This window comes from Equus quagga, chromosome 13 (assembly GCF_021613505.1).
Source record: "Equus quagga isolate Etosha38 chromosome 13, UCLA_HA_Equagga_1.0, whole genome shotgun sequence".
NCBI classification, from domain to species: Eukaryota; Metazoa; Chordata; class Mammalia; order Perissodactyla; family Equidae; genus Equus; species Equus quagga.
The window spans coordinates 23,490,987-23,635,165 of record NC_060279.1 but is presented as its reverse complement, the minus strand read 5'-3'; the positions used below and the strand labels follow the sequence as shown (position 1 = coordinate 23,635,165).

General features: G+C 41.0%; 2 protein-coding genes across 3 annotated transcripts; one reads left to right on the top strand and one right to left on the bottom strand.

Annotated features, from left to right (window-relative positions):
• The first annotated feature begins 36,797 nt into the window (after nucleotides 1-36,797).
• On the top strand, nucleotides 36,798-108,869 carry PPP2R5A (protein phosphatase 2 regulatory subunit B'alpha). Its single transcript, XM_046681523.1, has 13 exons — nucleotides 36,798-37,129; nucleotides 75,106-75,302; nucleotides 77,983-78,084; nucleotides 90,845-90,937; nucleotides 94,778-94,908; nucleotides 96,022-96,081; nucleotides 96,989-97,097; nucleotides 97,756-97,809; nucleotides 103,949-103,999; nucleotides 104,293-104,412; nucleotides 104,500-104,627; nucleotides 105,474-105,575; nucleotides 107,657-108,869. Exons 1-13 carry the CDS (start codon nucleotides 36,943-36,945, stop codon nucleotides 107,787-107,789), a joined length of 1,467 nt encoding a protein of 488 aa, XP_046537479.1. The 5' UTR covers nucleotides 36,798-36,942; the 3' UTR covers nucleotides 107,790-108,869.
• A 1,930-nt stretch (nucleotides 108,870-110,799) lies between these two features.
• PACC1 (proton activated chloride channel 1) lies at nucleotides 110,800-141,106 on the bottom strand. Of its 2 annotated transcripts, none has more exons than XM_046684027.1 (8): nucleotides 140,978-141,106; nucleotides 136,794-136,890; nucleotides 123,625-123,834; nucleotides 122,011-122,162; nucleotides 117,193-117,335; nucleotides 115,743-115,887; nucleotides 113,456-113,563; nucleotides 110,800-111,562 (listed from the first exon to the last, which is right to left on the bottom strand). In XM_046684027.1, the coding sequence occupies exons 1-8, from the start codon at nucleotides 141,011-141,013 to the stop codon at nucleotides 111,401-111,403; spliced, it is 1,053 nt and encodes a 350-aa protein (XP_046539983.1). In that variant the 5' UTR covers nucleotides 141,014-141,106; the 3' UTR covers nucleotides 110,800-111,400. The 2 variants fall into 2 exon arrangements, with proteins under 2 accessions (XP_046539983.1, XP_046539984.1); XM_046684028.1 differs by lacking the exon at nucleotides 140,978-141,106 and adding an exon at nucleotides 140,716-140,869.
• Between the last annotated feature and the right edge of the window lie 3,073 nt (nucleotides 141,107-144,179).

The following is a 144,179-nucleotide window of genomic DNA, read 5'->3' as shown; positions in this document are numbered from 1 at the left end:
AGGGGACGGGGCTGGGGGGGCTGGGCTGCTGGCCCTACTGACCACTACACTGGTCCAAACTGGTGTGATGGGGCTGCAGGGAAAATACTCTCTCACCTCAGCAGAACCAGTCATGTTTTGGGCACTTACCCTGCACCAGGCACTGCGGAGGCACAATGGAACCTGAGGCGTAGCCCGTGCCCTCAAGGAGGTCACAAATCTGGTGGAAGAAGCAGAAGTTACTTAAGGAGTAAACTAATAATAGGAGAATATCTGAAGTCATCCATTTGTCCTTGCAGGTATCAGTGACCTGTAAGATTCTTTAAATTCCTGAGGTTCTAGGGAGAGCAAACCCTATTAGCAGAGGCATAACAATAATATCTACTGGACACTAGGCACTCTTCTAAAGGCCTTTATATATGTTATTTCGTTTAGTTTTCGCAGCAACCTTTTGTAGTGGTCCTTATTTTCACATGGGGAAACTCAGGAACAGAAAGGCTAAGGGACCAGCCTAAGATCACATAGGTAAGAAGCTACAGAGCCAGGATCCAAACCCAGCCTCTCCGGCTCAAGAGACTACACCTTTACCCTTGGGGTTAAACTACCTGGAGCCAGGGAGGGTGAGCCCTGGGAATCACACAGGAAGGGATTCCTTCCTCTCTCGGGTTGTAGAAAACCCCCTGGTCACTTCAGTGCATGGGGTTTAAGCCAAGGATCCTTCGCTGTGCCTGCCCCTCATATGGAGGCCGCTCATACGTCTTGCCTTCAACACCCTGAGGCAGAATCTGCTCTGCTTGTTCAGTCACCAGCCAGGAAAGGAATCCCTCTCAGGGCAGAGGTCTCCGGCTAGGCCCCTCATAGGCTTTTAGCCAGTGTCCAGATGGCTGCCTTTGGGGAAGAGAGGATGCCAATCCAATCAGTTGTTACCAGGGTGATGGGAGGCCACATAGTGCAGAGGAGTCAAATGGTTCCCTGTAACCTGAAAGAGCTTGACTAAACACAAGGAAGGGATGTGGCTGCTCTGCATCCCTTACCATACTGACTTGCTACTGGTTGCTCACTCAGAAGTCTTAAAATACGTATGTATGGAGCTATGTTTCCACAAAGTATATTTACAAGCTTGTTTATACTCATGAAAAAGAAAACTATCCGGCTATCCAGGCGTAGAGGATTGGTTAAACAAACTAAGGTGCACACAAGCAACAGATTACTATATAGCTATTAAAATCAATGCTATACAAGTATATTAACACAGAAGGATGTTTTCAGTATGTTGCTAAAAGTCAAGATCAACTTAAAAAACAAAATGGATATTCTGATCCTATTTTCATAAGAAAAAACAGGTATATGTATATATAGAAAAACTTTCGTTTATATACACAAAATATTAATAGAGGCTACCTTCCATAGGAAGGGTTACAGATTATTGAAGTTCTTTCCTTTTTATTTGTATTTATACTTTCTATAGTAAATATGTGTTTCTTATGTAATAAACTTGCTATTTTAAAAATCTAATAATGTGTCAGAAATAACACTGATTTTGTGAAAAGAATCATTTCACCTTAAACATAAGAAAACAAAATGTCCGAATTTCTCGTTCTCACTCCTCTTTGTCCCTCCTGCTTTCGGTGCAAAGCAAATGGTATTCATTGTGGAGAATGACTGTAGGCCAGTAACTTGCCTTTGAGTAATGGCATAGGAGAGCCGGAAGGGCTTTTAGGGATCGTCTAGCCCAATTCCTTATTTAGTAGGTGAGGAAACTGGACCCAGAGGCTCAGCTAGTCGTTTAAGTGCTTAGTAGCAAAACCTCGGCTGGAATCCAGGTCCTTGGCCTCCCAGTCTGGGGCATTTCTACACCATCATGCCAGGTCATTACACTTGCCCTGTTGACCCACAGAGGGGATTGGAATCCTATAGTGTGGAGGTGACAACTCAGCATAGGAAAGGCTAGTGTGATGACAATGATCAGTCACTATTCTTTAGCTGTGTCAAGAGGCAGACCTAGGAAGTTGAGTTTAACTTACTGCAGATCCAATAGTGACAGTTAGGACGTTGCGATGGGTGATGGGAAGATAATTCTTGCACTTTCTTCTGGAAAGTTTATAGGTGATTCCACATGAAGGCAGAGGCAAGGCCACAAGTCTGTTCCCCAGATTTCTTCCTCTTCTTCAGTAGTTGGGTCATAAATGCTATTTGGGACATTTTCATTCTTCTTTCCAACACTTATCTTTCTGGAAAGTAGTGTAGTGACATATTCAAAGTCAGCATCTGGGGCTGGCCCCGTGGCTGAGTGGTTAAGTTCGCGCGCTCTGCTGCAGGCAGCCCAGTGTTTCGTTGGTTCGAATCCTGGGCGCCGACACGGCACTGCTCATCAAACCACGCTGAGGCAGCGCCCTACATGCCACAACTAGAAGGACCCACAATGAAGAATATACAACTATGTACTGGGGGGCTTTGGGGAGAAAAGGGAAAAAAAATTAAATCTTTAAAAAAAAAAAAACAAAGTCAGCATCCTATACCTTGCTCTTAACCCTTTGTGAAACCAATTTTGAGAAGCTGTACTGATTATAGTGCTTTATCAACTTCCCTAGAGAATTCTTGGCATTAGCACGATCATATTAGTCAAGACTTTTGACTGCACACATCAGAAAACCCACTTGAACTAGTTTCGGCAAAAGAAGGACTGTATTAGCTCATAGGATTCAAGGAAATGTTGAGTATCCAAATTAAGCAAAGGTTAGGGATACATGGAGCCAGGCCTCAGGAACCCTGAGAACCAAGGAGTTCAACGCCAGGCCTTCATCTCTGCCTCTTGTTGTGGTTGCTTCATTCTCTTTCTCTGTGACAGGCTGACTCCACTTTCCATGACCGTATTTCTGTCTGACAGTCTCTGTCACTATAGATGATCTTTCCTGATATCTCTCACTTGTCCCAAGTTAAGAAATTCCATAGGAGGGCCAGTGGGGGTAAGCTATGACCACGGTGCTGGGTCATATAAGAACATGACAATTTCAACACAAACACATTGTTTGTCTAAAAGGAAAAGTAGGTCTCAGAAAACGAGGAGGTATCTGCCGAGAGAAGAATATCCTCTACCCCCTCCTTGGAGATAATGAGTCTGAGGAGAAGAGATTGAACAATTAGATGGTGAGTGAGAACCCTTAAGACGTCAAAATAAAAATCCTGAGAGTGCGATGTGCCAGGCCACGGACATCCTTATTTACAATGATGGACATGCTGTGAAAAAAAATTCTGTAGCAAATCTGTCCTTGACTGGGCCCCCAGAGAGGCACACCTGGGTATTTCAAGATGTGAGACAAATTTCAAGAATTGTGCTCCCCCTTTCCCAACCTGCTTTTCAGAGATCTAAACCACGGGGGTAAGAATCCTATAATTTTAACTGTATTTATAAATCCCTGATCCTTTATGTAGTGCTTTTTTCTGCTCTGCGCTTACTTTGAGTGTTGCTATTTTCACAGAGGAAATCAGAGGAAAGAGGCTATAATTATAGGTCAAACACCAGCTCCGGAAGCAGCGAAGGCAGCAGAGAGTTTATGGCTCCCTGCCCTCTTCCGGGTTGCACGCTGGACATCTCCTCGCTCTTTCCTCGGGCCGAGGTCAGCTCTTCGTGTCTTTATCCTCGTATCTTTTCTCCCTTTTGTTTGCCAGTCCAGCATATCACGAGATAAAAAGGGAAAGTTAGAACTAAAAGCCAGTGGATTAAAACTGCAAGATGCTTGGGCAGGCCTGTCTCTTGGAGATAATTCAAACGGAAAAGAAAAGAAAAAAAAAAAAAAACCATTTCAGGTCATTGGCTTTTTTAAACAGACCGCCGGCAATATTTACTCCTCCTGAAATAGCACAGTCACATGAAATAAAACCGTGTTCAGTTAAAGCCTGCAAAACAAAAGGACAATTTACAGGCTGGCATGCTCACTGAGGTTCCTCTGTTTGCTGGCCGGATCAGGGCCTCTGCTTCCTGGTTCTCCTGGCCACCTTCTGCCCAAGGCCTGTAGGAGATCTGTGGGGGTCAAGGTCAGACTGCCTCGCAGAACTTTCTGGAGTTTTTTTCCTTCAAATAATTTGGAAAGGGAGCCATGGAGTTGAGAACAGGGCCGTAACAAGGGTGTGGCAAATGTGGCCTCCACCGTAGAACTCGTGCTTGGGAAGTGCAGGTTGTGGATATGACAGGAGCAGCTGCCAATGGCGCCCATCACCCTCCACCATGGTCATCCATTTCTTCTCTCTCCTTTACTCCTTACTTCTTTATCTGTTGCTGACCCACCCACCCTCTCTCATCTACTTTCCTCCATTTTTCCACTCACCCTTTCTTCCATTGCCCTTTTGCCTTCTTTCCTTACCTCTTAATTCTGCTGGGGCCCCTGAAGGACCTTTATTGATTAGTCCTGCTGTAGCCTGGATGGTCTGAACAGACTTTTAGCGCAGGTTTAACGAATGTGCAGTCACAGGCCAGGTCTGCGGTCATGGTGAATTCCCACTGAGACTCGGACCTCACTGAGGACACAAGGGAACTTTCTCAGCCTTAGTCTTTGAAACTTTTCTCCTCCATTGCTCAAGATTTCTTTCAAAAAGGCAAAAGCTATTTAAAAAAATAATTCATTGTATTTGTGAGCATGTTATGTTTCTCAAAGCCCTTTCATGTCTATTCACTTAATCTTCACAGCAACTTTGGGATGCGGGCAAAGCAATTGAAGAAATGGAAAAATAAAGACGTTTAGTAGCGTGCCCAAGCCAGTCAGAGAAATCTGTTCTATGCTGCCTGGGCTTCTATGTGCCTAGAAAAAGAAGAAAGTGAGACCCATCTGAGACACCAGAGAGGTACTCTCCTAGTATCCAGGGTGAGAAGTACATTAGCCTGAGTCCCTGGTTTGTCAAACATTGGACACTTCGTTAACAACTGACTTTGTCACCTGGAACTTCATGAAGTCGATTTCCCTGAGTGTCTAAGTTTCCTTCTTTTACATCAACAATCTAGCCTTCATTTTCTTTTGCATGTGCCAAAGTACATACAGTAGGTGGGAAAGAGCCAGAGATGTGTATAACGTACTCCATTTTTTCAAGTGTTTTATGGTTGTAAAGAAAATTACTTTTAAGTCTCCAATGAAGTTTGTCAATGAATCAATACCTTAATCAATCTATCAACAAATATCTACTGAGTCTCAGCACTGTGCTGTGTGATATGTGCTAGGTTCTGATATGTTTGCGGGAGAAGGAAGGAGACCTCGAGAAAGAGAGTGTAACAGAGCCTGTGTGCTTTCACTTCTAACAGCCAGCACCTGTGTCTCTATGTCAACGGGCTGCTCTCAGGTTACCAGGACGTCCTTTGCCTGGGGTTCCTGAGAGCTGAAGGGCCTGGACTGTACACACCCAGGGAGCAGCCCTCAATGAATGACTGACAGGTGCAGGGTACAAACAGCTCACTCCGAGGTCTGACGTGCTCTGCTGCTCCCCTGTGGGACTGAGCTCAAGTTACCCTCTGTGGGGCTTCACTTGATAGCACTCCCTTCCCGGCTTCCACATTCTCCCCATGCTACTTTCCCACATCCCTACTGTTTTTTCTGGGGCCACATCCTAAAAAATCACTTTCACACCAATTCTTATCTTAGGATGTGCTTGTTTTGTCTTGGGCTCCCTCCCACCCTGGTCCACAGGGCCAGAGTGAGTGACAGAGATGGGGCCGTGGAAGACCAGGCCTGCCTTCCTTCAGGTACCAGAGAGGGACGTAATTAACAGCTGAAGGTGGGGCCTTCCTAAGGGACCAGGGGAAGGGCAGCACTCTGGCAGCAAGGGAGATGGTGTCCTCAAGTCTGCACAGGATACAGCTCCAGTGCAGGGAGGGGACGACTGATGGGAACTGAATAACATTTGAAACTTTAGGGGTTTCCAGTTTGAATACTAGAAGACGGAATCAAGCAGGAGAACAACATCCTCAAGGCAGAGGCAGAGGTCACAGCTGTGAGGCACTTCTGGGGAGCAGATGTTCAGAAGCAGACTCGTGCCCGAGGACACAGGAACCACCATCTTGGATGCCCAGAAAAGGAATAAAGTCCTGATACACGCTACAACATAGAGGAACCTTGAAAACCTGCTCAATAAAAGCAGTCAGACACAAAAGGCTACATATCTGATTCCATTTATACGAAATGTCCAGAATAGGCAAATCCACAGAGACAGAAAGTAGATTAGTGGTTGACGGGAACTAGGGGAGAGGGGAATGCAGAGTGACTGCTTAATGGGTACGGGGTTTATTTTTCAGTGATGAAAACATCCTAGAGTTAGATAGTGCTGATGGTTGCAAAGCCTTGTGAACATACTAAAAATCACTGAATTGCATGCTTTAAAATGGTAACTTTTGTGGTGTGTAAATTATCTCTCAATTGAAAAAAAGGAAGCAAGAAAGAACTGGGAAACTTTGGGGTGGTTGAAGGAGGGGCCGAGGCCTAGATTCACCCGGGCTGCAAGCTAGTAAAATTTTCCTTTGTGTCCTCTATTTGTTGCACTAATTGTTCCTCATCTGGCTGGTGATGATTGTGATCATTAGCATCACGTAAGTGTTGAAGGAGGTCCGGTCACGTAGCTTGTACGTGGTACAACCTCTGTGTTGTAGGTGATGGCCCTGGTGGGTTACATAATTTTGTGACCTTCTTCAACATTTAGGATCTCCCCTGCCCAAGAGAGAAGTTTGGAGACCTTCATCTAATTGTTTCATTTCCCTAACTACAAGGTAAACATTTTGAGGGGAGAGACCATGTTTTTTTAGGGAATTAGAGATTCTCTCTTCTTTTCCTTCCCTAAGCTGGACACCGTGAGCCTGTGACCGCCTCAGCCTGACTCTAAACTGATTATAGACCCGGGGCCTGGTGCCAGGGCGCACCCCGTGTGAGTCTTCACCCCTGGACAGAGTTCTGTTCCATTTGCTGCTAATCTCCCCCAGACTCTTCTCCAAAGGTCAGGGATGGTTCACGGCTCTAGAGATTTTCCTCATTTCTATCCTGATACTTGGCATCATTGCTCCCTTCAACGGGAATCAGGGTTGATTTCTGGAGGTCATGTGACACCTGCTTTTTCTGGGTCACAATACACTCCGACACGGAGCAGGCTGATTATGAGAATATATTTGATATTAAACTCCAGCAAAATTGAGACTTAAGCACCAAAGCCAGGTCAAAAGTCACTACAACTTTTCTTTCAGTGGAAGAAAAAGAAGCTTCCAATTAAATGTAGAATTCAGCTCCCTCCATCCAGTTCCTCCTGCCTTTCCCAAACTTTCGGGAATAAAAATAAATCCTTTTCTGACAGCAGTTAGTTAGTTCCCTTCTATTCTGGAAACCACGGTCAGGAAGGTAGTTACCTCCCGACAGTCCTCTGTGTGTTGTGCTGTGGGCCGCAGGCCTCTGCTCTTCACCCCCACTCCTCCATCCTGGGAACAGACTAATGCAGCGAGCCTCTCCTCCCAGGGGCTGCGTTCCGTAAGGGGGTCGTCTCCAGACACCCAGCTAGGGTGTTTACTTGAAGGCCTGGATGAATAGGAATGTCATTTCCTTGTTCCAGAGCTGGCAGAGTGCCTGCCCCTCCCTGCTGGCTGAGAGCCGGAGATGGCCTGAGGTGTACGCGTTCTCTCTCCAGCACGTTCTCAACATCCCGGAGCCTGGGTCACATCTGGACTCAGAGTTTCTGCCTCCTGAGGGAGTGTGTGTGTTTGCATGCTTCACATGTGTGTTTGTGGGGTTTGTATATGCATATTATGGCTTGGAGTGTTGTGTGTTTGTATGGGTGTGTGTATTTGGGGAGTTGAAGTAGCTAAGTATATATAAAAATCAATATTTATTGTAAAACAGTCTAACAATGAAGAAAAATATAAGTAAAAAATCAGTCACTGTCACCTTAGTGGACATTCTTCCATGTATCTCTCTCTCTTTCCACACACACACGTGTAGACGTAATTTTCCATAAGTGGTATCAAACAATGTACTGGAAGGTTGTTTTCTAAATTAATAATAATAATGGACAGTTAGCAAGTGCTTGCTATGTGGTAGGCACCACACTAGTCCCTTGACATGGGCTAATCTCATTTAATCCTCATGGCTGTTCTATGAGGTGGGTTCTATTGACATCCCCATTTTACAGATGAGGAGACTAAGCCATAGAGAGGGTAGATAAGGTTAGCCTCCAATGAGTGGCCACACAGCTAGCAAGGGGGCAGAACCTAGATTTGGACTCATCTGACTCAGTGACTCTGCCCTTGACCACAGACTCCAGCAAGAGTAAGCAGCCCAAGCCAGCAAGGGTCTTGGAGTTCATTCATTCATTCATTCGTTCATTCATTGAACATTTACTGAGTGCCTAACATGGGCTAGGTCATGAGAGTAAAAATAGGAACAAGACACAGATCTTCTTGATACTTCTTGAGACTCAAAGTCTTTGGAAGGAGACAACTATGTAAATAAATCATTGCAACTCAGAGTAATGAGGCCAGTTACTCAGAGAACAAAAGGGAAGCCGTTAATACCACCTGGAGAAGTTTTAGAGGTGACATTTTAACTCTGTCTCAAAAAAAGAAAAAGAAAAGCTGTTTGCCAGGGAGTTAAAGTGGGGGAGAGAGCAGGGGAAGGCCACCTCAGGCTGAGCAAATAGCACGTGCAAACGTACTGGAAGTCTCAGGTGTGTGATGTGGCTGCAGGTGGAGAGTAAGGGAAGAGAGGCTCGTAGATGATAATACAAACTGTGAAGGGGCTGGATGCTCCACTGAGGAGTTTAGCCTTCATTGTCTAGGCACGGGGGAACGACTGGGGGTATTTGATCATGGTGGTGTTTTAAAAGGACTAGGCAGCAGCCTGGAGGAAGGTTTGGAGTGGAGGGAGACTGCAAGCAGGGAAAGTAGTTATGCGTAGAGACAGTAAAACAGTAGCTCTCAGCCCTGACGGCCCGGGAGCATCACCTGAGGAGGGGGTCTGGAGCTCAAGACAGCTCTGAGCTGGAGATATTTTGAAGAGCCATGAACATACGGGTAGAAAGTTGAAGCTATAGAAGTAGATTATGTTTTGATTCATTTGGTCTGTGGTGGGGCTATGATAATGGCAGGCTTTAAAAGTTCCCCAGGTGATTCTAATATGCCACCAAGATTGGGACCATGTCAGTACAGACTAGCAATTAAGAACACAGGCTCTTGGTTTCATACTTACCAGCAAGTAGAGGACCTTGGGCAAGTTGCTTAGTATCTTTAAGCCTTTGGTTTTCTCATCTGTAAAATGGAGATGGTACTAGCTACCTCATTGACTTGTAATTACATGAGGTAAATTATATAAGGGTTTGAGCACCATTCCTGGCACATAGTAAGTATTCAATACATAGTAGCTATTATATTGCAGTGATTCAGGAAAGAGAGATGAGGATTGGAACTAATTTGAAGGCAAGGGAGATTGCAAGAAGAATGTGAATTAGACATTTTAGGGGTGAAAAGATGGGGCTTGATAAACAATTAGACAGACAGCAGGTGAGGAAAAGAGAAGAATTGAAGAGAAGTGCTTGAACCACTCAACAGGTGATGATGCCATCACTGAGTTAGGGAATGCAGGAAGAACAAGGATAGGGCCCAAGGCAAGGGGAAGCGATAAGAGAAGCGTTGGGATGGAGAAAATAAGTTGGATGAGACATATTGAGTATGGTACCTGTGAGCCATCAGATGGAGACATCTAGCAGGAAGTTGGAGTTATGGTCTAGAGCTCAAAAGAGAGGTTTGGGCTGGAGATAATTTTTGGGAGCCATGAAAGTGGCTCTTCAACTTTCCGAGGGTGGGAATTTGCAGCTATGGAAGTAGATAATGCTTCTTAGGGAGAGTATGTTCAGTGAGAAGAGATGTGGGCCAAGTCTAGAATATGGCAAATGCCCACATTTAAGAGGTGAATGTTAGATAAGGGAGTCTGTCCCCCAAGAATGAGGTAGGGGATAGGAAAAATACAGTAACAGGAATTATCATAAGGAAAGCACTAAGAAATAGCTGGCTAGTATCTGCAAGGAAAGAAATAAGCCTGGGATAGAAAAAAGTCTAGCTGAGCGTGTTCAGCAAAATAACAAGATTTTTTATTTAGGATGCTCTTAAAAGACTTTCAAGTTTTCTCATTTTGCCCACTCCTTCCAAAGGGCATCTTTTCCTTCTATATCTGGCCGGCAGACGCTGGAGCAGGAGCAATGACAAAAAGCCTCAGCCACATCCTGCCCTGTGGCAGTCCTGTGTGGGGCTGGGATGAATCACTTTACAGGGCTGACCTGCAATCATACACTTTACACACAGAGGCCCTTGCTTGAAGCTCTCAGGATCTGACCTGGGGAAGGGCCCTGCTGCCTGTCACTCCTCTCAAACTTTCTATGGCTCACAAAACCTAGCTGATCCTTTTCTCTGTGTAAGGAAACCACTCCTCTACCCTAGAGTCAGGCCCCTCATCTCCCCTGTCTCCACCAGGAGGACATGTCTTCCAAGTAGCTCCTTCCCACCAAAAGGTTTAGACGACCAGGTCACTCACTGAGCCCACAGAGAGGCCTCAGAAGTGGGCAGCCTTGGGAATCAGGACTGCACAAATGGCCTGGGCACCAGGGACTGTGGAAGGCTTTCTGAAGCTCATGTCTGACAGTGGTTCTCAAAGGTTGGTTCCTGGACAAGCAGCATCACCTGGGAGCTTGTTCGAAATGCAAATCCTCAAGGCCCATCCCAGACCTGCTGAATCAGAAACTCTGGGAGTGGAGCCCAGCAATCTGTTTTTAACAAGTCCTCCAGATGATTCTGATGCAGGCTCAAGTTTGAGAAGCACTGTCCTACATAATTAACACACTGGAAACACCAAGGTTAGGAATCCATCTCCTTCTTTCTGTATCTCCCTCTGTAGCACACAAGTCTGCAGGTAGTAGAGCTTACTAAATGCTATTCAGCAAGTATTTACTGAGGATCTGGGATGAGAAAAACTCTTCATAAATACTGAAGCCAAACACACATACACACACTTTCTCTCTGGGAGCTTATCTTCCACTGGGAAGTAGCAGTACACACATATGCAAAAGTTAGGACAAAGACAGGGTAAGACAAGGTACAGGGTTGAAATGAGAGGTCTACAATTGATACCACAAGGAAGCAATCAGCCAAATCCAGAACGTGGGGCATTCTACAGGAGGGTGACCCTGATTTGTTTATTTATTTATTTAGTCAATGGCATGGGGGGAAAGTGGAGGGGGAACTGTTCTAGTTAAAAGGAGTTAAAAGAGGGCTGGCCCGGTGGTGCAGTGGTTAAGTTTGCACGTTCTGCTTCTCAGCGGCCTGGGGTTCACCGGTTCGGATCCCGGGTACGGAGATGGCACCACTTGGCAAGCCATGCTGTGGTAGGCATCCCATGTATAAAGTGGAGGAAGATGGGCATGGATGTTGGCTTGGGGCCAGTCTTTCTCAGCAAAAAGAGGAGGGTTGGCAGCAGTTAGCTCAGGGCTAATCTTCCTCAAAAAAAAAGGCGTTAAAAGAGACCTCACAGATGTAACTAAATACGATGAGTAAGGATGACCTTGTTTGGATCCTGATTAAAACACACCCAGCTCTCCAAATGATTTTTTCAGCTAATTCAGGAAAATTGAATATAGACTGAGAAACAGACAATAGGAAGGAATAATTATCGATTTTATTAGGTGTAATAATGGCATTGCGGATATGTAAGAAAATGTCCTTTTTTTGAGATGCATGATGAAGTATCTGGGTGTAAATTGACATAATGTCTAGAATTTGCTTTAAAATGGTCCATCCTGCCCCTCCCCAATAAAAAAAGCTGAAGGGAGGATAGATGAAATAAATATGGCAAAACTTGATGGCTGTTAGAGCTGGCTGATGGGTTCATGAGGGTTTTTTATGTTTGGAAATTTTCATAAGACAAGTTTTTGGCTTTGCTTGTTTGTTTTTCAGTGAGTGGTGTAGACACAGATGATGGGACAGTTCAGAGCAGGGTGCTAGTGGTAAGGACTAGAATGATATGCGGAGGGGATGGAGCTCAGCACTTCCTTCCTCCTTCCCTCCCTCTCTGCCTTCCTGGGAGTTGGCATCTCCCACATACCAAGCAGGGTGCAGTATTGAAAGCAGCCTGGCAGGAGCAGTGGGTGTTTTGGGGAGAGTGGAGAGATTGCCTGGGGAAGTCGGTGGCCAGATTGTAGAGGAATGCGGGGAATGCCAGGCTGGATGCCTGGCTGGACTTCATAGTATAGGCAATGAGGAGGCCTCTGTGCAGAAACGGGAGTGATGAAGTCTGTGCTCTGAGTGGATTAATTTTGACACGCTGGGCAGGATGGAGTGAGTTGGGGAAGCCTGGGAGTGGGCTGTTACCGAGGTCCAGGCATGAGGAAGTGATAAGGGCTTGGACTGTACAGGAGTGCTGGTGACGAGGGGCCAGTGGAGCGACATTTCAGATGAATCAAGAAGCAGCCCGATCTGCTGGTGACTATTTATGAAGCTAGCAGGTGTGAGTCAAAGGTCAACTTGAATGACTGGGTAAATGGTGTTACAGTTTGATAGAAACAAGGAAACTGAGCTGATTTTGGAGATGAGTTTGAGGGGTTGATTTCGAATGTGCAAAATCTGAGGTGAGGACAGAACAATGGAGCTGAGATTCTTTCAAACAATAGATTGTTCCAAGCAGTAGGCCATTTCATGGGAGCGTGAAGAGACTCAGGGTCACATAATTTGACTGGATAAATCATTAAGGCCTGATTAAAGTTTGGAGACTAAAGTCCAAAAAAGACTATGAAAAAGTGAGTAATTGAGCAGAGATAAGAGATGAAACTACGGGGAGGGTGGGGAGGCAAGTGGGTGTTTCCAAGACGCTGAGGAAACCTGACTTTTGAAATTCTGCTTTCCTGTGACTTTTGCTTCCTGTTTGTGATAGGAGAACCTTTCCAGGGTTCCAGGGGCTGCAGCTCTGGTGGGTCATTCAGTCTGCACGCAGCTGCATCTTGGTCCAATGACTGATGGCTGAAGAAGGACATGGGGCGCTAGACTTGGCAGGTGCTCCCTGAGGGCGGGGACCAATTCTGTTCCTCCAGTTCAAGGTAACCAGGACACAGCCTGCTCTTTCTGGAAATGCCGTGGTAGCTGCCGATGACCTCCCAGGTCCGCGCCCCACAGAACTGGGGGCCTGTTCTGTCATGACTATTTAATTACTGGGCTAACAAACAAGAAAAGAAAGTCACACGGGGCAGGATTTCAAGAGCAGAATTACTTCAGCTGCCTGTGGAAATAACACCAGGTTGTGCAACAAGACTTTTGGGGTGAAAAAGGCACATTAGATCTTGGTCTGACAGTCTGACTGTTTGTAAACACACAGCCCATTTGTCCTTTTTGGAGCTGCAGATAGGACAGTGGGGAGACCCCCTTCCCCACGCTAAAAAAATCAACGAGAGAAAGGCATGATATTTTGTGATACCCCACAAGCCTTGTGTTGGTTTCGCTTTCTGATTCTTCATTTCCAGAAAACGATACCAAGAAGCCAATAGGACACAGGTGAATTTTTTTTCTCAACTGCCTTCCTTCCTGCTAAAAACCTCTCAAGCTCTGCCCGACCCCTCTTCCTTACCCCACCCTCACCCCACCACAAACCCACTTCCTCCCTGCGTCCTGGCCCGCCCACTAACACCCCTTTTTCCTCTGCCCCTTTTGCTCCTCCTCCCACAGCTGCCAGCTCAGGGGTCATGCCCAGGCAGCCTGGTCCTGGCCGAGATTCTTACCTCACTCAGCAGCCCTGCACAGAGCTGGCACCGCCAAGCTGGGTCACCTTGGGAGAAGGTAGGCAAGAGGGACTGGGGTTGCGGCCTGAGAGACCAAGGCCCTGTCTGTAATCATTTTAAATATGACTTCCTATTATTACTATTCTTAATATTATTAATATATGAAGAAGAGCTACCACTGAGTACCTAACCACATGCCAAGCACAGCACTAAGTGCCTTACGTGCCTTTTCTCATTTGATCCCCCGCAGACACATGAAGTAGCTGCTATCACCATCCCCTTTTTAAACATGAGGAAATACGGCTTAGAGAAGTTAAGCAACCTGCCCAAGACCAGAGAGCAACCAAGTGGCCGTGCTGGGATGCAGACTCAGATCTGCCTCATTCTCAATCCCCTGCTTTTAACCATCATGACAAGCTGCTTGAAAGGCCTGTAGCTTGACTTACTCCCACCTGCTAGAGTGGGAAAGACCATTTCAAACCGAAAGCTATTTTTGGGAGGAGGAAGCTGGCCACCAGGGATCTGGGGTCAGCCTGCCCCAGAAGCCATATAGACATGTATCTGGTCATCTGCAGGGTAGCCTGCTCTTTCTCAAGTTTGTGGTCACCAGGCTCCAGCTTTGCCAGGCTCTGGGTCCACATCCTACTTGGGTGAGTGGTAATAGGGCCAAGGTCACAAATCTGATTCCTTTGTGGACCAGTTTACTTCCATCCATCATGTGGTCACAGATGGTACTCCTAACTTAGGCCAACATTTCTCAAGTGCAGACTGTTGGATGAGAACAAACGTCGTTTAACACAACCACATGCTTTAAAAAAATAAATATGCAGGGGCCGGCCCAGTGGCGCAGCAGTTAAGTACACACGTTCCGCTTTGGCAGCCCGGGGTTCACTGGTTCAGATCCCAGGTGTGGACCTACACACCACTTGTCAAGCCTTGCTGTAGCAGACATCCTACATATAAAGCAGAGGAAGATGGGCATGGATGTTAGCTCAGGGCCAGTCTTCCTCAGCAAAGAGAGGAGGATTGGCGGGAGATGTTAGCTCAGGGCTAATCTTCCTCAAAAATAAATAAATAAATAAGTAAACCATAAAAGCATATACCCTACACATGGATGGTCAAGAGTTACAACTTTATATAAAGACAGTTTTCTATTTGCAGTAGAGACCTAGCATCTCATTGAATCCAAATCCCTGAAAGGCAGAGCTCCAAAATTTACTCCTTCTCTTCTAAAAGATGTACTGGGAAATTGTAGAGGTGTTCTAAACCAGCTGAGATGTCACACTTTGTTTAATTGTTCTGAGCTTGTTTAATCATGACACATCACCTCCTCATCAGACATCCCTGAGACAGAAGAGAAATCTCTTAGCGTTCAGTAACTCAGCATAGATCCAGTACAGGGCTCAATGTACAGTGGAAATGAATGGCTACAGGGAAAGCCATACAAGTTGGCCCCTCGAAGTTATGGCTGTGGACTGTAAGGGTTATGAATTGTCTCAAAAAGGCCCTAGACCAGTGAAGGAGGCAACCTCCACTGTGTCCACAGCACTACAGTGGGCTTGGTGGAGAGCCATGGCCCTCTGAAGAACTTTGACCTGAGTGGAGAAAACAGGGAAGACACCCATGTGGGCAAAAACAGATGTTGAAACATGCACCCCAAAATATAACACACATAATGATGAGGGGGACAGAGACACAAAGGGAAAAAAATCAAAAGGGTTTAAACAGGGAATAGATTTCCAAAAGGAGGAGAGCATGGAGCTCAGAGATGAAGAGTTCAAGTCTAGATGGAGAGAATAATGTGAGTGTGTGTGTAGACACAGGGCCCAGGTCAGAGAGTGCCTGTGGAGCTCAAGGCTTATGCCCAGGATAGAACTGGAGATAAAGCCAGCTGTATTCTATGACATCATGCCAATGCCAGCTGGTTGGGATGGTGCTATCCCCAGTGTGTACCTAGTTAATTAGTTCAGCAACATTTATTGAGCTTCTATCAGTGACTGGCATTGTGCAGGGCACCAGAAATATAATTATGGTTAATACATAGTCTTACCTTCAAAGAGCTTATGGTCCAGTCTAGTCAGGAAGACAATAAAGCAAAGAGGTAATTACAGTCTCCTGTAATGAAGACTGTGATAGAGATCTTCTTGGGTACTCAGAGACAGGAGAGGAAGTAGATCAAGCTCAGCGGGGTACCAGGGATCATGGCACCTGAGTTAACTCAAAGAACAAATAGAAAATGGAAGGCGATGAAGGTGGGAAAGGGTATTCTGAGAGAGAGTTCAGCATGGGTAAAGATATTGAAAGGAGAGAGCACATGAGAAATTACAAGTATTTAGATGCAGGCAGTGTTGAGAAATTAATCTGAGGATTCAGGCAGAACCAAATGTCAAACCAAGGATCAATGGTGAGCATCCTTGGGATGAAAGATTTTAAGTAGGGAAATAATAGTATTAGAATTTAATTCTTCAGCAGTTGGTAGTCTTGGATCCAGAGGGAGAAGATAGAATAGCTTTACAGAGAATAACTATAACAACTCTCCTGAATGCCCACCATTTCTCCCAACACCCTCACTCCCCCCAACATTTCTCTTTCCCTTTTCTCCTTGTACTCTTCAGTGCACACACCAAGAATGTTGGGAGGGCAGCCTGATGCTACTTCCACTAAGGAACATGAGCAGGCCTGGTGCAGGGCTAAAAAGACGTCCACATGAATTTCTAGAATTCATTCCATGGTGTCCTCCAAAGGTACCCAGGAGACTGAGAAGAGATTTGCAGGGAAGATGCCTTCCAAAGTCGTACAGGTATCTCTTACCTGGCACTCCAAAATTCCAGGAAAAAGGTAGGCTCTAGGAGTCAGCATATGCATGATCTTTTTTATATTAGCCCAGAACAATCTGAGAATAGGTAAGATGAATAGATAGATAGAAGATAGATAGATAGATAGATGATAGATACATACATAGATAGATGATGGATAAATATATGATAGATAGGTAGATAGATAGATTAAATAGGTAGACCAGTACTAGTTTTGATATCACAATTATATCCTACTACCAACGCTTATCTTTTCAATAGCTACCCCTCTGTGTTGTGAGAACTTTAACCTATTTACATCTAATTATTTTTCCTCTAAAATGATTAAAATGCCCATTTGATTTCTAAGACACAGTAGGTATTGGGGGCCCAGACTAGCTTTTAAATGGGTTCCTCTCTTTCAAAACAGGAAGCAGCATTGACCAAGTTCATTAAATATCAGCATCAGAGAACACTTACTGAGTGCTTAATTATGTGATCAGATTTTGGCTTGCGGGCTAGGAATAAAGTTAGAAAGAAAGAGAGAGAAAGAGACTGGCCGTATCTGGGCGGATGAAAAAAGAGCATGAGCAAGTGATCAAGACAGCTCCATCCCTTTCCATGTATGCTGGCCTCTGTTAGTCCCATGTCTTTGAGCCTGGTGGCCAACGTAACCAGACTTTGAGATGTCCTACTTCCCCAAGTCCAGTGATTAGTGGCACTTTTCCCTGGGGAGGGTCAATCCCTTTCCAGGTGTGATTGTCATTGGTGCATCATGCCTAATGACAACAGTCTAACTTTAGAATAACAGAATTTTGAGGTGAGAAGCCACCTCTGTATTTTGCAAACCCAAATGAGTTGGTACCCAGCCCAAACTCATGCTAAAGTTAAGGATAAGGCCTGAATCATGCTTCTCCTGACTCCCACCATGCTGCCTCCTTTCTCCTTGCCAATTCACCATCACCTCGGAGCCACAAATGTGCAAAACAAACTTGAACCTTGGGCTGAGAGTTAAGCCCATGAGTCATGGTTGAACAACACCTTCTTTCTCTCCACATTAGCTGTGTTTTTCCTCCAGTCTGGCCCAAACAAGAATCAGCCACATGACATTAGTTCATTCAAGGGTTATGGAGTGCCTGTTATGGAGCAGGCACTGTATTTGGATTCTGGAATGACCCAGGTAGTAAGGTGTCTTCTCCTGAGAGAGTGCCCAGGGGCATTAGTGAGTGCAGCAGGCAGGAGAGGAGGCACCTGAGCTCATTCACTTTCAGGTGGTCAGCAAAGACTAATGCAGAGGGAAGGATTTCAAAGCATCTTAAATACCTGGGTGTGGGGAAGGCTCCAGGGCAAGAGGAAGGAAGCTCTGGGAGTAAGCTATCCGAGATGGGCAAGAGAATTGATTGGGATGAGACCTTGTGTCACTTTCTACAAATGGATGTGGCTAGAAATAGCTGTTGGAGGGACTATGGGAAAGAAGAGCTTTGCCTCGAGTTCTAAGACTGTCCGGTAGGGTAGGTGTCCTCTTTGCTCCCTGACCTCGGCTCTGTCCTTAGCTACCACCTCTGCCCTTCTCACTTCCCACATCAGCTCTGTTCTGCCCTTTCACGATTATCTCAAACTTTTGCCTAAACCTTCCTCCCTCCAGAGATGTTCTGAGTTCTTTGTAGAGGATACTTGGATCTCCTGGGTCAAAACTCCTTTTTCCCCCTAATTTTATCAAATGTTCCCCCTTATTGACTAAATATTTTCTGAGCAATTGACATGTGGAATTTGGGGAATTCACAAGTTATAAAACCTTCCCCTAATCACACCAAGGAGACATACACACCATTACTTTAAACAACAATACAAGGTAGTATATGCTTAAATGCCAACGGGTAGGAAATGTTTCAGGAATTTTAGAGGGGAGAGAGGTCATATGGGGCTGGAGTCCACCCTGAGGGCCTCGTGGAAAAGCAGGCCTTCAGTCTAGATGGTTAAGAGAGTGGAACTAGGAGTTTCCAAGTGTAAGGCAAGTTTAGGAAACAAATACTCACAGGAGGAGTTTCATGGGAGAGAATAATAAAAATAATATTTAACAACTAAAGAGCTCCTTGTGGTTTGCAACTTCTTTCACACGCACTGTGAGCTGAGCCAGATTACAGAGATTTCTGAATACCAGCTAAGATCTGGAAGATTCAGCAAGCATGTGGCAGGCACCTACCTTCTGTTAAGCAATTTTGCATATTTTACCTCCTTTAAATCAAGAAGCAACCTTGTGAGGTAGATGCTGTTATCACTATTTTACATATTGACTAAATTAATGGTTAAGGAACTTCTCAAGGTCATATAGTTAATAATAAGAAGAAGAATAGCTATTACACATGGTAATCACTATGTGCCAGACTATTTAAGTATTCTTATAACAACTCTATGAAGTAAAAACTATTGTTATCCCCATTTTTAGATGGGACAAACTGAAGCAGGGAGATGTTAACAACTTGCCAAAGGTACACAACTAAGAAGCATCAGAGACTGGACTTGAATTCAGGCTGTTTGATGTCAGAGCTCAGCCTCCGAAGCTACTACTCTATAGCAGAGCTGGCAAGAGAAATATAATGCACACCACAAATGCAATCCACATACGTAATTTTAAAGGTTCTAGTAGCCACATTAAAAAGTAAAAAGAAACAGGTAGAATTGATTTTAATAATACAGTTTATTTAACCAAATATCTCCAAAATATCATTTCAACATGTAATCCATATAAAAGTCATTAATTACATGTTTTACATTTTCTATGTAAAATCTTCTAAATTCAGCATATATTTTTAAACTTAGAGCACATTTTGATTCAAATGCTAAATTTGCATCAGGAATAGTTGATCTGTATTTATATTTCATACAATATATAGTTGAAAAAGTAGATTTGCATACCCAAGTTATGCCAAACATACTTAAAAGTTTTCCAATAACTGCGTCAAGTTCCAAAAATCATTCTTTTAATATTTGCATTCATATTGTCAAACTTGGTTCCTTTATTTTAGAAGAAATGATCTGATTTTGAAGAAAATCCTATCAGTTTCAAAATTATCTAAGCAATTTACTAACTCTTGTGTGAACTCAGTATTATTAACACTGAATTCAAAGAAGTATTGCTTAAATTGAAAAGCAACTATAAATTCATGATTATTAATAAAGTGTTCATATTTTTTAGTTTTTGCAACTAATTTACATAATGCTCTTGATTACAATAAAATCGGTATTTTAATACGTTAGAAAAATTGTTATTATGAAAAATTTCAATTTCAACATAAATTCTTATCCCTTCTAGCTAGATCACAAATAAATGTTTCCTTGGAACTTCAAATTTAACTCATTCATATGCAGTGTGATATCAGTGAGAAAACATAAATCACACTGCTGACTTTTTGTCTTTGATTATTAAATATTTGGTAAGTATTCCTCTCGTTTCAAGAAAATCTTAGAGTTAACAGTCAATCTTTGTAAAGGTCCTCCACTACCCAACCAATGAGCATTGGAAAAGAACAAGATAATTTCCTTCTATTTCTTTCTACAGTTCCACAAGCTGATGATTCATAGCATTTGCACATACTTAAAACAATTTTAACAACCATATCCATGACACTGTTCAGAAAACTGAACACAAGTATCTTTAGTATGTATCATATAAGCAAAAAAAAAGCAATAGAAGAAAGATCAGTTTCTTTAAATTTTTCATAAAGCTAGACTTTTGACTTAACATAGTTAAGAGAACCCTTCATTGTGATAGTAACTGTTTTTCATATCTAATTAAAGTTTTTCTTTGACAGATGTAAAAGACTCCACAATATCTATGCCAATGAGTTTAGATTTTAGGCTGCAAAATAAGAATTTTTTTTGTAAGTTCAAAAGTCTTTTGAGGCAAAACACATTCAAAGTATTAATTGGGCAGTGTCTCATATCTCATGACTCTTTAAAGCCAAAGAAAGCCCTTGCAATTTTTCAAAATTTGAATCAATTGAACTTTGATACGGTTAGAATGTATTCAATGGGCAATTGTTTAGTGGTTTAATAGAAGAACTTTCATTTTTTTATAAAATATCTTTTTTAGTTTTTTTATTATACTTTTCTAAGAAAATTTTCATAATTGAAATAATTTATTTTATTATCTCTCCATATAAAAATGGTTTTCTTTTTTGTGTAAGAATCCAAATCATCTTATAACTGTCAAAGTTATGAGCTCAGATACTGCTAAAAATTGCCTTAAAAATGTTAGCTGGACATTTAATTCTAATTTCAGGCAACTAACATTGATTCTCTTTTGACTGTTGAGAGGAAACTTTTTATCAAATTCATTGTGTATTTGCTGAAAATATTGTCCAGTTTATTATCTTTAAAATTATTTTCTACGAAACAAACAGCTTTTTCCTTTTGCTTTGCTGCAGCAAATTGCAGTTGCCCTTCATTTCGAAATTTGCCACATGCTCTTCTCATCTCTTTTTTTTTTATTGTTTTAGTTAGAGTATTTATGAGCTTCTGCATCTCTACTCCATTCTGCATCAGTAGTATGCCATCATTTTAAATATTAAAAATTTTCCATACTTGTTTTTAAACTAGAAACATAATTTCTCATAATTAAAATTAAAATAAGTATTTCAATTTCATTATCAATTATGATTTACATAGGTATCATCGTAACTTCCATTGTCCACATAAAATATTCAAATAAGCATATTATAATGTTACATCAGCATGTAAAAAAATCATTCAAACCACTCAATCCATTGACACCAACTAGATCAGAGATGTATTCATGTGTAGAAACTATGCACGCACCCAACACATGCAATACAATATAACAATATTTTCCAAAATGTGTTTAATGGAAAAATGATTTACCGTGCTTCAGGTTTTAAATTAAAATTAAATAAAATTTAAAATTCAGTTCCTCAGTCACACTAGCCACATTTTAAATGCTCAATAGCCACATGTGGCCTAGTGGCTACCATATTGAATAAGGCAGCTCTAGACTCAGTAGCAGAATCTGAGCTAGGATTCAAACCCTGATTCTAAGTCCCATATGCCATTCTCACCACCTCCTTGCCTCTCCAGCAAGGAGCTCTGGCTGGAAGGAGACATACTTGTGGCCTCCCAGGTTCATAAACTGGGGTTGTTTCTTCTTTTTTTTTTTTAAAGATTGGCACCTGAGCTAACAACTACTGACAATCTTCTTTTTTTTTTCCTGCTTTTTCTCCCCAAATCCCCCCAGTACATAGATGAATATTTATTAGTTGTGGGTCCTTCTAGTTGTGGCATGTGGGACGCCACCTCAGCATGGCCTGATGAGCGGTGCCATGTCCTCGCCCAGGATCTGAACCGGTGAAACCCTGGGCTGCCCAAGCAGAGCACGTGAACTTAACCACTGGCCATGGGGCCAGCCCCAAGAGAGCCAATAAGTGTTGAACAACCAGGACGCCAGGAATGTAAGAGGCTGAGAGGACAAGCATGGGTCTACTTAGAAGCAAAAGGAGGCAAATGAACCATAAACCACTTGTAATATTCATGGTCCAGAGACTCACAGAGACCTGGGCTCAATAAAAGCAAGATAAAGTAGGGAATAACATGAAGCCCTAAAGACAGCAAGCTTTGAGAAGCTAAGGGCCAAACTCATACCTGTTTAATTGTGGGGAGGCATGGCTGTTCCTGTGGCAGTCTTCCATAAGGGCTTATGTAAGCCCTTACATAAGGGCTGCTAAGGTTACCAATTTCCCTAAAGATGTCTGGCAGTGGAGTGATGTGGTTCTTTGGGTTAAGGAAGGCCACTCTGGCAGCAGTGAACTCCAGGAGAGACTGGATAGGGAAAAGAATGGAGCTTCGAGTCAAGTTCTGAGATGAATATTGTCTAGGTATAGGGTGAAGGCGACTTTAAAAAAAAAAAAAAAAAGCTGCAGATGCCACTCCACTCTCTTTTATTCTCATGAGTTTCTCTCCTTATTCTGCAATGTATCTGCACCTTCCAGTGTTTGGTTTCTCCAGGTGGTTTCTCCAACCTCTTGTCCTTTGTTTCTTTCTCTGTTTGCGTCTCCTTGGCTGGTTTCTACTTTCCCACATCACAAATTTTACAGTTCCCTCCAATTTTCCTCTCTTCCCTAGACTAGCACCTTTAGGTACTGGCCCATTCAGAAAATCACTCCATTGTTGAAAAAATTCAGAATGAATTTTCTATCTCAGTTGATTTTTATCTTACTTGTGGTTTGTTGGATTTCTTGAATCTCTGACTTTACAGTTTTCATGATATTTGGAAAATGTTCTGCCATTATTTCTTCAAATATTACTCTGCTCTCCCCACCCTCCTTTGGGATTTTAATTACACTACTCTAGACCAGTTGATATTTTCCCATGGTCACCAAGGGTCTATTCATTTTTTTTTTCAGCTTTCTTCTTCTCTGTAGTATGGATAAAATTTCTGTTGCTATATTTTCAAGTTCACTGATCTTTTCTTCTACGTTGTTAAAGTTGCTGTTAAGCACATTCAGTGAATTTTTCATTTCAGATATTTACTTTTCAGCTCTAGAAGTTCCATTAGGTTCTTTTTTACAGTTTACATTTCATTCCTCATTATTTCCATGTTTTCCTTTAAATTCTTGAGCATATTTACAATAGTCCTTTTACAGTTCTTATCACCTAATTGTATAATCTCTGTCATTTCTGGGTCTATTTCTCTTGATTGATTTTTTTCTAACTTATGAACCACATTTTCCTACTTATTTGCACGTCTAGTAATTTCTAACTGGATGTTGGGCATCTTGTTGCTATGTGGCTGGGTGTTTGGGCAATGAAGTTATTTGGAGATCAGTTTGCTCTTTTTCAGGGCTTGTTTTTAAGCTTTGTTAGGGAAGGTCTAGAGTAGCCTTTAATTCAGGGCTAGTTTAGCCCTACTACATAGGTATCATCCCTCTGGAGTCAATTCTGAATGCCACAAGGGGTCAACAATTTCTCTCCATTCTACCTGATTAGAACTTGAATGTCTCCCATCCCAGCTCAGAAACTTGTATAACTTACAGCAACCTTGGAGTTCCCTTTACTGAGTCTCATGGAGTTGCATCCTATTCAGCTTAGTATTCAGCCTAAGACTCAGGGGACTCAAGATTTCAGGAGCTCTTTCTTGGCATACCTCTCTCTTCCCTGGTATTCTGCCTCAACAATCCCAGTCACCTCAGCCTCCTCAAACTCTGATCTTTTTGTCCTTGTTTCAGCAAGATTTTCATGTCTACTTGGAGCCTCCTTCCTTGTGGTTTGGAAAGTGCCTGCAATCAGAAAGACAGGAATATTGTAGGGATCACTTCATTGTTTCTCTTCTCCCAGGGATCACAATCCTGCACTGTGTGTTGTACAATGAAAACAATTGTTTCATACATTTTGCCCAATTTTCTTGTTTACTGGTGAGAGAGCAAGTCCAGTTTCAGTTAATTTTCGTCTCCGGAAGTGAAAGTTTCTTCATCACAATTACTTTTTGCACCACTAAAATCGTTCTTGCTCAAGTCAATAAAGATATTTTTCTGGACAAATCAGACTATCTTCTTTCTCTAACATTCTTCCCACTGCTACTGAAGGGCTATTACTTCCCTTCTCCGTAGGAATCTAAGGAATTGCATTTCCCTTGTTTTTGTTTTAACAACCCATCTTCTCCTCTAGCATTTTCTCTGCTGGTGTTACTTCTGTGTCACTTTTCCTGTGGGTGGACATCCTTGAGGGTGGTGCTTGAGGCTCTTTCTCTTCCATTATCCAGCTCCTGTTTGGGGATTTCTACTCTTGTACATGAGGGTGGCAGTCTGTCTGCTAGCTGGATCAAATGCAAGTTGCAAAAGACTCTCTCCATATCTGGGTTTCCCTTTTTGAGGTGCCCAAACATCAGCCCAATCTCACCATTTCTAAAACACAGAGACTCTACTTTCTTCAGTCCAAAATTTAAAAATACATAAGTATATAAATATATTATTCCTACATACAAACTGTGTAGAGAATAATATAATAAACACCAACATCCAGCTGAAATTACAGATATAGTTAAAGCCCTTAGTGTACTCCTCTCAATTGTATTCCTCTTTCTACTCTCCTTCTAGGAAGTTACAAGACCTCTGAATTTGGTATTTTTAATTCCCATGAATGATATATATATAATGCTATTTATTGTTTAGGAATATGTATATATAAAGTTTTGTGTGCATGTGTGTGTATGCATATATAACTATATACATACTCTCTATATATCACTGAGCAATAAATAGCATTTTACATGTTTTTGAGCTCCATTCATTCATTCATCCAGAATTATAGCTTTTCTGAGCTGCTGTGTCTGGACACAGCAGATAAAACAAGGAGACACTCAACAGAATTCTATTTAACGGAGACTAAGAGGTCTCCTAGTAGAGTGGTTGTCTTAAGGGATAAAGGAACCAGTATAACTGCTTGACCAAATATACAGCCTTGGTCTCTTGTGGGAGGAACAATTCTGGTTGAAGCAAGCGTTTGTCATTGGTTTTATTTCCTGAACTCATGGCAGAATTCTGGGGAGAAAAAAGCATTACAAGGAAAAACTAACTATATAACTACTGCTGATGCTGTCACCACCACAACTACCATCACCAGATGTGTCTCACATACCCATTGTGAGTCAGGCACTGTGATCAATGTTTTTTGAACATCTCTCTTATTCCCAAAACAATCTCAAAGTAAGCATACTTGTCTCTGTTTTATAGATGAAGAAACTAAGGCTACATAGACCTTAACCCTACCTTTGTCATGAACACAGACCCTCATTCCAAGTGTTAGTGAGCATCTTAATTTGACATGTTAAACCCAACATGTCTAGAATTTCCCTCTGCCTGTAGCCTCTCCCTACTTCACTTCTCTGAGTTAACAGCTGGGGTGGTTAAACATCTTACATCCAGTTCTGATCAATCACTGTCCTGCTCCAGTCTTCAATAGGGTCTCTCTGCCTAAAGAATTAAGTACAAACTCCTTATCCTGGCATTCAAAGTCCCCTATTTTAGGCTTCCAACCTCTGTTCCAGCTTTATCTCTTACTACTTTTCTATACACCAGCCAAACTAAACTATTTTCTATTCTCCAAATATGTCGTACATTTTCCTATCTCAGCAACCTTGCTCATGCTGTCCCACTACCAGAAGGTTCTTCCCCTTTCTTCTATATATATATATACCCACTGAAATTCTGTGCATTCTTCAAGGTCAGTTTCTGTCCAGCTTCTCCCTGTCACCTGTTCTCCATTCCCCCATCAGAATATTATTTTTCCTCCTTTAATTATAATTGCATTTTGTTTGTACATCTCTTATCTTGACTTTTACTGTGATCTTCTGTGTGCTTGATTTTTCTTCCTCCTGAAACTGTAAAGTCCAAGAGAGCAAAGCCTGTGTCCTCCTCTTCTTTGTTTCCCTAGCATCTCCTAGCATTTAGAAGGAAACAGTGCTGTAAATCATTGATGTAGTACTTTCTTTCTTACATTGACTAATACTCAAATAACTCATGTTGAAATATAGACTCCGATATGTGCAAAGGTGGAATTGCATCTTACACAGGGTTATGGTCATCTTCAGTTCCATCCCATAGTCTTACCCTAAGTAAGGGGAGAAATACAGTCCCTATAATACAGTGTGAGGAAGTGGGACCTAGTTACTGAGAGCAGGAAAAGGCCTCAGCCAATCAAGAAGCTGGGAAAGCTGGAAATCTTACATAGGCCTTGCCTGAAACTGGGAGGAGATCCTCAGTTGGTAGACAGATTTTTGCTTCCTCTATAAAGGCATCATGAAGAGATATTGTCATAGTTTTGTGTGAAAGATGGTTAGGATTAAGGACACAGGTGAGTGTGTGTGTGTGTGTGTGTGTGTGTGCGTACACATGCACATTTTTGCATATGGTGTGTCCAGAAGGGTCATAAGCCCTGTTTGTGAATAGCAAGGGCTGCCTGTTCCTAATCCCTGGCCCATACAAGACACTGCCCTGGGCCCTGGTTCTCTCCTGTGCAGTCCTACAGACTATTTGGTGATGGAGACTACCGAGGCACATGACAGGCTGCACATCTTTTGCCCATTTGTTTCTGTCATGAATTTTTTTTCCTGAAAGAGGAAAAAGAGGCTTGTATGGTTTGTATAATTTCCTTCTTTGCTCTAGCCTACTCCAGGTGTCAGCCCAGTCTAGTCTTCATCTTTCCCCAAATTAATATACAACATGTCATCACCTCTTTTTAAAAATAAAGATCCAGCTCTCCAGCCTCAATTACCTTAAAAAACTCTATTAACACAACATGTCTAACCTCAGATTCATCTTTGCTTCCCCCTTCCTTCCTTCCTCTGACACCCCTTTCTTCCCCCTCCCATAAAGAAAACTGGCTCAGCTTTTGGACTTTGTCTTAAAGGCCCCCAGTTCATTTGGTGACCCAATTCAAAACCTTGCCATCATTTGTAATTCTTCCCTTTCACTGCCACCTCCCTTTAATCAAATCTCTCTAGTGTTTCTTTTGTAATCTCTCTCACATCTATTCCCAAGGCTATTTTTAGTTTAAGCCAGTGATCATCAAGGAAGAGGGGATGGCGGGGGCGGGGGGGGGGGGGGGGGGGGGGGAATCGAGTATGTTGGATTGTCACTTGGGAATTTTTTCAAAATTCAGTATAGCTTGAAGAAGTTCCACAGGTGATGCTGACACACTGCTTAGCACGACTCAGTCAGGTCCTTATCACCTGGACACCTGGCTTACCTCCAACCGATCTCTTTGGCTTCCACTTCCGCCACCCAGTGTTCTTAAAACACTACTTTCAACATGACATTTTCCACTCAAATGTTCTTCATCCTCTCCACTGACCTCAGGATAAAGTCTAAACTTACCGACATGCCATAATGTGATACCATCTTCTTTCTCTGAAGCTTTCCCAAATATGGGTACTGTAGGGGTTTTTCTCACCCTCTTTCCTTCTCACTCGACACACTCTGCCCAGGAGAACAAGGATATTCTTAGAGCTCCCTCTACTACCAGTATACTAATGACTTTCAAGTCTCTATCTTCAGCCCAGATCTCTTTCCTTCCAGATTGCACTATCCACCTACTTACTGTACATTTCTCAAACTCATTGTCCAACTTATTATGTCCATTATATTCCTCCCCCTCTGTCTCACTAAATGGCATTGCTGTCCACCAGTTACTCATCCAGATATCTGCCAGTCATCCTTTCCTCTTCTCTGTCCCTTACCTCCACCCCCTACCCCCAACAAATCATTATGTCCTTTTCCTTATTTACAACATCTCCTGAGTCTGGTCTCTCCATTCCACCTCAGATGCCTTCTTCAGGCTCTCATTATTCCTCTTCTGGCCCACTGGTCTCCCTATCTCTGCTCTTGCCCTCTGTATATAATCAGTTCATCCTCCACATTGCCAACAATGCGATTTTTCTAGAATGCAAATTTGATCATGCCACTCTTCTGTTTAAAACCCTTCAGAGCCTCCTTACTGACTTAAGAATAAAATCCCATAACTGCACACAAAGCCCTTCACAACCCGCCCTGCCTTCATCTTCTGCCCACTGCAGAAGGCTCATACCCAATTCCCTTCAGCTTCCTGATGTATCTCCTTCTCTCAGGGCTCTGAGCCTTACACATTCGATTCCCACTTGTAGTGAGTTCCCCTTTCTTTCTCTTCTTGACTGACTCCTTATAGTTCTTCAGTTCTCAAACCTACAGTCTCTTCCTCTAGAAAGCCTCTCTTGCTCTCCACTATAGATTCTGCACTCCTCTTCTGTGCTTACCTCTGTCACAGTATTTATTATATTATCTACAGAGGTTTGTGGGTTTTTTGTTTTTTGTTTTGCTTCCCTTTCCAGACTCTCTGAGGGAAAAACCTGTGTTTTTTTCTTTTCTATCCCTAGAACTTAGACCAGAAAATAGCCAGTAATAAGTGCTGAACATTTGTCGAGTGAGTGAATGAATGTACCTTATCCAGCTTTCTCTCCCACTACTCCTCCGGTCAATCAATACACCTTCTAACCTCCCCTCTACGCGCCTGAACTTCCCCGTCTGCACAGCTTCACACCATCCCTATCTTCCTGACTGATACATGGCGACATCAAGTAGTGAGACAGAGAAGGGAAGAGGAGGTGGACATAATAAGTTGGACACTTTGAGTTTGAGGTCGTGCAGTAAGCAGTTGGATAGTGCTCTCCCTCACCTCTTCTTTTTCTTTACTCGTATAATTATGCCCGCTCTTCCAGGTCCAGCTGAAATCCCATCTCCTCCGCTTCACTACAAACACTACCCGTGAGCTCCTGGGAATTTATTGTCTGGGTTCTCAGCAAATATTGTCCTGAATGAGAAGTTATCTTCTCCTGGACCCATGCCTCATCTCTTCCCCTAGAGCTCACGCTCCCTTAGGGTTGAGACCACAACATTTAGCCGTGGGCCATACTCATAATAGACCTAATAAACAGATGCTGTTGCTTGTTTTGTTCATAGGGTGACAAACTGTCCTGGTTTGCCCAGGACTGAGGGCTCTTGGGACACAGGACTTTCAGTACCAGAACCAGGAAAGTCCCTGGCAAACCAGGACGAGTTGGTTACCTTATTGGTTCACCTAAGCCGCTGTGGACTTCTGTGTGTGCAATTACACGGTGTTTCCTCTGGTGCACATTCCCTGCTTTGTTTCCACAGTTGAACTTTAAGCAATGTGAACCTTCCCCACTGATGGTGAGCCCCACGCACGCAGGCTTTGTCTCATTCACTACTATATTCCAAGCACCTAACATTAGAAAAGGTTAATGAATATTTTTTGGATGAATGAATAGGAAACATTGAGCACCATTATATCTCTTGATAATCTCATTTTCCTTCTAGGTAACAGGACTTCATAGATCCACATATGTAAAATTTTTTAAATGCTAGATAAGAACAATCTTATGGTAGTGAAAGTCCAGCCCATTCAATTTAATTTTTTGTGAATGCTTTTGTACAGTGAATAAATAAAGCTTGAATTTCTACTGATTTTTTACAGGAGAATAGAGGACCCCAGAGATGCTAACAAAATATTACTGAAGTTGACAGGAGTCACTGGGACCAAACTCCCAGAGGAGCAGAGAAGAGTGCCACGCAGATAAGAGAGACTTTAAGAGAGGATCTCATTTGATCTCTTTCCGCCAGATTCTTTATAAAAATGGTGCCTAGTACATAGTAGGTGTTAAATTATGGTGGTGATTATATTTATACACACCCACAGACACATATATATTTTTAGAAAGCTATATCCTTTGGTATAGAAGTCAAAGCTTAGGATCTGAGAACATTGAAGACTTTCCAGCTCAATAATTCCTGAAAATTCCACAGTATTACTTGTACTCTTTCCTCAAATCATAGACACCACCTGACATTGAAGATATAAGGTCACTTTACTGGATTTTCAAATTGATTATTTTCTGCAAGTTTGAGCCAAAATAAAAAGCCACAAAGAGGGAATACCTTGCTGGCATGCATCAGCTAGGTATTTTAGACAGGGACTGTCTCAAAACCTATTAGATGCTTCCTCCAGGTATATGAAAGAGGAAGACCTCTTATAGATTTATACAAAATCTTCATACGAGTGGAACATTAAGGAACCATATAGTATTTTTGTAATCACTGCTCCTCATAATATTACACAGAGGGCAGTAATGTGTTGAATTTAATCTCCGCTTTTTCTTTGCCCATCCACCTCAAGGCCAAATTCTGACACAAGATGTGGCATAATATACTCTTCTGTTGTAATGGAATTTTTTTTGGTAGCATATTTTGTGAAATAAGTAAATTCATTGACTGAGATATGGAAATCTTTTTAGTGATGAAGAAATGTGGATAAGATAATTTCTTGAATGGCAAGTATTCTTATTTTTTGGTCTTATCTGTACGAAAACTTTGTTTTGTTTCAAGACTCACTTCAAGCTGTACTTTTTCTGCTAAATTTTCTCTGACTCTCTCTCTTCCCAAGCCAAATTTGATCTTCTTTCCACTGTTTTCACACAACACCGTAAGGAACACTTAGGATATAGTCTTTGATCGTTTGTTTGTGTTGTTCCTCCTCACTAAACTGTAAGGTCCATGCTTTATTTACCTTTTCATTCCTAGTGTACGGCATATTGCCTGGCACAGAGAAGGCACTTGAAAATGCTTGCAGGGTTGAATTAAAGTGTGGAGAGTTTGCCAACATGAGGCTTTTAGTCCTGCTCTGCGAGCACAAGAGTACATGGCATGAGCAGAGCACCTTCAAACTATATCTTGGTTCCTCATCAACACAGGTAAAAGACTGTGTTTGTCACAGGTTATCAGACATTTATGATTACAGCCCACTTAGATGGGGCAAAAGACCTCACAGCTATGGAACAGGGATTCAGTTATAATCACAAAGCTTAGGTAAACAGCACGTTTGGGAGGGATTAATACTCCCTCTGCTGTACCAACAGCCTACATTCAATCCTTTTGCAAGTCCTATGCACTCTTCCTCTAAAATAAATCCCCAATCTAACTAACTATCTCTACTACCATTGACCTAGTCTAAGCTCCTGGTTGACCAAGCCAGTAGCCTGTACAATAGCCCAGAACAAACCGGCTTATAATGATAAGCGTAACTAAAATCAATCTACAGTTAAAAAGCAAAAATGGCAGCAATTAAAAACCATGACTACCGATCTTGCCCTGTTAACAAAGGACCTTTCCTGAAAATTGCAGGAATTCCAATCATCTCAATGTGCACTTTGCTTGTACAGTGGCCAGAAAGACAACATGGAATTAAGAGTCCTTGAAAAAAGTCTAGAAAAGTGCTGAGTTTAGTTTATAAAAACCAAACTTCAATAAGCTTTGACAACTTGCATAGTAAGTTATTAGTCACAGAAACAAACGTCTCCTGTAAGATATGAAAAAAAAGGACTTTTCAATTTGGATCAGTTTAAGGCCTATGAGAAGGGTCTTCTTGGTCTACCTGGGGTCAGGTACCAACTTGACCAAACCCGTACTAATCAGCTTCAAGGTTCCTTTAACTTTCTACATTCTGTTGATGCACAGCATGCATATATAAATATGTTAGATGAGTGAATTAATGAACAAAAGAGTGAATAAATGAATGAATAGGAATAAACCTGTAAGAACTCTGGAAGGTTCACTGAAGTCTTGAGCATTGCTTTTCAAACTTCTTCAGGTGACAAAATACCTATAAATCATGTAGCTTCTGGTGGAGCTTCTTAAAATGTGAATTTATTAAATCTTAAGGAAGTAAACATATATCTCTGGAAGCGCACATAAGAATCTGATGGAATTGGTTGCCTCTGAGGAAGGGAGTTGGATGTTGGGAGACAGGAGTGGGAGTGAGACTTTTCCTGTTACCCTTTTACTCTTTTTGAATTTTGTTTTTTAAAGATTTTATTTGGGCCGGCCTGGTGGTGCAGGGGTTAAGTTCGCACCTGCTTCAGTGGCCCGGGGTTCACCGGTTCAGATCCCGGGTGTGGACACGGCACTGCTTGGCAAAAGCCATGCTGTGGTAGGTGTCCCACATATAGAGTAGAGGAAGATGGGCATGGATGTTAGCTCAGGGCCAGTCTTCCTCAGCAAAAAGAGGAGGATTGGCAGTAGTTAGCTCAGGGCTAATCTTCCTCAAAAAAAAAAAAAAAGGATTTTTTTTTCCTTTTTCTTCCCAAAGCCCCCTGGTACATAGTTGTATATCTTTAGTTGTGGCATGTGGGATGCTGCCTCAACATGGCTTGATGAATGGTGCCATGTCCACACCCAGGATCCGAACCGGCAAAACCCTGTGCTGCCAATGCAGAGCACGTGAACTCAACCACTGGGCCACGGGGCTGGCCCCCTGAATTTTAAATAATTTGAATGTATTTAAGTAAAAAGGAGTGAAGTAGTAAAAACTAACATTTTTTGACAAATCAGATATGATCTTGATTTAGATTCCAGTATAGTAAAATGGTACTAAGAATCAAACTTTTAATAAACCATAAGGGAGAAATTATATTTTATTTTTATAAATTTGGAAACTACCACTACTATTTGATTCTGCAGATAAAGCAAGTTTGTCTGATGTTCTGTTGGAGCACAGTTTGGGAATCATGGGTCTTAAGGAAAGAGAACATTGACAGCCATAACTTTGCTTGGTTATACTTTAGAGAATTTCACAATGATTTGAAAAGAACACTCTCTCTGATGCAGTCTTTGAAACCGTTAAAGGACCATGATTTTGCTATTGTGGATATTGTTGTTTTATGAATCACTTATTTTCCCCAGCAAGCTACACATTGTGAATAAAAAATTGAGATCAGTAAGCATACATGTGTTTATGGATGAGGAATATCAAGTCATGTGAGGACAAACCAATCCAAAGAATTTGCCAGTGATGAATCCTCGGCCTCTGAATCACTGTTTACCAAGGGTCTTCACACATGGGAAGAGGCAGGAGTTCTAGGGCATGGAATCAGCCACTCTCCCTGCATCAGGGGCACATACAGATTAGTACTGAGATTGCAGTTTCCTCTTAGATGATTCTTTGTAATCAAATCTCTGTTTAGGACCCAGATATGTTATTTACTCAAGACAGTGCATGGAAAATAAATGTTTGATAATTTTCCCTTTCCTAAGTGTTTTCTTTCATGTGTCATATTTAAAACTCATGCCAACCCTGTAAAGAAGGCTGTTCACTTATTTTTTTCTGATGTACAAATGTGAAAACTAAGGCTCTGAGAGGGTGAGTGACATAAGAGGATCACCCTATTGATAAGTAATAAAGTCAGGCCTTTTGATTCTTGGGCTATTGTTCTTTCCATCTCCCCCCAAATGTTTGGTGACTTGAATCTGGAATGCCATCCTTCTCTCTTTTCAGATTTTGACTCAAAATTCTTCCCCAAGAGGCTGTTTCAGAAAGCCCAGACAATTTTGCTGGCTGCCAGCCTCCCAACAACTTGTTTCCAGTATCTATTTTCTATCTATTCTATTCAGTATATATCTATTATATTCCAGTATGAATTTTGACTTTATGCTAATGCTTTGCTTTCTGCTATTTACTTCCCCTTCTTATCCTCTATAAATTCTCTTTTAATAAATAGTACTACGGCTGACATCTAGACATTTACAATCTATTTTTAATGACATCCAAATGACTAAAGAATAGTTTATAACTGCAAACTTTTGTGTCTATGAGAATGACCTAGGGAGCTTATTAAAAATAGATTTCTCAGTGCTTTTCCATAGGTTCTGATTCTGTGTGTCTGGGGTTAGGTCCAGGAATCTGCATTTTAAATAAGCACCCCAGAGGATTCTGATGCAGGCTATCCAATGACCACATTTTCAGAAACCTTACTCTTGAGAACTAGAATTTAGATTGTTATGTACTGCATATCTATCCTGTGCTCAGTAGGGGATACAGAGATGTACAATAACCGAGCTCTTGCTCTCCTGGTGTTTACAAACTTTCAGGGGAGAAAGAGCATAGTGCCATCTCTGAGGTATGTGAATGACAGGTCCTCAGGGTGTCATTGATAATAAATACTACAGGAATGTGAAGAAGGAAAGCATCACTTCTGGCCAGATATCATGAATGACTTCGTTAAAGACAGGGGTTGACCTGGGGTTTGAGGAAAAGATAGGTTTCAACAAGATGGGGAAAAAACAGATTACTTCAAGATGTTGGAAAAGTAAAGACTGAGTCAAGGAAGCGCAACAACTGCTTTTAGGGGATCAGGATGTGGAATGACATGTCTGAACTGAAAAAAGAGTTTGTGTAGGGACATTGTGGGATTTACGCCTGGAAAGATAACTAGGAATTAGATTGAGGAGAGCCTTGAATTTGGACTCTATTTTGTAGGTATGGGGTGGTTCTTCAAATGTGCAAACAAGACGAAAGTGGAGTTTTTAAAGACTGACCTGGCAGTGAAGCTGAAAGCCCTGAACTCTGTTCAGCGGTCAGTTGTGCAGACTGTGAAGAAGGCCAGGTCTGAATGCTTGTGAAGGCAGGTTCAATACGGTCTGGAACGTGACTGGATGAGAAACAGAAAGGTTTCAAAGACACTGCTGAGGTTTGAACCTCTTTGACAGGGCGGATAGTGTGCAATTTCACCATTCAGTGCATCTGAGGAACGAAATGTTTCAAGGTAGTAAGTTTGGCTCTAGATACACAATCCAACTTCTTACCCCAAGTTGGAATTTTCTGTAAATATACTCAGGTCGCTTTGCTTAAATATACGGCAGCTATTTTTATTATGTCGAAAGGAAAAGGTCTGGAGCTCGAGGGAGAGCAATGGAGATTTGGGTCCACTAGCGCAAAACTGCGCAAAACTGTCAAAGGGAGACAGACTGTTCAGCTCATTTATTTTTTTATTTTTTAGGCTTAGTAATTTTTATACTCCTCCTACTCTGCAAGTGTTTATTTTTACGTAAATGACAACTCAATTTGTGAACTTTGTTTAGTACTTTCCATACTTTGGGTAGTGAGCATTTTGTAATAGGTTAGAGAGACAACATTTGGTTCCCTTTGCGTATTCAGCATACACACATCAGCTCACTTATTTTTATTAGGCATCGTTATACGGAAAGCACTGCACAAAGAACTAAGATGACCAGGCCTCGTCCTTAAGAAGTTTAAAATCTAGACAGGATCTGCAAGGAAGGGATCCCAACAAGAGTAAATGGCAAGCTCGCAAATCCACAAACCACTGAATCAGCGAATTTGTACTCATTCTGTTGGAATAGTTGAAGGCCTTCAGCTGAAAACGAGTGAAAATTAGTGGGATACTAGATCGGGCATGAGAAACCTCTTCTTGGAGGGTGTGGATTTGGAGAACTCTTTTAAATTGTTGACGCTAGATTGCCCAAACCGGGGGCGAGAACAATTCTCGGGAACCGCGGTAACTGAACCACTAGAGAGCTACAAATTTATTCTGCAACTACCAATTACGAGGCTCAGGGCCCGTGAGCCTCCACGGTCCGCCCAGAAGTCCAGTACCTCGCTCCGATTGGACGAACTCACTTCCTCGCTTTCCCCCGGGCTCCTTCGCCGGTCAATCCACTGCTCGTTCCTCCGCCTGACCTTTGCTCCGCCCCTTTCCAGTGACGTAACACCTGGCACTCTTTCCCGCCCCAGTCCTCACTGCCGCTTCAGTGCCTCATTGGCCAGCAGAGAGGGAATGGAAGGGGCATTCTATTTCGCTCTCTAAACTACCCCCGTCTAGTTTTCTGGTCTTCTCATAGGCTGTTCAGAGAGCAATTGTAGCCTGGAGCGGCCGCGCAGGCGTGCAAAGGTGCTCGCTGGTGGAGGGGCTCTTCCCCTCCACCCAAAGAGAATTCATTAGGCTGCTGTGACGCCAGCGGCGGTCCGCTCGCCGTCTTCACTTACGATTGGCTGTGGCCGAAGTCCGTCACACAACCACGCCCCATTCCCCCTGCCTAACCCCCCCAGCTTGACAGACCTTCCAGGAGGCCACGCCTCGCTCCGGCCCGCCGCTGAGCCCTGCGATTGGCTGAGGGAGCTGGCATGCTTTCCCACCCCCTACTCCCTGCCGAGCATCGGAGAGGCCGGCGGGACCCCGCGGAAGTTGTCAGTCAATCTCCGCCCTCCCCACCCCCCGCGAGGCCCCTCCCCCGGGCCGCGCGCCCTGGCGCGCGCGCGCCCACGCACACACACTCCCCCTTTGCCTGTACCCACCAGCTTCTCAAGTTGTAGCTGTCGCTCGCTGGGGCTTCTCCGTGGGCGGCGGAAGGGCGCGTGGGGGAGGGGGTCCTGACCGCCCGCCGGTGTGAGAAGCGACGGTGTGAGCGCCCAGGGCCGGGGCGGCGGGTTCCCGTCCCGGGAGATGAGGGGCCGGCGCTGACAGGGAAGAGCGGGCACCGCGGCGGTGGCGGCGGCTCGGAGGGGACCCGCGATGGCTGCGCCTCGGAAGGAGGCTCCAGGCAGGGCGGGCTGCACTGGCAGCGCCCACTGAGGTGCTGGCCGGCCGGCCGGCTGGCGACCTGGGCTGAAGAGACGAGAGGCGCGCTCCGCGCCCGCACCCCCGCGCCCTCGCCTCAGTTGTCTAAACTTCGGGCTCCCTTCCACCCGCCCGCCGCGCCCGGAGTCAACAACTTCTTCACCCCCCTCCGCCCCCGCCCTTGCCTCCGTCAGCCCCGGGAGCTCGCCGCGCGGCGGGGACCAGGAACCTCCGGCCCTGAGATGTGGCCGTGAGGCGTCGGCGGGCGGCGAGGAGAAGCTCGGCGGCGCCGGGAGCTCCCGGGAGGGCGGTGTGGCCGGGGGGGACAGGGCGGCGGGGCGCGGGCTTTGCGCGCCTCGCCCCCGCCTCCTCCTCCTGCCGCTGCCCGTTCCGCGCAAGCAGCAGCCGGAGCTGCCAAGCGCCAGGGCCGCGGAGATGTCGTCGTCGTCGCCGCCGCCGCCGGCGGGGGCTGCCAGCGCCGCCATCTCGGCCTCGGAGAAAGTGGACGGCTTCACCCGGAAATCGGTGCGCAAGGCGCAGAGGCAGAAGCGCTCGCAGGGCTCGTCGCAGTTCCGCAGCCAGGGCAGCCAGGCGGAGCTGCACCCCTTGCCCCAGCTCAAAGGTAACCTCCGAGGGCGCCGCCGGGAGGGAGCGCGCCGGCAGGGCCCTCGCCTTCTGGGCTTCCTTCTGCCCCGCCGGGGCTCGTCGTGCGAGTCGTGTTCTCCACGCTGCCTTGGCATCTCCCCCGTCTTTGATTCCAACAGGTCTGGTGTTGAGAGTCCTGCTTCTTCTCTTTCTTCTCCCGGATTCGCCTTAACTCGGCCCGTCTCGGAGGAGGCCAGCACCTCCTCCCCACCTGCGCGCTCGCTTACCTGCCCTTGAGCTTGCAACTCTCCTCCTGCGTCCCGAGCTGGAGTTCTTCCCTCGTCCCGCCGGCTTGCCCTTCCCCATCTTGCTTTAACGAACTGTCTTACCTCCCGACCTTCACTTTCCGGTGACCCTCCTGCTCTTTTCGGACGCTCTTACCTAGTCCTTTACTTTCCGGTTATCAAGCGTCTGCACCCACCCTCTCCTCCACTCCCCTTCCCATTGATTGTTCCGAAGAGTCATCCGACCGGGAATCATTGCAAACAACATTTAAGAGTTACCTGACCTTTAGATTTATTTATAAAGAAAAAGCCTAAAAATCTGACCATTGGAGTGTCTTATTTCCTGGATCGTTAGCTTTAAACGTTATCCTTTAGCTTAAAGAATAGAAAGACTTAAAATACCCTATTGCCTGAGAAGATATCCACGGTAAATGTGGAGAAGTGTAAAGGAGTTGGTGATGTTGCTTTGCAGGGGAATGGGAACTTAGTTCACCAAGCAGTGATGCCAGGGACTTTGTAGGTTTGTACAGTGATTCAGATTGATATCCGTGCCTAATGCCTTGCAGGAGAACTTGGCACTCCTTTTGACTCACTTACTATTTCCCACTAGGTTTAGGGGATTTTTAATACATTGTTTCCTGGTGTTCTAGTTTGTTCTTTGTTAATTACTACCGTTTGGTGTTGTAATTTTAATGTCAGCGTTTTTTTATGAGAGAGAAATCATCACGAAACAAGATGATAGTGCTCCTAGATTTAAAACAGTTTTTCCACAAAAGAAACCTGATAGAAATCTAGATCATCTTCTTTGCAAGGCCAGGAAATGAAAGGTTCATACTAAAATAGATAAGTGTTGAATAGATTTTTCAATCCATTTCAGCCACTTCAAGGCCAATCTGGTTGCAATTTGTCCTCGGGCGTGAATGCAGCCTTAGTTTGGCTAGGAGTCTAAAGAAAACCCCAGATCAAATCACAGTTGACCTACAATAGCTCTGGAACCCCATTCAGACCCTACAGTGCCCTGCCTCTTGGGGTGCTTCTAAATGAAGGACGTCCTACAGCCAGACTCAGACTGGCTTCTGAAAGGTTTAATTAAAATATGTGTATCCTGTGGTATCGCATTTATCTCTGGGTCTTTAACATACAAAAATTGTTACAATTTACATATTGCAGTCAATGGTAAACCACAATGGTAGACATTGCCAAGACTTCCTTGAGTGAATTCTTGAGGCAGTTAAAGACCTATACCTTGGGTCAGAGGTATAAAAGAATATCATCTTAACTGTTAGGACATTGAATTACTATTCATGGATTTTAAGTTTTAAACTTAAAACATCATAGCTATTTTTATATTATTGATTTTTTCATTAAATTTTCAAATTATTTTTAAAGTTTGAAGTTTTGTTGCTAGTGTTTTTCTTTCATATTTATTTAATTTGCTTTTTAGTAAGGGATTGTGGTTCCTTAGTATTGTCCTTGTTAATATATTTACTTTTATTTAATGAACATAATTAAATATTAAATGTGGTTGGTTCAAGCCAGGAGATGCAGCTTTAATACATGTTGTTCTTAAAAGCCTAGGGGAAATATGCAGTCAGTAGTCATTTAAGTTATATGGTGTATAGTTCAACAAGTTGAAGGTGCGATTCAGTGTTTTATTTATAGTATTTGGTCACTAGTAACGAAAAAAATAAAATTGGAACTTTAATTCTGTGTACTTTGCATGAAAATATAGTATTCTTTCTAAGGAAAGTTATGTATTCAAGATAAATTTATGCAAATTTAATTGAAGAAATAAGACTCTTACATGGATTACTCACTTACAGGGAAAACTACTTTTACTCCAGATGCCAAAATGCTCGAAAAGTTATTATTTTGTTTTACAATTCACTTGGTACTTCAGCAGTGTACTTGATACCGTAGGATTGTGTGCTCTTTTTCTGTCAGTAGTAGTTTTTTCCATTTGTGGCCTTAACAAAACCAATGGAAAGCCCTTTAATATGTATATGAAAGAGAATTTTTCTTCCTGCTCTGAAATACAACCTTACTGTGGAGTGATTCACATACCTGTGGGCATCCAAGATCTTTCAAGTGTTTATACCCAACCTGCTTGTGTTACACTTTGTCCACATGGATCTAAACTGGAAAGGTGCCAGCTATTTCCTCAATGCATACTATGGGTAAGGATTAACAAAATAATGCAACTTTTTCATCTATAAGAAGTTTATGTAAAATCACTTAGTAAGTGGGTTGTAGGATTTTAGTGGCAAAATGTTCAGAGTAAATTCTTTGTTTTGTTATAGAAAGTATTTAATAACAAGCCTTGTTAAAAGAATATTTTTAAAATGAGAAACTATGTGGGTCCTGAAAACTAAACTGCCTTACATTGTATAGCTTGAGAAATTTTTTTTCAAAACTCTTTTAAAATTTCTTACTATGTTAATTCTAGAAGCTCCTCTGAGAACTAGGTACTAGAAAATAAAAGTAGGAGCATCTTCTCAATCATTTTTTCTGTATTTAAATTTGCGTTAGTATAGGACTTAATTTTTCTACCTTAAACTTTTCCTACGTGGAACCAGCCTACATGCCCAGAAACTGATGATTGGATAAGGAAGATGTGGTATATATACACAATGGAATACTACTCAGCCAAAAAAAAAGACGAAATTGGCCCATTCACAACAACGTGGATGGACCTCGAGGGCATTATGTTAAGCGAAATAAGTCAGTCAGAGAAAGACGAACTCTATATGACTCCACTCATAGGTGGAAATTAGTATATTGAGAAGGAGATCTGATCGGTGGTTACCAGGGAAAAGGGGGGGTGGGGGGAGGGTACGGAGGGGGAAGTGGTGTACCCACAACCTGAGTAACAAAAATGTACAACTGAAATCTCACAAGGTTGTAATCTATCATAACATTAATTAAAAATAAAAAATAAAAAAAATAAATAAATATTTATATGAAAAAAAAAAAAAACTTTTCCTGTGGTAACCAACAGTTAAGAAACCTCACTTCTAAAAAATCTGTTATTCACAATAGGAAGTTTTTTACTCTGTTTAACCTATTTTGTTTAATTCTTTGGAAGGATTGCCTTGGTAAAGTAGTAGATGTCTTACATTTATATAACATTTAACGTTTACAAATTATTTTACACTTTATTGTTTCAGTTATAAAAACAGTATTGCTCATAACAAGTGAAACAGTCCAAAGGTATATAACTCCTAATTCCTGAAGTCTCTTGCTTTTTCACATGTACTAAGATAGTGCTGTTGGGTGACAATCCACAGCTCAGTGTATTTATACAAACGTTATATTTCATTGGGTTATCCCCACAACTCTGTGCAAGACCAGTATTATTTCTGTTTTATTGATGAGAAAGTTCAGGCTTATATGCTTAGTTTCAGGCCTGTGATTATTTATCTTTATGGTGTTGCAACACCAGTACCCAGGTCAGATGATTTCAGTATTTTTGCTGCTAACCTACTTTATGAAAATTGAAGCAGTGCAATAGAAAGAGTTGGGTCATTGAGGTCAATCCTGAGTCAAGGGTAAATTTTTAATCTTTCTGAGTTGTTTTCCTTATCTGTAAAATGGGGATAATACCTTCTATCTCACCAGGATTGTGAGGATTAAGTGAAATAATGTAATTAAAGTGCCTAAAAATAGGAAGTCAAAGAATGTTAGCTCTCATTCTCTTTGATATTTGAAAATACAGATTAAAAATATTTTTAAATGGGTCACATAAATAGTAAACTTTCCTAGTGTACTTAAAGTATGATTTCATTTATAATCAGTTTTCAGATATGATTTATATGAAGTGAGGTGAAGCTGTAACATTTTTCAGCTTAAGTGTGGTAGTGGAAATAGGGTACAGTCAGACTCTTTAAAATATTAGAAACTGAAGTTTGAAGTTTTTTACCAAGCAAAGAAATCGAATTAATCAGTAGAATTGTATAGATGTGCATTTCTCATAGGAGACAGCCAGTAGATAGCAAAGAACAGAATGAAACTGGTTTTGAGATTCAAGTCCCCTTCAGATGAGGTAAAGAACTTCCCAAGTAGCTAAGATTCTTTGTTGATATATTCTTAGAAACTGGGTCCCACTGGGATATCAAGGCTAGTAACAGTGTTGCTGATTTGAAGAGGCTTGCTTACTTTTAGGGAAAAAATTTTTTTTCTTTCCTTGAGGTATGTGGTCTTTTAGGGTAACTGGAACAAGAACACTGACATGATCTGGTTTCATAACTATCTTTTTTTGTTGGGGGAAAACACTACTGCTCATTCATGTCTATTGCTGACCTTCACGTGGAGGGAAAACTTTTCTATTTAAGTCTAATTTAATATCTTAAGAATTCCTATTTAGGGGCTGGCCTGGTGGCTCAGCGGTTAAGTTTGCACGTTCTGCTTCTTGGTGGCCCAGGGTTCGCCGGTTCAGATCCCAGGTGCGGATGCGGCACCACTTGGCACACCATGCTGTGGTAGGTGTTCCACATATAAAGTAGAGGAAGATGCGCATGGATGTTAGCTCAGGGCCAGGCTTCCTCAGCAAAAAGAGGAGGACTGGCAGTAGTTAGCTCAGGGCTAATCTTCCTCAAAAAAAAAAAAAAAAAGAAAATTCCTATTTAGAGTCAAGTTTCTTTTCCCCTCAATTTTATTACCTCCTCTGATTCTTGATTGAATTTTGGATGATTTTATGAAGTGTCTAATTGAATAAAGTGATAATCCAGTAAAATGTATTTAGTAAAATAGTGTGATGTTTGGGATAGAGCTCCATCCTGTGAGTAGTAGACTGGAGTTGTCTTCCTGCATCATTGATGAGTCACAATTGCTTTGGGCTAGCTGTTTAACCCCTTTAAACTTCAGTTTGATCGTTTTTATTTGTAAGAATAACATTTTCCCCTGATAAAAATCACAAAGATGAATTAGTCCTCAATGAGTTATTTTCCCTCTTTGGATGACAAAGACAGGTTTATCAACAAAAATAATACGTTTGAGAAATAGATTTTTGTGCTTTATTTTTTTAAACTTAACTTTTTAAATTGTAAAAAGCTGGGCGTAGAGACTAGCTTTTCTTATTTTTATGTGTTGTAACACTCTGGTTCTCAATCCTGACTGTGCTTGGAGAGCTTCAAAAAATATCACTGTCTGGGTCCCACCCTTAAGAGATTCTAAATTAATTGGTCTAAGGTAGGATCCAGGCATTTGTACTTTTAAAAGCTCCTGGGGTGCTTCTGATGTGCAGCAGGGGTTGGAATCACTAGTTTAGCGTTGTCTATCTATTGATTTAATTCATTAATTGAGACTTTGTCCTTTTGCCTCTGATACTCGTGGCTCATTACCCAGCCTATTAACATTTCCTGCCCTCACTTCACCTCCTGCTATTTACTTTTCACTCTCTTAACTTTGCTGCCCCCTATGGCTAATCAGCTGCTTTCCTGAAGGGGATAGTGCTGTTAGATTCTGGAGTTTTAGCTATGATGAGATGATTCTATCTATTGAATTTTGCTGTAGTTATCATAATTAAAACTCAATTATTATTTGATACTAGGTGGTCAGTTTTTATTTTCTTTGTGATTTTTGGAGCTGTGGCTGAGCTGTCAAGTACAAGTGAGAACATACATAAAGGTTTACCTAGTTTTAATCCCATCATTCAGGGTATCGTGATGATTCTAACCACTTTGGAATGTAAAACTGATAAGCTCAAAGCATATAATTTTAGAACTAATATTACTACTGTATATGTTGAATATTAAGTATTAAACAAATGAACTATTCTTTTTTTTTTTTTTTTTTTGAGGGAGATTAGCCCTGAGCTAACATCTGCCAATCCTCCTCTTTTTGCTGAGGAAGTCTGGCTCTGAGCTAACATCCATGCCCATCTTCCTCTACTGTATGTGTGGGACACCTACCACAGCATGGCTTGCCAAGTGGTGCCATGTCCGCACCCAGGATTCGCCAAAGCGGAACGTGCTAACTTGACCACTGCACCACCAGTTCAGCCCCCAAATGAACTATTCTTGAACTTAACTGTGTTTTTGGTCATTGCTTATATTTATTTAATATCAAGAAGTATTTTTCTCCAGTGTCTTCAGTTCTGTCATCTTAATCTTGACCACAGTTTTTATCAAAGGTAGGGCAGTGACGACCTGGAGCCACTTACGTTACAAATCCTTGTTTTGTCTTTGGCCTTTCTGCTGACCAGTTTGAATAATACTTATATTTGTTGATTTGTTGTTTTGAGTCAGTGTTCAGTTGTTGTGTAGTGGTGTTCTCTCTCCAGAATGAGATGGTAACATTTTTGTGAAAGCAGAAGTCATTTGTGTTTTCAAATCCCATTATGGTACCAAACACTGTATTGTGTGCATAATAAATGTGGTCATGTAGATAGCATCACTGTTTCAATGAGGAAATTACCTATTGGTTGTCTTCTGGACCTCCTCCCTTTATCTCCCTCCACCCCCCCACCTAGTTATTGGTTGTGCTTCTTTCAGTGATGTTGGGTGCTATCTACCAACAGATTGGTTCTCTTCTGTTTTGTTTGTTTTATTATATTTGTGCCTAAATCTGGTTCAGAGTTTTAAAGTAAATAAATTCTGGGTTTTTAATACCGTAATAGTAAATGTAGGTTTAAAACAAAGGCTTCTTTACTCTTCTATTTTGTGTTTTGTAAATGACTGGTATAAGGTGACATGTAACATTATTGATAGATATCTTGCTAGAAGGATGTTGCGTAAGGTTTGTGTGGGCAGGTAATACTGGGTTGACTCCCAGATGTGGACATGTGTATATAAACATTGAATGAACTGAAATAGTTTTCAGTAGTTTCTAAATTTGAGGTACAATCTTTATTTATAAGGATGTCCTTGAAGGAGATGAAAGGAACAGATTTTAAATATAGAATTACTTTTAGTGCATTATTATGTGACAGGGTACCTAAATGCTTTGCTGAAAAAGTTTTACATGAGAGGCTAGGTTTATGCAAAATAAGCACTGCTTGTCTGAGCACGATATTGACTAATAAGCAGTTTCAAACCTCCTTTTTGTGTATATCTTTTTGAACTCTTCCCCGAAGGAATTTATTTCTGTGGGCTGTTTGAGTAATAGTGAATTTTAGAGATTCTGCAATTTTGGTCAGATTTCCTAAAGAAACCTATCATGGATGTTTTTTGGAAGGGGGGTTAGTTTGCTGAATATGATGGGCTCACAAGATAAAATTCAGAGAACCTATTTCTAACTTGGATACTGAAGGCAAGGGATTTCTTGGGAACACACTCCTCCTACTGGAATGGTGATGCTAATTGCATCTACTATACCCTTACTGTGATGTTACATCTAGTTGAGCCTTCCATTGCTGAACTGGGACCACACAAGTCATTCTAGTTTAGCTTTCATTGGGAGTCAGTTTCACTCTTGTTCTAAGTAAATAGCCATCTTGTCATTTCATCAGAGAAGCTTTTTTAAGGTAGGGAGGAAAGTAAGAGATTTTTAAGCTCTTAGATACTCTCTTGGATTTTGCTTAGTTACTGAATAAACTGTCTAGACAATAGCTAAAAAGATGTTAAATGTCTGAAACAAGAATTCTTTAATGACTAGACTTAGAATTTGTAGTTCAGGAGTATCAAATCTTAAATACAGCTTAAAAAATTATATATTTTCTCTGTTTAATTGGTTTTGCCTTTATTTCACACTCATTGGTAAAGGATATTCTAGAATTATAGCTCTTATCAGAAGTTGATAATTATTTGAACTCATTGTTAATCTCATGACTAAATTGATAAAGTGAAAAAGATGAGACAGTTTTTGTTGTAAACTCTGAATTCTAATTTAGCAACACTGGGGTTTTTTTTAGCAATTTTTCAGACAGACTTTTCTAAAGATGACTATCTTTTGAAGTCGTAAGTAAAATAACGTATAACGTCTGTAGGAATATGTATCTGCCTTTTTTTTTTAAACTCACACTACCATTCTTCATTTAATTGGCTAGAGGAAAAAGATTTTGTTTACCTGCTGTCAAACTGGATACATCCTTTGCTTTCAAAATCTAGTACAGAAATATTTTCCTCTCTTTGATGTCTACAGTGCTTAAAATTTAGGTGTACCATTGTAGAGATTAAAACTTTACTTAGTAAAGTGAATAAAATGATGAATGCCTTCTCTTTTCAAACCAAATGTCTTTAGGAGCATGTAGTTTGGGGGAATATAGACATGTAAGCAAGCAGTTTCAATGAGTGTGATGAGAGTAAGTGCTAAGAGGCTAGTCCCCATGTGAAGGACCCACCCCAGTTTTGGTATGTGAGGAGGGAGATCAGGTAAAGCTTCCTGGAGAAAGTGACAGGTAAACTGAGACCTAAAACACCAGAGGTGTTAGGTCAAGACAGGTGGGGTAAGAGGTCCACATAAAGGACAAAATGTGTGGCCCCAGAGGTGAGTGAGCATAGCATATTTTGGGAACTGCCAGCAGTCTGTGTGGCTGTGATAAAGAATATTGTAATAGAGAACTGGGTAGAGCAGAGACTAGAGCAACAATTAGGGTCTAGGTCATTGTCTTGATGCCCTGTATTGTGTTTATTCCTGACAGTGGTATGAATTGTATTGGGAGATGGGAGAGAGGAACACTAGTTAGGATGCTGGCACAGTAATCCAGACAAGAGATGAAGGTGACCCTCTCTAAGTGGGGATTGGGTGGTATCACAGTCAGGACTTGGTGAGAGGGAGGAATTAATGATGATACATTTCTAACTTGGGCAACAAGAGGTATGATAGCAGTTTACTGAAAGGGAAAGGGAGAGGAAGTTCAGATGTGAGAGAAGATAATGGTTCTTTGGACAGGTTGAAGTCCCTGTGGGAAATCAAAGTGAGGCTGTCTAGTAGGAAGTTAGATATTTGGGTCTAGAGCTAAGTAGAAAGATCTGTGCTAGAGATAACAATTTGGGAGTCTTTAGATTAAAGCTGGCATTTGAAACAATGTAAGTAGAAGCAACTGCCCCACTGGAAGTGTGAAGAATGAGAAGAGGCCAAGGAATACCATCTTTAGATGATTATCAAAGGGAAAGGAGTAACCATGAGGCAAGAGAGGCTGTTTGAGTGGAGACAAAGGAAGACAGGAGAGAGTAGAGACAGGCAGTCAAGGGAAGATAATCTTTTTAAAAATGGAGGTTGGGGGTAACTGAAAAGAGCTGTTGACAAGTCAAATAAGAAATGAAAAGTTTCCACGGGTTTGGCAGTCTTTAGGTAACATTCGTGACTTGAGAGGAGTTTCAGAGGATTGATAGACTTGAAATTTCGGTAAGGTGAGGAGTGAATGAAATTGTGAAAGCCAAGTCAGTAAGTATGGACATCTCTTTCAGAAAGCTTGACAGTTAAAAAATATGTATCACTTTAGCTGCTGGATGGAGAATGGATTGTAGCATTACTAGGTTTTTAGAAGGATGACCAGTTCGGAGGTTGTTTTAATAGACTAAGTGAGACATGTCTTGGGCTAGGGTAATAGCAGCAGAGATGGAGCGAAAAAGATGTATTTGAAATATCTTAGATAGGGCTTGTTAATGAATTGTTTGTGCGGAGATGGAGAAGGAAGGGTAGGAGTCCAGGGTGAATCCCAGGTGTTTTAGCTTGGACCACTGAGTCGGTAGGTCTACCACCATTGAGAAGAAATACATGTGAGAAGGAACCAGATAGAGAGGAAAAATCCAGAGTTGCATTTTGGAAATTTTAAGTTTGAGATGTCTTGGAAACTCAGATGTAAATATCAAATAGACTTTTAGATGTGTGAATCACAGGTTGCCCATATGGTAATTTCTATGACTTTTAAATATTAATTACAAGATTTCCAGGTTTGTTTATTAGAAAATGTCCATAGTTTGGGATGCTGGCCACTTGATCTTCTGGTGAAATTGAGATGATCTATTTCCCTATTTAATGGAATGGGTGTGTACACCAGATGGTATATGTATGAGGGAGATCACAAAATATTTTGGGACGAGTGAGTGAATAAGGTCAGAGTTAGTTGGCAGTTTTCTGCATTTAGACTATAAGTTAAGAACTCCAAGACCTGAGATCCATATCTTTGTCCACAGCATTTAGGTAGTCAGTGCTTGGTTTAAATACTTATTAAATGAAATAATGAAGCAAAGCTATTAAATTGATTTAAAGAAAGACACCATTTTATGTCATGCAGTAATTCACAATTTTATGACTTAAAACCGAGTAATGTTTACATACAGCCCCAAACTTAGCATTTTGTTGATAGAGAAACCAAAACAGGTAGGTTATATTTTTGTGCAAGTCATTTATAGCTCAGTATCTTCTCAATTGGTTATTGATTCTTCCTCTATAATATTAAACTGAAGGTGTGTATTACCACTGCTAGAAAATAAGGTGCTAATAAGTGCAAAGTAGAAATATTTGTAATTGAAAGCCTTACCAAGATACTGATTTAGGTCCTGGGCAAGTAGGCCAGTGTTGAACATAGGTTTTTCTAAGAACCTTTAAAGCAGAGGATCTTTATTTCTTAACTTCTTCTGATATAAAAAAGCTTCATTGATCTTCTTTGGGGTCTCCCTTTTAGCACTGGTGCTCTGTTTTTAAGGTAGTTTTTATTGGAGAACATTTGTTTTATGAATGAGTACTGAGAAACATATGAAGTGAACTTCTAATCACTCAACACATTTGTGTCAGAGTTAGGTTTATAATTTGGAGTCATTACTCAAAGTTATAATCTGTAGTTAGCATTTTGAGGAATTATGGAATATCAGGAACTGATTAGACTCTGTCTACTCTTTTTTGCCTCTCTGTTGGAAATTCTGGATATATTTCAGTCCCCTACTACACAAGCTATGTACACACATTTTTGAAAACTTTTTTTTTTAACTGTAGCCACATTAGTGTAGCACTGCCTTTCTGATCATTATTTCCCAACTCGAGGGAAGAAAATGGGGCACAATAAGTGAGACTTGGATATAAAATCAACTGGGCAAATTCATCTCTCACTTTAGTGATTTTATTCTCCTGCTAACACCTCCAGAAAAACTGAAATTAGGCAATATGTCGTCTTCTTAAGTAGTTTTCTGCATACATTTATGCTTCCAGTGAATGAACCAGCCTAACTTTGAATCCAAAGTAGGAATAAAATAGCAAATGTAACAATGAAATGCTTTTAAGGTGCATTTAATTTTCACAGTCATATTTCCTTCATGGGAAATTTCTGTCATTCATGTAGGAAAAGTAAAAGTAACCCAGTTTTTCCCTAGATATCAGAGACCCAGGCACTGATTTTGATATTTCCTATATTTTGATATTCTGTTTTTAATTTGGACCACCTGGATGACCTTACATATAACATATTTTAATATTTTGAGAACTGCTTTTTTTTTTTTAAGATCTAGAAAAGTAGCTTTTCCTGTGGAATAGGAATGACTATTTTAGGATATAATACTTGCTATGAGTCATGAGTGAGTCTCAGTTTTCATGGTTTTCTAAAATAAACTCATTTAAAGACTATGCAATGAGAAATGTCATATTCTTAACTACCCTATTTCTTTTATAATGGCCTTATTATTTTTGTAAAAGCTTATAAACTTACTGTTAAAATCAAGACAAAAGAGAATCTTATGAAGACTGAGGAAAGTTCTCTTAAAATTTTGAGCATCTTCCGATATTTTCCCATTAGTGGGACTATGTAACATAGGCTGTTCTCTGTAACCCATTGTTTTTAGTTTAATAGAATATTATAAGTAGCATATTTTCTGAAAGAAAAAAATTAAAATCAATTTAGAATTGTTTCTGAATAAAGTTTTTGTTTCTGGAAATACTGAATCAAATCATCTTAAACCTTGATTATAAAAATTCCTTATATTAAAAGGAGAGGAAATATCTAAGAGTACTAGTATTTAATTTTAGGGAGGTTACACATGTATCTCTTAGAAAATCCAATTAAAAGAATCCATCATCTTCTCAGAAAATATCACATACAATATTTTGTATATAATTTCAGAGTTCTTGGATTCCCCACCACCACCCTGAAACCCATCTGTGGTCTGATGGTGGAGGAAAGTCGGGTGTTTGTAGACCTTAGGCCCTGCTCTAGAGACTTGAACAATCTTGTTAAAATAGGTAATTCTTTTTCTTAAGCAAGTATTTCTTAGAAGTTACAGGTAAGAGTGCTGTTAAATGGAACCTTATAGCAGCTGTCAAAACTGAAAATAGTTATTCCATCTATAAAGATCTGCTTAATACTTCTTGTTCCCCAAAAGTCCCAAATAAGAAACAAAGATGCTTCTGAAAAACTGTTTTATTTAGTGAATAGCAGATTTTATATTCAAATTGAATTAAGCAGATGACACAGATATTCCATTTATTCTCCTAGAAGACTTTATTTTTCAGTATTCTGCTTCCTAAAGTCCAAGATTCTGCGTTCCAAGGAATCCATATAACATGTTCCATTAGCTCATCTTCATTCCTTATTGTTCTTTTCTACTTTATCAATAGCGGTTTTTGAATACAAAAGATAACATAGTTAAGTTTTTTGAAATAAAAATTGAACAACGTATTTTGACCCTTCTATAGTGCAATGGTTGTGGATGTATTCACATTTGAATAGTAATTGAGTAAAGCATGGGAATATTTATGCTCCTCAAAGTTTTAGATAGTATTCTAGGGTTTATCTTAAAATAATATACATTTGTATATTAGAATTCATTATCAAACTGGTAGGGTTCAGGTATTCAAATTTTCTAAAATGTGATGTCTACAGTTTTTCCCACCTTTTCCAATTTTAATGAAGGCATACATCCTTAACTAAGTTATATTTAGTTACAATGCTGTGAATCATTTGCTAATAAATGTTTCTGTTACTTTATAATAGCTTGATCCTCTAAAGTTTCAAATAAAAGCTGATTTTAGACTCTTAGTTATTAATGTTCTAGGGGTATTGCCAAAAAAAGCTACATGTCCTATATTCTGTGCCAGTTTCTTAAATTAGAATCTTGGATTGCATCCTGATCTTGTCACTGTAGTGGTATTGCTGGGTTGCTATGATACGGTGCTTGTTCTATAATTTGTGGCATGAATCCTATATGAGATCCTACTTTAGATTTCAAATATGTGAGCAGCAGGAATTGGGAATATGATACCTTTTTCCTTTAAGGAAAATTATACCTATAAAACTGTTATTTCTCTTGCAAATTGTGATAACCTGGTACTTCAAACTATTTATTCTTAGGTGTAAAATAGAGGATTAATAATTAACAACTTGAAATAATTTGGTTATCCCTAAGTAGTTTAGTTTATCACGTTGACTTTTATGAAAATGGAGAAAAAGAGGAAGGCTTTATGATAATATATTGAAATGTCAGTGTTCTTCTACTTGGTATTTGAGGTCTTGATGGAAATGAATATAGACTAGAGTTTCTGTTAAGATGGATTTGAGACTGTACCAACAAAACTACATTACAAGAGAAAACTCCAATTATCTTACTCTACTGAACTTATTTTTTTTAATTCAATGAACTGTTCTTAAAACCAACCCTATATAGCCATTTGATAAAATATTATTATTACCTTTTTCTCATTTTATGTGGTGGTTTTTGGATTTTCATTTACATATTGCACGAACATTTCTATCAATCTGATTTAGTATTATAAATTGATATAGACAGCATAAAAACAAAACAAGGGTATCACAGGCATGTGTTGTGTACACATTTGTGGTAGAATGAAGTTTATATGATTGTTGATTGGTGGCATTTGACCTTTAAACCACAATTGATCTTTAGAACTTCTACTATCTTTCAATAATGTCATGGGTATTTGATATGAAGTATTTCAGAGACCAGGACTGCATTATTTTTTCAACAGCTTTATTGAGATATAATTCACATATTATACAATTCACCCATTTAAAGTATATAGTTAACTGGCTTTTCATGTATTCAGAGATATGTGCAACCATCACTACAGTCGATTTTTGAACATTTTCATCATCTCAAAAAGAAATGCTGTACTCTTTAACTATTACACTCCCTGCCCCCTCATCTCCTTATCCTATCCTTCCTTTGTCCTAAGCAACCACTAGTCTACTTTCTGTCTCTATAGATTTCCCTATTCTGGACATTTTATATGAATGGAATCATATATGATCTTTTATAACTGGCTTCTTTTCACTTGGCATAATGTTTTCAAGGTTCTGCTGACTTTAAATAAATAGCCAATTATTTCTCCAGCAAAAATGAGTTTATTTAGGATCAGAAAAGTATTGCAATTTGGGGTCTGCAACCATGGCAAGTCATGTGCAAATCCCCAGCAGCAAAGTGAGGAGAAACTCTCATAGAGGGGAAGAGGAAATTGGGAGCACTGTTATAAAGGAAAAGTTCATCGGAGGAGACTGGGGGAGTTCAAAGTGTAGTGACTTTTCATTGGCTCCGTTGTGGCAGTCTCACATTGGCTGAGCTTTCCAGTCAGGAAGAGGAAGTCTTTATTCTTTCTGTTGGGCTCTGCTCTGGAGGTAGAGCATGAGAGCTTACCCTTTTGGCCTCCTAACTCCATTTTGATGAGGTTTCTGTTGATTAATTTCCACAGTTTGTCCATGTTGTAGCACGTGTTAGTACTTCAGTTCCTTTTATGGCTGAATAATATTCCATTTTGTGGCCTTGCACCACATTTTATTTGTCTATTCATCAGTTGATGAACATTTGGGTGTCCACCTTTTGGTTACTATGAATGATGTTGCAATAAACATTTGTGTACAAGTGTTTATATGGACATATGTTTTCATTTCTCTTGGGTATATACCTAAGAGTGGAATTGTTGGGTCATATGGTAATTCAGTGTTGAATTGCTTGAGGAACTGCTACACTGTTTTCCACCGTGGCCACATCATTTTACATTCCCACCGCCAGTTGGAGGGTTCTCATCTCTTCACATTCTCACCAATACTTGTTATTCTGACTTTTTGATTAGAGCCATCTTAATGGATGTGAAGTGGTATCTTTTTGTGGTTATGATTTGCTTTTCTAATGACTAATGATATCGAGCATCTTCTAACGTGTTTATTGGCCATTTGGTATATCTTTCTTGGAGAAATGGCTCTTCAGATTCTTTGCTCATTTTTTATCATTGAGTTGTAAGAATTCTTTATACCTTCTTGATACAAGTCCCTTTCTCTTTTCACTTTCTTAATAGTGTCCTTTGAATTACAAATGTTTTTAGTTTTGATAAAAAGTCCCAGTTATCTTTTTTTCTTACTGCTCAAACTTTTGGTGTTATATCTAAGAATCCTTTTCCAAATCTAGGTCATGAAGATTTACCCTTATGTTTTCTTCTGAGAATTTTATAGTTTAGCCCTCACATGTAGGTCTTTGACCCATTTTGAGTTAATTTTTGTATGGGATGTGATGTAAGAGTTGAGATTCATTCTTTTGCCTGTGGCTATTCATTTGTCCCAGCACCATTTGCTGAAAAGACTATGCTTTCCCCATTAAATAGTCTTGGTACCCTTACTGGAAATCATGGTTTTATTTCTGGATTCTCAGTCCTATTCAATTGATCTGTGTGTCTGTTCTTTTTTTTAGTACCACTGTCTTGATTACTGTTGCTTTGTAGTTTTGAAATGGGGAGATAGGAGTCTTCCTACTTTGTTCTTTTTCAAGATTTTTTTGGCTGTTCTGGGTCACTTGCAGTTGCAAAGGTTAGGTTATTGATTTGATATCTTTGTTCTTTCTTATATAGGCATTTATAGCTATAAATTTCCCTCTAAATACTGCTTTAGCTACATCCCATATGTTTTGGTATGTTGTGTCTTCATTTTCATTTGTCTCAAAGTATTTTCTGATTTTCCTTTTGATTTCTGCTTTGATCCATTACTTAGGAATCTGTTGTTTAATATCACATATTTGTGAGTTTCCTCAATTTTTTTCTGTTATTAATTTATAATTTTATTCCCTTGTGGTCAGAGAACATATTTTGTATTATTTCCATGTTTTTAAATTTTGAAGGGTTTGTTTTATGACCTGGCATATGGTCTGTCCTAGAGAATGTTCCACGTGCACTTGAGAATATATTTTCTCCTGTTGTTGGATGGCATTTTCTATAATAAGTATAAATTCTGTAGTGTTCTATAGAAGTCTGTTAGGTCTAGTTGGTTTATAATATTCAAGTCTTTTATTTGCTTGTCGATCTTCTGCCTAGTTGTTCTGTCCATTATTGAAAGTGAGAAATGATGTCTCCAACTACTATTGTTGAATTGTTTATTTCTGTCTTCATTTTTGTTAGTTTTTGCTTCATATATTTTGGTACTGTGTTAGTGGGTGCACATATCTTTATAATTGTTACATCTTCCTGATGAAATGACCCTTTTATCATTATAGAATGACCCTCTTTTTCTCTAATAAAAATTTTTTTTTTGTTTTAAAATCTGTTTATCTGATATTAGTATAGCCACCCCAGCTCACTTGTTGTTGTTTGCATGATATATCACTTTACATCCTTTTGCTTTCAATCTGTTTGTATCTTTGAATCTAAAGTTTATCTTTTGGAGACAGCATATAGTTAGGTCATTTTTTAAAATCCACTCTGATAATCTCTGCCTTTTTATTGAATTGTTTAGTCCATTCATATTTATCATTGTTGATATAGTTGGATTTATGGCTGCCATTTTACTTTTTTTTCTATGTGTCTCATGTCTTTTTTTTTTTCCACAAGGGAATATTTGCCCTAAGCTAATATCTGTTGCCAATCTTCCTCCTTTTTCCTCCCCCAAAGCCCCAGTACATAGTTGTGTATAGTTGTAAATTCTTCTAGTTCTTGTATGTGAGTTGCCATCACCACATGGCTACTGACAGATGAGCAGTGTGGTCCCGTGCCTGGGAACCGAACCCGGGCTGCCGAAGCAGAGCACGCTGAACTTTAACTGCTAGGCCATCCGAGCTGGCTCTTGGCTCATGTCTTTTTGTTCTGTAGTTTTCTTTTATTGCTTTTTTAGTATTAAGTGAATATTTTCCAGTGCAACATTTAAGTTGTTGAGTGCTTTTTTTCTGCTACATCCTTTTGAGTTTTTTAGTGGTTGCTTTTGGGCTTACCATATATGTGTTAACTTTTTACAGTCAGCTTCAGATTTATACTAGCTTAGTTCCAATGAGATATGGATGCATTATTTCTGTGTTCCTCTGTTTCCTTTTCCCCCTTTTTGTGGTGTTATTGTTGTACAAATACATTTATTAATGTTACAAACACACCAATACATTCTTATAATTATTGCTTTACTGTCAGTAGTTATTTCTTTAGCTCAGTACAGCTTTGCTCCCACTCACCTCCTTTGTGCTGTTATTGGTAAATATATTACAAATATATTAATTTCTATATGGTAATGTCAACAATACATATATATATTACTTTATATGGTGATTTTTGTTTAAATCAGTTGAGAGAAGAAAGAAAAATATGCCTTTATACTATCTTTTTATCGTTACGTAATTACCTTTACTGGTGCTCTTTGTTTTTTTGTATGGATTTGAGTTACTTTCTGTAGTCACTTGCTTTCAGCCTGAAGGAATTCCTTTAGTGTTTCTTGTAAGGCAGCCTGGTTAGCAATAAATTCTCTCAATTTTTGTTTATCTGGAAATGACTTTATTTTGCCTTTTGAAATTTTGCATTTTTGAAAGATAGTTTTGCTGGATATAGGATTTTTGGTTGACAGTTTTTTTCTTTGAGCAGTTTGAATATGTTATTCTGCTGTTTTCTGGCCTCTATTGTTTCTTCTGAGAAGTCAACTTTTAATCTTATCCCTTGTAAGTGACTAGAAGTTTTTCTCTTGCTGCTTTCAAGATTGTCTCCTTGTTCTTTACTTTCAGCACTTTTACTATGATGCATCTGTTTGTGGATCTCCTTGCATTTTTTCTCGTTAGTATTTGTTGAGCTTCTTGGATGTGTAGGTTAGTGTTATTCAATAAATTTGGGAAGTTTTCAGTCATTATTTCTTGAAATATTTTTTCTGCTTCATTCTCTCTTCTCCTTTTGGTACTCCCATTGTATGTATTTGGTAAACTTTATGGTGTCCTACAGGTGTCCAAAGCTCTGTTCATTTATCTTCATCTTTTTTTTCTCTCTCTCCTTCAGATTTCATAATCTCTATCGATTTGTCTTCAAAGTTCCCGAATTCTTTCTTCTGCCAGTTCACATCTACTGTTGAGTTCTTCTAGTGAATTTTTCATTTTATCATACTTTTCAATACAGAATTTTCATTTGTTTCTCTCTTTTTTTTTGAAATTCTGTCTTTTTATTGATATCTTCTATTTGATGTGACACTGTCACATCTTTACTTCTTTAGTCATGGTTTTCTTTAGTTTGAATATACTTATAGTGGCTACTTTGAAGTCATTTTCTGTTAAATCCAACATCCGGTTGCTCTCACAGGCAGTTTCTGTTGCCCCTTTTTTTCCCTTAGCGTATGAGTCATATTTTACTCATAATTTTTTGTGTGTGTGTATCTCATAATTTTTTTGTTGTAAATGGGACATTTAGATAGTATATTGTAGCAACTCTGGTTACCCCTTGGGGCTTGTTACTGTTATTTGTTTATTTGTTTAATGACTGGATGAAGTTTCCCCCCACCACAGCGTTAGCCTCTGATGTTGCTCCTCAGGGAGGCACAGCTTTGGGTATGCCAGTAGTCACCCTGAGATGATGGTGGTTTTGGCAGAACTCTCTTTGTCTTTTCCTGCCCACACTCCCAACTTTAAATTCCAGTGACTTCCAGCTGATTGCTTAATTGTTTTCAACAATGCCCTGGGGCATAAATTGTCCTACAGACTAATCCCATCAAATTCAAGCTCCTTTGAAGGAATAGTTACTGAGGTCAGTGTGTGATGTTTGTTCTGACACCAGGAGGGCTCCTCCAAGCTGTTTTTTTACCTGGTGTTCTCCTGCAACTAGCTGGCTAGTGCGTATATCCTCATTGAATCTGCTGATTTCCCCATTGTTTCTGAACCACAGCCTGCACTGTTTTTGAAAGCAGTCTTGTTTGAACTTTTCCCTGCTCTGTTGCAAATGAAGTCAGTTCCTTTGGGAGGAGATATAACAGCTGTTTTATGGTTTCTTCCCCCAGGCAACATCTCTGATCCAGGGCTCTGGACCTGGGGGTGGGGACATTGGCATGCTTTTCTCTGAGTAACGCCCCACTTTAGGAGCTGAGCATGCAATGGAGCAGGGGCAGTAGCTTCAGATCTTTTTGGCTTACCTCTTCCAAGGTGGAACCACTGCCTTACCAGCCAGGACTAAAGTAATTGGGGCCCCAGTATTCTCAGTGGTGCTGCATCAAAGCTAGAACCTCTGTTCCAGGAGTGGAGTTTGGGCAGAAAAAGGGAGCCCGTCTTCTTTCTACTGCACTGGCCTGGAAGCTAGCCTCAGTAACAAGTAACTGTGGGCAGGATGAGAAATGCCTACATCTTGTTCCTCACCTGAAGAAAGCTGTCTGCCCAGGATCTGGAGGAAGAGGGATCCCTGTGTTCTTGGCTGCGTCTCTCTGTCTGGAGTGGAGTTTCTGCCTAGCTGAGCTGGGAGGAAAGAGGGCGGTAGCTGTCTTGGTTCAAATACCACTGACTCTTGTTTTTCTTAGCAAATTTTCATAGGTTTCTTTGGATAGATGTTTCCTCATTTGCTCTTTGCCTTAGGACCATTTCCAGAGGCTTTAAAAAGTTGTTTTAAAAATATTTTTCATCAGTTTTGTTGGGGAGCAGATCTGTGGAGCTTTTTACCCTAGAAATTGATCTTCTTGTGGACTAAAATTTTAGCTTCTTCTGTAGTAATCATTAGTACCTTACTCTTATCTAGGAATTCATAGCTTTTAGATATATAATCATGCTAATAAATTTGAAAACTTAGAAGAATTGGGAAAATCTCTTGAAATAAACAGCTTTCTGAAACTGACACAAGAAGAAACAAAAATCTGAATAAGTCATATCTATTTAATTGAATCCTAATTGAAAACCCTGACAATGACATTACAAGAAATGAAAATTATAGACCAATATGCCTTATGAACATAGATGCAAAAATCTTATACAAAATATTAACAAATTGAATTTAGCAACATATAAATAGATGATACATCATGATCATGTGTGATTTATACCAGAAATCCAAGGCTGCTTTTACGTTCAAAAATGATTTGCCACGTAAATAGAATAAAAGAGAATAGTCATATCATCATTTCAACATAAATAGAAAAATAGAAGAATTCTCTCTACAGTTCATTTCTCTCTAGTACTTTTCCATGCAAGTTCTAGCCACCTCAGCAGCCCTGATCTCTCTTCTCTGTTTAGCTCAGTAAGGCTGCTTGCTGTTTTGAGGCTTCTCCCTACGCTACAATCTGAAAAGTGCTAACAGAGAGCTGGTGGAGTTGTGGGGCTCACTGTTTTCCTTCTCTCCAAGATCACAATCTCATATTCCTTGTTTTCCAGCATTTCAAAACAGTTACTTCATGTATTTTGTCCAGTTTTTAGTAGTTTACAGTGGGAGGGCTAGTCTGCTAGAAGCAGAAGTCTTGCCCACATTTTTTGTCATCTTTATCCAGTGGGTATGAAATGATATGTGGCATTTCATACATGAATTTATATATATAGTTTATACATGTTTACATTTTTCTATTTACTAGTGTGGTGGAATGTGTTTTCATATGTTTTTTGGTCATTTATGTTTCATGTGGCCTTCTATAGATTTATTTGCCTTTTTCTTATTGATTTATGGATGTTCTTTTGTGCATTCTGGATATCAATCAGAGTTGGTTATAAAACTCTAAATGTTTTACAGTTCTATTCACATTTGGTTTTTTAGTTCTCTTGGAATTAAGTTTTCTAAGTGGTGTGAGGGAGAGATCTAATTTCTTTTCATATGAATAGCCAGTGGTCCTAGCATAATATATTGAATTTTAAAAATTCCCTCCTGACTTTTTTTAAAAAACACCAGCTCTATTATATATTAACCTTCTGTATAAGTACCATGGTGTGTTTCTACATGCCTTATTTTTCTTCCAATGGTCTTTTTGTCTGTTCCTGTACAAAACCTTGAGTTTTAATTACTATGTATGGTAAGATGACTCTTCTTTTCTTCGTCATCTTAAAAATCATCTTGGCTATTCTTGGCTCTTTATTTTTCCAGATGAATTTTAAGAGCAATTCTTCAAGTTGCAACAAAACACCCTGTGTTGCAATCGGAATTGTATTTTCTGTGTAGATTTACTGGGGAGAACGTTGAGTCTTCTCATCCATAAATATGGTATATATCTGTTATTTATGTCTATCATATATTTAATAGAAAGTTTTATAATTTTCTTTATAAAAGTTTTGCTTGTCTTTTGTTAGACCTCTCAAAACCCAGTCACCATATTTTGAAGAAGCTCAGGCCACATGGAAAGGTCACATGTGGGGGTTCTGGCACTAGCCACCGGCCCAGCTAATCCTTCAGCCAAAAGCCAGAATCAACTGCCAGACATATGAGTGATTTAGCCTTCACAGGATTCCAGCCTCTAGCTTTCTAGTTTTCTCGCTGAGGCCTTAGACATTATGGAGCAGTGTCCCTGCTGTGTCCTGCCTGAATCTCTGACCCAAAGAAACTCTGATAGATAATAATTAATTGTTGTTTTAAGCCACTAGATTTGGGATAAATTGTTACTAAGCAATAGAAAATTAATACTCCAAACATCATTCTGATTATGATTTGTCTTCTCCTGTAGGTCTGCCCAAGGAACACATATTAGAATGTTCTAATATAACACATATTATACACAGAATAATTTCTCATCCTAAATTAATAAATTGGCATTTGTTACTGTGTCATGAGCTTCTTTATATTTGTATGTGTTTGGAAAAAGAAACTATGTATCTGAATGTATAAGGCAGAGGAATAGACTCAGACATTGAAAATTCATCATGAACATAGTGCTTCTTGGGAAACTTAAAGATTTCTTGTTTTAGTGGTAGTCTCCATAAATAGGTTTCATAAACTGACACCAAAGAATACAAATGCTGGTTGTAAAACTTTCCTACAGCATTTTCCTAAAGATTCTAATTTGCTTCAAAAAATTCTTACAAAGTTTGCTACCATCAAATGGATCAATGTAATCAGCCAGACTATATACGCAACTACATAGATATTATTTTTCTCAAATAGTTTATTCTGTGAACCTTGAGAGCTCTTCTGACTCTGGATCTTTTCAGGAAGAATCAATCTTAGGAGTCACATAACCTTACTTTTATGACCTAGATTTGGAAGTCACATAGCATCATTTCTGTAATACTAACTCTGTTCCCTAGAAGCAAGTCATTAAGTCCAGTCCACATTCACAGGAGGAAAAATAAACTCCATCTTTTGATGAGAGGAGCATCAAATAATTGTGGACAAATTTTAAAACTACTGTACTTGAGGGGCTTGCCCCGTGGCCGAGTGGTTAAGATCATGCACTCCACTTCGGCGGCCCAGGATTCGCTGGTTTGGGTCCTGGGCACGGACCTATACACTGCTCATCAGGCCATTTTGTGGCAGCTAGAATGACTTACAACTAGCGTATACAACTATGTACTGGGGCTTTGGAAAGGAGAAAAAACCAAAAACAAAACAAAACTACTATACTTGATAAGCATGGAATTAGAACAAGGGAAGTTTTGTGAGTATTTAATGGTATTAGGTTAAAATAATCGTCCCTGGTGGTCTAGTGGTTAAGATTTGGGGCTCTCACTGTCGTGGCCCAGGTTCATTTCCTGGTCAGGGAACCACACCACCCATCTGTCACTTGTCATACTCCGGCAGCTGCATGTTGCTGAAAGCTATGCTGCTGGTATTTGAAATACCAGCAGGGTCACCCATGGTGGACAGGTTTCAGCAGAGCTTCCAGACTAAGACAGACTAGGATGAAGGACCTGGCCACTCACTTCCAAAAAAATTGGCCATGAAACCCCTATAAATAGCAGTGGAGCATTGTCTGATATACCACTGGAAGGTGAGAGGGTGTTGCAAAAAGACCGGGCAGGGTTCCCCTCTGCTGTACACAGGGTCACTAGGAGTCAGAATCGACTCCACAGTACTAACAACTAAATTAGGCTAAAATATCCTGATCTCACAACAGGCGATATAGTCATGTTCAATGGTCCTGGCAGACTTGAAATCCTTTGGCTAGAGTTTTTTCTCATTGGTTAGTGTTTGGATGGGCACTGTCTTTATCTGCTTCTGAAGAGAGTGAAGAGTAATGATGGGAAAGTGCATTCCAACCAGCATTTATGCAAACGGGCCATTCAGGGAACCTTAAGTGTCAGTATGAATGGAACATGAGGTACAGACGGGAGAGTGATGGGAAATGAAGTGGAAAGGTAGTGCCCCTCCGTTTCTCCTCTTCTCCTTTCACCCTCAACTTTCGTCATCTTTTTGTTACGTTTTTAATGTTGGTAACATTTTCTATAGCCATAATTAAGTTTTCTGTAATATGCACGTTAATTCTAATAGTTGAAAGTCAGTGAATAAGGTTTATATTGTGTGAGACTGTATAGGCTTCAGAGCCACATAATATAACATTTCCTTTCTTACATAATGTTTTTAGTATTTCCTGGAGTTTCTAATTGTGTCTCTTTTTCTTTTCTTGTACTCTCATTTTTTTCCTCCAGATCTCCATGCAATGAGATATTCTGTTGATTTCTTCTCTAGAGACCGCTCTCATGGGGCCTTTTTCCTCCTACTCTAAATGGCCCAGTTGCTTCTCTAGGCCTTTACTGCTTTCCTAGGTCAATTCCCCTGTTTGTGGATTCCATTCTTTTCTCTTTTTCCCTTATTGCTACTTCATATTCTCAGGTAATTTTCCTAAGAAACATTGTGAGGGTGCTAAGTTTTCCAAGTATTTGCATGTCTGAAAAAGCCCTTATTGAACTCTTATACTTTATTGATAGTTGGCTGGTTACAGAGTTCCAGATTGGCATAAGAATTCTAATGGCATAGCCCCATTATCTTCTGGCATCACTCTTGCTGATAAGAAATCTGATAGATATCTGCCTCTGGTTTTTTTGTGAATGACCATTTTTTTTTTAATCTGAAAGTTTTTAGTCTTTTCTCCTGGACATCTGAAATTTCACAGTGATATGCTATATTGTCCCTTTCTTTGGGGTCATTTTTTTTTTTCTATTTATTTAGTTTTCTTTCATGTTATAGGCTTTGCTTGAATGTCTGGTAATCCTTTATTTTCTATTAGTATGTATGAGTGAAAAAAAATCACTTCAGAAGTTGGATGGGGTTTATTGACTGTCTGAACTAGTTAAAGACCAGAAAGTATGAATCTTTCTCTGGGACTATTCAGTTTCTTTAGGGAAGAACCTTCCTTTTTTTTTTTTTTTGTCTTTTTGCCTAGAGCATGAATGCTTGACTGTCTTTTGGAGTAGGCTGGTGGACTGTTCAGCACATACAGATTTATATAATCCCCCTATTTTCAGCTCAAGTCTTAATCCCATCCTTTATTTCACTAGGCATTTCTAATCTGAAGTTCTGTAGGAACCTTATCTGCAATTCCCTCTCTGTTTATTCTCAGATGTGGCTTCCTCTGTTTTGGTTTTGTCACTTAACACTTCTTCATGTACTTTGAGTTTTCCAGAAATTGGTTGAAGTCTCTTGCCTAAGGGCATGTCTCTTTGCTATTGTGGGTTAATATCTTTTTCTTTTGGTTTACTCTTATTTTTGAGTGAAGGGGAGTAGATTTGCCATTTTTAACTAATTTGCATCGTGAATCTTTAAATGGGTAAGGATTTAGAATATAGCTATTAAAGGAACAGTTGATATTTCAAAGATAGTAGTCTTATACTTGTGCTTGCATTCTAGGTGATTTGAATCCCAGTTTCATTACAGATTTTCTTTGTGATCTTAGGCATGATATGTAGCGTGGAATCTTATAGTACTTTATATATTGTAGAGCAATGGCTTTCAGACTTTTTTGACTGCAAACTGTAGTAAGGAACACATTTTACTTTACAACTCAGTATTCATATACAGTTTTATGAAATACTCACATGCAACTTGCTATATTTTGTATATCTTTTAAAATTCTGGTTGTGACCCACTAAAATGATCTTACTTCTCATCAATGAGTTGCAACCCACACTTTGAAAAACAGTTCTCTAGAGCAATATTTCTTAAAATGTGAGCCAGATACATCTTGAAGTTGGGTACTGAAAACAATATAAGAATTTAGAGATAAGTAGGGAAGACCTGGCAAGGCTTTTGTGAGTTTTAAAAGTTGTGTTAATAATTCTCCAGGGCGCTGGCCCCATGGCCAAGTGGTTAAGTTTGCACTCTCCGCTTTGGTGGCCCAGGGTTTTGCCAGTTCAAATCCTAGGTGAGGACATGGCACTGCTCATCAAGCCATGCTGAGGTGGCGTCCCACATGCCACAACTAGAAGGGCCCACAACTAAAAATACACAACTATGTACTGGGGGGCTTTGGGAGAAAAAGGAAAAATAAAAAATCTTTAAAAGTAATAATAATAATAATAATTCTCCAAAGATGAAATGCCTCACTTCCCTAGAGTTGTCTTGATTCTGTCTCTGCTTAAGACCATGCAGGGATTTCTACAGTGGTGAGAGTTTTTTAGTGAGATCAAATATCAGTCATAATAAAATGGAAGACACTTAAGATATACTTAAAAAACTCATCTTCCTGTCAAATTTAAAATAATGATGTATTTTGGAAGGCAAGGCACATCTCTTTTTTGGACAATTCTTTGTGCAATTTTTCTTGTGTCTTTCATAATTTTCATGCAGAACTTTTTATTTTGTGGATTTAGTAATATTCTCTAGAAGAGCACTTTTATTAAATCCTTAGCTCTGATGTTATTGAAGAGATGAAAGTAAATTAGTATTTCAGGTCATTACATAATATTCTGAAGTTGTAATCAAGTTTCCTTGAGGCAATATAAAGACTTAAGGCATTTAAAATTGTTGAATATGATACACTATGACAGTAATTAGTGGTCTGAATTGCTCCCAGGTAAATATTTAGGGAGGTCAAAATATACCAATAGGTTTATCTATGGGGCCTAGGTTTTTCTCTTCATTTAAATGGCAATCACTAAGATCTTAAATACTCATCTTTTATTTGCTCCTGATTCATTTACACATTTTAGAAGAAGTTAATATCTGTTTGAATATATAACATGTCATCATTTCAAGACAACCTGGTTTAAACTGCTTTAACAAAAATTTGGGGTCCCTTGTGTGGTAATTAATTTCAAGGTGACTAAACAAATACTGTGTAGTACTTGGAGCATGATGCAAAACAGTTACTCTGTCAGCATCCACCATTCCAGTTGCTGTATGATGTACAGTCGTGTGCTGCATAACGACATTTCGGTCAATGAAAGACTGCGTATACAATGCTGGTCCCATAAGATTAGTACCATATAGGCTAGGTTTGTAGTAGGCTATACCATCTAGGTTTGTGTAAGTGCACTCTATGATGTTCACACAATGATGAAATTGCCAAAGGATGCATTTCTCAGAACATACCCTTGTTGTTAAGTGACGTGCTTGTAATACTATAAGGTGTTCTGAATTTTTCCTGTGAACTTGTGTATTTCCAGAGAGGTTTTTATTTTTAAACCTCTGAGTGAAATTCTAATAGAAAACAGTGGTTATTGTTGCAGGGAGAATCCCAGGGGAAGAAGCTATCACCGTAAGAATCAGAATGAACGTTATTCACATTGAAAATGGCAAATGGATAATCAATATTAGCCCAGTAAAAAAAGCCAAGTAAAAACCATATGTGACATTACTGCCTAAATATAAGACATTGCCAGAATGAAACATCTTTGGTGTATGACAGACTTCGTTTGCAAGCATTCTTGTAATGGGGAAGCTGAAGTATAAGGTGGCCAGTGTAGATATTGTCAGTGCTTTTTACATTTAACTAACAGAATCATTATGCATTCTTTTTCTTACAAATTATTTGCTATTCATAATTATGAAATATAACCTCAATATAGTCTGATCCTTTTTGAGCCTATTGAAGTATATTTTCTACTTTTCCTTTTCTTTTCCTTTTTTTTGAGAAAATTCAGTGTAACTGATGTTTCAGAAAGGTGTCTAAGAGTTGGGACGTATTAAACAGCTACAAGTGCAAAATGCTTCATAATTTTTTCAATGATGAAAACTATGATCATCTTTTCTTACTAAGCTAACCATTATAAAAATTTTTTTGACCTATATAAAACTATTGTGTGTCTTGAACCTAGAAGTAAGCTAACCAATAGTAGATGACAGTAACTTCCTCTCTTCTCTCATTTAATGTTTTACAGCCTGGTGTACTCTTCCACTGCTGTTTTACCCTAGTTGCCAAGAACCTCAGCACAAAAAAAGTGCTTAAATATAGCAGTCAGATACCTTGTAATATATATAATGTCCCTGCTTTTAATTAATTCTGATTTTATTTTTAATTGTTTATATTTAATCTTGTAAGCACTCTCAGATTTTTTTTGATTCCAAATTATGTAGGGAATAGGCCATATATATATGGTCAACGGCAATACCTTTTGCATTTGTTTATTCCTGATAGTATTATCGTTATATGTTTTGTATCTTGCCTTCCCACCTCCTTCTAATCTCTTAAAGTCAGGAAATCAAGTCTAACTTTCAGAACTAATCTCGAAGAATTGTTTTGAAAGTTAAATAAATTAGCATATATGAAACACTTAGAATTGTATTTGGTATGAAGGAAGCACTAATGTTAGCAGTATTATATTTTACTATATAGCACAGCAGACTGCTCAGTAGAACATATACTTACAGGAAGGGTTAGGTAGGGAAAGATTTTTCTATTCCCTAATACCTAAAAATAATTGAGGATTGGAAACTTCTGTTTTAACTCAGAGCCAAAGGAGTTGAAATGTTAACTGTTTTCTAGGTATTTCTAGTGTTTGGGAAGATCCAGGTGTGACCTCTCCTACCCAAGCGTTAGGTAATGTTGGGATATAGTTCTGGAGGAGAAAAACTAATTCAAATAAATCTTTAGGCTAACAAATGGGTTACTAAATGGAGAAGCTATGAAAAACATTAACTTCTTTCTGGAGAAGACTCAAGCGTTAGGTGCCCGGAAAAAGAAGCTTCCTTTTTGATATGTAACATGTTCTTGAATCTACTACTTGCCAATCCTAAAAATCGTTTTGTCTCTTCTAATATGTTAGCCATAGGCTATTAGCCTGTGGTGTAAGAGAAAAATGCCTTCCATTTGTATTCAACTTTGAAATATAAGCACTTAACTTCATGATCATTATTTCATTTAATCCATTTAAATCTACCGTTAAGGTAGGTTGCTGATAAAAATGGTCATTGTTATGAATTCTTAAGCATAGACATGATGTATTAATTTTCTATTTATGCCACTTTTGCTACCCAGCACCAATTTTGAACTTTTCCTTGTTTTATAGCTTTTTTCAGTGCATAATTTTTATTCTTCAAATTTAGCGTTTTTTATAGCATCAAATACGTAATTGCCCAGTCCTTATATACTCTATGCTAGATGTAAAAGAAATGAAAAAGAAACCCTGCTCAGTGAATGATACTTGTCTTTGAGGAACCTGAAATCTTTTGGTGGGTGATAAAAGCAACATTCGTTAAATGCAAGCCTGAAGGTAATGCATACTCGACTGCATGATTGAGGTTGTGAGTGTTACAGGTGTTCAGAGAAGGGAGGGATCACTGTGTCCTGACCTACGTAAGGGAAATTTTCTGGAGAATGTGAGACTGAAGTTCATTCTTAAAGGGGGAGTAGGATTTTGAAACCTAGAGGAGGAAATCTGGTAAGGTGTTCAGGTAGGGAAGAGTTTGAACACAGCCATGGCCTTTGAAGAACAGGAAAAGAGTGATTCCACATTGAGGAAGTGGTAGAGGGAGAAGGAGAGAATAGGATTGTCTATATAAGGGGACCACATATCAAAATGGGATATTATATGAATTTGTATTGCTTTTAAAACTCTCTGAGAACTGAGTTAGCTTCTAAAAGTGTGGCACCTATTTCCCCAAACCATATTATAATATTAGTTATATAGAGAGATATAATGTATATTATAATAAAGATATAAAGCTATATAATAAGGATATATATATCTTTATAAATAGACGAAGGTATTACTGAGCAATGAGAGAACTATGGGGATTTCCTGTATAGTGTGGGTTGAGAAGGATTCTTACAGCTCAAATAATTACCCCATCTCCACTGTATAATACATACCCAGTCTAATAAGTTTAGCATAATTAGGCAGCTTACAAAAAGCACTGGTGTGCATCTTCTAGTTTTTCAAACTAAATATCTGTATTAAGCAGACATCTATATATTAATTGAAATTAACTAAATACCACTATTAAGTGAGCATCATTTATTAATACAAATTAAATACATATTACCATTTTAACTTGAAAGGAGAAAACCCCTAGACGATTTAAGAGAAAACCCATTCAAGATACAACTAACCTCTCAGAGAACAAGCAGATTCTGCTTAGAATGACTAATGATCATTTTGGGATGAACAAGGATAGTGAATATATGACTGCTAAGGTTATATGCAGTATGTGTGCCAGATGGTACTTCATTCTAACCCCTAATAGAATGAGATTTAATTCTAGGGTAAAGATAACTGTTTAATGTATTACTTAGTATTAAAAATATGGGCAAATTTAATGGTCTTCTTTTTTAAGGATACATGAAAATGTTCTTACTTCAGAACAGATTCATTAAAGGTGATCCTGAATCAAAAACTTTATCTGGGGCCAGCCCAGTGGTGCAGTGGTTAAGTTCACTTGTTCCACTTTGGTGGCCTGGGGTTCGTCGGTTTGGATCCTGGGTGCGGATATGGCACTGCATGGCAAGCCATGCTGTGGCAGGTGTCCCACGTATAAAGTAGAGGAAGATGGGCACAGATGTTAGCTCAGGGCAAGTCTTCCTCAAAAAAAAAAAAAAACTTTATCAAAGTGATCATCAAAAATGTTATGTACTCTGTTAATATTATGTAGTCTCTGATGTCAGTCTTAGGATTGTAGACCTCAGCCTTCATGTAGCACAGAGCCATTACTCATTCTGGAAAAGAGAGTATTATATAACTTCTTTGTAAATGTGGAGCTACTATAGGAGAAGTTTCTACTGGCAGAGCCACAAATGGGCTGCAGCAAATTCAAAATTTTTTTAGAATCTTCATATTTTTGTTTTAAGAGTCATATCATTCTTGGGAGTGGGCGGAGCAAAATGGCGGGGTGAGCTAACCTGAGTCTCCCCTCCAAACTACAACAAAGGATTGGAAAAAACCTGAATTTCAGCTAATAAACCTAATGCCAGGACGTCAGAGACCTGCGGTACCAAAAAGACAGAGGACAGAGACCCTGCAGCAGGCCTCAGAGGAGCTGGAACAGGGTGGGAGAGAACTTCGCTCCCTCCCCTAGAGACTGGGATCACTGCTGCGGGTGTGGGAAGGAGTGGGGGAGGGGCCACGCGACCAGGGGATCATCCAGGAATCCCGCTGCCAGTGCAGCGGGAACCCGCTGACGGGGGAAAGCTTCCGTGCACGGGGACCCCATAAACCCAGGGCCCTGGGAGACCAGAGAACAGAACTGATCTGAATCCAGATTGGCGTGTGAGAAAAACAGCCCCTCCCCCTGGCAAACCGGCTGGGTGCCACCATCTTGCCCAAAGATGGAGAGCTCAGGATGTGTGGCTCTTGACCCACATATAGTGGCGACGGGCTGTAACTGCAACCGAATTCTACCATCGTGAAAAAATCGCTCCTCTACCATCCAGCAATTTATAAAAGCTCCAGACTAGAAGGAAAACAGTAAAAACACAGAATTAACTCCTGAGGACTTGGAAATAGGTAAACTAAGTGAAAATGAGTTCAGAGTAGAGTAGCTATAATAAAAAAACTCAATGAGATAGAGAGAAAGATAGAGAAACAAGCCAATGAGTTCTGGAGTTACTTCACTAAAGAGATTGAAAGAAGAATCAAACAGAATTACTAGAGATGAAAAACACGATGGACCAGATAAAACAGAATACGGATTCCCTGAATGCCCGTGTAGACACCATAGAGGAGCACATTAGCATAATCGAAGATAGGCTGAATGGCTCCAGACAGAGGAAGAAAGAGAACTACGAATTAAAAAAACTGAGGAAAATCTCTGAGAGATAGTGGATTCAATGAGGAGAAAGAATTTAAGGATCATAGGAATTCCCGAGAACATGGAAAAGAAAAATGGAGCAGAAAGTGTGCTTAATGAAATTATAGAAGAGAACTTCCCAAATCTAGGGATTGAGGGAGAAATGTGTGTAGAGGAAGCTTTCAGATCTCCTAGATTTGTCAGTGTAAAAAGACCTACTGCAAGGCATATAGTAGTACAAATGGCAAACATGGAAGACAGAAAGAATACTCAGGGCAACAAGACAGAAGAAAATAACCTGCAAAGGAACGCCTATCAGACTTTCAGTGGATTTCTCTGCAGAAACCTTACAAGCTAGGAGAGAATGGAGTGACATATTCAAAACTTTAAAAGATAAAAAGCTTCAGCCAAGAATACTCTATCCAGCAAGAATATCCTTCAGATATGAGGGAGAAATTAAATATTTTCCAGACAAACAAAAGTTAAGGGAATTTGTAACCAAAAGTCCTCCACTACAAGAAATCCTCAAGAAGGCTCTCATACCTGAAAAAAGAAAAAAGGGAGAAAGGGGTCACAAACCACAGAGTAGGGAGACAGATAGATGGAACCAGAATAGGATAGCAAATATTCAACTATGGCATTAGGATAAAGGTAAGGAAACTAGCAAAGCAAAGACCATCTTATCACTCTAATTACAAACTCATAACACAAGTTGGAATAAGAAATGAAAATAATAATTTAGGAGGGGAAGAGCAAAGGGACTAAATCAGTCTAGGCCAAGTAAGTAAGAGACCACCAGAGAATAGACTATATTATACATGAGATTCTAAATACAAACTTCAGGGTAGCCACTAAACTAAAAAGCAGAACAGAGCCACAAAACATAAATAAGCAAAAGTCTAAGAAACCCAGCATAAGAAATTGCAGTATTAAATGGGTAGGCTAAAGCACACAGGAAAAGAAACGCAGGAAATCCAGATAATGAGCAACAGATTGACAGCATTAAGTCCACATGCATCAGTAATCACTCAATGTAAACGGATTGAACTCTCCAATAAAAAGACACAGAGTGGCAAAATGGATTAAAGAACAAGATCCAACAATTTGTTGCCTCCAGGAAACACACCTCAGCCCCAAGGACAATCACAGGCTCACAGTGAAGGGGTAGAGGACAATACTTCAAGCTAATAGCAAGCAGAAAAAAGCAGGTGTTGCAATTCTTATATCAGACAAAGCAGATTTCAAAATAAGACAGGTAAAGAGAGACACAGAAGGACAATATATAATGATCAAAGGGACACTTCATCAAGAAGAAATAACGCTTATAAATATCTATGCACCCAACATAGGAGCACTAAGATTCATGAAGCAACTATTAACAGACCTAAAGGAAGATGTTAAAAACAACACAATAATAGTAGGGGACCTCAACGCCCCACTCACATCAATGGACAGATCATACAGACAGAGAATCAACAAGGAAATAGTAGAGCTAAATGAAAAACTAAAACAATTGGACTTAATAGACATATATAGATCACTTCATCCTAAAACAGCAGAATACACGTTCTTCTCAAGTGCACATGGAACATTCTCAAGGATAGACCATATGTTGGGAAACAAGGCAAGCCTCTACAAATTTAAAAAAATTGAAATAATAACAAGCATCTTCTCTGATCATAATGCTGTAATGCTAGAAATTAATTACAAGAAAAAAGCTGAGAAAGGCACAAAGATGTGGAGACTAAACAACACACTACTGAACAAGCAATGGATCATTGAAGAAATTAAAGAAGAAATAAAAAAATACCTGGAAACAAATGAAAATGATAGCATGCCATACCAACTCATATGGGATACAGCAAAAGCTGTATTAAGAGGAAAATTCATCGCAATACAGGCACATCTTAACAAACAAGAAAAATCCCAAATAAGCAATCTTAAACTACACCTAACTGAACTAGAGAAAGAAGAACAAATAAAGCCCAAAGTCAGCAGAAGGAGAGAAATAATAAAAATCAGAGCACAAATAAATACTATTGAAAAAGGTGGTAGAAAGGATCAATGAAAGAAAGATCTGGTTCTTTGAGAAGATAAATAAAATTGACAAACCTGTAGCCAGACTTACAAAGAAAAAAAGGGAGAAAGCTCAAATAAACAAAATCAGAAATGAAAGAGGAGGAATAACAACAGACTCTGCAGAAATACAATGGATTATAAGGGAATACTACGAAAACTATATGCCAACGGAATGGATAAGCTAGAGGAAATGGATAAATTCTTGGACTCCTACGATCTCCCAAAGCTCACTGAAGAAGAAGCAGACAATTTGAACAGACCAATCACAAGGAAAGAGATTGAAACAGCAATCAAAAACATCCCAAAGAATACAACCCCCGGACCAGATGGCTTTCCTGGGGAATTCTACCAGACTTTCAGAGAGGATTTACTACCTATCCTTTTCAAGCTATTCCAAAAAATTAGGGAGGATGGAACACTTCCTAAGACATTCTATGAGGCCAACATCACGCTGATACCAAAGCCTGACAAGAACACCACAAAAAAAGAGAACTACAGGCCAATATCACTGATGAACATAGATGCAAAAATTCTAAACAAAATTTTGGCAACCAGAATTCAGCAATTCATCAAAAGGATCATACATCATGATCAGGTGGGATTCATACCAGGGACACAGGGATGGTTCAACATCCGCAAATCAGTCAACGTGATACACCACATCAACAAACTGAGGAATAAAAACCACATGATCATCTCAATAGATGCAGAGAAAGCATTTGACAAGATCCAACAGCCATTTATGATAAAAACTCTAAACAAAATGGGCATAGAAGGGAACTACCTCAACATAATAAAGGCCATATATGACAAACCCACAGCCGCCAACATACTCAATGGGCAAAAACTGAGTGCCAGCCCCCTGCAAACAGGGATGAGACAAGGATGCCCTCTATCACCACTCTTATTTAACATAGTACTGGAGGTCCTGGCCAGAGCAATCAGGCAAGAAAAAGGAATAAACGGAATCCAAACAGGGAGGGAAAAAGTGAAACTCTCGCTGTTTGCAGACGACATGATCTTATATATAGAAAACTCCAAAGAATCCACTGGAAAACTGTTAGAAGTAATCAACAACTACAGCAAAGTTGCAGGGTATAAAATCAATTTACATAAATCAGTAGCATTTCTATATTCTAATAACGAACTAACAGAAAAAGAACTCAAGAACACAATACCATTCACAATCGCAACAAAAAGAATAAAATACCTCAGGGTAAATTTAACTAAGGAAGTGAAGGACCTATATAATGAAAATTACAAGGCCTTTCTGAGAGAACTGGACAACGACATAAGGAGATGGAAAGTTATTCCATGTACATGGATTGGAAGAATAAACATAGTTAAAATGTCCACTCTACCTAAAGCAATCTACAGATTCAATGCTATCCCAATCAGAATCCCAATGACATTCTTTACAGAATTAGAACAAAGAATCCTAAAATTCATATGGGGCAACAAAAGACCCCGAATTGCTAAAGCAGTCCTGAGAAAAAAGAACAAAACGGGAGGCATCACAATCCCTGACTTCAAAACATACTACAAAGCTACAGTAATCAAAACAGCATGGTACTGGTACAAAAACAGGTGCACAGATCAATGGAACAGAATTGAAAGCCCAGAAATAAAACCACATATCTATGGACAGCTTATCTTTGACAAAGGAACTGAGGGCATACAATGGAGAAAAGAAAGTCTTTTCAACAATTGGTGCTGGGAAAACTGGAAAGCCATATGTAAAAGAATGAAAATTGACCATTCTTTTTCACCATTCACCAAAATAAACTCAAAATGGATCAAAGACCTAAAGGTGAGACCTGAAACCATAAGGCTTCTGGAAGAAAACGTAGGCAGTACACTCTTTGACATCAGTATTAAAAGGATCTTTTCAGACACCATGTCTTCTCAGAGAAGGAAAAAATAGAAAGAGTAAACAAATGCAACTTCATCACACTAAAGAGCTTCTTCAAGGCAAATGAAAACAGGATTGAAACAAAAAAACAACCCACTAACTAGGAAAAAATATTTTCAAGTCATAGATCTGACAAAGGCTTAATATCCATAGTATATAAAGAAGTCTCGCAACTCAACAACAAAAAATCAAACAGCCCGATCAAAAAATGGGCTGGAGACATGAACAGACATTTCTCCAAAGAAGATATACGGATGGTCAATAGGCACATGAAAAGATGCTCATCATCGCTGATCATCAGGGAAATGCAAATCAAAACTACACTAAGATATCACCTTACACCCATTAGAATGACAAAAATAGCTAAAACTAATAGTAACAAATTTTGGAGAGGTTGTGGAGAAAAAGGAACCCTCATACACTGCTGGTGGGAATGCAAACTGGTGCAGCCACTATGGAAAACAGTATGGAGATTCCTCAAAAAATTAAAAAGAGAACTACCATACAATCCAGCCATTCCACTACTGGATATCTATCCAAAGAGCTTGAAGTCAGCAGTTCCAAAAGTCCTGTGCACCCCAATGTTCATTGCAGCATTATTTACAATAGCCAAGACGTGGAAGCAACCTAAGTGCCCATCAACAGATGAATGGATAAAGAAGATGTGGTACATATATAATGGAATACTACTCAGCTGTAAAACAGAACAAAATCATTCCATTTGCAATAATATGGTTGGACCTTGAGGGGATTATGTTAAGTGAAATGAGCCAGTTAGAGAAGGATAATCTGTGTATGACTCCACTCATATGAGGAATTTAAAAATGTGGACAAAGAGAACAGATTAGTGGCTACCAGCGCACAAAGGGTGAAGTGGCGCACCTACAACACGAATGACAAACATTAATGTACAGCTGAAATTTCACAAGATTGTAACCTATCATTAACTCAATTTTTTAAAAAAAGTCATATCATTCTTCATAATAGATGCACATTTGTTTTATTGTAAAAATTTTGTTTTAGAATATTGAGTAAAATTGACCAATCAAAAGATGTGCTTTGTTTTTTTTCTGACCGTACCTTATCTAAGTCAGTGTTTTAAGGACAGCAGCCTGCATATAGTAGCAAAATAATTTCGTTAGCTTTCTGCCCCAGAGAATTTAAAAAGTATAGGCTTCCTTTTTTTTAGGTTATCATCTTTATGAAGATTTCTACCTGCATCTTTGCATAAAGTTGATACTGGTTTTGAGTGGAAGAATACTTTTGTGTATTAAGAGCTAAATATTAGTATGAAATATGACTTTAAAATATTTAATCTCGGTAGTTCAAGAAACTTAAATACCACAACTAGAAGGACCTACAGCTAGAATATACAACTATGTACTGGGAGAGTTGAGGGAGAAAAAGCAAGGGAAAAAAAAGATTGGCAACAGTTGTTAGCTCAGGTGCCAATCTTTAAAAAAAAAAAAAGAAACAAATAATTGAGCTAACTGAAGGTCCTTGTTTATAGATGTGAAAATTCAGAATTGAATTTTTGTTTTTTTGAATATTGGAAACAAAAGGGTTTAATAGTTTGTTAGAATAAAATCAGCATAATGCACCCATATTCTTTTAATAAGTAGAAGATAGAACAATAAACATTTGTTGAATGCCTGTTATGTGCCAGGCTCTGTGCTAGATACAAGAGTGGGTGGGGGGAGAGGGAGAAAGAGAGAGAAGGATAAAGATAACACTTGTTTCCTGCCTTTAGGGCCATCATAGTCTAGGAGTGTTATACATGTAAAATATAATTACCATATAGCACAATAAATACTACAGTATGCACCTAAGATATATTTGGGTAAAAGTGGATTAACCAACCAATTTAGCTTCAGTGCCATAGAGAAAACTTCTGAGCGGGGAATATGCTTATGCTGAAACTTAATACATAGGGAGAATTCCCAAGCTAGGAAATGTGGGAAGAGGGCATTCTAAGCAGAGGAAACAGTGTAAAATCTTCAGGAAGGTGCAGGGAGTGTGGTCTAACCAAAATGAAGGTGCATGCTAGAAAGTGTTGAACGATGACTCTTGACCCTAGGGAGCTGCATTTTGTATACAATCCTGAGGCGTTTGAACTTCATTCTCTAGTTTTTGGAGGATCACTGAAAAGTATTGTGTGTCAGCAGATTGATTCTCATTTTAGCAGTTTTAGTTTTTGAGGTAGTTTAGAGGATACATTAGGAGTTGTAGTGATTATGGGACCGGACAAGAAGAGCGGTTAGAATATCATTGCTGTCATCTAGATGGTGGATGATGGGGGTCATCAAAATGGCAGTGGGAATGACAAGAAAAGGATAGATGCCAGATATGTTTAAGAAACAGAATCAGTAACATTTAATGATTGATTCTGGGTAGTAAGAGAAGAGAAAGAGTCCAGGATAAATCTCAGATTCTAGCTTGAATGATGGGATTAGATGGGTAAATTTCTCACTAGATTTTTGAGAGAAGTTTTATGGATGTGGCTAACTTCTACAAAATTAATAAGCATATAAACATAACTTCTGAGTAGGTTATTTCTAAGTGTGTGTTTATTTTTATTTCTAGATGCCGCTTCAAATGAACAACAAGAGCTTTTCTGTCAGAAGTTGCAGCAGTGTTGTGTACTGTTTGATTTCATGGACTCTGTTTCAGACTTGAAGAGCAAAGAAATTAAAAGAGCAACACTGAATGAACTGGTTGAGTATGTTTCAACTAATCGTGGTGTAATTGTTGAATCAGCGTATTCTGATATAGTAAAAATGGTAAGCCTCTAGACTTATGTTCCTCAGATTTGTATAAATTGAAGTAAGATCTGAGGTATAATTATGAATTAATGAGACTGATTTTTGATAAAAGTACAGTAATTAATGTACTCAAAAGAATGTTTTTTAAAGTAGTCCATTTGAAAGGTTAACCATCCCTTCTGATGATGCTGTCATTGCTTATAATAATTTGGGAATTCAATAGCCACAATGGCTGGTGCAGATCTGGAGTTTAGGAGAAAGATGTAGGCTCGAGATTATATAGGTGAATATATAATTAATGTCATGGGGCTGAATAGTCACCGAGAGAGACTGTCTAAAGGAGGAAGAGAAGACCAGTGAAAAACTATGGAGCTGTCCACATTTCAGTGGTGGATAAGGGAGTCAGGCCAAAAAAAACTTCTGAATAAGGATTTTAAAGGGCTAAAAGTCTAAAAAAGGACATTTTTATATTTGCAGATTCTGTAGCACTTGAATTTTATTCTAAACTCAGGACCTTTAAGAAGTTATATAAATAAATGTCTGAAATATCTGATGTGAAAAATAAATTACTGCTAACTTTATTTAAGTAAGGTTGTTTAGAATACCGGTTATTAATAATTCAACCTTATTCTCCATCAAACTGGAAATTTGTTTAGGAGTTGTGATTTTTGTTATTTGGTGCATATTAACAAAATAGAAAAAATTCAGTTGGAATAATTAAGAGTCACTTAGTGTGTAATTTAAGCTTAAATGTTACCAGGGTATAGAAGGTTAAAGCAGTATAACCTGTAGTTACCTTAATTTCCTTTCCCTTGCCTAATATATGTTCTGAGAGAAGAGCAAAATGTGTAGGAAAGTTAAATTTGTCCCTAATATACTAGTTGCGTTTTCTTTCATCACATTGTATTAGACCTGTGAAAAGAACTTAGGAAATTTTGGTTGTCTTTTTCGAAAAATGAAAATAAAAGGCGTAAAAAGTTTTAAAGATTAGCTATGGAGAGAACATTAATCAAAATGAATTCCAAAATGAAATAAAAAATCAAAATGAAATTCCAAAACTCCCATAGACAATAAAAAGTAAGTGACAGTTTGAGAATATAAATATTGAATATTAATAGACTTCTTATTTTGTTTTTTGTGTTGTGTTTATTATTAAAAAAGTTTCAAGGGGAAACAGCAGTGTTTTCACTTACTGATTTCAAATGGTTTGTGTTCAGGAATTTTGAAAATCCTGGGAAGATAACCTTATTTTTATCTCCATAAAGTTGTTGATTTAGATATTGAAAGTAGTCCAGTATTTGAGTCAAATTATTCTGTAATTGCTGTATACTAATAAATTCTGGGATTTAATTTCTTTTCCCAAGTAAAAAGTTACGTGTGTTTTGTCTTTTTTCTTTTTTAATTTCTGAGTACATAACTCTTTCTAGATAAGAGTGAAACCAGCTCACCCACTTAGTCCCTTAAAGGTTTTCTGTATATTTGTTATATACAGTTAATTTTATTGATGGCTGCAAGGTTAAGTTTTTCTTTTACTACCAACAATAATAAGTATGATCTCAAAGGCAAATTATACCCTCTTATGTCATATATTTCCTTTTCAAGTTCTATCTATGACTTTCTGCCACTCTTTTGTGAAATTGATATCCATCAAACTATTTATTGGTTCTGCCCTCATGTATTGGCTTTGAGTTCTAGCAGATCAAATTTTAGGTTATTACTTTCTAAGTCTTATAGTAATTGACTGTGAGCGGTTATTCGGCCTACCCTAGATGCCACTTCATAAGAACAGTTGGAAATTTGCTTGCACCACCAAACACCCCTTGTCTCATTCTCTGTTCCCCAAATAGTTTATCTCAAATGACCAACCCCTCAATAGGATGGCCTTAAATGCTTACTAACCATTTGGTCTGTCGGTTTTTTCATCATTCTTCCAAGAATTGTGAGTTGGGACCACAATCTATCCTTTGCTAGAGAAAAAGAATATATATTTTTTACCTTGGTACTGAGACAGACAGTATGAAAGATGAAATTATAAATACTGTATTTCATTGAATCTAAAATGAAGAATCTCAAAGCACATCTTGATTTCAGAGAGATTAATATTTTTTTAAAAGGCTCAGTGTAGATGAAATATAGTAAATTAAATCATCATGGGGTGTTAGAAACTGTCTATAATAGCAGTGAAGGTATTCTACCCATTCCCTCCTCTTCCTTAGAGTGGTGTGTATGTATAAGAATGGTGATTTTTTACCAAACTCTTTTGGGTTGTAACGTAAGTAAGTGACTGGGTTGGAATATGGAAGGAGTTGTGGGAAGATGAAAAGAATCAAGTTAGGGTTAGGAAGAGTTAGGAACTTTATGCTTTTCCCCCCAAAATTCCCTCCCCTCCCTCTTTTTTTTTTTTTTTTTTAAAGCAAACTTGGAAAGAACTGCATGTTTTAAAGAACAGGAATCCGGAGGTAATCTATAATCTTCAGTACCTTGGCATCTGAAGAAGTCAGAGTATGAGATAGAGAAAACAGAGAAACAAATGCCTGCCTTCTTCATATCTTGAAGAGGTTTATAGGTTTTGAACCAAGCTTATAGCCACAACATAACTTTTTTCTTAAATAAAATTATCTTTAAAATATTTTGTTTTTCACTGTTGAATTTAATTACACGACAAAGAACATAAATCTAAATTTGTTTTTCCTTACAGATCAGTGCTAACATCTTCCGTACTCTTCCTCCAAGTGATAATCCAGATTTTGATCCAGAAGAGGATGAACCCACACTTGAGGCCTCTTGGCCTCACATACAAGTATGGAACATATTTATGTATTGACGATTTTTATATTTACAATATTCTGCTGAAATCATGGTTCTCGCTTTTAGATCTGAGTGTCTATTTAAAATGTTTGACTTTTAGTATGCTTTATTAATATTATTTTCTTTTCCCAAAATGTTGTTTTTCACTTTTTTTATTGTGATAAAATACTCTTAACATTTACCATTTGAAGCGTTTTAAAGTGTAATATTCAGTGGCATTAACATTAACAATGCTATGCAACCATCCCCACTATATCTAGTTCCAGAACTTTTTCATCACCCTAAATGAAACCTCCTTGTCATTAGCAGTCACTTCCCATTCCTCTGTCTCCATAGCCCCTGTAGATAACTGCTGATCTACTTTCTGTCTCTATAGATTTGCCTGTTCTGGATATTTAATATAAATGGAATAATATAATATGTGGCCTTTTGTGTCTGGGTTCTTTAACTTAGCTAGTATTTTCAAGGTTCATCAGTGTTGTAGCAATACTGCATTTTTTTAATGGCTGAATAATATTCCATTGTATGGATATACCACATTTTGTTTATCTATTAATCAATTGATGAGCATTTGGGTAGTTTTCTGCCTTTTGGCTCTTGTGAGTAGAGCTGTTATGAATATTCATGTACAAGTTTTTGTTTTAATGTTTCCCATAAGTTTTGATATGTTTTGTTTTTGTTTTCATTCATCTCAAAATATTTTCCTAATTTACCTTGTGATTTCTTTTTTGACTCATTAGTTATTTAGGAATGAGTTTAATTTCTGTGTATTTGTGACTTCCACATTTCTTTTCGTTTTTTTTTTTTTTTTGAGGAAGATTAGCCCTGAGCTAACTACTGCTAGTCCTCCTCTTTTTGCTGAGGAAGCCTGGCCCTGAGCTAACATCCATGCCCATCTTCCTCTGCTTTATATGTGGGACACCTACTACAGCATGGCATGCCAAGCAGTGCCATGTCTGCGCCTGGGATCCGAACTGGTGAACCCCAGGCGGCCAAAGCAAAACGTGCGAACTTAACCACTGCGCCACCGGGCTGGCCCCCCACATTTCTTTCTGTTATTGATTTCTAATTTTATTCCATTGTGATTGGAGAATATACTTGGAATGTTTTCAATCCTTTTAAATTTCTTGAGGCTTGTTTTATGGCCTAGCATCCTGGAGAATGTTTTATGTGTGCTTGAGAAGATTGTGTATTCCGTTGTTGGGTGGAGTGTTCTGTAGAAATCTGTTAGGTCTAGTTGGTTTATAATGGTGTTCAGCTGTTTATTTCCTTGTTGATCTTCTGTGTAGTTCCAAGCATTATTGAAAGTGAGATATTGAAGTCTTTAACTATTATTGTTGAATTGTCTATTTCTCTCTTCAGTTCTGTCAGTTTTTGCTTCAAATATTTTGGAGCCCTGTGGTTAGCTGCATATGTTTATAATTGTTATATCTTCCTCATGAGTGGCCCTTATTATAACCTTATCGTTGTAAATCTAGTAACACTTTCTGTGTTAAAGTTTATTTTGTCTGTTAGTTACTGTTTGCATGATGTATCTTTTCCATCCTTTTACTTTTAATCTTTCTTTGAATCTAAATTGTCTCTCTTGTAAACAGCATTGGTTGGATCATGGGTTTTTTAATCAGTTTTGACAGTCTCTGCCTTTTGACTGGAGTGTTTAATCCATTTACTTTTAATGTAATTATTGATAAGGCAGGATTTACATCTGCCATTTTGCTGTTTTCTATATATCTTATGTCTTTTTTGTTTCTCTACTTTTCCATTACTGCCTTTTGTATTAAATAGGTATTTTCTAGGGTACCATTTTAATTCCCTTGTTTCTTTAACTTTCTTTTTTTGCGTTATTTTCTTAGTAGTTCCCCTGGGGATTACAATTAGCATCTTAAAACAATCTAGTTTAGTTGAATACTAACTTAACTTTAGTAGTATACAAAACTTGGGTCCAATATACCTCCATTCCCTACCCCCTCTTTTGTGGTATTATTGTCATACAAATTAGATCTTTATACATTATACACCCATCAACACAGTTTTGTAATTATTGCTTTATGCAGTTGTCTTGTAAAGCAGTAGAATAAAAGAGTTACAAATAAAAATACATTTATACCTTCTTTTATGTTTACCTATGTAGTTACCTTTACCCATGCTCTTTATTTCTTCCTGTGGGTTTGAGTTACATAAGTGTCTTTTCATTTCAACCTGAAGGATTCTCTTTAGTATTTCTTCTAGGGTGGGTCTGTTAGTGATGAATTCTCATAGTGTTTATCTGGGAATGTCTTAATTTCCCCTTCATTTTTGAAGGAGAGTTTTGCTGAATGTAGAATTCTTAGCTAGTTGTCTTTTTCCTTCAACATTTTGAAGATGCCATCCTTACTGGTCTTCTGGTATCCATGGTTTTCTGGTGACAAGTCAGTTGTTAATCTTATTTAGTATCTCATGTATACGATAGGTTATTTTTCTCTTGCTGCTTTGAATATTTCTCTTTGTCTTTAACTTTTCTCAATTTGATTATGATGTGTCCAGATGTGGATCTCTTTCACTTTTCCTACTTGGAGTTCATTGAGCTCCAGTTAAGAGATCGTTGTTTAAATTAATATTTTTCATCAGATTTAAGTTGTTTTTAGCCATTATTTCTTCAACTATTTTTTCTGCCTCTTTCTTCTCTCCTTCTAAGACTTCCATTATGTCTGTGTTGATATGATTAATGGTGTCTCACAAGTCTCTGAAGTGCTCTTCTTTTTTTGTGCTTTCTTTTTTCTTTCTGCACCTCAAACTTCATTATCTCTATTGACCTATCTTTATGTTCACTTATTTTTTCTTCTGCCAGCTCAATAGTTTTTCGTTGTTTTTATGGAACAGCAAGTTCACCCAAGTCCTCATTCTGCCATTCCAGAAGTCCATCTCTAGAGCACAGCTTTTTGGTTGAGACTGAGGGAGGGGTGGTCTTCCTGCCCTAAAGGCCATCGTGTCACAACTCACTCTTCAGAATCATTGGAAAATTGGTAATAAAATCTTACCAATTCTTCCATTAAACCTTCCCTAACTAATTCTGTCTAGCTCTAACTGCTTCATTCAAACATCCCCTCAAATATGTGGCTTTAATATATCACCTAGGGTTCACGCAATGGAATCACACTGGGGGGCCAGCCCCGTGGCTGAGTGGTTAAGTTCACATGCTCCACTTTGGCAGCCCAGGGTTTCACCAGTTCAGATCCTGGGCGCGGACATGGCCCCGCTCCTCAGGCCATGCTGAGGTGGCATCCCACATGCCACAACTAGAAGGACCCACAACTAAAAAATATGCAACTATGTACTGGGGGCATTTGGGGAGAAAAATTGGAAAACAAAAAAAAAAGCACATTGGCACTACCTCATTTGATACTGTAGTAACTAGAACTCTTTAGATAGAATTCAGGGTAGATCATCTTAAACCACTTATGCTGTATTATGAAAACTGTCATAAAGGTTCTGTTATAGGAGCTGGCCCCCTGGCCGAGTGGTTAGGTTCACACACTCTGCTTCGGCGACCTAGGGTTTCTCTTGTTCAGATCCTGGGTGTGGATGTGGCACTGCTCGTCAGGCCATGTTGAGACGATGTCCCACATGCCACAACTAGAGGGACCCACAACTAGAATATACAACTATGTACTGGGGGGATTTGGGGAGAAAAAGCAGGGGGAAAAAAAAGATTGGCAACAGTTGTTAGCTCAGGTACCAATCTTTAAAAAATGAATAAATAAATAAAAAGATTCTGTTATAGCTGTAAAATGTTATACTCACATGTTTAGTGTTTCTTTTGTGCATACTCCTATATCTAGTCTTTATGATCATTGATTTTTGACTATATACATTAGATTTTATTTTTATTCCCCATATGTCTAGCTAAAATGCTCTGAGAATACTCAGATGACACCTTCAGTTTACAGATATTTTCATAGTTTTAAAATAAGGCACTGAGGGAGAAAGTAAAAATCACCACATTCAAAGGATTCTTGCATAATGCTTCAATATAATGACTTTTATATTTTTAAGATAATATTAATGACCTGAAATCTACAGGCAGGCACAACAAAGTGGGGGTTTTTTTGAGAATTTGATGTATCTGCCTCCATGTGACTAATACCGTTCATTTATAAGATTGCTGATCATGTGTAGCCAATTATATTAATAGCAACAATAGCTACCATTTATTGAGCACCTACCATGTTCCAGAGATAGTGGCAACTGCCTTATATACATTATCTCTTTTAATCCTTATAGTAATGCTATAAAGTAGATATTGTTCACCTTTTATACATAAACTTAGATGGAGCTAAAAGAGATTAAGAATCCTGCCCAAGATTATACAAATAGCAAGTGGCAGAATCAGGTTTATAACTCGTATTACTCCAAAGTCCTTACTCTTAATTATTCAAAGTTTTACTACCTCTCCTAGATATAGTCTTTGGCCTTAAAATAGATATATATAAATTCTTATGAGGTTTAATTCATATCTTTTTAGCTTCATTATAACACCAATAAACTATATTTTCCAAATTATTTAACTAGCCATGATTTTTTTCTTTTTTAGCCCTCATAAGCGAATTTTTACAGGTATATACACAGGTATAGATGTCCCTTAGCTAAATGGAATAAAAGTTTATATATACAAATTCTAACAAGAGAATTATTTTCCTTGCAAAGCATGGTGAAATGGTGATGATTCTGGTGACAGACTTCTCAAATGCCAGTTTTGATACTTTTCTGTCTATATGACCTTGGTTAAGCTGCTGAACTTCTCTGCATTTCCTTTATAAAACTGGGATAAAGCAGGATTGTGTAAGGATTGAATGGGATAATGTATGCATAGAACCTAGCACAGTTTTTTAAGCTATACTGTCTGTTTTCTTTGCTCTCCCTTTTTTTCCTTAAAATATAGTACTTTTGGTATCTGGGAAGAAGTATACTTTTTTTTCTTATGGTTACCTTCATGCTGATACCTTTATATGATACCCTGGGTTCTCTCTTTTGTAGATAGTTTAATAGTTCTCTAGAATGAACAGTACTGAAATTAGCAAGTAGTCTTTTCTCCCACTTCATTCTACCCTAGCATCTAATATAAAGTAATATCCTTTTTTTTTTTTTTTTTTGAGGAAGATTAGCCCTGAGCTAACTGCTGCCAGTCCTCCTTTTTTTGCTGAGGAAGACCGGCCCTGAGCTAACATCCATGCCCATCTTCCTCCACTTTATATGTGGGACACCTACCACAGCATGGCTTTTGCTAAGTGGTGCCATGTCCACATCCGGGATCCAAACCAGCGAACCCTGGGCCGCCGAGAAGCAGAACGTGCGCACTTAACTACTATGCCACTGGGCCAGCCGCTAAAGTAATATCCTTCTACTGTCACAGTAAATGCCTGTGTGGAAGTTTGAAGCTTTCTACTTTCCATACACTCTTCTCCATTCCCTCATCCTACTTCATATTTTTGATAGCTGTATAGTACCTACATGGTTAGAACATCTACTGAAAAAAAAAGAACATGTAACTAGTTGTATACTATTCTTTCACCTTTATGCCCATCACTTATTAGTTCTACAGCTAATATATGTAATGTTTACTATCATTCCTTATGTCGAAGCTTCTCTAATCATTTCTTGGTGATTTGGAACTCGTTCTTTAGAAGGATTTGTGGGAACATTATTCCCTGAGTTCCTACATGTTTAATAGCAGTTTGTAGTTTTTATTTTTAAAGATCATCTTGATTTGGTATAAAATCAACTTCTTCAACTTCTTTCCTTAAGTACCTTAAATATGGTATTCCGTTGTCTTCTAATTTCAGTCTGATTTTCCTTCCCTTGTATAAAGACTTGGTCTTTTTGCCTGGATGCCTGAAGGATGTTGTTTCTTTAGTGGCCAATTGCTTTACTAGACTATACATAAGTGTTGATTTTTCTAGGTAAATCTCCCCAGTTGAATAGTGCTCTTTCACTATAAAAGTCCACTTTTATTTCTGAAAAGTTTTCTTCAATAATAGTTTTTAGTAATTTTTTTGTTCCACTGCTTCATTTCTCTTCTTTGGGGATGGCTGCTATTCAAATGTTGGCTCTTTGCCTCTATCTGTATCCCTTACTTTCTCATGAAATCTTTTTTTTAATCTCTTTCTTCATGCTGTTAAATTGTTTTTAGTTTTTCTTCTTTCTACCCTCTTTTTCTGTTTTCCATTGCTCTAGTTGTAAGGCAAACTGACAGAGTGAATATTTAATTTTTCCAGCTTCAATAGTAGCGACAGGCATTGGGAAGGGAATGGGTGTTAGGTCAGCCAACCAACAATGCTTGCCACAGGCTAGAACCAGTGGAGGCAAGAGTCTGTCTTGAATACAATGAAAACTGACATATTTTTAATGACAGTAGAATGGATAATCAGCAACATCAGCTATTTTCTACGTAAGCCCCAGGAGGTAGAAAGGAACCCTGCTTTATATGTGGGTGCTAGGTATTACTTCAAATTACATTGTTTATTTTTATTTTTCCAGGACTTATATTTTTAAGTGGTCATTCCATTTTATTTTTATTATAAAAGACAAGAGAAAGAAATATATATTCTAAACTATTTGGGACACTTTAAGCAATAGTCTTCCTCATTATTTGTTTATTCACTCTGTCTAGCACATATACATCTAAATAAAATGGAAGAGTTGTCCTAGGGTTAGTTAAAGCTGATAAAAATTTTAAGACTTAGCAGCACATCAGAGCTTATAGAATTCGAAAATCTGAAGTGGAAAACTATTTTGTAGTAGTGTATACACAAGTTCAACTGAAATTTCAAGCACAGTTGGTGTAAAATAAGTGATATTGTATTTAATAATGCAGAGGTTTTAAAAGCATGAAATTCTCTTTAGCTAGTAAGTTATATATTTTAAATCACACGTAGTTGAATAATCTGAAAAAGTCTCCTCAGTCTTTGAATTTTTAAAAATAGTTTTTCCATTAAGATATTTTTATATGTCCGTGGAAGTGAACAGTGGAAATTCAGCCAAATATTACACTTCCTATTTTTCACTGGTATGATTTGAAGTTTCCTTTAAATTCCCTGAAACTAGTGGTCCTTAACATTTTAGGAAGTGGTGAGTTGCTTTCAAAATATGATTTTTTAAAAATGGGTTTTTTCCCAAGACAAATAGACACACAAAAGAGATTTTTATACATCTGTGACCCCCTGTTTGAAAGGCTGTGCCCTAGATGTGTTCATAGTTTGAAATCTTGTTGGTAACTAAAATGTTTTTAGGTTTTATTTATTTATTTATTTATTTTTTTGAGGAAGATTAGCCCTGAGCTAACATCTGCTGCGAATCCTCTTCTTTTTGCAGAGGAAGACTGGCCCTGAGCTAACATCCGTGCCCATCTTCCTCTACTTTATATGTGGGATGCCTGCCACAGTATGGCTTGCCAAGTGGTGCCATGTCCGCACCCGGGATCCCAACAGGCAAACGCTGGGCTGCCGAAGCGGAACAAGCGAACTTAACCGCTGCGCTACCAGGCCGGCCCCTGAAATGTTTTAGTTTTAAAATTTCGCAGTTAAATGGTCTAGGGATATCAGAAACTACTGAATAGCGAGTGGGCTGATTTCTAAGATTTGTCACTATATTGTTGCTATGTTGCTACATCATTATTTAATCATTTTATGTTTTTTTTTTTTTAAAGATTGGCACCTGAACTAACAACTGTTGCCAATCCCTTTTTTTTTTTACCCCTGCTTTTTCTCCCCAAAGCCCCCTGGTACATAGTTGTATATTTTAGTTGTGGATCCTTCTAGTTGTGGCATGTGGGATGCCGCCTCAGCATGGCCTGATGAGCAGTCTGTGTCCAGGATCCGAACCAGCGAAACCCTGGGCCGCCGAAGCAGAGCACACCAACTTAACCACTCAGCTGTGGGGCCGGCCCCCTTTTTATGTTTTTTTATTGTGGAATATTAAAGCTGCTCTGATAAATGAGATTATAGAGAGTTGTAGCACTGCAGAAATTTGCTTGATAAAAGTTTCTTTCCCTGTTGTGAATGCACTTTGAATCAATTCATCTGGAATTTTTTGTTTTGTATTAAAAGTTTACATTTTACATTAGCTTATTACATACTTGATGCTAAAAACTAATTTGGTAGCATAAAAAATAAACATTAAATTTAGTTAATGAGGGGAATAATCACAGTAATTTCAAAACTTTTCAAATTTTTATTTCCCCAACCCTTTTCATGAATTTTCTAAAAATATGCTAATTTACAGTTTATCTCTTTTTACATTTTTTCACACTCTGATGGAAATACTGATGAGCAATAGAATAATGGAATAAATGGAATTAAAAAACACAGAAGAAAAAAAGAAAGGCCATTTCAGCACTAGGGGATTGGTCATATCTTTTAATTTACTAACTGTAGTATTATATACTAATTATTAATGAACAACAGTTATAAATTACTTTTTATTTTCTTTCCTTCTTCCCAATATTATTGCTTTATATTTATTGAGGATCAACAAGATAGTAATTTTCTGTATACCTACTTTAGATAATTAGGGAGGATTGGCTACTGTGTTAATGTGGAATACAAGGGGATTGTGTAGTATTTCCATTTTCTTTTAGCAGTTGTTTTCTTTAGTGGCACAAATAACTAAGACGTAATTATGTAGGATAGACCTTTTTAAGGGATAACCTGTATTTTAGGGACTGAGGCTCTTTTTGGTTTGTATAATTAGAAATTTAAACTGGGGACATACATATTTCACGATGTACACCTTCACATTCAAATAGCTCTTGGCCAGATACTATATTTTAAATTTTTGCACATTCTAAGAATAAAGAATGAGAGCCAGCCCTGATGGCCTAATGGTTAAAGCTTGATGTGCTCCGCTTCAGTGGCCCAGGTTCGGTTTCCGGGCATGGAACCACACCACTCATCTATCAGTAGCCATGCCATGGTAGCAGTCCACACAGAATAACTAGAAGGACTTACAACTAGAATATACAACTATGTAGTGGGGCTTTGGGGAGAAAAAATAAAAAGAGAGGAAGGTTGGCAACAGGTGTTAGCTCAGGGTAAATCTTTCCCAGCAAAAAAAAGAAAAAGATAGGGATCATAGCCTGATAACATTAACATTTATATACAGAAACAGAAAAGGAACAGCTTTTATCCTTGTTTAAGGTTGAGAAACATTTCTATTACTTAGACTGTTTTAATTGTGAATAGTTACTTATTGTTAATTATCCTTTAATTCTTATGGATAAAAGAGCAGAGGAAAAAAACTATAGACAGATCATATTTAAAGTATTAGAAGTTCATGCAGAATCTGTCCTATTTTTAAAATGATTACAGAGAAAGAAACATTCTCAAAGAACTAAGGTTTTGTGTTTTCCATGTACCAGGCAATGTTCTAGGCACTTAATATAAAATATTTCATTTAGTTTTGTATTTGTTAATTCTTACATGAATTCTTCCATATTTTAAATCAATTTTTAAAACTCATTTAGATTAGATTCCTCTTAATAGAGGTTGGAAAACATTCAGTCTCCATACTCCTTGAAAAGAGCCTTTTGTGTACTTGTAGATTATTAAACTTGCTTCTCAGTCTTTACCCGACATTTCCAGTTCCTTTAGCTTTTTGTATAGGTCTTATTTTCAGATACTTTAATCATCTGTGATGTTTTTGTTGTATCTTCTTCTAAAGTCTTTTATTGGTGAAGACCAGAATTTTTGTATATCTTATTTTAACTACCTTAGGAAAGACATGGTCAGTACTGAGTAGAATGGTAAGATTACCTGGTATTCCCTACACTTTTTCATTATCTTTCATCTTTTAGGGTATTCTTTTGGTTTACAGAAGTAGGAGGACCATACATTGAACATATATGAAGTTTGTCATTTTGTTAGAGAAATGAATCCATTGCTGAAAGTACCTGTTGTTCTTTGCAGCACTGTTTCTTAGATTCTTGGAGCAAATTATTTCTTCCTATAGAAGAACATAGAGAAACCTCAATAACTATACAGAAATACAGTCTCTCAACAACTATGATTTTCTTCATTCAATATTTATTAAGCATCTATTGTGTTCCAGGCATTATTCTAAATATTGGGGGTAAAGTATTGAACTAATAAGCAAAACATTCTAGTGGAAAAGAATAAATAATAAATAAATAATACTATGTCAGGGTGTGATAAACATGAGAAAAAAAATAATGCAGGATAAGGGTGTAGAGAGAGTGACAGTGGGGACAGGGTGCCTTGTTATAGAAGTATCGTCTTAATTGTGCTGTACTGAGGATTTTCAGCTCTAGATCACTAGTGTTTGTACTTCTGTTTGGGATTACTCAGTATGTATTTAGATAACCTTTTGTCATCATCTCTTCAGTGCTGCTAAATTGGCTGCATAAAAGCAGTTTGCTGCTAATCTTGACTGATCACTTAATGGTCACCATGTCAGGTAAATGATGCAGGTGAAAACGATATAAGAAGTAATGCGTGGTATCTGTGATAGGCACAGGTTTCAACTGTGTATGTGATTTAGAGGATTCGGTTTGATGTGGAGCTTGATGTCCTGTAAGTCCTCCAGAAGGCGTGCTGTTACTCTCAAAACTATTAATCCCTAAGCCCTATATTTCTGATGCAGATCTTAAGAGGTAGAGTATACAGGTTAATGCATGCCATACTTGACTCGTGTTTAACCTGGTCCCACCTGCCCACGAATCTTAAGTTCTGCTGAGCTAGGGATCTGCATGAAGATTCTCAGTCTCTGATTCCTGCCCGCCAACCTGTACTCTACACCATCTTCTTCTCAAGACGTGTCCTTTCTTTCTATGAAAGCCCTATTCTTTCTTCTTCTTCTTTTTTTGGTGAGGAAGATTGTCCCTGAGATGTCTCCTGCACTTGTAGTCTGTGCCATAATTTTTGTGTATATACCATTTTGTGTCTTTAGTTTTTGTTTTACCTCCCTAACAAGTGAACGAGCTTTTTAGAGCTGTATAGTGCCTAATATCTGTTTACACTATATGTAGCTAAAGGAAAACTTGCTGCCGCTACTCACAACACTTCTGACACCAAATGTGTAAATTTTCCGTGCCAAGAAATTCTCCAGTTCTCTACAGACAGCAACTGGGTGTCCTACAGTTTATTCATTTCTGACACTAACTACCCAGTGTTAGCACAGCCCCCACAGGTTAAGGGCTCAGTCCCACAAGACTGCCCCCCACTTTGGATGGCAGTTGCAAGTTTGTGCCTCCTGTACTTTTGACCAACTGGCTGTAAACCTGAGGTTCCCAGGACCCACTCCTCAGGTTTGATTATTTGCCATAATAGCTCACAGAACTCAAGGAAACATTTTACTTACTGTTACCAGTTTATTATAAAGGATGCAACTCAAGAACAGCCAAATGGAAGAGATGCCTAGGGTAAGGTATGGAGAAGGGGCTTGGAGCTTCCATGTACCACCCTCACAGCACCTTGATGTGTTCACGGACCCAGAAGTTCTCCAAACCCTTTTGTTTAGGATTTTTATGGTGGTTCCATTAGATAAGCATGATTAATTAAATCATTGACGGTTGAACTCAATCTCCAGCCCCTCTTCCCTCCCTGGAGGATGGCGGGTTGAGGCTGAAAGTTCCAGGCCCCTAATCACATCCTTGTTTCCTCTGATAACCACCCTTTATTCTCCTAGAGTCACCTCATTAGCATATACTCAGATATGGTTGAAAGGGGCTTATGAATAACAAAAGATGCTCCCCTCACCCCTTATCACTCAGGAAATTTCAAGGGTTTTAGGAGCCCTGTGCCAGTACCCAGGGATGAAAACCAAATATATGTTTCTTATTATATCACAATATCACAGTATTGGACATGAAAATAGGCACTGAGCAAGATGTGCCAGTGAAAATGTGTAGAGTCCATGAGACTGTACTAACTCTTCAGAGGACTGTGAGAATTTTTGTATATCTTTTTGCATATGTGTACCTCAAAGCAAAATTATATAGTTGATTAGGAAATTATTTATAAGTGAAAACTTAATTGATATCAACTTTAATTTTTTCTTGCTCTATCTCTTAATTCAGACTTAACATTAAAAATTAGATGATAATTAGACCAGATAAGCATCATTCCTTTTGCATAGTTGGGCAAAAAGGCATCAAACATAACAATATTTACTCAGATCTCCAAACTGTTGTTAGCCTTAGAATATTATTGAACTCGTAGTAACCAAAATGTGTTATTCTATGGTAAATGGTAGGGCCCAGATCTGGTAGTGTTTTTTGTATGTTGGTGAGGTCTATAAGGTTAGTGAGCAATCTTTTTTTTTTCTCCTTTCTGTATGTGGCCTAATTGGCTATCTGAATGTTTATTGAAAGACTCTTTTTACTTTGGGATCTAATCCTCCTTTTTTATTTTTAGGGCACCAGATTGATATATTGTTTAATAGCTAATAAATTAAGGCACAGTTTGGGCTAAACTCTTGCCTTTTATAGCTGTTAGTTTGCAATAAAAAAGAAACTTTAGTGTATTTGCCTTTCTTCTTGAAAGATGTGGTTGTGATGGAAGCAGGTTGAACTAAACATTACTTTAAATTCTGATTTTGTGGTAGCAAGTGAACATTTGCTATTACTTTTAAGATACTTGGCACTTTTTAAGTAGAAGGCCTACTATGACTTCTAGTTTATTCTCTGGTGCACAGACATCCCTTCCTGAGCCCTGTACTTAGATGATTTGGTTCATTAGCTTTTATTTGACTTTCTCTCATAGTTGGTGTATGAATTCTTCTTAAGATTTTTGGAGAGCCCTGATTTCCAGCCTAGCATTGCAAAGCGATACATTGATCAGAAATTTGTACAACAGGTAAGGAATTCTTATGTCTTAAATTTTCTTATGTTCACCTTAACAATGTTTTGTTAACTTGTGGTTAAAATAGAGTAGTTTTTCAAAACTTTAATGGTTTATTTCAATATAAGAGCACTTAATATTCTTTCCAGGCAATTAGGATAAAAGTGAAATAGCTTTGAGAATAAAAGAGTGTTTTAAATTAAGGGCGAGCTTCTAATGAAGTCAGTCATGTTATCCTATCCAATCTTAAATTCTCATAGTTATTTTATAAAGACCAGAAAAGCAAGCCTTTCTGGAATATCTAGCTGAGAAAGTTTGGTATTGACCATTCAATCTAAGGGCAAACTTTAAAAAAAAAATTTTAAGTCTTTGAACTTGAACTTGACATATGTTTTAAGCATTGTGACTTTGAAGTGACAGAGAGGGAAAAAATAGAAATGGAATCCTTGTTAGGAGTTTGGGCTTTAGGCTCCTTTCCTGTCATCAGGTATCACTTACCTTCCCTTTTCCTTTCTCCTTCCTGCCTTAACATTCTAGCCACCCAACTCCTGAACCACAAATAAAATGGGATCTTTAAGAAGAAAAGGAGATAGAGTTAAACATATGTGATACCTTCTTTCTTTTTTTTTTAAGATGATCCTGAGCTAAGATCTGTTGCCAATCTTCCTTTTTTTTTTCCCCTCCCCAAAGTCCCCAAGTACATAGTTGTAAATTCTAGTTGTATGTCCTTCTGGTTCTATGTGGGATGCTGCCTCAGCATGGCTTGAGGAGCCGTGCTAGGTCCATACCCATGATCTGAACCAGCAAACCCTGGGACGCCAAAGCATAGCATGTGAACTAAACCACTCAGCCACAGGGCCAGCCCCTTTTCTTTTTTATAAATTGGCCAGCTCTTTTTGGAACTTGCATCCTCAAAATTAATTTCTCAGAATATGTTCATTTTTATTTTTATTTTCAAAATCTTTTCAACAGTTTAAAGGCCTCTTTTTAACTACATGGAATTGGCTGGCCCTAGATGAAACTAGAAAGTAGACTGAACCTTTTTAGGTCCATTTTCTCTTTTGAAATACTTATCAGTATGTAAGGTCTCATAGGAATTTGATGCCCTCCTCTTGTAGAGTTATTTGCATTTTAAAGAAAGGTAGGAGATGAATGAAAGGGTAGTAATGAACCCAGTGCTGAGGCCAGGATTAAAATCATTACAAGAACCTTTCCTACCCTCTTATCATGGCTCTTCATGAACTATGAAGAAATATTAAATGTGTGTTAACAGTAAAATGTACATTTCAATCACAAGTAAAAATAATCAGATTAAATGGAGCTATGTTATTTACAAATGAATAATTGTAATTACAATTTGTCTTTGTAATTACATTTGTAATTACAAATGAATGCATATTTATTTCCTTCTGTAGCTCTTATGTGCTACAGAAGGAGTACAATATATTAAGGAACTCTAGTAATGCCATATTAAATTGTATTTAAGATAGTAGCAGGTTGAGGGGAACAATTGCCTTAGTGCTTCCTCAGTCTGGAGCTTGAGGTCTTTAGGCTGCTGGATTATTCAGTGAGTTTGAGGGGGAACGGGAAGAAAACTGGTAGGGTGGGGTCCTTTTTCCACCTTCTACTCTGTCTGCATTATCTGAGAAGCCAAAGCCCAATAATTTGTTTTTAGCAGTATGTATCTCTGTGCTTTTACAGATCAGAGGTATTCTTAGTGTGCTGCTTTAATAAATAGTATGTATGAGAATTCTCAGCTTTTGTATTTTGATATTATTTGATTTAGTGATAAGTTTTTTAAGACTTAGAAGTATAGGAGAAAAATCTAAAGTATAAATTTGAATATTCATTATTTCAAGGGAAGAAAACAATTGCATAATTCCAGGTTATGTTCAAGTCATAGGATTTCAGAAGAAAGAAGGAAGCTAAGAATTTTTGAGTGCTTTTTATGTACCAGGCACTGTCCTTGTGTGCTTTTGTATAAAGAGCTAGACCATGTCCAATTTCACACAGTTAGTAGGTGGCACAATCAGGATTTGAACTAGACTCTCTAAGCATATTAGCTTCTCTTAAAAAAAGAATTGGTTTCAACCCTCCTCATTTTGTCAGTGCAGAAACAGGCTCAGAGGTTATGAATTACTCTTAAAAAGCACAGTTAGATATAAGTATCAGAGCCAGAATAAGAAACGTAGTCTCCTGGATATTAGTTTTGTGTGTTTTATTATGTGAATATTGTTTTTCTAAGGGCCCCTTTTATTAATTTGAAAGCATATCTTCTAAGTAAACCTAACATCAGAAACTTGAATTTTGAGTGTCTTCAGTGAGTAGTGTAACCATTTTTAATCAGAATAATTTTAACTGAATTTATTAGGTATGTTAACATAAATTTTCATGCTTCATGGATATTTTTTTGCTGGAGCCTCATGCAATACTTTAATAACCTAGTGAACAAAGAAGGTAAACTATAAGCAAAACACTCGTTTAGGGGTATATAAATATGACATAAGTCATCACCACTGTCACAAAATATCCAATCTAGTAGAAGAGATACACATGTAAACAATTACATATAATTCAAGTCAGAATGGAAAAAGAACTTCTGATGAGGTGCAGAGCTTGCCATCTTGACTGTAATTGTCAATACCAAAGTACAGAACATAAAATTCCTGGATGACTTCATAGGTAATTATATCCTATAAGAGAGATTATTTTATATTTTTTCCTAAGAAAATCCAATGTTTCATTTAAAATACAGTAATACTTGTTTTTGACAGAAGAGATTCCGTTTCTTTACCATTTTATAATGGAAGTTTGAGCTTTTGACTTCAGATTTTTCAAAGAGGTAATCTTTATCTTCCCTTGGCTGAAGAGTTGTGTAGAGGTTTAGGAAAATGCTGATTTGGCCAGTTTGAACTGGTTTAAAATTTTTTAGTCATTTGCTAAGCTGACTTTAAATAAAAATCTGTGGCCTCCTCTTTTTATTTCATGAATGATTTCCACTCTATTAGCATGTATCTGCCAATATTTTATCCTACTAATTATTAATTTTTGAGCAATTGGCATGGTGACTCTCTTGAAATTTTTTAGTGTAAAATCACAAAAAAAGCTGTGGTTTGTATAAATCTTTCTAATAAACTAGAAATCCATATTTGCACATGTATATTTTTTAAACTTCATTTATTTAATGACTTGTGATCCGCAAGCTTAAAATTCTGTATGTGGGTGGTTGTTGTTTTTTTTTTTGACGAAGATTAGCCCTGAGTAAACATCTGCTGCCAATCCTCCTCTTTTTGCTGAGGAAGACTGGCCCTGAGCTAACATCCGTGCCCATCTTCCTCTATTTTATGTGGGACGCCTACCACAGCGTGGCCTGACAAGCGGTGCATACATCTGCGCCCAGAATCCGAACTGGCAAACCCCCCCCCCCCGCCCCCGCTGCCAAAGCGGAACGTGCGAACTTAACTGCTGCGCCACTGGGCCGGCCCCTGTGGTTTTCATTTTCTATCAAAAAGCATTAAAAATCTCTCAGATTTCAACGCTCCAAAATTATGAGCCATAGTTAGTAGTCAGGAGTAGGATAGAATTTTAAGATGAGTGGTGAGGCAGAAAAATTGCACTTTTTGAAGTGTTTATATTATGTATTGTGTCATTTTTTGAAATGAAATAAGTGAAGAGAAATACTCTCTAAGCTTTTCTTTAGCCTCATTATTTAGCAAGAATAAATTCAATCTGATAAGGCAGAATCTTTAAAAGTTTTTTTAAGATTTCATGAGTTATCTTAAAATCAAAATTAGAATAGAATGAAGTTTTAGCTCGATTATTTTTAAAAAGTAATTTCTCAGATTTTTTTTAAAGCTCCTGGAGCTTTTTGATAGTGAAGATCCCAGAGAACGTGACTTCCTGAAGACTGTTCTGCATCGAATTTATGGAAAATTTCTGGGATTAAGAGCATTCATCAGAAAACAAATTAACAACATTTTCCTCAGGTAAATTGGTCCTATATTCATATATAGCACTTTTTTTCCCCTCCACATTTTCTTTTTATTCCAGTTCCTTTAGGTTAATTTTTATTTTCTGAAATCTGCAAATTTAAGTGACAGTATTTGAGTCATGTTTAGCCTATTTTATGGGTTTGATTGTGTCTAACTTTTTAGAAACTTGTAACCTACTTCTCATCCAAGTGGATAGTAGTAATGAAGACAGTTTTTAAGAGATAATACCAACATTATTCATATTTAAGATTCATTGAGAGGAAGAGAATTTATCTAGTTATCTATTTGAGCTTTTTGTTTAAAAAATTTGTATGTAAATACTATATAAATCAGTAGCTCTTGGAAGCGCTATCATTTGATTTTATGACAAAGCTAATTAAATTTATATGGGGCCTGTCTTTTTGCTACTTTGTAAATGATAATCTGTTAAGTAATTGCTTCAAATTAGGAGATTTAGCTGTAATACCCACATTTCAGATTTGATTTGTTTGTTTTAATTGAAGATCTGGCAAAATTAGGCTAGCATTCCCACATTGTAACAATTAGAGATGAGTAATGCCTCCCCTAGAGAGACCGTCTTTCTCCAGTTCTTTGTCATCCTCTCCTGAGTCCACTTGAGACATTTATGATACCTTCCCTGTCATGTAGTCATTTGAGTTTGACTCCCTGCTTTAAAGGCCATCCTAATCTTGGAAAGCTAGGCAGCCTGTGTTTCTGAATAAAAGTGGCTTTATCACAGATAGGTCCTTTTCTCTTGAATTTTCCTATGAGTAGAGGTTTCCTATTTTGAAAAGTATTTCTTGGAGAAAACTCATCTTCCTTGTAAATTTTTAAGTAAAATATTCTAGGTGAAATTATATTCTATTTTCTTAATATATAGCAGGTTTTAGCAAAAGTATATGTGGTTTAATAGGAAATAGACCTTCTTTTGTAAGATTGCTAAGGAGTAACTGATTTGGGGCAAAATAGCTTACAAAGAATTCCTAAAGCATGTTTGTACATTTCATATCATTGCCCTTTGGATTGATTTCCTGACCTTCCTGTGTGTCTCTCTCTCAGTTTTCTGTTGTCTGATTTTCATTACATCTGTCTTTGTTTTAAATTCAGGTTTATATATGAAACAGAACATTTCAATGGTGTTGCTGAACTCCTTGAAATATTAGGAAGGTAGGTCTGTCTTTTTTGTTCTTTTTAAGAATTAAGTAACTTTGAATGTTTTATGTATTAAAATCTTAGCTGGGGCTGGAGATATTATTTTGTATTTTAGAGTTTAAATATACAGCGCAAGAGAGTTTCTCAACTGAATTCTTATTATAGCTTTTACGGGGTCAGTATATTAAAGTTCTGCCATGCAAGACATCTGTTTCAGAATAGGCTTCCTGCTTTTGAAGCTGTGGCATGTTTTATGCCTGATCTTGCCAGACTGCCTCAGAAATTTATAGGATCTGATTGGGAAGAGATGAAATAAGCTATAGTGAATCTTTGATGAAGTTACAAGAATTCTTGTTCAGATATTGATAGACTATTCTTAATCCATCTGTTCTTTTTAAAAGAATCTGCAGCCTTTGTTTTTCATTTACATGAACACTTTGCCTTCCACGTAGCAGTATTAACTTGAGAGAAGTTTAGACCCCTCTATTTATAGTTAGAGAGTGATTTTAGTCTCCTCTATTAATATTTAGAGAATGATTATGGAAAGAACTACTTCTTAATTTCAGATCTTTCAATAAGTAAGAGAAACTACTCATTTACTTCATAAAATATTGAAAATTCTACAATATTATGATATTGACTCAGAGAGGAAAATAAAGGCAACAAAGCATAAATAAAGTGATAGGCCTTATAGAAAACAAAGATAGAAATTGCTTACTGGGACATTAATTGGCAATCCTGGTTTTCTTTTGGGATCATTCATTGACAGAAGAACAGACTTCAAAGTAGTTTGAAGATGAGTAAGTCATTCAACACCAGGATTGAAGCAGAGCACTGTTCCTTATGTACTCATGGGTATAATAACTTTTAGAGATAAAGTAGTAACTACTTACCCCTTCCCCCTGCCTTTTTTTCCCTCCAGTATTATCAATGGCTTTGCATTGCCACTGAAAGCAGAACATAAACAATTTCTAATGAAGGTTCTTATTCCTATGCATACTGCAAAAGGATTAGCTTTGTTCCATGCTCAGGTAAGTTTCAGAAAAATTTCAAATGAAGTGAATGCTGTTTCAGACTGATAGAAGGACAGAGAAATTGAGCAATATTGAAGTGGCAATTTTAAGTATAATTAAGCAATTTGCTTTATAAATTGTCCAAAGAAAATTTTTATTATATTATAATTTAAAGGTATGATATGTAGTATTATTAAGTAAACACAATGCACTTTAAGTTTAGATCTAGGAAAGATAATATCAGGTTCTCTTTTCTAGTTCAAGCCCTGACCTAATTAACTATGTGACTTTGAATAAATCCCACATAGCTGCAAAATGTTCTGTCTAGCCGTGATAACCTAGTTAGAGAATGATTTTAGTTTTCTCTGTTAATATTTACGGAATATCGTATTCGCATAGGCGTACGTGTAGAGACGTGCTGAACAACTAAAATGTTACTTCTAGTCTTGTTTCAATTAGCTTTATGTTCAGAAGTTAACTACTGAAAAAAGATCTTTTCTGAACTAGAAGTTACTTTCAAGGTTAGAAAGTTACACAATTGTGAATATATTCATTTTCATATATTGAGATAAACTAGAGTAAAATTTCTCAAAATGTGGTAATCATTTTTGTTAGCTAAATAAATGTTGTTTCACTCAGTAATATTTATAAACTCTCTCTTACGTTTACGTTTTAGCTAGCCTACTGTGTTGTACAGTTCCTGGAGAAAGATACAACACTAACAGAACCAGTAAGTGTTCTATTTATTTTTAGTTTTGGTCTACATTGTAGCATTTCATTGTAGCTTTCTTTATACCCTTATAGAGTTATTTAACAGAAGTAGTAATGTACTTTAAATTCATGTAGAAGAAGGAATGTGAGGTTAATCTACAATCAGAGAATGAGATTGGGAGGGGGCGTTCTTATGGGCTAAAAGATGTGTCTTGAACAACTTAGGTTAATATTAACATATAGTAGTTGAGATATGTGATGCCAGGATCAAATGACTACTATGAGATTTTATATACATATTACCTTCACTGATAATCTTTTAAATCTTCATTTGTCTTTTAAAATTAAAACAGGGGCCGGCCCTGTGGCTGAGTGGTTAAGTTTGTGCGCTCCGCTACGGCAGCCCAGGGTTTCTCTGGTTCAGATCCTGGGCGCGGACATGGCACCACTCATCAGGCCACGTTGAGGCAGTGTCCCATGTACTACAACTAGAAGGCCCCACAACTAAAATATGCAACTATGTACTGGGTCACCTTTGGGGAGAAGAAGGAAAAATTTAAAAATTAAAAACATAAATATATAAATTCTAAGATTTTTTCTGTATTAGGAACTTTCTGAGGCTATCCCTAGAGGTGCGTGAAAAAATTATTTACTTAGTATTCGCCCTTTAACTTAAGCTTTGTCTGTGTAACAGAACGAAAGATATCTTTCCATTCTCTGATATCTTGAGTTTTTAGACTTTTAGACTTGCAGTTCTTTCTGTAAACAGCTAAAAACAGGTTTTAAAGACAAAGCAGGAGAATTAGAAGCCCAGTATTTACATGAAACCACATAAACCTCTAAAGTGGATTAAAATTTACAACAAACCCGTGATAACTCTCAATAGAATTAAGACAAAGAAAACTCATAACAAGTCATGGTTCATGCTTGGTGAATAGTAAACAGATATAATTTAAATATAATTAAATTAATATGGGGTGATAGGGGAGATAGGTGATTTCTTTAAAAAGAGTAGATTAGGGAGAGGGATGATGGCCAGACATCTGGCCTAGGAGAGTTGGGTTAATGGAAATAGGAGCAGGATGAGGAGATAGGAAAGTAAATCTCCAAGGTGACAAAGGAAAATATTTTTCAATTCATAAAGATCTATAGATGTAGAGATTTTGCAATTTCTACCATAGGTTATTCCAGCACCAAAAAATTACAGCCATATTACTTGGTTTTGAGCCTTAATACTCATTTTCTGGAAACCTGGCATCATATAATTTGTAGGAAGCTTTGATATCTTTCCCATATCAAAGCTTCCTACAAATTATAAATAAGTCAGAGCTTTGGCTAGCTTATTACATTCTTTATGTACCTAAATCTTGTATTGAAATTATTTTCTAGAAGGTAAATGACTTTATTGTTACTTCTGTTTATGAAAGTAATGTGTGTTGATTTGGTTCACACAATACAAAATCATAAAGCACAATGTGGAGAAAATTCCTTGCAATCTTGTCTCCTAGAGATAACCATATAAGTTGGTGAATGTATTTCTGGAAAGTTTTCTGTACATACATTTATGTGTAGGTTAAACTAACTGTGACAGTGCTGACCGGGTTTTCCACCTCCCAGCATATTGTGGATCTTCCCTTATTAATCTGCTCCATTTTTTCACTGGTAACATCAATTCCATTATACGGATTATCATAACATATTGAATCAACCCTCAATTAATGGAGACTTGAGTTACTAGAGTTTTCATTGTTATAAACATGTTGTTGGATGTGAGGGGATGTTTTAGTGTGTTGGAATTGTTCTGTGTCTTGTCTCTGGAGTTGGTTACAAAACAATCTGTGTGTATAAAAATCCTCAGAACTGTACACTAGAAAAAGAAAAATATTTTTACTGTATGTTAATTTTTTTAAAAACCAAATTATTAAAATGAAAACCATGTTGCTAGGTCAAAGAGTACATGGAAATTATAACATATTCCAAGTTGCCTTCTAAAAAGTTTGAATAATATTCCAATCCCAGTGTGAAGATGCCTGTTTTTCCTCACCCTGGCCAATGCTGAATATTAAGTTTTAAAATTTTTGCTAGTCTAGTAGGTCTAATAGTCTAAATATTAATTTAATTGGCTTTTTTTGTTATTACAGGGGTTGAACTATCTTTTTATATGGTTTTTGATCATTTACATTTCTGTGTCCTTTGCCTACTTTTAACTGTTTTCCTATTATATTTTTTATCCATTTGGAGTTTTTCTTTTACCTGTGAATATACTGTTTTTAATCTTTGCCTTAAAGAACTAGAAAAAAAATTTTATGCAGTGGAATCTATTCATCATTATGGTTTCTCGCCTTGATGTCATGCTAAGAAAAATCCTTATACCCTTTGAGATTACAAAAATATTCTCCAGGGGGCTGGCCTGGTTGCATAGTGGTTAAGGTTGCACGTTCTGCTTCAGCGACCCAGGATTCACCGGTTCGGATCCTAGGCTCAGACCTGCACCCCATTCATCAAACCATGCTATAGTGGCATCCCATATGCAAAATAGAGGAAGATTGGCACAGATGTTAGCTCAGTGACAATCCTCCTCAAGCAAAAAGAGCATTGGCAACAGATGTTAGCTCAGGGTCCATCTTCCTCACGAAAACAAAATGTATATATATACACATATACTCCAGTATCATATTTTTTTTTTTTGAGGAAGATTAGCCCTGAGCTAACTGCTGCCAATCCTCCTCTTTTTGCTGAGGAAGACTGGCCCTGAGCTAACATCCATGCCCATCTTCCTCTACTTTATATGTGGGATGCCTGCCACAGCATGGTCTGTCAAGCGGTACCATGTCCGCACCTGGGATCCAAACCAGCGAACCCTAGGCCACCAAAGCAGAACGTGCACACTTGACCGCTGTGCCACCAGGCCAGCCTCATATTCTAGTTATTTTATGGATTTAGTTTTTATCTGTAAAAACTTTATTCCATCTATAGTAGTTTCCTAGGGCTGCCATGACAAATTACCACAAACTTGGTGGCTTAAAATAACAGACATTTATTCTATCTGTTCTGAAGGCAGGAATCCAAAATCAAGGTGTGGGCAGGGCTGCACTCCCTCCACATGCCCTTGGGGAGATTCTTTCCTTGCCTCCTCCAGTTTCTGGTGTCTCCGGGTGTTCCTTGACTTGTGTCTGCTTCGCTCCGGTCACACACTGCTGCCTCCTCTTCTGTCTCTCCTCTGTGCGTCTCTTATAAGGACACTTGTTGTTTATTTAGGGCCCACCCAGGTAACCTGGGATGATTTCATCTCGAGATCCTGACTTAATTATATCTGTAAAGACCCATTTTCCAAATAAATCACATTCATAGATTCTAGAGATTAGGACATGGACATATCTTTTGGGGGGCCACCATTCAACCCACTACACCATTTGAAATCGAAATTTGTGTGTGACAGGGGTAAGGAACTGTATTAGTTGTCTACTGCTACATAACAAATTATCACAAAATTTAATGGCTTAAAACACAAACATTTATTATTACATAGTTTCTGTGCATCAGGAATCCAGGCACGAATTAGCTGGATCCTCTGCTTCAGTGTCTCTCTCAAGGCTGCAGTTAAGGTGTCGGCCAGGGCTGGAGTCTCATATAAAGGCTCAGATGAGGAAGGATCTGCTTCACGTGGTTGTTGGCAGAATTCTGTTCCTCAAGTGCTGTTGGACTGAGGGCCTCAGTTCCTAGTTGGCTGTTGGCCAGAGGCCACCGTCAATTCCTTGCCCTGGGGGCCTGTCCAACATAGCAGCTTGCTTTACCAAAGCTTGCAAGATGAGAAGGCTCTAGAGAGAGTCTGCTGATAACATAAAGTCACAATCTTTTGTAACCTACCTATGGAAGTGACATTCTCCCCCTTTTCCACATTCTGCTGGTTAGAAGCAAGTCACTTAGCCCACACTTAAGAGGAGGAGATTACACAAGAGTAGTGAATTTAGGAAGGATCATAAGAGATCATTTTAGGGATCCACCTACCAAAGGAGCTACATTTTTTTCTTTATAAATAGTGACCCACCAGTCCAAGAACTACCACTTGAATGACTAATCTGTTTCCCATGGAACTGAAATGCCACCTTTGTCATATGTTAAATCCCGTATACATGAGCCTGTCTAGTCTTCTATTTCATGTGTCTTTTCTCTCAGTTTCCGTGCTATCATCATCTTGTTGTAATTGCTGATATCAGTAGTGCAGGTTCTATTCCATTAATTTTCTCCCTGCTACCCACTCCAAAAATTCTTAGCTATTTGCTTACATTTTTGGATTTAGAATAAATGTTTCTAGTTTCAGAAAATAATTCAGTTGGTATTTGATTGAAATTATATTGAATTTAAAAGTATATGAGAAATCTATATAATATTGAATCATCTATTTGTAGTCTTTCATGATATTCAGTAAAGATTTATATTTTTCTTCATATAAATCTTAAACATTTCTTGCAAATTTTATTCATGTATATTAGTTTTTGTTATGAAAGGTATCTTTTTTATTTTTATCTGATTATTATTACTGATACTTTGTTTTATAAAGATATCTATTTTTATATATTTATCTTTTATGTGGCCACATATTGTATTTTCCTACTCCTTTCAGTATTTTTTCAGTTTTTTAAATATTTAGGGGTGTATAATTATTACATACTTAGACAAATAAGTATAATTCTTCTATTCCTTTCCAATATTATTTATCAAATCCTTATCTTACTGGATTGGCTCCAGAATAATGTTCTTCCCAATCTTGATATAAATGAGTATTCTTCATTATTGGACCACACCAATATCTTAAAAGGCTGTCAAAGATCTGTCGCTGCAAAAGCATCAGGCCCAGATGGTTTTACAGCTTATTTTCAAGAAGGCATTATATAAGATGATTGTTGATGGTTTCTGATAAATTTCCTAATTCTAGCTTACTAAATTTTTATCAGAGTATATAGTCAATCAAAAATATCAAATAACTTCAAAATCTTTTGAGATGATCATATAGGTTTTCCCCCCTTTTTACCTTATAATTTTGATGAGTGAGCCATCCTGGAATTCTGGAATAAGATATAATAGGCAGGTAGTATTATTCTGTTAATATACAGTTATATTCAGTTTAATACAAATTTTTGCAACTTTGTTCACTAAAATTCATGATGCCTTGTGTTTTGTTGTATTTTGGTTATCAAGATTGTGCTAGCCATGGGGCCAGCCCTGTGGCCGAGTGGTTAAAGTTCCACGTACTCTGCTGCTTCTGTGGCCCGGGTTCACAGGTTCGAATCCCAGCCGTGGACCTACTCCACTCATCAGCCATGCTGTGGAGGTGTCCCACATGCAAAATGGAGGAGAATTGGCATGGATGTTAGCTCAGGGCGAATCTTCCTCACCAAAACAAAAAGAGACTGTGCTAGCCATGAAATAAATTGGGGAGCTTTCTGACTTTTTTGGTGCTTCATAATGATTTAAATAATAGAAATTATCTGTTCCTGGGGGCCGGCCCGGTGGTGCAGCAGTTCAGTTCACACATTCTGCTTTGGCAGCCCAGGGTTCACTGGTTCAAATCCTGGGTGCAGACCTACCCACTGCATGTCAAGCCATGCTGTGGCAGGCGTCCCACATAAAGTAGAGGAAGATGAGCACAGATGTTAGCTCAGGGCCAGTCTTCCTCAGCAAAAAGAGGAGGATTGGCAGCACATGTTAGCTAAGGGCTAATCTTCCTCAAAAATAAAATCTATTCCTTAGTTTCTCTCTAAAATAACCTCCCTTTCTCACCTCCCAAGCCTTTATCATATTTTCCTTTATTTTCTTAGTAAGTAGCACTTGCTGCTATTAAAATTATTTTATTTATATGTTTAATTGATAACTTATGTTGGTCTCCCTGCTTCATGAAAATTAGGGACCTCATCTCTCTCTTTCATCACTGTGTCCCTAGCATCTAGGACAGTATCTGGTACAAAGGCAGTCAATAAATATGTGTTGAATTAGTAAACATCTAAGGCTGAGCAGATAGTCTGGGGATACACTTAGATATTAAATAATATTGATTTACTTCAGAATGGATATTAATATAATCACAACTATTAAAAATTTCCTGGGATTAACCAGCTTCATTGCTTATTAATTCATGCTAACCTTTTCCTTTTGTGCAGGTGATCAGAGGATTGCTGAAATTTTGGCCAAAAACATGCAGTCAGAAAGAGGTCAGTTTTGTTCAACAAAAATATTGCATTTTATTAGAGCTTCCAACTCAGGGCTGTAAACTACACTTCTTTGGGCTGGCTGTATTGTCAACGCTACCAAGCAGGAGCTGTTCTATGCGGACTAGAGAGGCTTGGTAGAATGTCTGTATGTTATAGTAAATTGCATATGCCATCAAGACTGTTTTTGTCCACTGTGTAATGTGTAGGTTAATCTTCTCATTTGTATGTTTTCTGTATTAACATCATATAATTTGTCATAATATGTTTCTTAAAAGAAAATTTTTTTAACCTAGGTGATGTTTTTAGGAGAAATTGAAGAAATCTTAGATGTCATTGAACCAACACAGTTCAAAAAAATTGAAGAGCCCCTTTTTAAGCAGATATCCAAGTGTGTATCTAGTTCTCATTTTCAGGTATGATGTTTTCAGTGAAGCCATTTTTATTTTATACTATTACTTCTTTTTTCTTTTAGTTTTGACATTTCTAAATGTCTTTTTTAGGTTGCAGAAAGGGCATTGTACTTCTGGAATAATGAATATATTCTTAGTTTGATCGAGGAGAATATTGATAAAATTCTGCCAATTATGTTTGGTAGTTTGTACAAAATCTCCAAAGAACACTGGAATCAGTAAGTGTCTTTTATGTTGATTATGTTGTTCTTGTGTTTTTGTTTTTTTAACCTTTTGGTCATTTGATCTCCTAACTCATACATGAAACCTATACTAGAACAACTTCTAAAGTTAGAACTTACTCTAAGATTAACCTCACAGTTTCCTCCGATTCTGCACTTATTTTTATAGCTTTATGACGTTTGTAAATGTATGTGTCTGTATGTTCTTACTTTCAATTTAAAATTGCAAATCGCCCTGATGGTGGGATTATTTGGTGTGACATTCTGCACCACTGTGTGGTCAAACCCTGTTGGGGAGACAAACCCAACATCTGTGGAGGATGCACCCTGTATGAAGGCCAAGTGGGTTGATCTGCTGCCAGTATGCAGTCCCACCTCTCCAGACAGCACTACCCCAGGGAGAAGCTGATGTGCTTAAGGTCATATCAGTGATGTTTAGATTGCATATATTCTGACTTCTGTAAAATCCTTATCCTGCTTTCTACTTTGCCTCTTACAAATTATGGTAATAGGATCTTTTTCATCTTCTTTTAATGCTGTTACTGAGGGTTTGAGACAATAGACTCTAGAGCAGACATGAAGATAACCATAACGTTTTTAGTTAGTCTAATCTAAGCATGATACAGTGGGAAGGACATGAGTTTTGGGATCAGACAAACCATCTCTACCACGATGGCTGCATGAGCTTGAGCAGATTCCTAAACCTCTTGCCCCTTAGTTTATCATCTCTACGGTGGATTAAGTGAATCAGCCAGCATTTTAACTCATTTCAGAGATGACTGTGTTACATTGCTTATCTGTTAGTAGCATTAATAACCCAGGGCTGGCTTATTTTCCTTTTAGGACCATTGTAGCATTGGTATACAATGTGTTGAAAACCCTAATGGAAATGAATGGCAAGCTTTTCGATGACCTTACTAGCTCATACAAAGCTGAAAGACAAAGGTATTTGATGTTTTTAATTACGAAGTCGTCTATTATACATTTTAGGTTAATTGAATGTGATTCAGTTCAATAAGTTATGTTCTCTAAGTTAAAATTATAATGTTGAAGAAGTCAATTAAGCATTATAATTTGAAAGTCTCTAAACACTTCTAAGTCATTTCCAGGTAAACTTCCCCTCATGGTTAAATGATGATTTTAATGTGGATCATAAGTCCTCTGTTTTTCTTATTCTGAGCCTTAGGTTTCATCAGTCTGGTAGCATCTGCATTGTGAAATACAGTTTATGCTGAATTTTAAATACTATTTTATACAACTTTCTTATATTTATGAAAATCGTTTTTGTCTACATGGGCTTTCAGAGTGAGCTTTAACTCTTCAGCTGCTCCTCGCACAATAACTGGATAGTTTTTAAGTGGCACATTTTAACAGGGTGGTATTTTAACGTCAGCACAGTTCTTGTTTGGGAAGAGGGAACTCACATAATGATGTGCCTATGGCTCAGTACTATTAATTCATATTTTGCTCCTTGCAATAATATATATATTTTAGAGAATAAATGATAGGACACATCAGCATTTAGGAACTTGGCTTAATGATTACCTCTTTTTGAGAATTTCATAAATTACTAGAAAATAATCTAAAAATTACTTCCTTTTCAAAAAAATTTTAAAAATAAAAATTACTTCCTTCTCATATATTTATTTCAAACTTAAGGGGGACAGTACAGTAACCACTGTACCTGAGTCCACCCATCATTTGAGGATAATAGTTACCATTTACTTCTAATAAGTATATTACCTGTACCCTTTGGAAAAGCTGATCTATTCTAAGTTCTTAGTCGTGATTTTCTTGTGGCAAGTGGAGAAAGGACAGCTCTCTTTCAAGGCCATCCTAGTCCATCAACAACTAACTCAATGCATTCTTTCTTTTAAATAGTACTTTTCAGGCAGATATAGAAATTAGGTACCGGGGCCGGCCCGGTGGCACAGTGGTTAAGTTCACACATTCCGCTTTGGCAGCCCAGGGTTCGTTGGTTCGGATCCCAAGTGTGGACATGGCACCACTTGTCAAGCCATGCTGTGGCAGGCATCCCACATATAAAGTAGAGGAAGAGGGGCGTGGACGTTAGCTCAGGGCCAGCCTTCCTCAGCAAAAAGAGGAGGATTGGCAGATGTTAACTCAGAGCTAATCTTCCTCAAAAAAAAAAAAAAGAAAGAAAGAAAGAAAGAAATTAGGTACCTAGTTTGAGCCCCAGGAAGCAATGAGAAGAAAGTAAAGATGAGTAGGGTCATATGAAACTTACATTTGAAAATGTATATTTCACATGACTAATAATCACTGTCTTACTATCAGCATAAGTGAGCACCTTTGTCCCTTTAAATCATATATAACTGCAGAACCATAAGCCCATGTTTTTTTTCACATGTTCATATAGCCCTTCAGAATAGTTTGGTCCAAGTTATTCAGAAGTATTTTCCTTAAGAATTGAAACTAAGTAGTTGAAACAACATATAAAACATTTTGACTTTTTTTTAGAGAGAGATTATTCAAACTTTAAAGTTTTCACTTCACATCTAAGAGACAAGAGACAGTAAAATAGACTGGTTAGTAGCTAGAGATGTGATGCCAGAAGATGAGGATTCTACCTGGAAATGGCTCCAGAGTGAGCTTGTAGCCAACCCTTCAGTCCTTCTGTCTGTAAAGGAGTGATCATGACCACTACGGGGACCGCAAGGGATTTACATGAGAAAGTTATTAACTACGTGAGAGTACTTGGTCCACGTAAAGCACTGTAAAGCACGGACGACATGGTGGTCCTTGTGGTGGCCTGATACCACGCAGGGGCGGGAAAGCAAGTCGCAACTGTCAGTTGGTATGGGAGATGCACGGATGTCGTGTTACACTTAGGAGAGGGACAGGAGTAATGAGGCGCTCCAGGGAATTGCCCCCAAACGCTTCAGTTGAGGGATTCAAGTGAAATGTGGGGGAAAGAGGTCTTCTCCAGCAAAGTGCCAAACAGCATGCTTCTTCAGGCTCTGAAATAACAGTTTCTGATTACAAAAATTTTGGTTTATCTACAGAGAGAAAAAGAAGGAATTGGAACGTGAAGAATTATGGAAAAAATTAGAGGAGCTAAAGCTAAAGAAAGCTCTAGAAAAGCAGAACAGTGCTTACAACATGCACAGTATTCTCAGCAATACAAGTGACGAATAAAAAAAGCCTACCACCTCTTTGATAGGCACAGTTTTTGTACACTTTTTTGAAATATGTAAAAATTACAAAACAAACCTCATCAGTATAATATAATTAAAAGGCCAATTTTTTTTCTGGCAACTGTAAATGAGAAAACATATGGACTAAACATAGCCCTGTGCTATATCATGGCCACAGTATATTGTAACCTTTGTCTAATCATTGATTTATTGTGTCACTTCTGAAGTTTCACAGAAATGAACTTTCATCTATGATATGAGTGAGATAATTATGGGAGTGGTAAGAATTATGACTTGAATTCTTTTTTTGATTGTGTTGCACATAGATATAGTAATCTGCGCTGTATATTTTTCCCTTTTATAATGTGCTTTTCACATTGCTGCAGACCTTGGTTATATCCTAGGAAAAAGAATATTTCCTAAAATAAAACTAAGGTATAATTACCCTTCCCTTCATCTCTCCCAGAAACATGATGGGGGAGTTACCTGCCCTAAGCCTGCCTTCATTAGAGATATTACTGTACTCTGGAATTTGAGCAAAAACTTAAATCTCCAGGCTTTTTAAAGCACAAACTATAAATAAAAGCTGGGAAAGTAAACCAAATTCCTAAGATTGTTCCTCACGAACATCCTCCTCCATCTTAACTTCCCAGTGAGACGAGCACAGATCACTGGAGGCAGCGCAGGTGAACGCTCAGCCTGCCTCTCAGTTCATTCCTCCTCTTCCTCCCGAAGGCTGAAGGCAGGGCCTTTCCAGTCCTCACAACCTGCCCTTCCTCCAGTCCCCTCCTGACCCAGGGATGGAGGCTCTGAGTCCCACAATGTGGCGACGCAGAGCACTCACTGTCACTGCCTGGCTTTATTTAAAGGAAATGCAGTAGGCTTCCTCTGTAGAGTTCTGAAAAAGGTGACTATAGAGAGGTCCTGTACGTTCTCACTTGGTCAAGTCTTTCTCACATCTTGTGTTGTCAGAGTACCATTCCAATCTCTTAACTTGCGGTCGTGTGGCAAACTGTTTTGTAATGAAAGATCTTCATTGGGGGACTGAGCAGCATTTAATAAAGTCTATGTTTGTATTTTGCCTCATGTGGTCTTTGCATTTTTCAGCTCTAAGTTTAGGCATCCAGAAGCTTGCCCCCTTTTATATATACACATGTATACGTATAGAAAACTTTAAGGCAAATCGTAGGATATGTTCTAACTAAAAAAAGATTATGTGCCAGAGTTGGGTGTCCCAGCCATTTACCAAAGTATATGCTTTATAGAATATTTGCATAAAATTCTAAGTTCTAGGATATCCTTCCATCTTCTTTCACGTCCCTTTATGTTCAGAGGATGGGTTTAATTTACCTTAAGTGTTAGTTTTAATTAAAGTAGACCCATTAAGATAAATCTCAAAATCTGTAATCAGTAAGAGCACTGGGTTTTTCTGTGGGGGCAGGGAGATTGTGGCAGAGTCCAACGTCAGAGGTTATTATAAAGTTGTCAACTACTGATGTCTGATTCCACTCTTTCACATCCATGAAAAACTGCAGCATGGCTTCTGGACACTAGTCCTTGGTCACTGTAAAAGCAACTCCTCTCACTCACTGAGGCCCCAGCAGAAACTCTTCCTCTCCGCACATGCCTCCGAGTGCACCGTGTTCTCCAGCAGCCGCCCCATCTCAGCCCTCCAGGTCAACGTGTTCTTGCCAGGTCTCCACACTAACCCACCAGCAGCCAGGACTACTGACAGCAGGGCCAGGGCAGGTGCCAGGAAAGGGTGATCTACTAGGGACACAGGAGAGAGGCAAGGCCCTGCCTTCCAGAAAGTGAAGGTTAGGTCCAAATGGCTATTTTCTGAAAGGTTTAGGCACAGATTTCTTTTACTGACGAGCAGCCAGAGTGGATTTTGGCAGGCTGCAGCTAATAGTTGTTGAAGTTTTTCTTTGGCGAGCTAAAAATGCTCATTTCCTAATTATCTACTTATTCTAAAGAACACTGAAAAGGTCACTCAACTTTCCACAATACGGGAAATGCAGTTTTAGTATGTTACGTTCTTTGGAGCAAATTTTATTAGATATTTAAGTAACATTAAAGTGGTGTGTCATCTTTAGAGATACTTTAAAAGGCACACACACCTGTTTTTCAGTACTGTTAATGTAAGCTTTTATGCCTGGCTTTGCATATGCCTTACACTAAGATTATACAGAGACGAGACCTAGGCTAAAACTTGAATTTGCATGCTTCTGAGGCATAGAAAAGTAGCAGGGAATATTTATTTACACAAGTTCACTTTTAATATTTCAACCAAAAAACACAAGTTTCTTGCTGCTAAGTTAGACATGAGATAAAAATGCCCTACTCATATATTTGAATCTTTCTCTTTGAATTACCTAAAGCCAGGTTATGAAATTCAGAAAATGCTGCCAAGTCCTCTTTGGGTGCAAAGGGCATGTAAATAATTTAAAATTACGGAAACAATTTTCATAACCTTAAATCAGCCGATGGCTGCCATGTGAAAAATACCCAGATGGCAGTCATCTCTGTCATAGGCCGAGGCCGAGGGCTTTTAGGGCCATACGAGTGCCCCTTTCTCAGATGGGTGGTTTTACAGGACAGTTCACAGGGCTCAGTCCGTGACTCTTCCTGATCATCCACCATCAGTCGCCATGCCCACCCTACCCTTCCCTGGACGCAGTCAGGACATACCTTGGAGTCCAGATCCAGCTGTGTCAGGAGCCCAGGCTCACGCTGCCTTTTATTTGGAGTCAGAGAATGGAAGCGTACCAGTGCCTATTGATTTAGCAGATATTCAGACTGGCACACCGATTCCTTTTGTATTAACCTAACTTTTATTTACTAGCTAATGGAATCATCAAAATACACTGAGTAGGCACCTACTATGTCCATATGTCCTAGTTCTTTTGTGTGTTAATCACTCTCACCTCTTAGACCTGCGTCAACAAATATTCCAGCCAGACAGGTAGGTGGCCAGTCAGTCCACAAGAAATCTACTTACCAGTTCCTAGTAGCTTTAAAAAAGACTCCTTTAATATTTTACAAATGAGAGAGCTTGTCAGAGGCTGGACAATGTAAACGGCAGATGATGCCAGAGACACGGGGCTTTTGCCTTTGTGTACAGTGCACAGGTTTCCAACACGACCTACACATCCGGAGGATCAGGATTTGGGGGGAAAAAATCACTCTCTTCCGTCGACTTTAAAAACCTCAGGGGAAAAAACCTAAGGTAAAAGCAGACCCTTAATTATCCTGTTAGAGCTTCACTATACACCAAACCAAATAAGAGGAAAGGCAGCTTTCACAAAGCTTTGGAAACTTGATATGTATCTAATTCCATCTTCCACAAACCCCATTCATACATCGTATGTCAAAAATGTTCATTAATAATTTAAATACTTAAATAATTTTTAGGTTATCCGTTGGATCTGTTCCGTTAGGCTCGAAACAGCCTCTTTTGGTGCCAGGTGAGAAGCTGCGGTTTGACAGGCTGTCCCTCCCAGCAGACAGGTTCCTCGAGTGAGTACAGGATTGCTGGTACTCGGTCCATCAAAGCGGAAGCGATGAAGACTTCCATCGACGGAGGCGGTTCTGTGAACCACACAGGCAACTTCAGCTTATGTGGTTCGTTGCCTGACCTCTTCTTTTAAGGTATCTCTTCCTAATTTTGATCATCCATTTCACACTCAGTTTGGCAAACTCTGCTGCTTTAAATAATGCCAAGAAGGCCCCACAGAGAAGAGCGATTGTGTTCCAAGGATTGGCAGTGATTATCTGTAAAACAGAAACCAGCATGAGTTTATTAGTTTGCTTCAATTTTGATTCTTGGGTGAGACTCGTGTTACTGTCAAGAGCCCCTCGCCCCAAATTACTGGGGTGACAAGAAAAACATTTGGGTTCCAAAACTGCCAAAACTCTGTACTTGGTTCAGACTATTCCTTCAATGGCCACAGTTCAGAGGAGAAAAACACTAATCCTTCCCTATAATAAAGTGATCTTGAAAGAAAAAATTTGTTTTTCAAAAAAGCACTGCACAAATAAGGTATTCAGCACTGAGCTTTAAATTTTTGGCCTAATTTACAAGTGACCTTGCTTTGAGACAAATTTCCCCTAAACTATGTGCAGTCCATGTCAAGGTCGGGTCCTCCTGCACTTCTCCCCTCCAGTCCAATGACTGTCTCTCCTCCCCCGCTCAGCGCACGGACTCCTGCTCCAGGCCGTGCCCTCGGACTGCCCTGCCTGGGACGCTGTCCTCCAGGCTAGATTTACCACTCCTTCAGGGCTCCTCAGAGATGCTGACCACTAAGCCAAAACCCTCTCGACTTCAGCAGAGATTTATCCCGCAAACTCCTCTGGCAGTTACTTACTGTCTGGAATTAGTCCCTTTACAGCTGGAGATTGCTCTCTCACTCAAAGTTAAGCCCTGTAAGGCTGAGGCCGTCTCTGGGATTTCTAAGTTCCCAGCATGATAAATGCACAGCACTTAAGTCCCAGTTTAGCAGGAAGAACTGAGACAATCTGAGCCTCGGGGTTCACACATGCAAAATGGCTATATGCCACCAGCACTATTTCGGACTATTGTGAAGCTGAGTGACAATGCAAGGGAAGCAGGCTTCAAACATGGGGCTTTGCCTGGCCCAAAATAGGTACCTCATACTGAATACAGTAGGTTAAAAACTGTCTGATCACAGGTTTGACATGAGCAGCTGAAGGTGCTCATTCTTCCTCCCAGTCTTGATTCAGGAAGCCTCTGCCCGTGGCTGCTCGTACGTGGCCTTGAGAGTGGTGCCGGGTGCTAATGGAACCATCCACGTCAAAGAGCCCCTCCCTGTTCGAGTCTCAGCCCTGCGAGAAAGTCTCCCCGGAGCCATAACCATATCAGGGCATTTTGTGATCATCTAAAGGCCAGTCAGGATTAGATTCTGGACTGGCTCTGGTGGTGTCTCACAAATGTTCCTTTGGCAAAGCTGTGCCACTATTCCTTCCCTTCTGAAACCGTGAGTCTGAGAATTCAGCATTAACTGAGGCTCTGTTAATTTTTTATTTGTACCTTTCTGCTCTGACTTAGAACAAATAATGAGGATTCTTATCCTACAGAGAACCACTAAAGAATGGCTTCCAACAGCAGTAATCTAGACGTTAGCTTCATGCTTTCTACTCAGTTCATTTGATTAATGTTACTATGAAGCAGCTCCTCTGTACTGAGCACTCTGCTGGGCACCAGATAAGTCACGGTGAACAAAAACAAGGTCCCCACCTTCAGAGGACAACAGTCAAGTGACGAAGACAAGATTAAACAAACAATACAGGGGCTGGCCCCATGGCCGAGTGGTGAAGTTCGCGCGCTCCACTGCAGGCGGCCCAGTGTTTCGTTGGTTCGAATCCTGGGCGCGGATGTGGCACTGCTCATCAAGCCACGCTGAGGCAGCGTCCCACATGCCACAACTAGAAGGACCCACAACGAAGAATATACAACTATATACTGGGGGGCTTTGGGGAGAAAGAGGAAAAAAATAAAATCTTAAAAAAAAAAAAAATACAGAGCATGAACATCATAAATATGAAGAACAAACTGATTTGGGCTAGGAGAGAGGAGGAGGGCCTGCAAGGATGAGCCCAAATGCTCAGGCCAGGGAGTCTGCTCTCATCATCTTAAGTAATACTCACATCTTGGACTTTCTGGATGAAGGGGTCTTTCCACTCGAAGACCACAAAAAACAACTGAGCACTTTTCTCGGCAGCTGGCCTCTGGTCATTGTAGTTAACCACGCTCGTCTAGGTACAGAGGAGAGAGAGCAGTGTTACCGCCTCGGTGCCCTCCCCTGCCCGGCCCATGGGAAAAGAGGGTAGGGGGCCTCAGACCTTGGCTCTCCTCACACGACGTTTTGGAGGAAGAGAGCCAAAAATCTCATAGACACAACCCTTCTGCAACTGGTACCAGAGACAAGACTTTGTCTTGTCTTGGTTTCCATAGTTCTTCGGGGGAAATGGCTAGGATCTGGGATGTACAAGAAGTGTTTTGGATGGTTACCAAAATCTCATTAGGTATCTGTAGTCGTGATTAAACCATATTAAAAGTACTGCATAAGACTCACAATTAAATGCCATAAAAATCCCAAATTTCAAAATACTTGATCTTAAGAGCTGAGTATTTCAACCGTTCTGGTCTACAGGAACAAAGCACCACCTCACAGGTCCCCACAGCTGAGCGTTTCCTGTAAGTGCGTCGTAGGCATGTTCGCTAAGGTCTGGTTCTCGGTTACTAAAGCGGCTGCGTGGCGTCACAGAGAGCAGACAGGTTCCAGAGGCAGGAGCCCAGCCCCGGGCCAGAGGGTTGGGTCCATCATCTGATCTGAGCCTGCGCTTTGCCACTCATAAAACGGGACAAAATGCCCACCTCACGGAGGGGCGGTGAGGGTCAAATGAAACAATACGTATGAAAGAATTTTAAGCTTTAAAACAATGTAAAAACATTTAAAATTTTTGTTCAAAAGCGTTCATGTGCCCCACCAAGACTTCCAATTCAGACAACAACGAACGGCACATAAAGCAATCTAAAATGCAGAGGTCCACTGGGGTTGTGGCCCCCTTGGTTTCAGAGCACAGCTGGAACCACCAGGAGAGCCGGGGTCCACTGGGGTCACACCCGACTGTAAGGGGAACACACTGAGTCTCTGTTCTCATCTGTTGTGGGGCCAGATGAGAAGGGACCTGGAGTTCCTGGAGAAAAGTGTGGAGTAAAAATCCAGGAGATGACAGTTATCTTACAAAATAGGAATATTTTAAGGATCTGTTGCCAGGGGGGTTGTCGCCTTTTAAGGCAGGAAAAAAGCGCCAGTCGTCTTGCAGAAAACTGGCTTTTAGCCCTCCCCAAAGGCCTCCAATCCAGAGTCGTCCCAGGAGCCAGGACATGGGAAGGGGCAGAGCTGGAGGAGCGCGTAGCTTCTGGCCCATCATGGCCCTGTCAGTTGGAGGAGCTCCTTCTCCTCCAACCCAGCCCTCTCCAGTGCTGCCCCTCAGAGTCCAGCCCAAATGCACCACCACCTCTGCGGAGGAGCAGAGGGGGCGAGAAGAGCCCCGTCTCCTCTCTGCCTCTGCAGGTCCCCAGCCACTGACACACGGGACGCTCAGGCTCTGGGTGTGGAGGCCACAGGAGGGCGGAGAGCCACTGCCAAGGCAGAAGCCCCCAAGGTGGGTGTGCAGCCTGGCTTTTGGGGGAGACTGACAAACAGCCCTGTTGAGGCAACCAAAACGTCCCATCCCCCCATCCTCACTTGCTTTTTCCAAGGTCCTCTCCATGCGTCACCGGGATCACGGCTAGAAACTCCCTGCCTATCTCCTGGCTCCAGGCCAGTGGGCTGAAGACTTTTTGATCACACTTCCCATTAATAAAAATTTTGAGCATGTACCCAACATATTTATAACTTTCTTAGAAGTGATGTGACGTTACTATCATTGTTCTAATGTTACATGCATTTTTAAACATTCAAAAACAGAAAAAGGATGAGATAAAAAATTAACACAAAAAGCAAGCTACTATTTCCCTCCTGCATCCCAGTGGATCATCACGCGCGTGCAACAGTTTAGGGGCCACTGTAGCAAGTCTCTCTTCCCTGCAAATAACTGATCTTTCTGCAGCTGCCCGTCTCTCAGAGCGCCAGGGGGTGCAGGCTAAGGACACAGGCTCCAGCTTCAGATACAGCTGGGCGAGTTACGCACTCTGCAAAATGCAGAGGTTTCTGCACCCCTGTGTTCTGTGAGGACCAGCGGTGACGGAGGGAAAGGGCCTGGGAAGAACACGTAAACCCCTGCCATGGGGTCCCTGCTGATCATGATGACGGTCTCCCCAACCCTTAAGACCCTGCGGAAGGTCATCTCCTCTGTGAAGCTTCCCTCCACCCCAGATGCAAGGGGAGAGTCACTGGCAGTGCAAAGCAAACCCAGTGCCACCCACCTCCTGCCGGAACTCCACTGCTTCCCGCCCGTCCTCCTCCTTGGTCTTCACCAGGGACATCTTGACCCACGTGCGGAAGCCCCCAGAGAACTTCCAGCTGGAATAGGCGCTCTCACAGGCCTGCATGAAGCCCACCCTGTCTGGGCTTGGAGGACAGAGAAGAAAGGACCAAGTCAGTCAGGCCTCACAGCAGGACTCACACGTGGCCAGACAAACTCCAGCCCCTACTTCGAGCCGGTTTCTTTGCTGGCACCACCAGGATGCTGCCTACTCCCTGCTGCTTCTCCAAGTTCTGCTTCCTGGCTTCTAAATGGTGAGGCTTCTAAATCACTCAGCTCAAGGCAAGAACGCGATCCCTGAAGCTCCCAATGGGAGAATTCCTCCTCCTTCCTGCCCCCTCGTTCCCACCACCTGCTCCCAGGGCCATGGGCACTGAAGGCTGCAGACACGCCCCACAGCACAGTGCTCCTGGCAACTCGGAGACCACTGGACGTCAGCACCTTGAGGACCCCTCCCTGGCCTGTCAGCCTCCCGGTGGAAGGCTCAGAGAGGGGAAGAGAGTTCCTTGGGGAACTCCCAGCCAGATGGAACACCCACAGCGTCTGCCTGGGGTGGTGGAGGTGCAGCAAGATCATCAAGTGCACACAAGCAAGTGGAAACGGCAGTGCAGTATTAAGGAAGCTCACGCAAAGAGCACACAGAGGGCATGGGGGTAAGGTGACACAGGCCAGCTTCAAGCGGGGAAAGAAGAGGGAATAAGTGGCCAAGAGGGCAGAAGATGCCAAGGCGGAGGCTTCACAAGCTCCAGAACAGGAAGGACGGGGCAGTGTTGGTGTGAACGGCAGAGGAAGCTGCCTCTCCTCTGCTGTGGCTGCCTCCCTACTTCCTCCAAATGAAGCCCCAGGGCTCCACAGGACCCACGGGGACCGAGTCACCCTCGACTCAGGCACATGCAGAAAATGAGCAATGAGCACTCTGGGCCCTAGAGATGGCACCATGGCGTGTCTCCATGGCAGACAGGAGCTGTCATCCTCATATTAGAAACGTGTGGCTAACACACACCAAGCACTCAGCAAGGGGCAGACACAGTTCCCCAGACCCTGCAGGGGAAACCTGGCACAGGGGAGGACGGCCCTCAAGGGGCCACACGATCAAGGCTGCACCCTCCTGTCTTCAGGAGCCCCAGCACCGGGCTGACCAAACCTCTCTGCCGGATGAGGCCAGCTCTGCGTGCAGGAGTCAGAGCAGCCCCCGCACCAGACTTAACTGAGTGAGGGGTCTCATGGACCAGCTGAGCCCGAGGCCCTTCTCCAGTTGGTCCTTCTTTGGGCCAGTGGGTCATCCGCAGCCCCGCTCCCCTGTCCCCGCCCCCACGCCCTAGCCCAGGGATGTGCAAGGCTGGAATAAGATGGAGTATACAGCAAACCCACTGTGCACTCTAAAAGGCCACCTTTGCAGGAACTCCTGGAAAGAAGAGAAGAGGAGGTAATCGATGGCGCTGAAGTCCTCGCTACTCTTGTTCAGGCGGAACTGGAGGAAGACCAGCTCCCGCTTCTTCACTTCACGGGGCCCCTGCACGACCAGGGCGGACTTCTGCAGAGACACAAAGGCCAGAATCTCAGCCCTGGGAGAGCTGCGTGGCTGCTCCCGACCCTCGCCTGGGGCACAGAGACTTCAGAGTCTGCCTGGAGGCCTGACTGGAAAGCCCAAACCTCCTCAGCGCCCTGGCAGCCCCCAAAGTGACCCTGGCCACACCCTCCTGCTCAGGGAGCCAGGTCGGCGCCTGCCTCCTGCTCAGCCCTCAGGGCAGCTCTCCGGGTCTAGTGCCCCAACCAGAGCTGCATGCGCCTCGTCCCCTGTCCACTTTTCTCATCGGTTGGCTGGGCCATGGAAGCTCTTTATCTAGAAAGGACATGAACTTCCATCTGTTATATGTACAATGTTTCCTTCTAGTCTGTTGCTTTTCTGTTAACTTTGTTTCTAATGCCATTTGTTATATGAAGCTCTAAATTTGCTGTAGTGAAATTTATAAATCTTTTTCTTTACATCTTCTGGGTTTTGCTTGCAAAGGAAAATTATATCAATATTACATCAAATCACATAAATTATATCAAAATTATATCAATATGCTCCTCTACTTTAAAGCACTTTTTTAAAAACTTTTTTACATTTAGAGGCTCTCTATGCCTGGCTTCCAGTTTTGTATACGGCGTGCACAGGGCTCCAACTCTCCAAACAATGCGAAGATGTGGGCTGGACCCCGGGTGTTCACACCGCGCTGGCACCTGACTGGGTCCCCCCCACGTAACTCCTCCCCTCCACAAGCCCGGCGGGTTATTCTGTACCTGTGCTCCTCCAAATGTACTTTAACACAAGCGTGTGAAGTTCCATGAAAAAAATCAACCAGGACTTTTAACTGTGATGATAAGGACTTCAGATTAATTTGGGAAAAAACATCTTTACATCAACTTTTATAAATGCTCTACAGACAGTTGAAAAGAGTGAGAAGTCTGTCAGGCACAAGCATTACACACACTCGCTCTAAATTTATTAACTGTGCTACTCACTTCTCATCCTTACTACTCTTTGTCTTTGATCTGTGAATTTCTGAGAGGTGTTAGGCCCACTCTAAGGTGATAGTATTTTTTATTTCTAACAGGTTTTTCCTAAAATAAACAAACAGTATGCTGTCCTGCACATGAAGATTTATGACTGTTACATCCTCCCGGTGGAGAGAAGTGGAGTTGAGCCTCTAATCCATATTAAACAGTCCTCTTTTAACTCTTTACACCTGGAATCCCATCTTAACTGATATTAATATTGCCACTCCACTTCTTCTGGTTACTGTTGCATTTTCTCAAGAGATCTCTGTCCATCTATTTATTTTCAACCTTGCCATGACACGTTATGTGGCAGCAGAGAATGCTAACCGTCCCCAGTTTCCATCGTCCACTTCCTCCTGCAGAACCAGAACCGCTTCTCCAATCCCAGATTTTAGCAGAACACAGTCGCCCTGCTGGAGCCTCATCTCTGGCCTCAGATGTGGCCACGTGACGGAGTTCCTGGAATATGCCCAAGTGACTCACACAGCTCAGTGTCACGCTCTTAAAAGGGAACTGCTTGCCCTCCATTTCTCACCTTCCTGGGAGCAAGCACGTGTACACACGCTGGCGAGCCAGTGCTGACCACAAGGACCAGGACAATGCTACGGGGATGGCAGAGTGACAGACAGAAGCCATCGCTGACCATCCTGAGGCAGTGCAGCCCACGGTGTGGCACAGCCTGCATGCCCAGACCATCCCCATAGAAAGAAACAGACTTCTCTCTCGTCTCAGCCACAGTGTTTGTCCGGGGTGTCTGTTTTTGCACAGTAGCTTACCCTGTTCTCTGACCAATAAATAAGTTGTTTTCTGGAACTGGTAACAACCACCTAAAATGAGGCATCAGCTTAACATTTGGACATGGGGAATAAGGCGGGTGGCCAGGAAATAGATACGGGTCCCACAGGCTAGAAAGGTGGTGACCTTCATTGTACCAGACCAAAGCATTCAGTAAAAATTAACTAGATTATATCGAGGGCACAAGAGAGACTAGAAAAATAAATGAGAATCTGAAGATGGACGAGGTAGGACCACATGAGACCCCTGGCTGGGTCACTTTCACATGGACTCCACAGCACGCAAACAGCCAGAAGCCTACACGTTTCTGCAAACAAAGGGGAGGGGTGCAGGAGAAAAATAACAACAAGCCAGCCTCCAAGTCCACCCTCAAGCCGCCCCCTGACTGTGCAGCAGGAAGTGGGTATCCACAGCTGTGCAGCCCAGGAAGGGCCTATTTCCTAATTCACTCCGGACACGGCCACGGAGGACCACCGCCATGGCAGAGTCTCCAGCGGGCAAGGCCAGGGGCCACAGAGGACACAGAGGTCTCCAGCAAGATGCTCCTTCCATGCTGAGGGTGGACATCTCCCAGGTCCCCCCAGCAGGGCTTCATCGCTGCCTTGAGAGTAGCTGCTGTGCGCGTCCCATTCTTCCCTTCGCCACGCGGGAGTTCTGCTCTGCATCTCTATTCCTCCTCCCCTGCTGGGCCCTGGTTTAAGGTGGGGGACCTGGGGCACAGGCAGCAGAGAACTTCGCTCTTAGTTTATGGCTGTGGACTGCGGAGCCACATCTAAAGTTGGTGGAGAACACTAATCATCACCCAGAGCTGGAGGCAGTAACTGCAATCACCTTAGTTTTCACGGAAACAACTCTCCTTCTCTGTCCTTATTTCATGGGTTTTTATAATATTCAGCTAAATTACGTAACTATTATAACAAGTACAACAGGCATAAACGGGTTTGGGAACTAACGCAGTGGACTCCTAGTAAATGTCCTACTCAACTGGGGAGCCAAGAAAGGACATCCAGAACGCCAGCACCAGCTGGGCCATTTAAGCAGGCACGGGCGCCCAGTGAGCAGGTTTACAGATGGAACGGACAGAGCTGGGATTTCTATTGTCTATCTGGCTCTTCATTAAAATTTTTTAAAATTTTGCTTTTCATTTAAATTATATTCCATTTCCCTGTTCTTGACTCCACTCTATTTGTCCCTCCGGGTCCTTCTCTTCTATGCTGTTGGTTACATGTAAATGTCTAATGACCCTTAATTCTCCATCTTTATTTCTGATGGATTAGACTCGTGTAGGTCTGGGGTGTGGGTTTCCTCCTAAGCAGATCTCTCACAGGCTCGCCCCGCCTCGGGCTCACTGTGAGGACGCTCCGTGGCAGTGGGCAGGGAATGCCAGCAGGCCGGGCTCTCCGAGTACTTCTCTTCCGGGAAGAGACCCTCTCCTGGTGGATCTCCTCGCTTCCACTGTGGAGGTCCAGCCTCAAGTGCTGCTTTCTCTCTGTCCCAAATGCCCAAGCGGTGAGCCTTCCGTTACCCTATGTGGAAAACAGCCCTGGGCCTTTTACCCAGAAGCAAACACTGTCCCCAGTGGCCCTGTGTGCCCTCGGAGGGCAAAAGGTGTGGCAGGCCCAGTGAGCAGGTGGTCCCGTAGTTACTATCCTGACCACTACCCCACGGCCAGCCCCGCTCTTTGAAGGAGCTCAAAGTCGGGAGGTGGAAGGAAAGCTTTCACCTCTACAGTCCTCTCCTGCATCTGCTTTAGGGTACAGGTTTCCTCTGATTTGTTTGCTCCATCAATCTAACCGAACTTGCTATTTATATTTTGCACCAGTTCCTCAAGATTTCTGGTCCACTGGTGGATACCCTTTCTTAGTTTGCAGGGCTATTATTGATATTTTATTCTATTTTTTTGCAGGGGTGGGAATCATTTCAGCAGGATTTTACGAGGAAGCCTAGAGTAAACATACTAACAAAAAATCTTAGTGTGATTCTTTCATCTTAAGACCCACTGGCAGCTCGCTATCTATCGCCCAAAGGAGCAAGTGCTCCGCAGCACGACCCACGTGCTTTTCTCATCCGGCCACCGCTTCTGCCTCCCGCTGCTCTTCTGGGGGCATCTGACCCTCCAGAAACACCCCATTACTGTAATCTTGCACAGAGGCACAAACACCACATGCAGTTTCTTTCCTCGGTGTCTTGGTGCAGAGTTCCTCTGCCTAAGAAACCTTTCCTTCCTCTCTTTGACCTGGGAAACTTTTACTCAGCCCCTTTCTAGCCTTGTTGAAGCAAAGATATGAGATGAAAAGGAGAAGATGTAAATCAATTCCTTCTCTGCCTTCAAAACCCTGTGCAGGCACCGCTCCTCCCTCCCGTCCACGCCCCAGCCGAGCTGAGCTGCAGGTGACGCAGGCCCGCACAGGACCCTGTTCCTTCTTTACATTGGCCTATTTCAAAATATGGATTCCCAGGCCCCGTGCCCATGAAAAATGGTCCAGTCGGCCTCATGTGGAACCCGGGAACCTATATTTTCAGAAAGTAGCCCAGCGACTCTCTCGAGCAGGCAGTCTAGAACCCACTTCACTGTGTCACCCTGGGCCCACCCTGCAGCCCTTCACCCTTCTATCAAGGACAGGATCTTATCACGTGGTCAGGAATCCCTGACGGTCACTCCGAGAAGGCTGAAGGCCTCGCTGCCCTCCCTGAATGCAGCCAAGCCAGCAATGGCCGCAGCTCCACCTGGCACAGCCTCGTGTCTGCTGGGGGCCAAGGGCCCGCAGCAAGGACTGTGTGAGACCACCCAGCAGAGAGAAGACGGGGCCCTTGGAGGGCGGGGCTGACAGAGCAGCCCACCCAGACCCAGTTCGAGGAGACGGAGTTACCACGGTCTGATTGGAGAAAGGGTCTGTGTAGTTGATCTTCTGGGTGATGCAGTTCATGTCTCCTGGCTGGCCAGGGCTCCTCAGAGGGGGAATGACCTCGTAATGGTGCTTACAGCTGAGCAACTGAGCCTGCCCAGGGTACAGGGCAATACCTGGGGGGATGCAAACAGGGAAAAGAACGTCACAAGTCACAGTCCCTGACCACACCCCTAAAACCATGTCATGTACACTTTTTCACACCCATCAACAACCTGAGTTCAGGACTCCCTGGGTGACTGCAGAGGAGGCAGAAGGAAAGGGTTATAGAGGGTGGGGAGCCATATCCCCTCTCATTCTGCCCTCAGAAAGCCCTATCCTAATCGGGACATGACCCCTCCTCAGGCAGGGGGTGCCCTGGGATGCGGCCTCCCCAGCACCTGCGCTGAAACCCCCACTTCAAAACTCTGCTCTGTACACTCCGAGGGGCCTCAGTGACTGAGCCTAGCTCAGTCCAATCCCCCAGCAATGCCACCCACCTGCACAATCACGGGGGGCCCTCGGCTGTGGGATTCCCCAGATCTCAGTTTCTCTCTCACCTCCTTCTCTGACGGGGGGCTCCACCTGTGCAAGTTGCACCCCAACAATCCTCCCTCTGCCCCAGCCAAGGCACCTGAGCCAAGGCTCTCCTGACAGGAGCTGCTCCGACCTCAGTGGCAGAAACACTGAGAGCAGCACATGGCACCAGACCCAGGCGGAGCTCAGAGACACTAAGAGACCAGAGACAGAGTAAAACCCACAGATAGAGACCGAAGCAGACACACAGAGAAGACGGACAAACATGAGACGGACAAAGACGGGCGAAGGAGCCGTGACCAGCATGCCTGTCGAGAAGCCCCAGGCAGAGGGGACCCGAGACTGGCCCTGCCCTGGGAGTGGGCCATCTGGAGGGTCACCTGGGCACGCTGTGGGCGGAGCAGATGGCACACACCAGGCGGGCAGAGCCTGGGCCCAGAGAGCCCTTGCCTCCCCGTTCCCTCCCATGCTCCCAGAGCCCAGGGCCAGCTCCACCGCCCTGGAGCCGACAGTGTGCTCCACAGCAGAGCTGACTCCCTGCTCTGGGACAAGACTCCCTGCTGAGACAGGGATGGCCGGTGTGGCCTGGGAGCCCCCTCTCCAGGCAGGACCCCACCACCTCTGGATGGCCTTGCCTCCCCCTGCCACCTCTAATCCCTACTTCTCCTCTTCACTGGCCTCTGGCTCCAGCCAGGCCAGACTCATCCTCTCCCGAGAAGCCCTCTGCCTCTCCACACTCACCTTTGCTCCTGCTGATCCTCCTCCCAGAAAACTCTTCCCACCTGTAAAAGCCCAGCCCAAACACTACCTCTGTGCAAAGCGTTCCTTGCCCACCTCAGTTCTGCAGTGACCACTCCAGGGTCCGCCCACCTCTCTCCCCGGATACTGTGCTGGGTGCCCATGGCAGCTCTTCAAGTGTGTACTCCATACCTAGACTGTGTCGACCCCTCCGCCCTGCCCGTGGTGCCCAGCACGATGCTGGCAGTGCACTGGCGGCTCAGGGAGCATTTGCAAGCTATGCTCCAGACCTGGGCCCTGATGCCTGTCCAGGGTAGGCTCTACCTGGGGCGTCGTAGCGATCCACCTCCTTGTAAGACACCGACATGACGGGGTGCTTGAGTTTCTCACGGAAGTCCGTGATGGTCTGGTAGACCAGGAAGACGGCCACGGCCATGAGCAGCAGGTAGATGAAGATGAGCAGCACCGAGAAGACGTTCTTCAGGCAGGCCTTGCTGAAGCGGATGCTGCTGGAGGCGGACTCGCTGTCCAGGGCTGAACGACAACAACACACCTGTGACCTGCGGGCGCAGGTGCAACCAGAGGAGGTCGGCAACCTCCAGGCCCTGCACCTGCTCTACCAGGTGTGCAGGCGGCCACCCCCCTCTACAACCCCCCCACCTCTGCTCCCTCCTCCAAATAATAACACATGGCCCCTGTCAACACTCACTACACACCTACACTGCCAGGAAGGGGACCCCGAGCTGAAGGAGACTCGGTTATCATCTTTAAGGAGCCTCCTCTCTAGAGGGACAGACAGTTACAATCCAACAGGGAGCCGGCCCCAACCTACCTCTCCAGCCTTATCCCTCATCACCACTCCAAGCCCAATGCCCCCCTCCAGCTGTACTAAATGTCCCTGTTCCTCTGGGTGCCCTCCTCAACCCGAGCCCCTCCCACTGGCCAGGCCCCACCCCTGGCCTGAAGCACTTTTCTTCCACAGCTGACTCCTATCTCATGCTTCAGATCTCAGTTTAGAAAGGCATCTCCTCGAGAAAGCCTTGCCTGACCCCTAACTTGATTAGGGCACCCCTTCCTCAGTGCTCCTGGGGCACCCTACATGTCCCCTGTCTGTACATGCCGCTGTCTACATGTCTCTTTATCCCCTAGGCAGTGAGTTCCATGAGGGCGGGGACAGGGCCAGACTTGCTCACAGTGAACCCTTAGCACGGTGCCTGAAATAAGCAAGCATTCGGCATTGATGTGGTAAATGATCAAATGTGTCCTGATGCCATTCCTACCACAGCTCTGCCTCTCCTGCCTGCTCCCAAACCATCCCCAGCCTCGATGACTCTCTGCTCTGGACTCAACTGTGTCCCCCCTAAATTCATACACTGAAGCCCTAACCCCCAATGTGACTGTATTTGGAGACAGAGTATTTAAGGTTAAATGAGGTCATGAGGGTGGGGCTCTAATCCAATGGGACTAGTTTCCTGAGAAGAGTAGGAAGAGACACGAGGGATGCACGCACACAGAGAAGAGGCCACATGAGGACACGTGGAGAAGGCAGCCATCTGCAAGCTGAGGAGAGGGGCCTTAGGAGAAATCGAACTTGCCAACACTATGATCTTGGACTTCCAGCCTCCAGAACTGAGAAAAAAATTCTGTTAAGCCACCCACCCTGGGGTACTTTGTTGCAGCACCCCAAGCTGAGTGACACACTCCCACAGTGCTCCTTGCGCCATGCTATCTCTACTCTTCGGCTGAAACTGTGGCTCCCTGAGGAAAAGCCCTATTTCCTCCACAGCAGCTGAGCACAAGGCTGAGGATGAGAAGCTCGAATGTAAACCCAAAAAGGTATGTGCTTGGCTTCATACCACCTTTCTACAAATAACAATTATAAAATTTGTACAAAATATTTAAAAATTATTTGAAGGCACTGGAGAAGGATCAAAAGCTGGCAGAAACTGGAAGAGAGTCTCAAAAGAAAAGAACTGCACCTGGTGAGATCTGTAAATTTGCAGCTTTTTGCTTGGGGGCCCTCACATCTCTACAAGGCATGGTTCAGGGTGACAGTGGACAGAGTTCAGGGCTGGCAGAGCAGTCAGAAAGGTAGGGGGGACCCCGAAAGGGAGGGAGCCATAAAGGGGAGTGAACTTCCAAATCTGCAAATAAAATCTCCAATTCTTGGCTGGAGACTGCTGAGGGCCTGCAAAAAAGCAGCAGCTGGAAACTGGAAGAACTGAATGGAGATTTCAGCTGCTACTAATGCACGGGACACAGGAGTTTGGAACTTAAAGTTTGCCACATTAATTACCTGCTAAGAAAAAAATTCTTCAAAGGATCATAACAAATCCTCTGTAATGTATCCTTTATAATGTCTAGTGTTCAATCAAAAATCACTAGGCAAAGAAACAAGAAAATGGGCCCCGTACTCAAGAAAAAGAAAAGCAGTCTCTAGAAACCAATTCCAAGGTGAATCAGATGTTGCAATGAGCAGACAGGAACTTACAGAACTTAAAGGACCTAAAGGAAAATATATAGACAAGAAATGCACAGAGGGGAAGCAGAAACTATAAGAAAGAACTACATTGAAATTCATGATTGAATTTTTCTGAAACGAAAAACTATATAGTTCTTAACAGCAAAAGATGGCAGAAAAAAAAGGAGTCAGTGTAGTTAAAGTTAAATTATCCAACCTGGAAAAAAATATTGAAGAAAAAAATGAACAGAGCCTACACGACTATGGAACAATATCTAGCAGTCTAACAACATGCAACTGGAGAGAGAAAATGGGTCAAAAAATAAGGTTTTAAAAAAATAATAGCCCAAACCTCCCAAAACTGTAGAAAAAACATTAATTTGAAGATCCAAGAAGCTCAATACATGCCAAGCAGGATAAATAAGAAAACCACTCATATGCAAATGATAGTCAAACTGCCAAAGCAAACATTAAAAAAGAAAATCTTGAAAGAAGCCAGAGGGGGGAAAAAAAGATATATTACGTACAGGATATTTTATCTAACGATAGGCAACTTTTGATCAGGAATATTTGTGGCCAAAAAATAATGGAACATCTTTAAAGCGTTAAAAGAAAAAAATTTTGTCAACCCAGAATTAAAGTATTCCAGCAAAACTAACCTTCAAAGATGAAGGTGAAATAAAGATATTTTCAAGCATAAAAGGTGAGAGTTCATCGCCAACAGACCTGCACTACAATGCATGCTAAAGAAAATTCTGAAAGCTAAAGGAAGATGACACTAGATGATAACTCTCATCACTGGAAATGTTAAGTGGGTAAATATAAAAAGCTATTTATACATTTTTAAAATTTAGACCATCTAAAGCAAAAGTTATACAACAATCTTGTAAGGTTTATAACTTGCAGGAAAGAAGAACAGAGAAACAAACATACAGAAACAGCAGAATGGCAGAACCAAATCCAACAATATCAATAATTACATTAAATGTAACTGGACTCAACACTTCAATTAAAAAGGCAGAGACTGTCAACCTGGATTAAAAACGAGACTCAACTAAATGCTGTCTATAAAAGATGGACTTGAGGGCCAGCCCTGATAGCCTACTGGTTAAAATTCAGTGTGCTCTGCTTCGGCAGCCTGGAATTGATTCCTGGTCGTGGAACCACACCACTTGTCTGTCAATGGCCATGATGTGGCGGTGGCTCACACAGAAGTAGAAGGACTTACAACTGGAACATACAACTATGTACTGGGGTTTGGGGGAGGAAAAAAAACATAGAGGAAGATTGGTAATAGATGTTAGCTCAGGGTGAATCTTTCCCAGCAAAAAAAAAAAAAAGACTTTAAATAGAAAGATATAAGACTATTTGCTCATAATTATTGCTTTCATTTAAAGGCACAAAAGCAGGGTCTGGCCCAATGGCACAGTGGTTAAGTGCATACGTTCCACTTCAGTGGCCCGGGGTTTGACGGTTCAGATCCCGGGTGCGGACATGGCACCACTTAGCATGCCATGCTGTGGTAGCTGTCCCACATAGAAAGTAGAGAAAGATGGGCACAGAGGTTAGCTCAGGGCCAGTCTTCCTCAGCAAAAAGAGGAGGATTGGCAGCAGTTAGCTCAGGGCTAATCTTCCTCAACAACTACAAAAAAATAAAAGCACAAAAGCAGGATCAGCACAGAACTATCCAAGTGTCCTATGTTGGCAGAGATAAGGAAATCATGCATTTAATACTTCTACAAACATGCATCAAGCATCAACTCCAGATGCAAGAGGTGTGCTATGTGCTTCAGGGAGATGCCAAGAGGGAAGGATTGGTGGTCTGCACTACAAGTCCTAGAGAATTCAGAAGGATGGGAGGACGTAAAATGTGAGATTTCCTTTGCTCAAAGGGAAGAATGGGGAGTATGGGGAGAAGGGCAGAGATCGGCAAAGGCTTTGCAGAGGAGGCTGCACAGCCCTGTGCCTCAAGCACCAGGAGGATTTTGCGTAAGAAAGAATTTGATGTTCATTATTCACTTATTTTCTGAACTGAAAATCAGACCAGATATCCAGCCCTGTGGTTAAGAGCATGAGCTTTAGAGTCAAAGAGATTTGGGCTTCAGCTCCAGCTCTGCTGCTAACTACTCTGTGACCCAGGACACGTTACTTAAGGTTCCTAAGCCTCACTTTCCTTATGTGAAAAGGAAATAATCAAGTCAATTTTATAGGATGTCCAACAGAAGTAAATGTGAGAATGTTGCAAAATGCATTACAGAATGCCTGCTCAATTAATTACTGTCACTGGAGAAACAAAATGCACCCTCTAACCCCCAAAAATGAAGACCTAAATGATGAAGACAGCAAAAATGAAGACCATGGCACTATAATCTCTTAATAATAATGAATTACAAAAGGTATATGCCGAAAACAAAAGAGAGGCGGGCAGAATACAGTGTCTTTCACATAGGAGACATGTAATGTTGCCACGTCTATTAAATGAATAACTCAAACAATAGATGAGCTAAGTCTTGCAAAGCTAAATAGCTACATTTAATTTGTCAGAGAATACTCGTCCATCTCAGGCATGTAAACTATAAACCAATTGGTGTGCCTTGCTATTTTTGGCAAAATACTTCAGAAAGTTTCTCCTTTATGAGGAAGAGTAAATTCCCAGAAGTGTCTGTGAGGTTCCTTCAGGCCATAAAGAACAGGTTATTGAAGGCAATGAACGTTTCCTCTGCAGCTACAAAGAGAAGTGAGGAACCAGGAAGCCCCAAGGAAACCGCCTGGGCAGCTGAGAGCAAAGCCACCACAGCACCCAGCAGGTCCAGTTCTCCTAAAGGAATTTAGGTAATTCTCTTTTTCTGCTTCTTTTGTCTCTGATTCTACTTTTTTTTTTTTTTTTTTTTTTTTGAGGAAGATTAGCTCTGAGCTAACTGCTGCCAATCCTCCTCTTTTTGCTGAGGAAGACTGGCCCTGAGCTAACATTTGTGCCCATCTTCCTCTACTTTCTATGTGGGACACCTACCACAGCATGGCATGCCAAGCAGTGCCATGTCCACACCCAGATCCGAACTGGCGAACCCCAGGCCACCAAAGCAGAAGGTGCACAGTTAACCGCTACGCCACCGGGCAGGCCCCTACTTTTGCTACTTCTTATTGTTATTAGAGACTGTGTGTGTCAATTTCTGCTCACTCTCAGCTTTGCTATCTCCCTTCTCTTCATGTTACTCTCATGACCTTGGTCCGCTTTACTCAGTCCGTCTCCATGAGTCCTACGTTCAGAGCCTCTCCCAGAGAGCACCCTGCATAGGGCGCCCTGTCAGACATATCACCAGACACCACCCTCCTGCATACCCAGCCTCAGATGGTTTTGCTCAGCTCAGGTGCTGATTCTTGATCAGTCACATGTAGCTGGGCTGCAGGGCCACAGGATCCGCAGTATGGTGGTCTGTCCACAGGGACACACCCAGGCCTGCTTTGCTTGGAAGGCACTCTCAGCTCCCACGGTCCATGTGGGACCACAAGCCCACTTCCAGACGTGGCAGGTAAAAACATCCACTGTCACGAGCTGCTCAAAACTGCAGTGGCAACAGGTATCAGGCTGCTACATTCTAATGGGGTTTGAAAAGATCACAAGACAAAACTGAAGGCACTCTCAAGTGACTGATTTGATGCATAACCTCGGAATAGGATTTTTAAGAGCTGGTGGGAACTAAAAGGCCATCTGATCCAACCCATTTCTTGTGCAGTGACCCAGGTCCCACAGTCACTAACCGAGCACAGAACGACAGTCCTGGAGCCCCAACTCCTGGACAATGCTCTTCCTCTACAAGACAGTGAACATCAGTCCTTAAGATTCCAGCCACTAATGATGATAAAAGAAGGTCTGATGGAAAGAATATAACTTCACAACAAGTATAAATCTGGGACACCTTTAAGGTAAACTGCTTATTACATCCAGTCTGAACCATATAATGAAGACGAACAAGGAAAAGCCTTTGCGGGCGGGTATCCACTCCATCGTAAACCAGATAAACAGGATTTGAAATGTTCTGCCTCCATGAAGCCTTCGATTAGGGAAAGAGATGAATCTCTCCCTACATGTTCTTGAAAATTCTAAAAGCACTAATTTCAGGCACAGAGAGGTCACATGACAATCGTGTCACTGGCTTTGTCTGGCAGAGGTACTTGGACAAATTACTCTTGTGGGAACACTGGCCAAGACGGTCTCCTTTGTCTCACTGACAGAAGTCAAGTTTAGCTTGTTTTTGTTTTTTTTCTCTGAGGAAGATTCACCCCGAGCTAACAGCGCTGCCAACCTTCCTCTTTTGGTATGTGGGCTGCCACAGCATGACCACTAACAGATGAGTGGTGTAGTCGACACCTGGGAACCAAACCCAGGCCAACAAAGCAAAGCGTGCCAAACTTAACCACCAGCCCACTGGGGCTGGCCCAACTTTAGCTTCTTTACAGGTCTGTTGATCCACAAATCGGCGTGTAATGTGAATTAAAACTGTAAAACTACGTATCATCCACACATGCTATAAGTGACACTCCAATTCTGAAACTAGATGCCATTACATCTTACAACTTAAAAAAAGAAAAAAGTGCTAGATATTTGACAAAGTGTCCCACGCACCCTGCAGTCAGAAAAACCAAACACTGGCTTTTTCTGTAGCAAGCTGGATGAATGTGTTTTAAAAGTATACATTCTTTATAAAACTGCAAATTTACATTGGTAGAAAGAGAAAAATAATGCACAAGATTTCCTCGGGAAAGGTAATTCATGAGTTTTGTAAAAATCCATGACAAAATTGCTTCAAAACCCCAAATTTGCCCCAGAACGTAAGTCAAGCCATTAAAGGGATGTGTGATGAGCAATTCAATTTCTGAAAACACTGTGGGACCTTTATTCACAGGAAGGGGAAGTGGTTCTCTACTATAACCCTGCAAAACTCTACCCTTGCAGAGAGCAGTGGGCTAAGATGCATTCTGAATGTGAAGATGGAATGAATCCTTTGTCTAGCCTTTTTTTTTTTTCTTTTTAGTGATGGGGCAGATTTGTTGTTTTTGTTTGTTTTGTTTTTTGAGATGTAATTTACACACCATAATGCTTACCCTTTTCAAGTGACTATACTTAGTTTTTAGTATATTCACAAAGTGTGCAACCATCACCATTATCCAATTATAGACATTTTCATTACCCAAAAAGAAACTCCATACCAATTAACAGTCACTCCTCCTCCCTCCTAGTTCCTGGCAACCAAGATACTACTTTCTGTCCCTACAGATTTGCCTATTCTGGACATTTCACATAAATGGAATCACACAACATGCGGCCTTCTGTGTCTGAGTTTCCCACTTAACGTGTTTTCAAGATTCATCCATGTTGTAGCATGTACCAGTTCTTCATTCCCTTTTATTGCCAAATAATATTCCATTGTTCACACAATACATCATTTTATTTATCCATTCATCAGCTGATGGACATTTGGCTTGTTTCTACTTTTTGGCTATTATGAGTAATGCTGCGATGAACATTCACATATAGTCATGCACTGCATAACAACAGGAATACGGTCTGAGAAATGCGTCGTTAGGTGATGTCGTCATTGCGCGAACATCACAGAGTATACTCACACAAACCTAGCTGGCATAGCTTACTACAAATCTAGGCTATATGGTACTAATCTTACGGGACCACCATCATACATGCAGTCCATCACTAACCAAAATGTCACACAGCACAAGACTGTACAAGTTTTTGTGTGGACACAAGTTTTCATTTCTCTTAGGTACATACCTAGAAGCGGAATTGCTAGGTCATACGGTAACTCTGCATTTAACCTTTTTGAGGAACTACCAGACTGTTTTCCATAGCAGCTGCATGATTTTACATTCCCACCCGCAGTGTATGGGCGTTCTAATTTCTCTACATCCTCACCAAAACTTATCACCCATCTTCTTGTAGCCATCCTCGCAGGTGGGAAGTGGTATCTCACTTTGGTTTAGATTTGCATCCCCTGATGACTAATGATGTTGAGCATCTTTTCATGTTCTTATCAGTCACTTGTATATCTTCTTTGGAGAAACATTATTCCGATTCTTTGCCCATTTTTTTAAATGGGTTATTTGGTTTTGTTATCGAGTTGTAATAGTTCTTTATATAATCTAAATACAAGGCCCTTACCAGATATGTGATTTGAAAATTTCTCTCATCTTGTGGGCTATCTTTTCACTTTCTTGATAGTATCCTTTGCTGAAAAAATGTTTCATTTTGATGGGGTCCAATTTACCTATTTTTTTCTTTGGTTGCTTATCTTTGTCTATTCTATTAACATACAGTTGTTTCCATGGAGAACTAATTGTAATGACTAATTAACCAAGTGTATTCCTCAATTTGGTTACATCTCTGACGTAATAAAGTGCTTATTCAATTAGCACGTCTCGTGTTATTTCTCCCTTTGAAAAGAATAATAAGTAGTTGTGATTCCTTTGACAGATTGAGCCTTTTACCACATTACGGTATGAGATTATTTATCTTGAGAATAAAATGGGGAATTTGATCCTGAATGTTTGGGTGCTTAACCTGAACCTCTGCTGCTGAATGCTCAGCACGCCCAGCACCCTACTGCTGTCCTCCTGTCTGGCTACTCCTCCCTCCAGGCCGTCCATTCAAATCCAGCTCCAACTCCTCTTCTGGCCCCGAAATGGACAAGGGACATTCCCCGAGGTTCAGTCTTCATGGCCCTCCCCTGCTGATTCTACATTCAGGCCCTGGCTTTCCTTAAGGCTCCTAACCCTCCCACTGCCGGACCTCTTCCACTTTCACAACTCCAGTCCTCACCTCTCTCCAGTCAATCCTACACCTCTCATTGCCTCCGGGCCATCTCCACCCAGACACATCATATCAACTGAAGCTTGGGATGTTTACAGCAGATAAGCATCTTTTCTGAGCCACTTGGCCCTCTGGACTCTAGAGGTCATCATTCTCCCATTCACGTGGCTTCAAACCTCAGAATCTTCTTTGTGTCTTCCTTTTCTCCTCTCCCACATCAAAGCAGTCTATCACGGCAGCCTGTGTCCCTCTTCACCTAAATCCAGCTCCGCACCACTGCCACACTCATCTTCCTTAAATGCCCACTTTACTCCTCTTACTGCTCTGCTCCAAGCCCTTTAAATACTCTCTGCTCCCCAGATAAAGTCCAAATGTGACACTCAAAATCCTCCATAACCTGACCCAGTCTATGTTTCCTTCTCTCACTAACCATCCACTCCAACCACACAGCGCTACCTACCGTTTCTAAAATGTTCTATTTTCACCCCTACCTCCACATGGTTGCACGTGCCATCTCTCCTCCCTGGCCAGCCTCTTCTTTCTCACCTACACATCACCCTTCCTTCAGATTAATCCCCCTTCCTGCACCAAGCAGCCCTCCTTCATTCATTTCAGAGGCACCTGTCTCTACCATTTCTTTGGCTCTCATTCATTCATTCAAGTGGACTCCGATGAGACGCTTTCCTGCTCCAAACCCCTGCCTCCCTCTGGTCCCAGAATGCAAATATATACCAAGCACCTAAAGGGATTGGGGCCGGGCACTCTACTAGGCGTTGGAGTTACAACGAAGAGGTGGAAAAAGACAAAACCTAGTGCCTCACAGAACTCAGGGGCAGGACCAAGAGGTTGATAACAATTAAAAAATTACATTCAATAAACATGACCTCTCAACTAGGCTAAATGCTACAATGGAAAAGCACTGAGTGCTAGGAAAGCAGATAACATAGAGAAAAGGACCTCGTTAGACTGTTCAGGGCAGGCTCTGTAGAAGTAGGGACAAAAGCTCTTCTTTGGGTAACCTGCCTTCTCTCTCTCCGTGTCCTGAGTTCCCGGAGGCAGGCCATGTCCCACTCACCTTCTGTGTGGCTTTAGCACTTGGCATAACAAGTGAAGGAGTCCATGAGTGACTCTGATGGAAGAAGGGGAGGATTTAGGAGGAAGAAAGCATCTCATCTAGGAAAAACTGAGCCAGAGTCAGAATACCTTAGAGACAGCCCTGGGTTCAATCTGAGCCCTGCCACTCATTAACTTTGAGCACGTTACTCAACCTCTCTGTGCCTCATGTTCCTCATCTATAAACTAGGACTAGCCATCTCCCTTACAGAATGGCCATGAAGATTACGTGATAAAGTACATATAAAAAACCCTACACAGGTGTAATACATGAAAGCACCTAATAAATGGCTGCTGTCATCATTACCATTATATTTATTATTGTTAGAGGACTGAGAGGCAGGAGATGAGCTCTGAGAGTTGCGTATCAGGTCACCAAATTCGGGCCAAGTCACCACTGAGACCAGCCAAATGGACTTCTGAGAAGTGGATCTTCTACACTCTAGAAGGGAGATGCACCCAGCAGAGTTTCCCCCACAGCAGGGAAGGCTCATGCGAGTCCATGGAACTACTCCAAATCTGCTTTGCCTAAGGTCTGGCTTCCTGCTCCGACCAACTTCAGGCTTTGAGGCAAAAGAGAAGCTGCTAAGGTCAAAGGTCATCATGGCCACTTCCTAATCTATCTATAAAAGGAAACTTCATTTTTCCATGTCTGGCCTCCTTTCCCTTCCTCCTGCTGCCTCCATCTATCCTTTTCTGATTGGAGGCAAGAGGGCAGTGCAGGGTGCAGTAGGCAGAATAACGGCCCACCAAGGATGCCCAAGTCCTTATTCTGGGAATCTGTAAATATGCCAAATTACATGGTAAAGAGAAATTAAGGCCGTAGATGGGATTAAAGTTGCCAATCAGCTGACCTTAAAACAAAGAAATTATTCTAGATTATCTGCGTGGCCCCAATGCAGTCACAAGGGCTCTTCAAACGTGGAAGAGGGAGGCAGAAGTCAGGGTGAGAATGATGAGATGAGAGAAAGACTCAACCGGCCGGTTTGAGACGGAAAAGGAGCCGTGAGCTAAGGAATGAAGGCAGCCTCCAGAAGCTGGAAAAGGCACTAAAATGGACTTTCCCCTGGAGCTTCGAGAAAGGAATTGAGGCCTGCCAACACCTTAATTTTGTCCCACTGAGACCTGTTTTGGACTTCCACATCCAGACTATCAGATAATAAATTTGTGTTGTTTTAAGCCACTAGGTTTGTGGTAATTTGTTACAGGAACAATGGAAATTAATATACAGGGCCTTTAAACTGTTCTCCCTGGGGCCTTAGGACTTTGGGGCAGTGCCTGGAGTCAGAGTGGGGGCTGTCACACTACTAGCATTTACACGTTGGGCTTCAATAAAAGCAGGCTTAAGACATTTTTTAAAAACCAATACAGCAGGAGAGAGTTTGGGGTCTTGATCCAGTCTGTCTGTTTACCAGCTACGCGATCTTCCCACTCTTTACTTAACCTCCTGAGCCTCAAGTCCTCATCCGTAAAAATGACCAGCTCCCAGGCTTGTTATGAGAATTAAATGGGGCGATGGGTATGACAGAGCCTGGCCCAGAGGAAGCAGCCAGCGAACACGAGCTGCCCTTCCAGCCTCCTTCCTTCTACAAAGTCTTCTCTAAGGATTAGATGCAGTCACAGAATTTCCTACACAGTTCCGCTCCCCTACAAATACAGGAATCGAGAGGAGCTGAATCCCACCTGCCTCAGTCCACCTAAGAAGCTGGAGTCAGGAGGGGGCTCCATCCACTCATTCATTCAGTCAGCAAAATGTTTATTGCATGGCCAGGGCTAAGGCGGTGAGCAAAATGGACTGGTCTCCACCCTCATGAAGCTTACATTCCAACAGTCAAGCAATCAAATATATCACTCCATCAGCGACAGCTGTGAGGGAAAGGTGCGCAGGCTAGGAGCCCAAGTCGTAGAGTTGGGGGGAAGGGATCTAGCCAGGAGGTCAGAGAGGGCTTTGTAAAAAAACATGAGCTGAGAGCTGAAGAAGGATTAGGCATTAACTAGATGACAGAGGGAAGAGAATTCCAGGCAGAGGAGGAAAACAACAAAAAAGCCCAATGGTGGGAAGCAGTGAGGCCCAAAGTAAGAGGCCAGCAGGGCTGAGGGGGCAGAAAAAAAGGGGAAGAAGAGAAGGAAGGAAAAAAGAATGACTCCCAGGTTCAACTGATGGGTGGTGGTACCATTCCTGGAAACAGAAAACAGTGGAAGAGGGCCAAGCTGGGTGGGGGGAGATCATGAGGCGATTTTGGACACGTGGAGTTTAGGGTACCTTGGGTAATCCAAGCAGAGCTATCACCGGGCATCTGCATATACAGGATCCATAAGTCTGGAGTTTCTAGGTAACCTCTGGGCTACAGACGTAAATATGGCAGTCACGTGTAAGCAAGGGGTGACTGAAGTGGAGGAGGGGGCCTGGGTGAGATCGCCCTCTAGAGTGAGGCAACAGGGCCTTTGACAAACGTTTAACATCCAAGAGCTGGATAGTAACTGCAAAGGAGTCTGGAAGGAGTGGTCTGAGAAGGGCTATATTACGGAAGCTAAGGGAGAAGAGTGTATCCAGGGGGAAGAGTGGTCCACTTAATGCAAGGCTCCATATGAATGGGACCCTCATCACCTAGCTGGGCAACGATACTGAAGAGGCCCCATGTCCGAGATACTGAAGAGGCCCCATGTCCGAGAGGTGGGGCCTATTAGATTAGCTCCCAGAGGGCCCTGGGAAGGGACCCAGATATTAGAGGCTCAACTGCTAACAGCTTCCTAGGGAAAAAGGAACAGAAGAGCAGAGACCCAAAGCCCTTGCTATTGTATCCAATGGCCTGACTTCAGGTTTTACCTGATTCTAAGGGGCAGGAGTGGAGACGTCAAACCGGAGCAAGGGAAAGAGCAGATACTGGACACATCCTCTGTCCCATGGCTGGTTAAATATGTGTAGCTTTAAAACTAGGGCAACACTTGAGATCCCACACCAGGGTGCAGGGCAGGGGGGCTCCTCCCCTCCCTCGGGTACCCAGCTGGTGAGGCACCTGGACTGAGGCCTCCAGCTGCAGCAACAGCACAGCACCGTTTTCCAGCACTTCCAGCCCCAGCACCGAACCCACTTACCTGGTAAGATTCCTGCACCTTGGACTCTGCCTGTCTCCTTTTCCTGCTCGTCCGCCTGCTCTGAGTTCTCAACCACCTGATCCAACTCCTCACTCAGCTAAAGGGAGAAAAAAGGTCAGCTCCATCAGCCTTGCATTTCTGGGCTCGAATAAGAAAGCAGAAGCTGCTTCTCACTCAACTGTTACCAAAAAAATCACATGATGTAGGGTGTGTTATGCCAGTTCTACAGATGAGGACACTGCAGCTCAGAAAACTCAAGTAACTTGCTATATATTAGTTTCCCACAGCTGAGTTAACCAAGCACCACAAACTGGCCGACTTAAAACAACAGAAATTCATCCGCTCACAGTTCTGGAGGCTGGAAGTCTAAGACCAAGGTGTCGGCAGGGTTGGTTCCCTCTGAGGGCTGTGAAAGAGAATCGTGCCCATGCTCTCTCCTAGCTTCTGATAATGGCTAGCAATCCTTGGCATTCCTTGGCTTGCAGATGCATCCAATCTCTGCCTCCGTCTTCACACGAAGTCTGTGTGTCTTCACATGATCATCTTCTTGTAAGGCCACCATATTGGCTTAGGGCCCACCCTATTCCAGCATGACCTCATCTTAACTAATTACATCTGCAATGACCCTATTTCCAAATAAGGTCATTTTCTGAGGTACTGGGGTTAGGACTTCAACACGGTTTTTTGGCGAGATACAATTCAACCCACAAGACTTTCCATGGCCATAGAGCCAGGAGTCAAATCCAAGTTGGTCTAGCTCCAAAGCCCATGATCTTAACTACTTCCCAAGGGAGGAGGAAATGTGGCTAAGACTCCGCTGAGAAAGAGGAGGGAACAGAGAAGCTGGTGTGAGAGCTCTCCAGAACTTGGACCAAAGTCCACCACCTCAGGCTGCAACCGGCAGGACAAAGTGGGGAGGGCAATCCATCCTAGAGACAGATGCTAATTAGCAGCCTGGTAGCAGGTAACCTCAACCTCATTGCGTCAGTGTTCCCACCTGTCAAATGGGGAAAATGACGCCACTGAGGAGGCAGGGGGGGAAAAAGGATAAACAGTGATAACCAACAAGTCTCTGTAGCATTAAGGAAGGCGGCCGCAGAGATCAAGACCAGAGTTGAGAGGAGGACCAATCACTGAACTGGGAGGGCAGAGAAGGCGATAGGTTTCCCAAACATTTTCTTAGGCACACAGTGTCAGTGATGAAGGTCTCAAGACACTTTTATTAAAAATTCATCTCCAAGGGGCTGGCCCCGTGGCCGAGTGGTTAAGTTCGCGCACTCCGCTGCAGGCGGCCCAGTGTTTCATCGGTTCGAATCCTGGGCACGGACATGGCACTGCTCATCAAGCCACGCTGAGGCAGCGTCCCACATGCCACAACTAGAAGGACCCACAATGAAGAATGTGCAACTATGTACTGGGGGGCTTTGGGGAGAAAAAGGAAAAGAATAAAATCTTAAAAAAAAATTTTTTTAATTAAAAAAAAATTCATCTCCAAGAGACTTGAGTTAAAATAAAGCTCTTTGTGTATCTATTATTCTTCCATTTGCCTCTCCACGTGTCCACTCCTGCCCCTTAGAATCAGGTAAAACCTCCAGTTTCAAGCTGTCCAAGCTCCAAAGAAAAGAAAACCAACAAGTGGGAGAGGGCTGGGAGGCTGGAGGAGGCACCATGAGACACAGGCCCTCAGCGGGAGCACAGATCAAAACGTCCCCAGAGTTCCTGCTGGCCAAAGGGAAAGGAGGATGTCAGTCCTGGGAAGGCCCAAAGTTCTCTGATCCAAGCCTCACCCAGGCTCAGGCTAACCCAGGTGGCAATGCGCTCCCAACCCAGTTCTCTTCCTGACTACTTGCAGCCATAATGAGCCCACCTCCTTGCCTGCACCTCGCCAAATTCTCAGCATGCCCCCAACCCCTAAAGCCAAAATCTCCCCTCAGAAAAGAAACCAAACTTGGAGCTAAGTCCACTCTCAGAATGACCCAGGCAAGAAAAATGCAGGCCACTCACCGGAGGCCTCCTTCTTCTGAAGAAGGGGAGAGACAGGGACTTCAGAATGGGCCACTGAAGAAGGCAAGGGAAGGGTTCCTCCCACTGTCTTCCACTGTGGGGGTGCCCCCAAATAGAAACTGACTCCACCCTCAGCCTTGCCCCTGCCACCAGGATAACTGCCTATATTTTAATAAAGATTTTAGGAGCCCTGCTAGGTAAGGAGATACTGCAGGTTATATGTGGATGGTGAGGGACATGGTCCTGTAAACCAGGACCCCAAACCTCCCTAGAAGCAGGAGCTGCCCAGGTCCTGTTAACAAGAGCTATCATCTACTGAGAGGTCACTACCACCAGGCACTGAGCAAAGCATGTTCCAAATACCAACCCATCTAATTCTCACAACCTATGAGACGGGGGACTATCATTACCTTTGTTTTGCAGATGAAGAAATTTGAGGCTCAAAGAAGTGAAGTGACTTGACAAAAGTCACAGAAATGGCAAGGGGCAGAGCCAGGATAGGAATATGGGCTTTTTGAATTCGAAGTCCTCATATTTACCCACTAGGCTTTACTCTCTCTAAACCTGAAAACTTTCAGAGTCAGGGAAAGACACAAGCCATTCCCCAGGCTTCCCTCACTGTCTAGGGAATGGAATCTAGGGGCCACAGAATCCACAGCACTGGTTAAAATCCATCAGGCTCCTTTTGGATAAAGGAGATGGTAGGAGAAATATAGAAATCTGTTGCAAAGTCAGATTCCAGTCCAGGTCCTACACTAAAAAAAGGCAAGTCAGGTAAATCTCATTTGTCTTCAACTCAGTTACCTCTTCTACTGTGGGACTAAGCCATCTGCTTTATATACTCCACACAGTATTATTTACAAAGGGAGAATGTACATCAATATTGACCACTATTGATCAAAACAGCAGCAGGTTCATGTGAGAAGGACAGGCAGAATGCTAGACAGGTCTGGGCAGTCATCTCCATAGAGCATGAACAACCCCCCCCCCCCCCCCACCCGCGACTTGAATAATGGGGGCATTTTAACCAATGGAGTTTGAGAGGGAGTTGAAGAAATGGTGCGAGCACAGGCATAAATGCAGCTAAACAGGAGCACATTTTTAAGCAGGAGCTTCCAGTGTGGCCAGAGCTAGATGGGTGAGGAGATGATGAAGGTAATAGAAGATACAGCTGCTGAGCTGTATAAAGCTTTGAAAGCTTGCTAAGAAGTTTAGACTGTTCTGGGTAGACCAAGGGCAGCATCAGGTGTATGTAAAAAAGGAATGCTCTGGGATCAAGGCAGGGCCTCAAAAGGAATCTGCACAGCATGGGGGACACCAAAGGGAGAGGTGGTAACACACTATCACACTCAGGTGGTTGGAGCACAGGGACCTGAGGATTGAGGATGTGAAACTGCCTGAACTTGCCAAGTAAGGGGGGCAAAGTGAAGGGCACAGGGGAGGAAGACTACCAGCGATGACCAAGGCGTGGGACCCGAGAGGAGGAGAGCAGGTCACTAGTCTCAGTAAGAGGCAGGAGGAAGAGCTGGTCTGAGGGAAAAGCTGGATCCGCAGCCTGTAGCTCAGGACAGATAAGAAAGAGACAAAGAACAGGAAAGTGATAGTTAAAGTCGTGGGAGGAGGTGAGACTGCAGAGAAAAACCGAGCGGAGCGAGCAGCAGCTGTGTTGGTGAAAGCACATTTTCAAAGTCAGGCGGCCACCACAACAAGACGTTAATTATCCCTGTCATTAACAGCTGCGGGGCCACGAGGCCTTGGGCTTGGAGGAGGGCTGACGCCCACCGCGCATCTGCTCCAGCTGGGAGGAGGGCGAGGGCGCTTCCACTTGTGGCAGAAAACACCGGGGTCCTCGGGGCCACTCGGGTCCCGCCGGCGGGCGGCGCCGCTGCCCGGGCCCGACGGGACTTTAACCATTCACCTGCTGGTTTCGGGGCGCGGCTCGGGGGCCCCGGCTCCATCCCTCAGCCAAGGGACGACAGCATCTGGAGGAGGCTCGGCGCCCCGTTTCCTTCCCGGTCCGCCGCTCCTCTGCACGCGGGGACCCCTCCTCCGAGCACGCACCGCTCCTCGGCTGCGCACGGCCCGCCCGGACGCCCCTTCGACGCCACCCGCCCTAGACCCCGGGACCCCGCTCCTCCGCCTCGCTGGAAACTTTGCTTCCGCCCCCCACTGCCTTGTACCTCCTGGTAGGATGTGGAGAGCTCCTGCCGGATCATGGCACTGACCGGAGCTAAGGCAAACCTGAGCCCGCTACGGCCCGGGAAGAGCAGGGAGGCGAGCACCGCGGCCGCGGCACCGGGACCTGCCGCCTCTGCTGGGCGAAACGGTTCGGAGTGGGCGGCCCCGACACCAGGCGGGGCGGTACTCGGCGCATGCGCCTCGCTCCCCGCGCCGCTGGAGCCTCTAAAGGGTTGCTGGGAAATGTAGTTCTGGGCGGGGAGCACCTCTCAGCACCCCGTGGGGGCGGCGAAGCCTGCGTGTTGCCAGGAGCCAGGCTTCGTTTGGGTGTTAGACGCACGTGCGCTCTTTGTCTCTCACTTCCTCTCTTTGCTGAAGGGGGAGGGACGGAGAAAATGAGTGGAAAGTGGAACGAGGGGGCCAGGTCAGATGGGTCGGAGAGACTAACCTGTAATCGCAAGAGGAAGCTTGGCCTGGTGGTTATAATCGAAATAATTGTCTGGAGACACTTTGTATGTTACAAAGCACTTTCAGCACATTATGCCCTTGATCCTGAAATGAACCCTATAAGGGTGACATTTTTCTTCCTACCATGAGGAAGATGAGGAAAGTGAGGTACCCTGTTTCAGAAAGGATGGAGGGTGGGGAGGTGGGCAGTGATCAAGTGAAGATTATTTAATCCAGGACCGTACTACAGAATCCATGTTCTTTCCATTCTTCCTAGGGCAGACACTTGGAGTCAAGGCCTCTAGGTTATTGTCCTGGCTCTACCCCTCCCCGGCAGATCTTACAATGCTCAGAGCTCTCCTCTCTTCGCCTTAGAATGTAACTACTAAACCCTGACCTATTCCACAGGCCTCATAGAGCCGAAATGGACCATGCAGCAAAAACCTAATGGCTCTGTTCATCACAACACAAGCCTGTGCCCTGAATGTGGCGGAGAATTGGGTGTTTGCCCTGTAGCTGAATGAACCTGAGGACCAGCTCTTCCCCTCCTCCCAGTGCCTGAACAGCTGTTCTGTGTGGCCACCCTGGGCTGCTCAGTGGCGAAGCAGATAGAGGTTGCTTATGGCTTGGTAAATGCTGCTCTGTGTCCCTGGCAGCTGCAGCTGTGCAACCTCCTGCACTCAGGCCATACAGGGCCTCTTCCCTCCTCAGTGGCAACCACAGTAGCATGAATCGCATCAGAGCACCCTGACCTCAGGGCATGTTAGCAGTGGGAGGCCTCCATTACCTCTCCTGACCATCCTTCCCCACCCGAGGCCCTCTGCTCTTACATCTATTAAATGAGACAATATATATAGCACCTAACATTGTGGGCACTCAACAAATGTTTGTTAAATTTATGAGTGGAACACTTATTCCAGCCATTTCATTTAACAGTAGTTTACCAAAACAAATAAATGACTCAAATTCCTTACTGTATTAATACAAGGGAGGCTGCCAGAACGAGTTACACAATCAGAATTTCAGAGCTGGAAGGAACCAGAGAAATCAATCCAACCATATCATTCCTCTCTACTCTTTGTTGGTATCACCAAACTGGAAAGTTATGGGCTCCCACGTTTGAGGGAGATACAAATACAATGTGCTGAGTGCTCTCATGGTTCTTCCATGCTAGAGTGGAGAGACAGACCATAAACACATAGAGTTTTCTGTACTTGCTGTCCCCAAGTCCTCTCCTCCCATTCCCTTATGAGCACATGCCAACCAGGCTTTCATCCTCTCCGCTCCACTGAAACAGTGCTTGCCAAGGTCACAAATGACCTCCAAGTTGTCCAATCAGATAGCCATTTCCCCACCCTCCTAGATCCATCGGCTGCACTGGACTCTGCTGATCTCCCCTCCACCTTGTACCCTTTCGTCCCTTGTCTTCCAAGACACCACACACTCCCACTTTGCCTCCCACCTTGCTGGTTGCTCCTTCTCAATCTCCTTTGCTGGTTTCTCCTCATCCCCTCAACTCTCCAGTATGGCGTTCCCCAAACTAGGTCTTTGGTCTCCTTTCTACTCACTCTCTAGGAGCTTGTGAAGTGGTCTCCTCTAGTCTCATGGCTTGAATTACCACCTGTATCCTAAAGATTCCTGTTATGGGTTGAATTGTGTCCCCCAAAAATATATGTTGAAGTAATAACCCCGGCTACCTCAGAATGAGACCTCATTTGGAAATAGAATGGTTGTAAATGTCACTAGTTAAGATGAGGTCATACTAAGTAAGGTGATTCCTTAATCCATTATGACTATGTAAAGATAGGAACACAGGGAGAATGCCCTGTGATGGCAGAAGCACGATGCAGCTGCAAGCCAAGTGGCCTTAATCATTCACCTGCTGATTACAGGTCATGGCTCAGGAGGCCAGGCTCCATCCTTGGCCAAGCAACAGGCAGCATCCCAAGGCTCACCAGCCACTACTAAAAGCTAGAAAGAGGCAAGAAATGCTTCTATCCAAAGTCTTGGAGGGAGCATGACCCTGCCAGCACCTTGATTTTGGACTTCTAGCCTCTGGAACTGTGAGACAATAAATTTCTATTGTTTTAAGCCCCGCAGTTTGTAGTATTTTGATATGGAAGCCCTAAGAAATGAAAACAATTCCCAAATATATACAAATTAGTATCTCCAGCCTCCAGCTCTCGCCTGAGCCCAGGCTCACATGTCCAGGTGCCAAGGCAACTTCTCCACTGGATGTCCACCCAGTAGCTGCAGAGGGTAGCTACTGAAAGCATGGAGCCTGCCACCAGGCTGCCTGGTTCTGAGTGTTGGCTCTGCCACTTGCTGACTTTGCGATCTCGGGACTTTATTTATCTCTCTGTGCCTCAGTTATGTCATATATAAAATGGGAATATTACTGCCTATTCATAGAGTTCTGAGAGGATTAACTGAGTCATCAAATGTTAAGGACTTGGAACACTGTCTGCGTGAGACCTTCAGAACTCATAAAAGACAGATATTATCAGTTTATTGGAACTATTAATCTCCTATCCCAAATCCGCTCCCCTCCCAGTCTTTCTCCCTATAATAAACTCCATCCTCCCATTTCTACGGTCAAAACTCTGGAGTTGTCCTCAGTTCCTCCCTTTCTCCTACACTCCCCCCATCTAAATCAGCAGATCCTGTTGGCTCTACTATAAAAATTCATTCAGCATCTGATCACATTTCACCACCTCCCCCACTACCCCCTGGTACAAGCCACCGGCATTTCTTGTG

Bases quoted from the DNA above. Each gene is read 5' to 3' on its own strand.
- PACC1 (XM_046684027.1), bottom strand. From the start codon at position 141,013: ATGATCCGGCAGGAGCTCTCCACATCCTACCAGGAG. The intron at 136,891-140,977 runs GTACAAGGCAGT...TTCTCCCTTTAG, and splicing joins TCTCCACATCCTACCAGGAG to CTGAGTGAGGAGTTGGATCA. The intron at 111,563-113,455 runs GTGAGTATTACT...TCTGTTTTACAG, and splicing joins TCATCCAGAAAGTCCAAGAT to ATAATCACTGCCAATCCTTG.
- PPP2R5A (XM_046681523.1), top strand. From the start codon at position 36,943: ATGTCGTCGTCGTCGCCGCCGCCGCCGGCGGGGGCTGCCAGCGCCGCC. The intron at 90,938-94,777 runs GTAAGGAATTCT...TTTTTTTTAAAG, and splicing joins ATCAGAAATTTGTACAACAG to CTCCTGGAGCTTTTTGATAG. The intron at 94,909-96,021 runs GTAAATTGGTCC...TTTTAAATTCAG, and splicing joins ATTAACAACATTTTCCTCAG to GTTTATATATGAAACAGAAC.